The following is a 142341-nucleotide window of genomic DNA, read 5'->3' as shown; positions in this document are numbered from 1 at the left end:
CTGGGCGGCAGAGCGAGACTTCGTCTCAAAAAAAAAAAAAAAAAAAAAAATTTTAAGGCTGAGCCACTGTGCCCGGCCAGTGATTTATATTATATTCTTTATGCTTTATTATGTTTTCTAAACTTCTCATAATCTATATATATGTTATTATTATTTTTTTTTCTGAGGCGGAGTTTCCCTCTTGTTGCCCAGGCTGGAGTGCAATGGTGCAATCTTGGCTCACTGCAACCTCTGCCTCCTGGGTTCAAGCGATTCTTCTGCCTCAGCCTCCCACGTAGCTGGGGTTATAGGTACCCGCCACCATGCCTGACTGTTTTATTTGTCTATTTATTTTTTTGTAGTTTTGGTAGAGACGGGGTTTCACTATGTTGTCCAGGCTGGTCTCAAACTCCTGACCTCAAGTAATCCACCCACCTCGGCCTCCCAAAGTGCTGAGATTACAAGCATGAGCCACCATGCCCAGCCTATGTTACTTTCATAACCATAAAGGTTCTTTATAATAGCCTATAAGGCAAAAAATATTTCCCCCAAGTTTTGAGAAGGGCCACACTGGGATGACAGAATCATGATACTGGAAGGAACTGCTTAAAAATCTTTTGAATGGGTCTTCGTGCCTCCCCTCCACACTCTGCTGCCAGTACTCCATTTCAGATCTTCCGCATCCTTCTTGTGGACTATTGCAACAGCTTCCTAATTGCTCTCCTTGCCTCCAGTACTGACTATGCCCTCCCATTCTCCACATTGGTTGCTGCTAGAATGATGTTTCTACAATGAAAATCTGATAATTCACCCACTATCTGAAAATCCTCATGGCTGCCCTGAACTTCATCACAAAGTTGAAACTCTTTAGCAGAGCAGGCCCACCCCAGTCTGGTTCTCAAACACACATCTCTTCCTGCTTCCTTGCCCACCATTCTCCCTGGGACCCTAAGCTGCAGACACACATAGTCATTTTCTGTCACTCCTCTGAATCTTTGCACACGTGCGATATTCCGGCTGGTGAACCCTGCCTTTTTTTTTTTTTTTTTTTTTCCTGAGATGGAGTTTTGCTCTTTTGCCCAAACTGGAGTGCAGTGGTGTGATCTTGGCTCACCACAACCTCTGCCTTCTGGTTTCAAGCGATTCTCCCGCCTCTGGAGTAGCTGGGATTACAGGTACCTGCCACCACGCCTGGCTGATTTTTGTATTTTTAGTAGAGACAGGGTTTCGCTATGTTGGCTAGTCTGGTCTCAAACTCCTGACCTAGTGATCTGCCCGCCTCGGCCTCCCAAAGTGCTGGGATTACAGGTGTGAACTACCGTGCCTGGCCCCAACCTTGCCTATCTTTTAAGCTATCAGATGTCCCTTCCCTAGGAAGCCTTCTCAGACATCTCTCTCTGAAGGCAGCATTAGTTCCTTTCAGATATCCTTTCTTGGTACTCAATCTATTTGCAGATTTATTGATTCTTACGTCTGTCTCCCACATAAAGATGCACCTCCTTAAAGACTGTTATGTGTTAACTTTTAAATAAATGCTCATATGTGCAAGGCCCTGTGGTAGGCATTGGCATATCAAAAAATAAATTGTTTTCTTGGCTGGGCGTGCTAGCTCATGCCTGTAATCGCAGCACTTTGGGAGGCCGAGGAGGGCGGACCACTTGAGGTCAGGACTTTGAGGTCAGTCTGGCCAACAGGGTAAAACCCCATTTCTACTAAAAATAAAAAAATTAGTTGGGCGTGATGGCGCATGCATGTAGTACCAGCTACTCAGGAGGCTGAGGCAGGAGAATTGCTTGAACCTGGGAGGCAGATGTTGCAGTGAGCCAAGATTGCACCACAACACTCCAGTCTGGAATACAGAATGAGACTCTGTCTTAAAATATGTATGTATGTGTGTGTATATATATACACACATACATATATATATATGTGTATATAGATATACATGTGTATATGTATATATATGCACACATGTATGTGTTAAAGGTGGGTGCATACAGGTGGGTGTATACAAGTGGGCGCCTGCCACCATGCCTGGCTAATTTTTGTATTTTTATTAGAGACGGGGGTTTCGCCATGTTGGCCAGGCTGGTCACGAACTCCTGACCTCAGGTGATCCCCCCACCTCAGCCTCCCAAAGTGCTGGGATTACAGGCTTAAGCCACTGCGCCCGGCCTATGACTGCTTTCAATGCAGTCTCAATTCCACAGTGTGAGCGTTTGCTTGACTGGCTCTCCTGCAGCAGGTGGAAGTCATTTAAAACATTTCCCAGTACAACGGAAGTTTAGGTGCTTGTTGCAGGGGCTGTGTGTGTGTGTGTGTGTGTGTGTGTGTGTGTGTGTGTAGTAATAAGCAGAATGGTCGATTTTTCACTTCTAGAGGGATGGGGAACTGCTCTGCATCCTCACCTTGAGGTTGGGAGCCATCAGGACTTGGGGCAGGGAAAGGAATATGGTCACAATTCCAGCTTTTTTGTTTACTGTTTAAACCCTATTGTAATATATGAGTGTTATATGCTCCCAAAAGCCTCATCTTCTCTGAATGGGAGGCAGGAAGCCAAGGAAAGGGTTGGGAGAGGGCTGAGGTAACACAAATAACTCTCCCGACCGCTGGACAGGGTGCCTCAGCCTCATTGCCCTTTGCTCTGCTTCTGGTCTGTGGGGAGGAATCTCCCTGAAGGCCTGGCAAGCTCTCGCTGTCCCTGCCCATTTTTCTGGTCTTGCGAGATTGTAGGAGAGTGAGGCAGGGTGGAGGAGGGAAGCTGAGGCCATGGTCATTGTGTCAGCCTCTCCTGCCAGCTGGTGAGCTCCATGAGGACAGGGAAGGTCTTTGTTCATGTCTGTGCCCCAGATATACCCTGGCCTGTTATAAGTGGGTAATAAATACCAGTTACATTAATTATATATATATATATATATATATATATATTTTTTTTTTTTTTTTTTTTTGAGACGGAGTTTTACTCTTGTTGCCCAGGCTGGAGTGCAATGGTGCAATCTCGGCTCACCGAAACCTCTGCCTCCTGGGTTCAAGAGATTCTCCTGCCTCAACTTCCTGAGTAGCTGGGATTACAGGTATGCACCACCATGTCTGGCTGATTTGTATTTTTAGTAGAGATGTGGTTTCGCCATGTTGGTCAGGTTGGTCTCCAACTTCTGACCTCAGGTGATCTGCCCGCCTTGGCCTCCCACAGTGCTGGAATTACAGGTATGAGCCACTGTGCCTGGCCTAGTTACATGAATTAATTATCATATCTGAGTGAGGCTAACTAGAGGAAAGGTCTGGGCAGGGGAGATGAGTGTCTGGGAAGATGGGGTCTCTGAGAGAAAGAGTTAGGGAGGTCTGCTTTGCCCTATTATCCCAAGACTGGTTCTCAGGCATTGAGGAGACAATTATTAATTCAGGGTCCTGGGGCTTGGTGGGTGGGATCTTCTAGGTTTTTTTTTTTTATTTCCCTTGAAGGCCATTCTCCTGCCCAATCCCCAGACACTTCTTTCTTATTTCTACTTCCTCATACTAACTTCCCAACAGGAAGGAAGAAGCAGTTCAAAGGTGCACCCTTGAGAGCTTCGGGTCTGGATGGGGTGGGGGCAGAAGGGACTGGAATCAGTGAGAGGGCTGTACTCAGAGACCACAACACAAGGACTTCATAAAAACACTTGGACTTCACAGAGTTTGCAACTCTGAGACTTGGGTGTTGGTGGTCATCTAATCCCACACACCTCACTGAGAGGGATTCCATCTGGGGCATCCTGGTATTAAACCCTGTTAGAAGACTCTTGGTTTGGCAGCTTTATAGTTAGAGAAATCCACTTGTGTCTCAAGGCCTGATGATGCCCCCATCAATATGTCAGAAGCATTTGAATCAGAGTGACTCCATCTTGAATAGAGGCTGGGTAAAATAAAGCTGAGACTTACTGGGCTGCATTCCCAGGAGGTTAGACATTCTTAGTCACAGGATGGGGTAGGAGGTTGGCATGACTGGTATCACAAGATACAGGTCACAGAAACACTGCTTATAAAAGAGGATGCAGTAAAGAAGCCAGCCAAGGCCGGGTACGATGGCTCATGCCTGTAATCCCAGTACTTTGGGAGGCCGAGGTGAGTGGATCACTTGAGGTCAGGAGTTCAAGACCAGCCTGGCCAATGTGGTGAAGCCCCATCTCTACTAAAAATACAAAAATTAGCTGGGTGTGGTGGCAGGCGCCTGTAATCCCAGCTACTTGAGAGGCTAAGGTGGGGGAATCACTTGAACCCAGGAGGTGGAGGTTGCAGTGAGTTGGGATCACATCACAGAACTCTAGCTTGGGCAACAGAGTGAGACTCCATCTCAGAAAAATATATAAATAAATAAAAATAAGGAAAAAAGAAAAGAAGCCAGCCAAAACCCACTAAGACCAAAGATGGTGATGAAAGTGGCCTCTGGTTGTCCTTACTGCTCATTATAGACCATTTATAATACATTAGCATGCTAAAAGACCTTGTAACCAGGTGGTAATACTTTCTCGTGTTCTCTGCCATCAAGAAGATAGGAATTTTGGAGTTCGTGTTATCATTTGCTCTAAAAACTATCTCGAGCACTTAAAAGCCTTTGCAAGCTCAAGACTGACTGCTCTAGGCTCCTTCTGGGAAGAGCAATGGAAACTGCCCAATGCTGTAGCTTAGTAGCTAAGCCATGACAATTTACAAATGCTATGGTAATGTCAGGAAATTACCCTATATGGTCTAAAAGGAATTGCCTGCCCCTTTCCCAGAAAACTTATGAATAATCTACCCCTTGTTTAGCATATAATCAATAAATAACCCTCAGTACACTCAGCTGAGCAGCTCACGCTGCTGCTCTGCCTATGGAGTAGCCATTCTTTATCTTTCCTAATAAACTTGCTTTCACTTTCCTCTCTGGACTTGCCTGCAATTCTTTCTTGCATGAGGTCTAAGAACCCTCTCTTGGGGTCTGGATCAGGACCCCTTTCTGGTAACATCTTCCTGGCAAACCACGAAGGGACTATACTGAAGACACCCTTGACACAAAGGAAAATTATCTGCCCAGCACCAATTGTCCAACTTTGGGTAAGTGGTGGGGTTCATTTTACCTGGGTAAAAAATGGGATTGGGTTCGAGGCCCAACTTAGGAAGGTTAGAGTTTTTCCTAATATTTAAGGGGTTAGAGGCCCCCCCCTCAGTAAAGTGCCTCTTGGTTAAAAATGGATTTGGCACAATGGGATGTTAACCGCTATTCTCATTGAACTAATCTGCCTTGTACTCTTTGCTGACTACTGTGGGTGTCAGAATTCGGCATGTACAGCATCACTGGACATGGGGAGCTTTTTTCCTCCCCAAAGTGGGACAGTTGACAACTGAAGGGACTGCTGGTAAAGATCCCTTCATGATGTGTCGCTGCAACAGGTGAGTCTTTCTCTGCTCTCCCTGATGTTCTTGCCTTCCCCACCCCACCTCAGGCAATGCTTTTCTGTCTCTCTCTCCTTTCCCTTTCTTCCCACCTTTTCTGTCACCCAGGGCAACTGTCCACTCTTCCATCTTGCCCACAGACCACGTGTTGAAACTCCTGGTTGGAAGTCATTCCGCCCCACTTTGAGTGGATCAAACATGACAGGGCCCAACCTGGGGCAAGTTTGAGCCTTGCTAGTTTGATAATGGACACTAAGCAGAGTGGCTAATGTCTAGGTTTTATCACACGTATTTTTCTTTTTCTTTTTTCTTTTTTGAGACGGAGTTTCACTCTTGTCACCCAGGCTGGAGTGCAATGGTGCGATCTTGGCTCACTGCAACCTCTGCCTCCTGGGTTCAGGCAATTCTCCTGCCTCAGTCCCCATGATCCACCTGCCTTGGCTTCCCAAAGTGCTGGGATTACAGGCATGGGCCACCATGCCAGGCCTGTCACACATATTTTTCTCTGGCTGGAATAGAAAATGTAAATCGGTTACCCCATGCAACCCGTTGGGCAGCATCTTACAAAATCAAGAGGCTTTTTGCCTGTGATTCCATAAAATGGTAAAAGATGATTCTCCTTTGTAAGGTGGCTTGACCCCCATAGCTATGGTGCAGCAAGCCGGGCCATCAAAGTCGTTTAGAGAAAAAGGGAACCCAGAAACCTGGCATCCTGGCAAAAGGGTAAGAATTTCTTACCAGTCAGACTTCTGACCTCTTTGTGCAAACCTGTTGAATAAATGATAAAAATCACTGTCTCTCTTTCAAGGGAATTGATTAATAAGAAAATGGATTTCTGAGGCTAGTCTTAAGCTGTAGTGAATCTGGTGTATTTTGTGTTTTGAATTTGTCTTTGCCATCCTGTCATGAAAGGGTGTGCCATAGAATAGGATGTGGGCTTAAGACCTCTATAAACCTGCTACTCTAGCTGGCCCAGCAAACTAGTCAGATATAAGCTTTGCTGCAAGTCCTTGAAACAGACAAAAAAATGGGATAAGGTTTCCTTGTTATCTTGTTTTATGTCCTTGGGAGCTTGACCTTGTAACCAGGTGGTAATACTTTCTCTTGTTCTCTGCCATCAAGAAGATAGGAATTTTGGAGTTCATGTTATAGTTTGCTCTAGAAATTATCTCAAGCACTTAAAAGCCTTTGCAAGCTCAAGACTGACTGCTCTAGGCTCCTTCTGGGAAGAGCAATGGAAACTGCCCAATGCTGTAGCTTAGTAGCTAAGGCTTTGCCTTTTCACAATGGCAGCCTGGGTTCAATTCCTTGTTGAGAGAATGAATCCTTTCTGGTTTAATATCTATGTGACCTTTGCCACTTATTGATTCTCATGAACAACTTCTGACTTCCCTTCTTGAACCTTCCTTTCTCTGAGTTACCTTTGGAGATTCTAGATTTTGTAAAAACTACTAACCACCTCTTTGAAAATAGCTTGTACACCCGTGGTTAAGTCGTAACCTTAGTTAAGGCTTATGGGAGGTTACCTTTGGTAAAATTCAAAAGCCAGAAATATTGGCTGTTTGTCCTGGCTAGAGTCTGCTAATAAGAAATTTGGTTAAGTCAGTTTAATTAAAAGCATATATCCAAGCTGTACACATATTTAAAAGGCCTTTGTGTTTTTCTTCTCTTCTTGGATCTTATTTTCCCAAAGAAAAATTTTTTTTTTCTTCTCAGTCAACTGAACTGTTTTTCTCCATTTCATCTTCTTGCCATTCTTGATGCACACATGAGAGGACCTAAGATACTTTCTAACAGCCTGGGACTCCTTTGGAAAAACAGAGGCACCACGTTCCCATGCCTTCTTATAAGCACGTTTTGGGGAAAACCTCTGTTTTCGTTGTGAAACCCCAGGAATTGAGAGTGGAAAGATCCCTCTCAAAATCCAAGGCTTTGTTCTGTGTTGCATTGGGTTATCTGATGATTTTTATGTTTGGGGGTATCAGAAATTCCTTCACACTATAAGAGAGCTTTGATGTGTAATAACTAGGCAGGAAATATACTTTTAGGGATGGCTAATGGCAATTATGGGGAAATACTTAGTTATTTGCACGTTTGACTGAAAGAAGCATGCTCCTGGCTACCAGGAAGATATGGAAACATCTCCACTCCTGGACTGAGAAATAAGACTCTCAGAGGGGATGGGCTGATTACAGAATGGGCTGATTGGCTTTGGGTGGCCTCGAAATAAAAGGCACTGTAAAATCATCGCACTGTCTTATTTTGTAGTGTTTCTTTCTTTTGGAGATCCAGGATCCACTATAGAAATGGGACCCTTGGTTTTGGGGATCTGTTTTACCTTCCAGCTGTGTTTGCTTATTACGCCCTAGAAACTGAATGTTTTCCTGGCCCTGTTCCTCCACGGGCTTCACCCTGAAGCCAGCAATCTAATTAAGAAACAAAAACTGACAAATGAAAAAATCTGACAACTACTGAATCTTCTGTCTGTCTGTGTATTATGTGTGTTGTGTGTGTGATGTTTATATAAAAGAGCTCTAATTTGGCTTAAAAAATAGCATTTAAATCAAATATTTTCTCAGAAAAGTAAAAACTGTACTTAGTTTATGTGACTTTAGTAATCTTTGGGAAATAAAGACAATTTTAAAGATTATTGGCTAAAAATGTCTTCATAATTCAGACATTTGGTCTAAATTAGGCAGACCGCATATTAGGTTTGCTAAATTCTTTAGGGTCATAAACTGCTTCTCCGCCATTTGAAAATTATTCAACTTACCTGCTTTTGGAGCCATTAGATTCTAGATAAGGCCTGGGGATATGTGGAGTTAGCCTCGTCCCCTAACATATGCCGGAAAGAGTCAGACCTTATCTGCACATCTGTCTAATGTTCTAGGCTCCACACCTGGTACATAATTAAAATCACTTACCAGGGTTTTCATCAAACATAAAAGTTGCTAGTGGCCGGGCGCGGTGGCTCAAGCCTGTAATCCCAGCACTTTGGGAGGCCGAGACGGGCGGATCACGAGGTCAGGAGATCGAGACCATCCTGGCTAACCTGGTGAAACCCCGTCTCTACTAAAAATACAAGAAAATTAGCCGGGTGAGGTGGCGGGCGCCTGTAGTCCCAGCTACTTGGGAGGCTGAGGCAGGAGAATGGCGTGAAACCGGCGGGGCGGAGCTTGCAGTGAGCCGAGATCGAGCGCCACTGCACTCCAGCCTGGGGCACAGCAAGACTCCGTCTCAAAAAAAAAAAAAAAAAAAAAAAGTTGCTAAGAGTTCACAGTGTAGCATGTACTTGAGACTACTGGAAAAACAATTTTACATGCAATGTGTGTAAGGAAAGTAGAGTGTGCTTTTGGTAAAAGATTATAAGAAGGCATGGGAATGTGGATTTTTTTTTTTTTTTTTTTTGCCTAGTTTAGAGAGTTAAAGGATTGTTTTAAGTTAGATAGGTTAAAGCTGAATGTTTAAGCAAGTTGTGAAAGGTTTGTGAAAGATTAACCTTATAAAAAATTCTGTGTGTGAACATATGGCTAAAGTTAAAGGGGTATTATTCGATTTTTACATAAATTGAACATTGGACTAAAAGCACAACAGGGCTGCACATGGTGGTTCACACCTGTAATCCCAGCACTTTGGGAAGCAGAAGCGGGCGGATCACCTGAGGTCAGGAGTTTGAGACCAGCCTGACCAACATGATGAAACCCCATCTCCACTAAAAATACGAAAATTAGCTGGGTGTGGTGGCATGTGCCTGTAATCTCAGCTACTTGGGAGGCTGAGACAGGAGAATCGCTTGAACCCAGGAGGCAGAGGTTGCAGCGAGCTGAGATCGCTCCACTGCACTACAGCCTGGGCAACAAGAGTTAAACTCTGTCTCAAAAGAAAAAAAAAAAAAGCACAACAGGGGTTTTTTAGAGCATTGATCTGCTCGTTAATAGAAAATTAAGAGTTATTAAAAAGATTTATGAGAATCTTACCTTATGGTCAAACTGATTAAGATTGGATATTATTTGTCTATAAGGTTTTATTGAGAATTGGGCGTGGGCCCGGCATGGTGGCTCATGCCTATAATCCCAGCACTTTGGGAGGCTGAGGTGGGTGGATCTCCTGAGGTCAGGAGTTCAAGACCAGCCTGGCCAACATGGTGAAACCACCGTCTCTACTAAAATACAAAAATTAGCCGAGTGTGGTGGCACACACCTATAATTTCAGCTGCTCAGGAGGCCGAGGTATGAGAATTGCTTGAACCCAGGAGACAGAGTTTTCAGTGAGCTGAGATTATGCCACTGCACTCCAGACTGAGTGACAGAGCGAGACTCTGTCTCAATTTAAAAAAAAAGGGGGGTGGCAGGCGCCGTGGTTCACACCTGTAATCTCAGTACTTTGGGAGGTGGAGATGGGTGGATCATGAGGTCAGGAGTTCAAGACCATCCTGGCCAACATGATGAAACCCCTTCTCTACTAAACATACAAGAAATTAGCTGGGTGTGGTGGTGCCTGCTGTAATCCCAGCTACTTGGGAGGCTGAGGCAGGAGAATTGGTTGAACCTGGGAGTTGGAGGTTGCAGTGAGCTGAGATCATGCCATTGCACTCCAGCCTGGGTGACAGGGTGAGACTCTGTCTTAAAAAAAAAAAAAAAAAAAAAAAAAAAAAAAACCAGAAAGAAAAAAAAAGAATTGGGTTTGATGTTAATGGTATGCTAATGCAAAGGTGAAATTTGGCTATCTCTTGAACAAGATTTTCATGTAACAGTAAAAGATAATGAAATATTTTTATTTGCTTTTTGAACAAACTACAGGAAAAATAAGGGAAAGAAAAGAGACAGATTGTCTAGAAAGCTAAGTCTTTCCTCTCTAAATGAGTAAAGCTTTTTGCCTTTTTGAGTTACCATTTTGGCTAAATAAATGACTTAATGGAGACCTAGGACTTGATTTTATAGCATCAGGTGTTTCAAACCTTCGGTATTTGACAAAGTTTCCAAAATCAAATGATTTTCTGACCTAATTAATCCTTTAGATACTAGTCCCCTAAAGTCCAAAAATGTCATATTTGGCTTATTTGGTATATTAAAATCATTCAGGAAGCACTGTCAAATATGAAATGGTGTTTTGCTTTCTTTAGACTGTATTTGTATAAATGTTATTGGTATGCATTCCAAAATTATGATAAACTATAATTCTGATATGACTTAGTGTATGCTATCAGCAACAATTACGATTGTTATGTTAAATTATTGTGTGCCACAAAGGTAAGCAAATTTCCTTGTCAGTTGTGTCTTTGACTTTCCCCTAAGACTTTTTGTTGTCCACAGATAATTGTTGTCTTGTTTTGATTCTCTTTAAAAGGTGGTTTATTTATTATTATTATTATTTATTTTTTTTTTTTGAGACAGGGTCTCACTCTGTTACCCAGGCTGGAGTGCAGTGGTGTGATCTCAGCTCACTGCAACCTCTGCCTCCTGGGTTCAAGCGATTCTCCTGCCTCAGCCTCCTGAGTAGCTGGGACTACAGGCAAATGCCACCATACCCAGCTAATTTTTGGATTTTTAGTAGAGATGGGGTTTCATCATGTTGGCCAGGATGGTCTTGAACTCCTGACCTCAAGTGATCTGCCTGCCTTGGTCTCCCAAAGTGCTGGCATTACAGGTGTAAGCCACCATGCCCAGCCTAAAAGGCGATATATAATCAGCTATAGGATTATGACAGATGCTCTTGAATGCAGGTCTCTGATAACTGTGGAAAATGGACCATTAAAATAGAGAGGAAGAAACTTCCAAGACTCTCTTGAAAAACTAATGTGTACATAAATATTGTGCAAAGCAGGGGTTAGTTGCATAGACTGAACTAATACAAGAACAAAATAATCTTTTTATGACTTTTTGCTTAAAACATTTCCGATCCTTTCTGTTTTGCTTTTCAGAGTCAAGAAAACTTTTCTTTTGAACTATTTATAGCTTTTAACAAAAGTATAGTCTTGTGAGGAAAATTTGGAGCATGCCTCTTTCTCTCTAGTTGATTGCTCCAGAATTTGAAAACTATTTGTGAGCATTCTTAACTTATGGCAATATAGTTACTTGCATAAGTGCAATAGGAATCTGCTTTCTTTTATAAAGGACACAATTGGAGACACTGGTTATTTTACCAAGGCTTTGACTGGAATGGCATGCTTTCTGATACAACCAGACTCCTTTCAGGAATCAAACTTGACTTACAGAGCCAATAAAAGCCCCTTGGGAACACTGGCCTCATACCTTGTATACACAGTCCCTGTACAGGGTTCCTGACTTGTGACAAGTAAGGAATGTCACTTTTTGACTGGCCAAGTAGCTCTAAGTTATCTTGGGACCTCAAGAGGTATGAAATTTATCCAACTCATGGAGCTATTTGGTATTATAAACCCATAGCTGGGCTCAAGTCTTTAAAAACTGAGATTCCTTATGGAACAAAGTTCCATCAAAGCCAATTAAAAAAAAAGAGCCTATGTGGTGAATAATTATTCTTGCTGTGCTTTATGCAAATAATTGGGCCAAGTATAATCAAGGAAATTTGTCCCATTATGATTTGTTTTTAATAAAAATGGGAGACTGGAGAGAGAAAAAATATGTTTCCACAACTATGGTACACCTGTTATTTATTTATTTATTTGTTTATTTATTTATTTATTTATTTATTTTTGAGATAGAGTCTCGCTCTGTCGCCAGGCTAGAGTGCAGTGGCGCAATCTCAGCTTACTGCAATCTCCGCCTCCTGAATTCAAGCAATTTTCCTGCCTCAGTCTCCCGAGTAGCTGGGACTACAGGTGTGTGCCACCACACCCAGCTAATTTTTGTATTGTTAGTAGAGATGGGGTATCACCATGTTGGCCATGATGGTCTCGATCTCTTGACCTTGTGATCCACCTGCCTCAGCCTCCCAAAGTGCTGGGATTACAGACGTGAGCCACTGCACCTGGCCAGTACACCTGTTATTAAATTCTCATCTCATCAGTTGTTTTTGAGTGTTTTCTGCAATTTAGACTGACCCTGCTTATTCCTGTGAACCAACCAGTGATCTCTGACTGCAGCTCAGAAGAAACAAGAGGGGTCTGGGTGCAGTGGCTCACGCCTGTAATCCCAGCACTTTGGGAGGCTGAGGCGGGTGGACCATGAGGTCAGGAGTTTGAGACCAGCCCAGCCAACATAGTGAAACCCCATCTCTATGAAAAATACAAAAATTAGCCAGGTGTGGTGGCCCGCACCTGTAGTCCCAGCTACTCAGGAGGCTGAGGCAGGAGAATCACTTGAACCTGAGAGGCAGAGGTTGCAGTGAGCCAAGATTGTGCCATTGTACTCCAGCCTGGATGATAGATTGAGAGTCCATCTCAAAAAAAAAAAAAAAAAAAAAAAAAAAAGAGATAAGAGGGATGGGTAATGTCAATCTCTGAATCTAATTCTGGCATGAATATAATTCTGATTAGAATTAGCTAGCAACTCCATATCAGCTTGGTTCCACCAGTTGCCCAGTTCATGGAAAGCCTTCTTATTTAGTTTACTTGGGATAGTTTTACTTATTTTGCTTTACTATTGTGGAATATATTACTGTTGTACTCTTTGTGTAGGAATGCAGGATAAGCTTAGTCAACATTTTCTTAAATTGAATACTTATTAATCTTCCTGATTTCACCTTTTGTCAGAACTCAGAGTTATGAATGGCCCTCAGCATACCAGTGCTTTCTGACTGAGCTCCTCTCTACCCTGGATACAGAAGATCCTAATAGTAAGGCAAGAATATCGTCACCTTTATTCAACCTGAAGAAGTTGCAAAAGATGGATCTTTGTCCCTCTACAACCCTTAGAATTAAGGGTCCCCTTGTAAAGGGAAGGGGAGAAATATATCAGGTATTAGAACCAGAGTGACTGAGGCCAGGCACAGTGGCTCACGCTGGTAATCATAGCACTTTGGGAGGCCGAGGCAGGTGGATCGCTTGAGGTCAGGAGTTTGAAACCAGCCAGGCCAACATGGTGAAACCCCATCTCTACTAAAAATACAAAAATTAGCTGGGCGTTGTGGTAGGTGCTTGTAATCCCAGCTACTAGGAGGCTGAGGCAGGAGAATCACTTGAGCCCCCAGGAGGCGGGGGTTGTAGTGAGCCAAGATTGCGCCACTGCACTCCAGCCTGGGCGACAAGAGCGAGACTCTGTCTCAAAAAAATCAAAACCAAAACAAACAAACAAAAAAAACCCAAAAAAACCAGAGTGGTTCCATCTTGATTAGGGACTGGGTAAAATAAGGCTGAGAACTACTGGGCTGCATTCCCAGGAGGTCAGAAATTCTTAGTCACAGGATGGGATATGATGTTGACAGGACTGGTGTCACAAGATACAGGTCACAAAGACCCTGCTGATAAAACATGATGCAGTAAAGAAGAAAGCCAAAACCAATTGAAACCAAGAGGGTGACAAAAGTGATCTCTGGTTGTCCTCAATCCTCATTATATGCTAATTATAATACATTAGCATGCTAAAAGACATTCCCACCAGGGCCATGACAGTTTGCAAATAAATGCCATAGCAATGTCAGGAAGTTACTCTATAAGGTCTCAAAGCGGGAAGAACCGTTAGTTCTGGGAAGTGCCTGCCACTCCCAGAAAACTCATGAATAATTCCCCCCTTGTTTAACATGTAATCAACAAATAACTATGAGTATACTCAGTTGAGTGGCCCCTGTCACTGCTCTGCCTATGGCTATGCCATTCTTTTATTTCTTCACTTGCTTTCTTTTTCTTTTTCTTTTTTTTTGAGACGGAGTCTCGCTCTGTCACCCAGGCTGGAGTGCAGTGGCGGGATCTCTGCTCATTGCAACCTCTGCCTCCTGAGTTCAAGCGATTCTCCTGCCTCAGCCTCCTGAGTAGCTGGGATTACAGGTGTATGCCATCACGCCCAGCTAATTTTTGTATTTTTAGTAGAGACGGGGTTTCACCATGTTAGCCTGAATGGTCTCGATCTCCTGACCTCATGATCTGCCCTCTTCGGCCTCCCAAAGTGCTGGGATTTCAGGCTTGAGCCACTGCACTGGCTTTTTTTTTTTTTTGAGATGAAGTCTCACTTTGTTACTCTGGCTGGAGTGCAGTGGTCTGATCTTAGTGCACTGCAATCTCTGCCTCCCAGGTTCAAGTGATTCTCCTGCCTCAACCTCCCAAGTAGCTGGGACTATAGGCATGCACCACCAAGCCAAAAATTTTTTGTATTTTTAGTAGAGACGTGGTTTCATCATGTTGGCCAGGCTAGTCTCCAACTCCTGACCTCAAGGGATCTGCCTGCCTTGGCCTCCCAAAGTGCTGGGATTACAGGCATGTAATCCCATGCTTGGTCTATTCCTTTACTTTCTTAATAAACTTGCTTTCACTTTATTCTATGGACTTTCCCAGAATTCTTTCTTCCACAAGGTCCATTAACCCTTTTTTGGGTCTTGATCAGGATCCCTTTCCAGTAACAAATAGGCAAAGGAAGGGAAAGGAAAGAAGAGTAAGTATCTTGTGGGTAAGGGGCTATGCTGGCTGTGGTGTAGCAGGACGAGCCGCAGACAAAACTCCTCAGACACCGGATTAAAGAAGGAAGAGGTTTTTTATTTGGCTGGGAGCATCCGCAGACTCGTGTCTTAAGAGCCGAGCTCCCCGAGAAAGATATACTTGGCCTTTTTAAAGGCTTACAACTTTAAGGGGTCCACGTGAAAGGGTCGTGATAAATCGAGCAAGCGTGGGAAACGTGACTGGGGGCTACATGCATCAGCTAACAGAACAAAAAGTTTTACAATGCTTTTTTCATACAGTGTCTGGAATTTACAGATAACACAAGTAGTTTAGGCCAGGGGTTGATGTTATTATTATTACTTTGTTTAACTCCTGGGGCCGGGTGGTGGTGCCAAGGTTGTCTGGCTATTTATCTTACTTTTGTTTCTTTCTCGCTTTCCTCCTGTCTTGTGAACTAGGCAAGGTGCAGGGAGGAGGGCAGCAGGAGTAGTAGTGGTCTCCTTCCTTAATGGTACATGCATCAGCAAACTTCCTTTCACGCCACCCCTGCCAGGTTTGCTATTTTATAGAAAAGGAAATTGAAACTCAGAGGGTTAAACAATTTGCCAATGCCACAAGGTAGAAGAAGAGCCTTAAACCCATGTTTGCCTGGCCCCAAGCCCAGAGGCTAACCGGATAGCCCGGAATGTCCTTAGGTACACTGCCCCACATATGATCTCAGGACGGCATCAATATTTAACCCTCACCAAGGGTCTGGAAGAAAAGTTCTGCTAAAATCTTTGTCCTTTTCCGAAGTGCCTCCAGGAGCAGACTCTGCGTCATTGACCACATCGACCACTCCAGGGTTCGCCTCCCTGACCCAAGCGGGCTTCAGCATGACAGAGGCCTTCTAGAATGGATGTTGTTAGAGGATGGGTGGCAGTAGGAATCAGCCTAGGATTCTAGGCTGCTGATTCCTGTAAGCAGGAAGGGCAGGAGGGACCTGGAGGAATGCCTGGGCTGGGGTTGGGTTTGTGGAGCCTCCCACAGACCCTGGGCCATGGGGCACGCAGTCAGTAATGGTGATGGTTCACGGTCATTTATCTTCAAAGCTTCTGGACCACCACAATGGGGAAGCAGAACCAGCACCTGCCACCTGTTCCAGAGGGAGGGAACAAAACCACAAAACCCACAGATCATCTGTGAACATGTACTTCTCTGGGTGTGTCTGTCTCTTTCCCTGCCAGTATACTTGGAACTAGGTATCTGGGTGTGCCAGATACATTCTCAGCATATCTATCTATCTGTGTGTTTGTCTTCTTCCTTCTTTTCCTTTTTTCCACGATTCTCTTACATGTTTGTCCCCCAAGTACTTGTTCTAGTCCTCTTCTCTACTCCCTCAAGGCTCCTCTCTGGTTCATCACATCCACAGACTTTCAGTATGGTTGAGACTTCCAAATCTTCCCTGTGAACCCAAGCCCTAGTTTTGTATCCAGTTCCACCCAAACATTCTCCACTTGGCTGACACACATTCAGCTCACTCCTAACAACTCAACAACTGACGCCCTCACAGTGTTATCAGAACATCTGACCTTGTCACACCCTCCTTAACATCTCTGATTTCTTCACCATATCTATAGGTGCAGTGGGGGTAGAATCGGGTTTGGGTGGTAACCCTGAGAGTTGGTTAAAAGTGCTCTGGAGGCCAGGCATAGTGGCTCACGCCTGAAATTCCAGCACTTTGGGAGGCCAAGGCGGGTGGATCATGAGGTCAGGAGATCGAGACCATCCTGGCTAGCATGGTGAAACCCCATCTCTACTAAAAATACAAAAAATTAGCCGGGTGTGGTGGTGGGCGCCTGTAGTCCCAACTACTCGGGAGGCTGAGATAGGAGAATGGCATGAACCTGGGAGGCGGCAGTGAGCCGAGATCACGCCACTGCACTCCAGCCTGGGCGACAAAGTGAGACTCTGTCTCAAAAACAAAAACAAAAACAAAAATGCTCTGGAGGCCTGGAACAGAAAAGAAATTAGCTGAGATCCAGCATCAGGTCGGGAATAAGATAACCAGTTTAGGACTGGATTATGATTTCAAGCAGGACAAACTAAGTGAGGAAAAATATCCTGTGGCAAAACAACAGGGGTCAGAGATGTAGGAGAGCACTGGGTGAGAAGAAGCCCCATGGGGGAAGTGAGGCAAGCCCAGAATGATGATGCGTCATCATGTCTGTGCCTTGCCCATGTCTCTGGTGGGTGACAGCAGGCACAATTGGAGATGCTAAGGAACAGAGGACAATTGGTTTAGTGTCATCTACTACATCAAGTCTAAACTTCTTAGTAGAAGTTTCATATTTATTTATTTATTTTGAGACAGAGTTTCCCTCTTATTGCCCAGGCTGGAGTGCAGTGGCACAATCTCGGCTCACTGAAACCTCTGCTTCCTGTTCAAGTGATTCTCCTTGAACCAAGTAGCTGGGATTACAGGTGCCCACCACCATGCCCAGCTAATTTTTTTTTTTTTTAATTTTTAGTAGAGACGGGGTTTCATCATGTTGGCCAGGCTTGTCTCGAACTCCTGACCTCAGGTGATCCGCCCACCTTGGCCTCCGAAAGTGCTGGGATTACAGGCATGAGCCACTGCGCCTGGCTGAATAGAACCTTCAAGACCTGAATTGGCTCATGCTTCTTCAGTTTCACCTTCTCACTCCCCAGCTCAAATCAGTACTACAGGTATTTCCCTGAATTCAGTGTGTCTCTTGTGCTTTTATGTACACATGCAATTCCCTCTGCCTAGAATGGCATGTCCATTGGTGTCTGCTCAATAAAGACTAACTCATTCTTCTAGATTTAACTCTAGCTTCCGCAATTGCTCCAGGTGCAATTTATAATTCTGATGTCTTTTTTAATGCCACTTGTGACACCTTCATACTTCATTAGGTCAGCTGCCACATTGCGTAATTGTTTACTTGCCTGTCTGAAATGAACTGTAAGCTCCATAAGGATAGAGAATATATTTTACTCAATATTTTACACCCCAGCACCTAATACAGTGGCTAGCACGTATTAGGTGCACTGTAAACACTTGTTGGATGAATGAGTGAGTGAACGGGCTCACAAGCACAGGGAAAATTACAAAGCTGTGTGAAAAGGGCCATGCTAATAGGTTGGAAAGGAAGAAATGCCAGTTCCTACCAAAAGGAAGAAATGCCCATTTTCAGGCAGCCATATCCCACTTTTCGCCTCCTGCAATATGCAATTCAAAATAAAAACACTAGTAAATAGTAAACACTAGTAAATAGTAAATAAAAATTTATTTTTGAAACAACAAATCTTGACCATGTGAATGAAGTCAGAATAAACTCTTTCTCTTTGGGAAGAGGGTGGTGCCTCTGCTTTGTGGGCACCTATATCAGCCAGGGTGCTGGCACACTCAATAATTTAGGTGAAGAGAAGTTAATGACTATTTGCAGAGATGAAACTAGCCATGGGTGAGGAGGCATCTAAAGACTAGCAATAGCACTGGGCATGGTGGCTCATGTCTGTAATCCCAGTACTTTGGGAGGCTGAGGCGGGTGGATCACCTGAGGTCAGGAGTTCGAGACCAGCCTGACCAACATGGTGAAACCCCATCTCTACTAAAAATACAAAATTAGCCAGGCGTGGTGGCACACGCCTGTAATCCCAGCTACTTGGGAAGCTGAGGCAGGAGAATCGCTTGAACCCAGGAGGCAGAGGTTGCAGTGAGCATAGATCACACCACTGCACGGCAGCCTGGGTGACAGAGCGAGACCCTGTCTCAAAAAAAAAAAAAAAAAAAAAAAAAGACTAGCAACAGCAGGAAACTGTTGCCACCCCTGGCCTGAAGGTATAGGGAGGGAGCCTGGGGCTGTAGCCATGGAGAAGCAAGGCCACAGCCAGAATCTCAGTCTGGACCATCAGGACTCATCCATGCTCTCCTCTCCTGCCTCTGAATTTCACTGGCTGAACCCAACCAGAAGCCAGGGCCCTGGTGATCCCTGCAGATAGAGTCCATAGAGCTCAGGCTCCCAGAACAGGGTAGAGAAGAGCCAAGAATGAATCTAGGTGGTGGGAGGGCAAATGGAGAAAAACTGGCATTGAGGGTAGATGCCTCCGCTTTGTAGGCGACCTGTGAATATGATTAGTTTGCCTACTGGGTAATCAAGCACTGAGTGGAACCCTGTAGATGGGAGTTCTGAGTCTCATGTTTTGTATCGTTAGGTATTTGTGTGTGCAAGCTTCTTAAAACTTGTGCCACTAATTGGTAGGTCTTGGGTGGGGCAAGGGCATCTAAGTTTTTAAAAGCTTCCCAAGTGATTTGTACCTCTTGGGTAGGTACCTCTTGTTAGGAACCACAGATATAATCCACCTTCTCATTTTTATAGAGAGGCAAACTAACGTCTAGAGAAATGAAAAATGCCCTGACTTGGCAATTTCTGTTTGAGAACTATCCCTCAGGTGATGTTAGAGGGTTTGGCTAGAAAACTGGAATATTTGCACCTTCTACTAGCCCATTTCCTCCATTTTATTCATGAAAAAAACTGAAGCTCCAAAGATGGAATGATGTGCTCAATTATACAACCACAGTAGTGAGTCACGGAGAAGGAAGCACTAGGGCTAAGAATGGCATTTCTAACTCTCAAGCCAGTGTTCTCGCTAGGCAGCACACTTTGTAGAAGTGTGTGTGTGTGTGTGTGTATGACAAAGCCCTGGGGCAGCAGTTCTAGTCCTTCATTATGGTAAGGTGCTCTCCCTGAAGCCCCTAACTGGAAAGAAAGCGGAGCAGGCAGAGGTCATTGACTCTTAGAACTCTATGCTGGAGGGGACTGGAGGGGATGGGGGGAAGATCTGGGTGACCCCTGTTCCAAGCCTTGACTCTCACTCTTGTTGTACTGGGCTCTGAAGCTCTGGTTGCTAATTCCGTCACCAGAAGAGGACTATCACCCCTCTGAATGGGTGTTGGGACTTTAGGGGAAACTGGGTAGGATCCAGAAGACAAAGGAAGAGACCCATTGTGGGAGGGGCCTACAGGAGACTTCAGCCTGTGGGTCTCTGCCCAAACAGCACAAGGCTCAGGACCAGCACAAGGGCCTGTGTCACCATGCAAGGATGTTTGAAACTCCTTTATGGCTGCTAATTAGGGCTGGTCACCCCTTTCCCATCAATTCCCAAAGCCTGACACACAGCTACTGCCCTTCTACAGCAGATTACAGACCACTTGTCCATCCTTTGAGATATAGCTGAAATCTCCATCTCCAGGATTGCTAGACTTAAATTTCCTAAAACCAGCAGGCCTTCCTCTTCCCCATCCTATACATGTCAGAATTGGGTGGAACCTTAGAACTCACCCGCTCATCTTCTAAGCGAGGAAATCAAGACCAGAGAGGGGAAGTGATTCACCCAATCTAACAGCATGGAAGTGGCAAAACTGGGACTAGATTTCAGTCCATCTGGCCACCTACCTCTCCATCCATGTAATTCCAATGATTCTGAACATGCACGGCTCAGAATGAGCTTGTGTTCGTTTAGTCTACGTAAAATCAACATTAAATCAACTTGGGACGTATTTTTGGCAAAGTTGGCTCACGCTTCTTTGGGTCCTTAAGTATACTCAGGTCTACCTGTCTGTCATTCTTGGGGTGCTCTTGTATGTGTGGCAGTTGTCTCTGAGTTGTAAGAGGTGTGTGCCTAAGGGCAATTATCTGTGTTTGTTTCTATATTGGGGTCATGGGTCTACGAGCTGCTGTAGAGCCCCTGTATATGTCTCTATTCTTACTTGGAGAATATATGCCAATTTGTGGTTATTGGTTTTGGATCTGTGTACTTGTTGAGTGCTTAAGGGTAAATATGATTCTGTATGTGTGATGTATATGCTACGATTATGGGTCCATGGCTGCTGCATACCTATATACGTGCCGCTTTTCAAGTCGAATGTTTTGTGTTCACTGATGATTTGGATGTGTGTTTGTATACAGTGAAGGTTGTGGGTCCAGTTGCAATTGTATCGGCGTGGACTGCATGTTTAAAGGCTTAAGGGAATCTGTCTTTGCCTTTTGCTCCTGGGTTATGAGAAAATGTATGTGGCTGTGCGTCCAGGACAGCAATGTGTTTGTCTCTGAGCCAAGCTCAGTCCTCACCCAGGCACTGGGATCACGGTCACGTTCACGTTCCGTGGACGCCTTGGCACGGCCTCCCAAGGGGGCGGGGCCTGGGGGGTCCCCGCCTTCTGACCCCTGGGAGATGCTTCGTTTCTCCGAGCAGCAGCCGGAGGCCTGGCCGGCGCCTCCAGCCGGGCCCCGCCCCCCGGGCTCCCGCCCGCTCATTGGCCCTGGCCGCGGTGACGTCACGGGGCTAGCTGACAGAACCCGGGCGCCTGGCGCTCGGGAGGTATTGTCCGTCCCTCCGCGCTTTGGAGAGTCGTCGCCGGCTCACCTGGCCGTGGGCGCGTCCTGGCCGCTGCAGCCGGGAGCGGGGTGCCAGCCGCCGCCGCCGCCGCCGCCATGGTGTCCCCGGTCACTGTGGTGAGTGAGCGAGCGAGCGAGCCAGTGCCCGGCGCGGCTGGAGCCCACCGGCCTGGCCACCGGACTTCGGCAGGCCGAGCTGCTAGGGGCCGAGGCGGGGCTGGGGTCCCGCGGCGGCCGGCGTTCCCCGGCGGGAGGCGGGCGCTGTCACGGTCCCCCGCTCCTCAGACTCGCGGCGCCCCTCCTCGCTCGCCCCCAGCCCGCCCGCGGGAGGGAGGAAAACACTGGCCACGTGACTCGGAAGCGTGACTTTGTTGATCTCCACGTATTTGGCGCCGGTCGGCGGGGTCGGGGCCCGGGAGAGGGAGGGGACCGCTGGCGGCCGCCGGGTTCTGCGTAGGCGGACCACGGGGAGGCGTGGGGGCGGGGAGTGCTGGGAGGATGACAGGGACCTCCTGGGAATGCCGTCCCAAGTTTGTTTCCTAACCTTCCCCATTTTGTAAACAAGTTGGCGGACGCCCCTGAGTCTAAGGAGCGCTGATAACGCGCTGGAGGAAAAGGGGGCATTCTCTCTGACATCCCCTGCTTTTCAGACTTTATCAGCTCGAGCCTTTTGTCTCGTCTCCCCATCCTCCTTATTCTACTATTGGCTTCCCTATAACTGTAAGAGTCTCCCCAGCTACTGCTGGTATCTCCTTCTAGAAAATATGGGGCTGGGAGAGGCCATGGAGCGGAGGTTAATGCTCCCAGGGGCTGGCAGGTGGTTGTTGGGCATTGTGGGCCTGGGCATCCCCTCCAGCCTCCTCCTCTGACCATGCCCCTACCCTGACCATGCCCCTACCCTGACCAGCCTTAATTTCCATGGGAAGTGGAAGTCATCTCTTCTCACTGCTCTTACCTCTGGCAGAACAAGGAAAGGCTTGGAACCTGGACCCACCCATCTGCCTCTTCCCAATCCTCATCATCACAGTCTGATTAGTCCTTAAGTACCTGGTGGTCTGGGAGTCTGAGTGTTTCCCAAGTCCTGTGTTGGACAGCTCACTTAGCCAGAGACACAATCACTTTAGGCAGAGTGTGGGTGTACAGGGAACCCCAGCTGCTCCATATCACCCTCAAGGAATCTGTTAGCAGCCCAAGGAAGGGAGTTTCAAGGATCACAGATTCAGAATATCGCTGCAGCCCCCACCCCCAGCTTGGACTCTGCCTGCAGTGGCCTTGGGGACAACCTTTCTCTAGCTGCCCTCTGCTAATCCGGCTGAGACCAAGTCAGCTGCTCTAACTTCCCCCTCTCAGTTCCCCATCTCCCAGCCTGTCTGCTGGCTCCAGATCAGAAGCTGGGAAGAGAACCCCTCCCCCGCTTCCTGCCTCTTTCTGGTGTGGCTTGAGTTGTTCTTGTTCTCTGGGAAATGAGACTGACTGACACACACCCTCCCTTCCCCCAATCCTTGAAATATTTGGTGTTTGAGGGACAATTTTCTTGCTCCCAACTCATGGGTCCATTTGTCTAGCCAGCATCCCTAGCATAGCTCTCCTTGCCCTTGATGCCACCTTCAGGCTGGGGCAGGTGGAGTGGAGGCTGAGGAACAGATTGATTGAGGAGAGAGAGGCTGTGGTGGCTGAGGTGGTTGGCATTGCCTGCCTTCCCACATTCCTGGCACACACCTGGTGTTGCCAGGGCCCTAAGGCTGCACCCTGGCCCCATGCTGAGGATCACGAGTTGGCCAGTCAGGGCGTCTCTGTGGTTTCCTACTGACTTCACTCCATTCCAGACAGCTGGGGGCTGTTGCTGGCAGAGAGGGGGGCCAAAGGGGCCCTGAGGAGGGAGAAGGAGGGGGCAGGAAGGGAGAAGCACACTAGGCTGCCGAAGGGGACATTATTCCAAAGTTTGTTTGCTGCCCAGTGAGTGACTATTCCGGCCCAGCCCCAGGGCCAAGAGTGGAGGCAGACAGCAAGGACAGTGGAGCCCTTCCCCCTCCTAGTATACTGAGCCTCAGGGCAGTGATGGGTTTGGCCACAACCTGCTGGTTGGTAGAGGCAGGTCAGGCGGGGTTTCTCTGTGTCAGTCTTCTCAGGTTGGGGTGGAAGTGAGGTGGGGGTATGGGTGGGAGTGTCTCTGGGTGGATGCCTAGGCTGAGGATGCTGGCTTTAAGCCCCCAGGTTCTGAGTGCTGCCCTTGTCCTGTGTCCTCCAGGTGAAGAGTGAAGGACCCAAACTGGTGCCGTTCTTCAAGGCCACCTGCGTGTATTTCGTGCTCTGGCTGCCCTCATCTAGCCCGTCGTGGGTCAGCACCCTCATCAAATGCCTGCCCATCTTCTGCCTCTGGCTCTTCCTTCTGGCCCATGGCCTGGGATTCCTGCTGGCCCACCCTAGTGCCACCCGCATCTTTGTGGGGCTTGTCTTCTCTGCTGTAGGTGACGCCTTCCTCATCTGGCAGGACCAAGGATACTTCGTGCATGGTCAGTGGCCATAGTAGTTGCCTGGGAGGAGTCCTTAGGCTTGGGGATAGAGGGGTCCTGGGGCTGTGGGCAAAGATTTGGAAGAGGGAGTTCTTGAACCAGAGTATGGGGAGCCTGAGGGTTTCTGAGACCAGGGACTGTGAGGGTCCCTGTTAGGGGATGACCTCGCAGGGGAACTAGTGATCAGTTCCAGAGTCCTTCAGGGGACTGGGGTGGGGGTCTTTAACTTTAGATTTTCCTACCCCTGTTATCCCAAAGCAAAGCTGCTGGGTTATCCCAAACACTCCACTCCATCCCTACCCCCACCCTGTTACTCATTCTTCATCAAGCTTGCCCTCAGCTGCCTTCGCCCCTCTTACCCCCAGGTCTGCTGATGTTTGCTGTGACCCACATGTTCTACGCCTCGGCCTTTGGCATGCGGCCACTGGCTCTTCGGACAGGTCTGGTGATGGCAGTGCTGTCTGGTCTGTGCTATGCCCTCCTCTACCCGTGCCTCTCAGGTGCCTTCACCTACCTGGTGGGGGTCTATGTGGCCCTTATCGGCTTCATGGGCTGGCGAGCTATGGCAGGGCTGCGGCTGGCCGGGGCAGACTGGCGCTGGACAGAGTTGGCAGCTGGCAGTGGTGCACTCTTCTTTATCATCTCAGACCTGACCATCGCCCTCAACAAATTCTGTTTTCCTGTGCCCTACTCTCGGGCGCTCATCATGTCCACCTACTATGCGGCTCAAATGCTCGTCGCCCTGTCAGCTGTCGAAAGCCGAGAGCCTGTGGAACACTACAGACTGAGCAAGGCCAAATGAGGTGCCAGGGTCCGGTCACCCCTCTCTCCTCCTGGGGCTGGGGCCCAGATCCTGGGAAGCTGCAGGAGCTGGATCAGGATGGCTGCAGTGCCATCCTGGGGCAGCAGGTTCTGCCTGAGGAATTTGCAAGTTTGAGTGGAGAGGCTGGAAAAGGATCTCCCTAGCGGAACTCGTGGTCCAGGACAATGCTGAGAGCTAAAAGAGCCAGCCTAATCCCTGACTGGAGCCAGAAGTAGACATCTCCCCACCTCTACCCCATCAGGACTTTCAAAAGCCCTCCTGGAAGGTGATGGTGCTCAGCTTCTTGACACACCCCCTTCCCCTACCAGGTGGAAGAGTCTGACTCCATGTGTTATGCCTAGGACCAATGGCAGTGGTTCGTCCACTCCTCCCCTTTTTCATCTGCACAGAGTTGAGGGAAATGGGAGAATCTGTGCTGAGAAGACTTAGACCCAGGAGCCCCTTTCACAGGCCCCTAGTTGGGAAGACTGGATGAGAGTGGAGCCTCCCTTTTCCCTCTTCTATCCTTGTTACTTGAACAATCTCAATCTCTAAGTGGTGGGTGGGGATATGAAGAGGTGTGGATCCAGGCTAGGCAGGAGAGAGAACTTTTTTGGTCTCGGAGCTTGGGGTCTCAAGAATTCAAGTGGCCCCATCTCTCTCTCAGGCAAGCCCAAAGCTCAGGTCCCATATACCACCCTTAGATCCTGTCCCCAGGGCTAGGGTGAACCATGCCAAAGGAGGGGGCCAGCTTCTGTGTGTGTGTGTGTGTGTGTGTGTGTAGCCTGTCTCCTAGTCTGCCTATGTCTTTCTCTGCTATATGTTTCTGTCCTGCTGTCTGTCTGTCAAAAGTCTCACAGAGAGAGGGCCTCAGGGAGCTGCTGAGGGGTGCCGAGCCTGGCTCAGGGAGCTGGGACCTCTCCCCTCCAACACACATACTCACAGGGCTTTCCTCCTTGCCCCTCCTACACTAGGAGCAAGAGGAGGGGGCTGCAATGACACTCTGGGGTTTTAAGACCCAAGGCACATTCAATGCAAGGGGAGCAAGGATGGGACAACTCCATCTTCTGCTGCCCATGTGAAAAAAAATAAAAATCAAGAGCCATTGGCTGCTCTGCTTGTGGGCCTGTGTGGCACATGCCTATCTTGGAGAGGGCATGGGGGCATGGTGTCAGGGGCTCTGGCTGTCCTCACAGCCTAGTCACAGTCCTGGGCAGTGCATCTTGGTGCCAGGCTGGCTCCCTGGCTCTGGTGACACTGTGCTGGTTGGAGTGTGTCTCACTTCCCTGGTGTAGGTGAGGATGTGGTTTAGGAGGATGGGGGATGGGTGGTATTTGTCACTGTCCAAATTTGTCCTTGTTGTACTCCCCTGTGCACAGGTGCCCAGCACCCTTGGTGACCTTTAGTTATCCAGTGTCACCTATTGCTGCCCACCTCCTCCCCTCCCGACTCGAGACCTGCTGCTTCCTTCAAAATGATCCAGATTCCCTTCAAGCATCTCCCTCATCTTGGACTCTGGACTTAGTTGAACAGCTGGGAGCAATGGGATTAGATTGACTGATTCATTCATTAGATGTAAAGCCCTGGCAGAATAATGTGTCACTCTGCTCCAGGAGCATTTGCAACTTAACAGGCAATGCCCTAACCCAGAAGTGGAAAGGGAAGCCTTCGGTGGTGGTGGATATGCCATCAGTAGAGGTGTTGCACATTTGTGGGAATGTGATTTAGGAGACTCAAGTGTCATGGGTGGTTGGATGAATCAGTGATTTCCAAATTAGTTTTTACAGAGATTCCTGGTAAGGGGTTAGCGAAGGAATAATGAGAGAAGGCAGGCTCAAAGACCCCCTATCCTTATTTCAAGTCCAGTAGCTTCTTAGGTTGCGTTTTTTTGTTTTGTTTTGTTGTGGAAGGAGTCCACTGAAAAACGTAAGTTTGAAACTTAGTGAGCTGGATGATCAATCCTTTCTAGCTCTGAACCCTGGACACTAAAGAGGGAAGATCTTGATCCTTTCAAACTTCAGAACTCTGAACACAGACCTACCTAGTGTGAAGAAATGGGAGAGAGCAGGATGGGGAGAAGGATGAAGTCAGCAGGACTTGCCTCCAAGCTCTGAGGGGAGGGATAAGGTGCCATGTGGATGTGGAGGAGGGGAAGGGAAGTCTAGGCCCAGTCACAGGAAGGCTGGTCACTGCCTTGTGGGTGGGTTTGGACTAGGCTTTCAGGGGTCCAGGTCTGGGATTCCCCATCATGCAATCACATCCATCCCCTTGGTCCCTGCTGTATACCACCCTCAGGAACAGGAAAGGATGAATTTAGTTTATTGCCCCATCCCTTCACTGAATGTTTACATTGACAAACACCAGAGAGCAAACTGGGCTTCCTACACCAGGCCATGCAGAGGACCGGCCAAGAAGCTCCACATCGTAACAGCCTCCTGATGCCTGGACTGGGCTGGAGCTCACATAAGGTGCTTTGATTTCTTCTGCAGACTCTCGGTGATGGATGCTACAATTGACTTATCATCTTTGTCTGAAAGAGCAAAGCAAGTATTCATTATATTAATGATGCTGGGGACCAGGGAAATTCCAAACTGCTGGACTTCCTATGCAGGAAACCAGGAGCTGGACCCTGGGACCCTTAATCTTGGGTTGGCAGAGCGGAAGGGGCGAGAGCTGCCATTTATCTAGCAGTTAATATTTGCCAGACATTGTGTCAGGCAATTCTGTACTATCTCATTTAAACCTCACAGTCCTATAAAGAAGATGAGAAGACAGGCTCAATGAGGTAGCTTGCTAAGGTCACATGGCTGGTCAGTGGCAGAGCCAGGGCCCTGGGCCCACATGCTGTGCTTACAACCGGAGTTGAGTTATCAGGGATCTCTTTAGCTGTGGAATGAAAGCTGGATAGCGCCCACAGTGCCTTCCCTGGCCTAGTTCTTTTACACAGCTCAGCAGCCTCTCTGGAGATATTGTCTCAGTGCCAGACACTTAGCTAAGCACTCAAGAGACAGAGCAACATGACAAGGTCCTTTCCCCAAAGAAAGGTATCTATAACTGGACAAAAAAAGGTTTGTAACCATGGAGACCACAGCAATGGAGTGTCATGGAAGGTTCAGGAGTAGCAGAAGATGAGATGAGAGGTGGGGGAGGGGGAAACCTTGTTGGTTTGGGATTTTACCATGAAAGGGAAATTTAAGCAACAGCAAGGCAGGCCAGCTTTGCATTTAGAGTTCATGCTGCTAGCTGTGTGGCTATGAAGACAGTAGACTGGGAAGGAATAAAATGCTTCCCCCACGTGTGCACACATGAGTAGAAACATGGCATGCATGTACAAAAGGGAGGGTTCCCTTCGCTCCTCCCCTTGTTTGTGCCCCCCACCTGCCCTTATCCTAGACCAGTTTTAATTTTGATTGCACATCAGAATCACCCGCAAAATTTTGTAAACATAAAGGTTATTTCCAGAACCCTGCCAGAGAGATCGTGATTGGTGAGTCTGGTTGAATCCTGATCACGAGTATCTTTTTTGAAGGCAGGTCTAGGCTCACCAAGAGTTGCAAACCACATCTTATCTAGGGATTGAGAACTCTCATGTCTGCAGGGACCAGGCATATAACAAATGACATCGAAAGGATGGGAGAGTGTTAAGAACTGTGGCCAACTAAGAATGTTTGCACCACTTGTTGGTAGTCAGGTCAAAAAACGGTGCCAGCCAAAAAAAGAGCTGACCAATGGCCCACAAGACCAGCCTTTTGCGCCTCTCCCCCACCCCGAGGCCGGACCCCGTGGCGCCCTCACCATAGACGGTGAGCATGCAACTGCTGCAGTCCTTGCCCAGCTCGTTCTCCACCAGCACGCTGTAATCGCCGCTGTCCTTGAGCGTGCAGGTGGGGATGACGAGGGTGCACACGCCGCTGGTGGAGTTGTACCAGAACTTCGAGTTGGCTGTTATGTTGACGTCACCCTTGTAGAGGGTCACTGTGGGTCGCGGGTTCCCAAGGAAGGCGCAGGTCATGGTGCAGTCCTGGCCGCGGAGCACCGTGTGTGGCTTGAGGGGCGTCAGGAAGCGCGGTGCCTGGCGCCAGTCCTTCTTCTCGTAGGGCTTGAGCTTGGCGCTCAGGTCTTCGACTGCGTGGGCGGGGCGGGGCGGGCCGTGAGCGCGCCCCAAAGCCCCCACCCACCACCCACATCTTAGAGCTCAGCTTACACGAAACCCCGAGGACCTAGGCCAGATTCCCAGCGCCACTAACTCTGGGGGCCCAATGTTACACTGGTTCCTAAGGGCTCCCCACCAGCCCCCAGATCTCCCCCGGACCCCCCAGCCCCGTCCCCAGCCACTCCAGGGTTCTGCCACCCAAGCCATGCTTTCCCATACACCCGGGGCCAAGATGTCATTCCAGCGCCAGCTTCCTGGACCCTGTTATTCCCAGCCTTTAACTCCGCCTCCAAGCTTCCCCTACGTCATATCAGCGTCCACAGTCTCCCGTCTTATCCCTTTAGCTCCTCAGTTGGAGTTTCCTGATGCGGCCCCTACCCTTAACGCCTAGTCTCCAGGGATCCCAGCCATCCTCCTGGCTCCCTAGAGCCCTCCCCTGTTCTCTGCCTGGTTAGACCCTCCCCTCAGAGCAGAACGCAGTCTAAGTCTGCGCTCTAAGTCCCTCCGCAGCCCCTCCACCGTCGTCTCCGCCCCCAAAGGTACCTCCCCACCTCCACTTTAGTCTCACCCCTAAGTATCCCGAAGAAAGCCAACATTTCCTTCTCTCCGCAGCGTCCCAGATATTAACCGTTCTATCTCAATGGTTTTCGGATTTTATCCTGCCTCTTGGGTACCCTTTGCGATCCTTATGTCATCCCCACCATCAGGGCACCCAGACTTACTCTGGTCTTTATTGATGAGCCAGGTGTCCTTGGAGTCAAGTGGCTCACTGTCACCGATTTCATTTCGAGCCACCACTCTGAAGTAATACTTCCTGCCTGGGAGCAGCCCGGTCACTGTGTACTTGTTGCTGAAGACACGCTCGGCTGCCGTGTACCAGGTGGCGGTGCTTGCATCCCGCTTCATGATGACATAGTGAGCCTCACTGTCCTCCTGCACATCTGGGCTGTGGTTCCAGGTCAGAGTCACTGTGTTGGGGACTTCCTCAAACAACCGTAGGTTTGTGGGGGGCCGAGGGAAATCTGGAAGAGTTGGAAGATCTGTCAGCGACCTTGGGGGACCTGAAGTATTGTGTCCCCAACCCAGCCATCTGCCAAGTCCGATGGTAGATAAGATGGGGCAAGTCTCGGGCAGCTGGTGTCTTGGAGTCGGAAAACTATTTCTGAAGTCTGCTTTGCCATTTACTAGCCTTGTGACCTGGGGTAAGTTACTTATCTGAAACTTCTTTCCTCAGTTGCAAAATAGAGCTAACAATGACTATTTCATAGAAATAGTGGGTAAAGAGCCTGGCATGTAGTTACTGTTCAGGAAAAGTGAATCCATTCCTTCCTTGGGGGTTTAGAGCTTTATTTTAAAGCTCCCAGCTCTCTTTAAGCGGTCACCCCAATTTTTAATGGATTCATCTCCATTTGTCCCTCCTGCCCCTCACTCATTTCTACTCTCTCTGCTGACCATACTCTGTATGATAAAGTTTTGCTCTGGGTTGTCAAAGAAATCTTCATGACCCTAAGGCACAACTTTCCTGTGGTAGGAACTCAAGCGGCACTGGGGAGCTGTACTTTGGAGAGTGTGCAGGGATGGGTCCTGGAGGCCTCTGCCTTCTCTCCATACCTGCTACGCGCACATGGATGTCATAGTGTGCTTCTCCAAACTCATTCTGAAGCAAGATTCGGTACACCCCTGAGTCAGAGCGCTTGGTGCTATTGATGAGGAACTGGGAGTGGTTTTTGCTCTTGGTAATTGTTTCTCGGCCCTTGGTGGGAACACCATCTTTCTGCCAGATCACGTCAGGTGGTGGTGAGCCCTGAGTAGTGACAGGAGATGGCACAATTGGTCACGCAGATATTTGGGGGCAGGCCTTCCTCCATTGTCGAGGAGTTTCCCGCCAGGCTGTCGCACTAGAGGTCTGGTGAGGGGCAGAGTCAGAGTCAGAGACTGTGATGGCTACAATAGCCATTTTGGTTATTGGAGAGTGTATGGAGGTCAGGGTCAGGGATAACTCACGGAGAAGGCTGCATGGATGCAGAGGGCTGTCCCAGCGCGAACCACCATGTGACTCTTCAGCCGGGCACTGAGGTCAAACTTGGGTGCAGCTGAGATGGAGGAGACAGAGGTGGAGGCATGGATCTCTCTTTCAAGAAGACTCTGCTTTAAGCCTCCTCATCAAAGCCTTCCCAACCTCTCCTCTTTTATGCCCCCACTACAGGCCATACGGACATCTAGCTGCCCTGTAACACTGTGAAACATTTATTTGTTTTCTTATCTGTCTCCTTCTACTAGTATGCAAGACCCTGGAAGGCAAGTCCTGTGTCTTGTTTCTATATTCTTAACACCTCGTTTTGAAACTGCCATTGCAACAATTATAACAGTGAGAAAATTATGACAGTGAAAGAGATCTGATCTAACCAACCCCCATCTTACCTTTAACCTCCAAACTGCCCTTAATAATTCCTGGTTTCAGACCAAGCTAACGTTGGGAGAGACATTTTTTAAGTTTATAGTTTAGATGATAACAGTCCTTCCCCCAAACTAAATCACCTTTGCGAAGCTAATGAAAGGCCACCAGGTTAGGAGGATGTGAGGAGCCTGAATTCTGCTAAGGTGTAGACATAAAAGATTATCAGCCATTATTCCAGAGATCACAAGATTTGCAACTCCCCAGCTACTCCTGCAAATACATCACTATTGTAGAACCTAAGATTGGTCGTTGAGATGTCTTTTCAGGTTTTTGCATTTCTGACGACTGATAGCTCCACCTGGACCTGCTGAGCCCCCCACCCCACCGGTCCTGTGGTCCCACTCAGAAGCAGGCTCCCTGGCCTCTGAATTTTTGGGGAGTTGATTTGGGTAATAACTCCGTCTCCCATACGGCATGGCTGGCCTTGTGTCCATTAAACTCTTTGTTGCAATGCTGTGGTCTCAGTGAACCGGTTTTGTGTGTGCAATGGGCAAGAAGAACCCATTGGGTGGTTATACTTTGACACACAGTGGATGCTATTTGGCACACAATGATTGCTTTAGTGGGGGTGCCCCTGAAGTTACCCCTTTGTCCAGGCACAATAACTATGGATGACTTTTTCATGATCATAGCATCATCCAATTTTCCTGTGGGATGAGGCCCCAGAGGAGAAGGTTTGGAGGTACCATGTTGGGCATGAATCCCCAGCCCTCTCTGTCTCCTCACCTGGTGGTGGCATGGCACGGACCCCCTTGTCTAGCTCCACAGGCTCCCCAACCCCAGCCTCATTCACAGCCCGGATTCGGAAGAAGTATTTTTGCCTCTCGGTGAGTCCTCCCACTGTGTAGCAGGTGCCTGAGATGGGGATCTTTGTGCACTTGGACCACTCCTTTGTGTCTTCAGTCCTCATCTCAAGGATGTAGCCAGAGGGTGGGTCTCCCTCTGCAGGCTCCCGCCAGGCCAGGGAAATGCTGGAGTTGGAGGAATCAGATACATGCAGGTCCTGGACCAGGCCTGGGGGTTCTGGGGTAGAACAGACATGTAGTCAGCGCCCCCCCCCCCAAACTCATCTCCACTCAATACTCCTGAACCCCATCTTTCACTACTTCTAGCTCCAGATCCCTCAGTTAACACCCTCAGTACCTAACCTTATACACTCAACCTCCAAATTCAAATTCAGTTGTCTTACTGTTTCAACACTTTCATCCTTAAACTCAATACCCCTTAAATTCAACATACCCCACACATTCAAAGCTTCTATATTCAAAACCCCAGCCTTTAACCCAACCATCTCCACCACATCCACTTCCAGGCAGTACCCTCACCTTGCTTCCTAAATGCAACACCCTCCAACCATCTACCTCACACCCTTACTCAACCCTCAGCTTGCCTCTCCTACCTCACCTAACTAGAAATACACGAAATTTAAAAAACGTTTTTGTACCCCACCTCCTCACTGTCCCTGACTCTCAGTCTTTATTTGCTGACTTTCTCTTGCATGTGAATCTTGTCCCTCTATGAGACTGGCAGTTTCCAGAGTGTAGAGACTGTGGTACCGCCTGTCATACTTCCCTAGGGAAGAAATTCTTTCTCTACTTTGAATGGGCTAATTCCATTATGTGTCAGGACCTGGCAGCCCCATACTCACTAACAGGATCCTTGACCACTACTGAGCTGGATGGCACACTGGGCTGTCCAGGGCCTGCCTTATTTACAGCTATAACTCGGAATTCATATTCTGTGTCCTCCAGGAGACCATTCACAGTGCACTTGGTGCCTGAAATGGGAAGATGAGGGGTCGTGAGGCCAGAGGCATCCATGGGGTGAGAACAAGAGTGAGAGACATAGAAGAGGAGGTCATGGGATGTTGTTAAAAATTCCAGAAGAGCTGGAGGAGGGACTATGTCAGCAGCTAATGGGTCCACTCAACAAGACCACCTTTGGCCCCTCCTGGGCCTCTGTCCCAAGGACCTCACCCTGGATGGGGTCCCTGTTGACTGGCACCCACAGGTTACTGCCTTTCTTCCTTCGTTCTACAATGTAGCCAAGCACTGGGGCTCCCCCATCCTGGGCAGGGACATTCCACGTGATGGTCACAGTCTCTTTAGTCACATCAGTCACTTGAGGCTGGGAGGCAAAACCAGGAGGCTCTATGGGGAACAGAGAGAGCACAAAGGTTAGGAAGGGGAGCATGTAGATAGTTGCCCACCTCATGCTGACTTCTGCCTCCCCTGCTTAAATAAACTCAAACCAGTGATTCTTTTTTCTTTTTCCTGTTTTAGAGACAAGGTCTCACTGTGTTGCCCAGGATGATCTTGAACTCTTGGGCTCAAGTGATCCTCCTGTCTCGGCCTTCCAAAGTGCTGGGATTACACGCATGAGCCACCATGCCTGGCACAAATGATTCTTAACTTTGCTTGTACATTAGCATCAAGTGGGAAGTAAAAACAAAAATGAAAACAATACAAAACAAAAAAACCCTACTAACAACAACTAGTGTCTGGGTCCCGCCTACCCATATTCTATGCCTGGTGTGAATGGCAAGTATTATTAGCATTATTAAAGAAACCAAGTGATTCTAATATATAGCCAACATTGAGAATCAGTGACTTTAACTTTTCCACAGTGTGACCCCCAATCCCATTATTCTCAATCTACTGTCCTGACACGAGATTTGGAGATCAGTTGGGAGAGGTATAGCAAGTAATTAACTTGCAGTAATAATAATATTATTATTTTTGAGACAAAGTCTCACTCTATTGCCCAGGCTGGAGTACAGTGGCACGATCTTGGCTCATTGCAACCTCCGCCTCCCGGGTTCAAGCAATTCTCTTGCCTCAGCCTCCTGAGTAGCCAGGATTACAGGAGCCTGCCACCACGCCCAGCTAATTTTTGTATTTTTAGTAGAGACAGGGTTTCACCATGTTGGCCAGGCTGGTCTTGAACTCCTGACCTCAGGTGATCCGCCCACCTCGGCCTCCCAAAGTGCTGGGATTACAGGTGTGCGCCACTGTGCCCAGCCTGTAATTATAATTAAAATGCCAATGTTGTCAAGGGTTTTCTGTGGGGAAAAAGTTAGAGTGGTTTCAAGGTTATCCCTAAAGCAACATCATGCTCACTTGGATTCTGGGATGACTTCTGGGATGGAGAAAGAAGTGGAGTCAGTTCCCTGAAGTTGTGTACGTCCTGGGTATACCCATGGGAGTGTGTTGTGCATGTGATATGACTGGACAAAGTTGAGAATTCCTCCCCAAAATGATGTTCTGTTTTTACTCTGGAATCAGTCCGTCTCATGAGACAGCTGGAGAGATGTTCCTGTGGAATTCCCCACAGATCAGTGTTCATCCCTGGCTGAAGGCCCCCACGCTGACCCCTGGGTTCCCCACTGAGCACCAGGCTATCTCACTGACCTATGGGATTTCCTGCAAACACTTCTTCCGTCTCCAGTGGGTCACTCACACCTTCTGAATTGACTGCCAGGATACGGAACTGGTAGGCTTTTCCCTCTTCCACCTTGTTGGTGGAGAAGTTGGTGACTTTGCCATCCACCTCGCCTATCTTAATCCAGGACTTCTTGCCAACTGCCCTCCGTTCCACTATGAACTGTGTCACAGGTCGTCCACCATTGTCCTTTGGGGCCTTCCACTTCATGTGCACACAACTACCTGAGAGCTCCAGGAACTCCACCTGGCCCTGTGGAGGCTTCGGACGGTCTGGGGACAGAGAACAGCTTCAGAATGGGGCGTTGGAACAAAGGATCAGAAGAGCCTCCTCCCACTCATCAAAGGTCTGCCCAGACTAGGGTATAGCTGGATTTTGAGCTTTTTGGACCCTTTGCCCCTCCCTGTGTCCATCATCCCTCCTTCTAAGACTTGCCCAAACAGTTTGATCCTTGCCCCCGTGAGTTTCCCATCTGCCTAGCAATGGGTAGACTAGAGACCTTAGGGTCCCCTGCCCTTAGCTGATCTCCCTGTCCCCTTCCAGACCAGTTCTCCCCTTCTGAACTTTGAGAACACCAGTGCTTTCTAGTACCACCGTTTACCTTATGTTATAATTACAGTCTGTCTACCAGTTTCACCCCTTTTGGATTGAGGAACTGCTGGGGATACTTCATCTCTGTGTAGCCAGCAGTGAGAACACAGAGGAGGTGCTCAGTCTTGCTGCTGAATTGAAACTCAAACTTTCCCATCCCACAGCTCGATGGAAATGCAGGTGGAGGAGGTGGTGATGGCGTGTATGTGGCATGTTGAATATAAGTACATTCAGGCCAGCTCCTTATCTCTTTCCTTATATCCTCATGTTCAGACAAGTCCCAAATCCCATTCCCAATCCCCATTCCATCTTTCCCACGTTATTTTGTCTCCAGCTGTATCTGACCTCCCACCTCACCGTTTCACTTTCAAACTCACTACTCTTTCCAATCAACCTCACCTCCAACCCTAAATCCACCCCTTTTTTTGTTGTTGTTGTTGCTTTTTTTGTTTGTTTGTTTTGGAGACAGAGTCTTGCTCTGTCACCCAGGCTGGAGTGTGGTGGCCTGATCCTGGCTTACTGCAACCTCTGCCTCCCAGGTTCAAGCGATTCTTGTGCCTTAACCTTCCGAGTAGCTGGAAATACAGCTGTGTGCCACTACGCTTGGCTAATTTTTGTATTTTTAGTAGAGACCGGGTTTCGCCATGTTGGCCAGGCTGGCCTCGAGCTCCTGACCTTAAGTGATCCACTTGCCTTGGACCCCCAAAGTGCTGGGATTATAGGCGTGAGCCACTGTGTCTGGCCAATTTCACCTGTCTTTCACCTCATTTCCACCTTACCTCCTGTCAAGTTTTCCTCTTCAAGTCAATAACAATACTTAAGTAACATATCTGAAAGTATATTATGTCCTGTGTTCTTAGCTGTGCACTTTAAATTCACTAGAAATGGATACTAGAAAAAAAATCACCCTGTTCTAGGTAAGAAGCTGAGGCTTAGGGAGGTTCACTCGGCCAAGAGCTAGCTGGGAAGTTAGAAAGCAGGCTCTGACTGCAAAGCCAGCCTTCTAGGCCCATTCCCAGCCCAAACTTCAACTCTATCTCTGGCATCCTCCTCAGCCTGCCTTCTGCCCTGAGTCTGGGCAGCAGATGCCCTCAGTTCAGCCCAGCCCAGACCAGCCCTGCCCGTACCCAGCACACTAAGGTGCAGAGTGGCTGTGGCTGAGCCGTGGTCATTCTTGAGCTTAAGCAGGACGAGGCCACTGTCTTCACGCACACAGTTGGAGATGGTGAGCAGCGCCTGGTCTTCCCCGCGCTGCAGGGACACGCGTTCCTCCTCCGTCACCTCCATGCCATCCTTGTACCATGTCACTTTGGGCAGCGGTTTTCCCCGGAAGGGGACGTTGATGTGGGCCGTGTGGCCTACCTTTACGGTGATGGGGTGTGCGGCCAGTGCCTCCAGTACTGACGGGTCGATGGTAGGAGGATCTGTGGGGCGGGGCGGCAGGGAAGGCTTGAGCATTGGCATGGAGGAGCCCATGGGGCAGGGGAGAAGCCATGAGCTTGTGGGTGGGCCAGGCATGGTTGAGCTTTGCCTGCCTTGGACAGATCCATACCTGCGATGAATACAGAGGCTTCACTCTCCGCGCCCTTGGCCCGGAATGTGTACTTGCCCTCGTGCTCAGGGCCCATACTGGGGAAGATGAGCTTGTGCACTGCACCCTGCTTCACAATCTGCACGCCTGGCAAGTCCGTGATCTGGGGGCCAGGGGTGGGCGTGAGTGTGAGCATAGGATAGGTCTACCTCCTTCACCCCCTTCCCTGGCCCCTGCTTCAGACCTCCTTGCCGTCCTTCAGCCACACACCCTCCACCTTCTCGTCGTTCAGCACTACACACAACTCAGCCGGGCTCCCAGTGGCTGCGTGCACGTCGGACATCCCGCTCTTCACTGTGGCCAGACGCTCTGGGGAGAAAGGTGGGCAAGGTACTGGCTCAGGATGTTGGGGTGGGAGGGACTTCTGGGAAAAGGGCTGGTGGCGATGTTATGGGACTGGTCAGGGGTGCTGCGTCAATCAAAATAATTTATGATGAGCAGGTGGCTTGCCATTGTGGTCCATAGGTGATTGGGGGATGGTCAGTGGGGGGAACTGGAGCCATAGGTGGGAGGGGGATGGGGAAAGGTCAGTGGCTTGGGAAATGGTGACCAGGAAAACTGGGAGATGGCTAATGGGGCATTGATTAGTGAAGGGTGGTCAGCAGGGACTTAGGATGCTGGGTTGAAGAGGGAAATAGATGGTGAAGATGCAGGCGGTCACTGGAGTTGGGATGTTTAGTTGTGGTTATGCTAGACTGTGGGATACATAGAGTCATTGGGGGTTGAGGGTGGCCAGGGTCTGTGGAAAGTGGTTTATGGTTAGGTAGTAGGAGATGGTTGGGATCAAGGTGTCTGGGATATCAGGGTTGCTGGGGATGGTTAGAGTCTGAAAGTGAAGGACGAAGTCAGGAAATTTGGGACAGAGTCTGGAAGATGGGGGGTGATAGTGTCTAGGAGGTATAAATGTTCAGGGCATGGGAGGTCAGAGATGGTCAGAATTTAGGAGGTGAGGGTGATCAGAGTGGGGAGACACAAGTTGGTCATGGTCTGTAGGAGGGTTGGAGTTAGTGGGAGGGGGGCAATTGATGTCCGCTGTAAGGGAATGCCAGGGTCAAGTGGATTGGTCAGTGAGGATTGATAGGGCGGGTGTTACCCTCTACAGTGACGATGGCAGTACTGTAGTATTCAGTAGGGTCTCCATCCTGCATGGCCACCACAGTGTACTCGCCACCATCACTGAGCTGTGCATCCTCAATGACCAGCTCTGCTCGCTTGCCCTCATGGTTCATGCTGTACTTAGTGCCATGCATCAGCAGCTGCCCATCCTTCTTCCAGCGCAGTGTCACATCCTTGGACGTCAGTTCACACTCCAGGCATGCACGGCTCCTCTCTTTCACACGTACATTTTTGAGGTTGCTCTCAAACTTAATGGGGATGCCTGTGGATGGACAGACACTTGGGCCTGCTCCCAAACCACAACATCTTTTTTCTGCAGCTACAGAGCCATGAGCCCTGTCCCTCTTTCTGGCCCCAGAAAACACAAGAACTTGTGATGTTGAATGTGTTTGTGTGCAATATGTGACTCACAGAAGTACCTGACAGGAAGAGTCCTAGCTCTGGCCCTGTCTTGCTAGTTGACTATATAAAACTCATTTACCTCTCTTGAGTCTCAGTTTCCTCACATGTAAAATGGAGTGAGAACTTTTACAGTTCTCACTATCTCTAACACCCCCTTGGAGCTCCAGCCATACCTGCATTGTCTCTCTAATGTCTGGACATTTATACATGCTATTACCTCTGCTGGGGATGTTCTCTACTCTCCCTCATTCTCTGAAAGTGGAACTCCTTTTAGTTCTTGGTAAAGCTTGGACATCATTCATTATATTATTTCTGACATTGCCAGGTGATGACTTTTCTTTGGTCTTCTACAGCCCTTGTGACTCCCTCCGTCACAGCAATGATGATTCCATGTGATATAGATTCCAGGTGCGGTTCAGATGTATGACATGCTCATTGATGTACCTACATTACTTTGGGAATTCCCAAAGTAGTTGTGATAGCAGAATGTAAGTAGTCAAGAGTGACACAGATGTGCTGTAATATATGACATTAGAGATATAGACTAATACTTTCTTGGTCCATGATCTCACAGCTGATAGTAAGATCCCAGTGTGTCTTGACTCTTGGAATAATAACTGATATTCTAATTTCATTTTCATACCTGCCTCCCCTACTAGACTAGGGGTTAACAGAGGGGAGATCCCTCTATCTTTCCAGTACCTCTCACAGGGCTTTGCAAAGAGGAGATGGATGGATAGATGGATATATAAATGATGACTACCTGCATGGAGGTTGCTGTGTCACAAAGCCCACCCCTTAGGCTGTTGCCCAACGACTCACGGTCAATAGTGAGCTGGGCCTTTTGCACCAGGTTCCCCGCCTCAGCAGAGAACTCGCCGCTGTCACTGAGTCTGGCATCCTTAATCTTAAGCGTATGGGTCAGCCCATCTTCGGACACTGTGATTTCATACTTGTCATCCCTCTTCAGCTCCTTCCCATTGAACTTCCACACAAAGTTGGGCTCTTTCTTGGAGAGGCGGACCTCAAACACAGCTGTCTGGCGCTCTGTCACTTTCAGAGGCTTCATCTCTCCCAGGAACTTCAGTGGCTCATCTGCAGCAAACAGCAGGAGGGGCAGTCATTGGGCTGGTCCCTCGTGAGGGGTAGAATGGTGAAGAGGGGACTCACGTGTCACTGGCCTCCTGTAGCCCATGGCTAGGGGGAAGCACCCTTCCTTTGGTTTTGTTTTCGAGCCCTTCTCACCTGGAGTCCCCTCCTATGATGTTCACGTGGTCTTCTCCCCAGTAACGGTAACAGCAATTTTAAAAGCACTTTTGTGGTTTTAGATATGTTCCAGGCACCATTGTAGCCATATTAATTCATCCGATGATCATATAGGTAGATTCCATTATTCCCCATTTTGTAGATGGGGAAACCGAATCAAAGAGAAGTTAAATAACTTGACCTAAATCACATAGCTCATAAGTGGCAGAAACTGGGATTTGAACTCTAGTAGTTTAGCTCCAGAGTCTGTGTTCTTTTTTTTAACTTATTTTTTTTTTGAGACAGGGTCTTGCTTCATCGCCCAGGCTAAAGTGCAGTGCAGGATCATGGCTCACTGCAGCCTCAGCCTGCCGGGTAGCTAGGACTACAGGTGTGTGCCACCATACCTGGCCAATTATTTATTCATTTTTGTAGAGACAGGGTTTCACTATATTGCCCAGGTTGGTCTTGAACTTTTGGCATCGAGTGGTTCTCCCACCTCAGCCTCCCAAAATGCTGGGATTACAGGTGTGAGCCACGACGCCTGGCCTAGAGTCTATGGTCTTAATCACTATGCTGCACAGCCCCAAGGTACTTATTGTCTCATAGTCCTCTCCCTTACATCTGATGCTTCCTCCCTCTATTGACTCCCATCCCCACACAATCCTTTCTTGCATAGTCCCATAGTCCTCTTCAATATCCCCATGGACCACATCCCTGGCCATTCCTCTCTTCCAACCCGACATGTCCTCCTTGTGCCCTTGCATGCCCCCACTCATACCCAGCACTGTGAGCTCTGCACTCATCCGCTTATCGCCCACGGACAGGCTGTAGATGCCAGCATCGTTCATGTTCACGTTGCTAATAACCAGCATGTACTTGGTGCCCATCTGCTTCACATCGTACTTGCCCAGGGAGTACTGGATCCTCAGTGGCTCAGTACCCTGCCTCATGGAACAGGTAGGAAAGCTGATGAAGGGCTTTAGGAGGAGGCTTCCAGAGGTCTCTATTCCCCAATGCCAGCCTAAGCTGGAGGGTGCATGTCCAACCCTCAAGACACACAGAGGTTCCTATGATCTCTATAGCCTCATCATCTGGCTTGGTGGGATCCAAGATCCCTGCCTCCCCACAGGCCTCCTCACAGGCCCGAGCTCTTAATATGCATGAGTTCATTAGATGCTTTCCCTTAGAGGCAAAGATCTTCAGTGACCTTTAAGACTGTCTAATCAAGCCTTTCAATTTAAAGATGGGTAGACTGAGGCATAGACAGAGGAATGTGACTGTCTTACGTCACACAACAAAGGGGTGAAACAATTAACAGTAGAGCCCAATTCCAGCCTCTTTCAACCATACCAGGAGGCATCCTCTTGATGGGATGGAAGAGAGGCTAAGGCTTATGGATAGTGAGAGAAGGGGGTAGAGAGGAAGAGATATTGCCAAGGTGGACCCTGGCAATCCCCCACCTTGATCCATATCATCTTGACATTGGGGTCTTTCAGCTCCATTATGCAGTCAAAGACCACTGTGGTGTCAACCTTGGTCTCTTTGTCTTCCAGGGGCTTCAGAATCCGGATGGCCTGAGAGATTATGATAATAAAATGACAAGTGTCAGTGGTACCCAAAGCCTGCCCAGACTGTGTCCTCAATCCTGGAGAAACTCTTAAGCGTATGGGGAGAAATGACTAGGCTAATTAGATAACAACCTGCACTGCTCCACTGATCAATTTAAATATTTAGGAGGAGAGGAATATTATGGGGGATGAGCCAAAAACAAACAAACAAACAAACACAAAAACCCATCATTCATAGAATAGTCACTATGTACCTGGGCCTATTATATAGATTCTCTAATTCTAATGTAGATGCTTAATGAGTTGGTTGAGTGAACCAGTGAATGACAGCAACAACACACAAACAAATGAAAGAAGGAAGTATAATTTTCATTTTGTAGATGAGGAAACTGAAGCTCAGAGAGATGCCCAAGTTCACACAGCTAATAAGGCAGTAGAACTGGGATTTGTTTGTTTGTTTGTTTTGAGACAGAGTCTTGCTCTGTCACCCAGGCTGGAGTGCAGTGGTGTGATCTTGGCTCACCACAACCTCCACCTCCCAGGTTCAAGCGATTCTCCTGTTTCAGCCTCCCAAGTAGCTGGGATTACAGGTGTGCGCCACCACACCCAGCTAATTTTTGTGTGTGTGTATTTTTAGTAGAGACAGGGTTTCATCATGTTGGCAGGCTGGTCTCGAACTCCTGACCTCAGGTGATCCACCCACCTTGGCCTCCCAGAGTGCTGGGATTACAGGCGTGAGCCACTGCACCCAGCCTAGAACTGGGATTTGAATCTAGGTCTATCTGACTCCAAGGTCCATGCAAGTATATCAGGGAGTGGTAAAGACAGAAGTAGAAGGAAGGTGACTTGTGCTCCCTTGCTGCTTTCACAGTAGAGAGTATGCCTCTGAGTATGTGTGTGCAGAACTGGGGAGACCTTGCTGCTGAGAAATACACAGGCACTAGCACTTTGGGTGAGGCCCTGCCCCTAGCCTGCAGGCCCCTGCTCCCTGCAGGGTACTGACCTCCACCTCTACTTTCTTCTTCATCTCTTTGAGCTTCCTGAGCAGCCCCCGAAAGTCGGTGAAACCGTACTCCATGCAGACCTTCTCAAAGTCTTTCTTGGGCACTTTGGACAAAATCTCCAGCATCTCTTTCTCATTTGCCACCTTCTTCTGCTGCTTCTTGGGAGCAGGGGGTGCCCTAGGAGAAGGAGGAAGGGACTAAGCTTGTACACAATGCCTCTCCCAACCTTGAGAAACCCCTCCCTATTCCATAGATTCTTGGAACTCAGGGCCCTGTGGAGAGGCCTTTGAGAGGCTTCAGCCTGGATGAGGAGACAATATCTTGGGCAGAGGGACCTGCCAGCCTCACCGCTTCTTCAGCATCTTTTTGAAGTCCATTTTCTCTTGACCTGAGGACACACAGAGGGACAGGTTCAGACAGGGGGAGTCTGGCCCCTAAGAAGAAAGGCCAAGAGGAAGGGGCCAACTCACCTTCTGTTACCAGCAGAGATACAGTATAGATGGCATCTGCATGGTCATTGCTTGCAATACACTTGTAGTTGTCAGAGTCATCTGAGGTCAGTGGCTCCAGCTGGATCAAATCCGGCCATTAGAGGGGGAGGGAAAAGGAACCACAGGGAGACTTTCTGTGAGATAAGGAATGAGGCCCTTTTTTTTTTTTAAAGGGGCCAATAGGAGCTGAGTGTTGGGTATACGTGTGGAGGATTGAGCAGCCTATATGATTTGGAGGTACCAGCTAGCACTCAGTGCAAGTATGCATGTTTGTAGCCTGATTCCATAGTAATAAAACTGTCTGCTTCTCCATTAGACTTTCCCCCTTGGCTGTGAGCTCCCAGAAGGCAGGACTTCCCCTGCATTGTAACTCTATCTGCAGTTTCTGGCATCATCTTGCTGAGTCTTCATTTAATACAATTTACTCCTCTGTACCAGGCACTGGGCTGAGCCCCAGAAGGAGCGGTGGTGAGTAAGGCTGATTTGGTACCCGTCTGCATGGTGCTTGCAGAAGCCTGCTAGGCTGTCAGAAACCAAGACTCTCAGAAAGTGTCTGCTGAATGAATGAGCTTGTGTAAGAGGTGGCCAGTAGGGGGACCTGGGGCAGCTCCTATGTGTTGTGCGGGGCTGAAAGTCCAGTGATGATGGGTCTTTGGGAGGAGACTACTTCTGTCTGTGGGGAAAAAAGGAGGCTCTTTGCCTTTCACAACGGGAAATCGGGCCAGGATCCGAGTGATTATAGGATCAGAAGTAATTATAGGCCTAGATCTCTCAGTGACCCATCCCTCTCTTTCCTCGAAGGGCTTGGAGCCAGGGGTTGCAGCTGGGCAGGCCCAGCTCTCAGAAAGTGATCCAGAAGCTGGTTAGACCTAAGGATGGTCTGTCCTTGGGGAGGCTGTTCTAGAGGGTTCAGCTGGAGAGTCCAGAGCCCCTGACCCTCAACCCTACTCTACGGACCAGTCCCTGCGGCACCTCTCCACCCACAATGGTCCCGCCCTCCATGGCTACGGCCACCGTCTTGGTCCCGCATTCCTTTTGGCTCACTCGCCTTGTGGACACGCCCCTTCACTTCCATTGGGCCCCGCCCCACCACGTTCTGGCTCTGCCCCTGCTCTGCTCTGCCCTGGGGGTACTTTGGGTCCTCTGCTCATTCCGGAATACCCCAGTTCCTGACTCCGCCTCTCTTATCCTGCCGCAGTTCTCGGGCCGCCGTTAAGGCTCTCATTGGTGAGGAGACTGGCGGCACGCCCTGGGGGTCCCTGCCTCTGGCCTTCTCGGTAACTAGACTCCGGCTCGGCCCCAGCACCTTCAGCACGTGTTCCTTGTTAATGCTGTCGTAGAATATCTTGGCGGACTCCTTGATGGGGATGCCGCTCTCCCTCTTCCAGGAGATGTAGGGTTTGGGGTTCCCCTGCACCCGGGCTCGGAACACGGCTTTGTCCCCTGCGATGAGCACAGGACGCGTTTTCGCCTCTTAGCCACCAGGCTAGAGCCTCTGCCACCCTCTGCCGGCTCCCCGCCTCCTCCCAGACACCTGGGCCTGGCCCCGGGCAGGGGAGGAACCCTCGGGCAGGCTCTGCCAGGGTTTAGCATTAGAGGTCGTTGGGGTGGAAGGGAGGGTGGGGACACTCGATTAGAAAGCGAAGCACTGGGGGCCCGGGGAGCCATGGGCAGCAACACACCCTCGGGCGCGGTGACCGGGTGAGGCTTCTCCACGAACTCTGGGACGCTGTCGCCCGCAGGGATGTTGGAGCTCCGGGTCACCAAGCTGAAGAACTCCACTGTGCTCGAGGACTTCCTCGTCACGACCTCCTCTGTGGAGGCAGGCGAGAGGTCAGAATGGGCTCCAGGTAGAAGCCCAGCTCGCGATGGGAGGACTGAGCTTTCTTGAGGGGACAGTGGAGCATGGGAACAAAGGGCATTTAGGGAAGTGGGACCAGGACCAGCTACGTGGGGAGAAAGCAGGGTGCGTCGATGGGCCATTGTGTTATGGCAAGTTTCAACCACTAGGGGACGCGAACTCCTTTCCCACACCTCAGTGGTCCATTACCTTTATGGGGCCACAGCCCTGAGTCCTATTTTTTTTTTTTTTTTTTTAAAGGTGGCTTCTCTTTTGGAATTTTCTTGGTCTCTTAGGCTTCTCTCCTGGAAGTCCTGGTCCCCCAGTAGCATTAAGAGGGGCTAGGCCTGCTTCTGCCTGGGAGGTCTGTAGCTTGGCTGAGCTCTGCTCTAGATTTTCTCCCTGCCATTCTGCGGGTTCAGCATTCATTGCCTTGGCAGTAGTGATTCTTGAGTGAGGGACAGGACACATTCCCACTCCAGTGGGGCTATATATGGGAATATCCTTATCTGAAAGCACATCTTCAATGTGGAAATATAATTTTTTTTTTTTTTGAGACGGAGTCTCGCTCTGTCGCCCAGGCTGGAGTGCAGTGGCCGGATCTCAGCTAACTGCAAGCTCCGCCTCCCAGGTTCACGCCATTCTCCTGCCTCAGCCTCCCGAGCAGCTGGGACTACAGGTGCCCTCCACCTCGCCCAGCTAGTTTTTTTGTATTTTTTAGTAGAGACGGGGTTTCACCGGGTTAGCCAGGATGGTCTCGATCTCCTGACGTCGTGATCCGCCCACCTCGGCCTCCCAAAGAGCTGGGATTACAGGCTTGAGCCACCGCGCCCGGCCGGAAATATAATTTTATATTTGGAAGACAAAAAACTTTTTGCAGCATAAAACTACAGAAAATCTTCTTGGCTGGTGAGTTATCAATTCATAACAATTGCTCCGAATCATGGAACACTTTCCTTGAGTCAGGAGCTGTGCTAGGCACATATCAGAGGTGATTTTATTTAATCTCCACAGTATCCCACTGAAGTAGGTGCCTTTAGTATCCCACTAATCTGACAGAGGGGGAAAAGTGTGTTAAGAAGCTCTCATGGCCTGCTTTTAAATAGGAACCAGAGGTCTCAAACAGGCAGAATGTAGGGGATACCTGGCCTGCAGATGTCTTTTATGTGACCTCCACAATGTTTAAACAAAAAAGTAGCCCTACATCTGAAATAGAAAGATTTCACATAAAAATTCGGATTTCTGGATTCTCAACACTGGACTTGTATTCCCATATGGCAACAGTCAGTGGGAGGTGAATAGTGGCTGCCCCTTTAGATGGGATATACCATCTAGTTTACCCCAGTCTTTTCCCTACATTTATGTTCCCTGCCTGGGCCCCGTTGGTCAGTGGTCTTCAGCTTTGTTTGCACATTAGAATCCATGGAGAACTTTATAAGAAATACCTGATTGAATGGTCTGGGGTGAGACTCAGGTACTGCTGTATTTTTGCCCTCCTCCCACCCCCTGCTCTAAGGTGACTCTGATGTGCAGCCAGGGCAGAGAATCACTGCTATAAATCACTTGAGTTTGGAACTTCTGGTCTAGACCATATGCCTTGAGTCCCAGCTGTTCCACCTGCTCTGCCTCACTGGCCAGGAGGTGTTGGTTGGTATAGAGTATTTATCTGGCCTTGACCTCTGTGCACAGAAGACTTTGAGAGACTCTATCCATTTGAGGCTTTGAGGGAGGAGCAATGACTGTGAGAAGGGGTATCCAATGTCTCAGCCCCTGGCCATCTTTTAATCTCTTTCCACTAGAGACATGACTAAAACACTCTGTTCAGCTCTGAGACCATTTCTCAGCTTTCCCTTGGATCTGCCCTCCTCCAAGTCTGGCCCCAGTGGGCTAAAAGCCTGGAAGCTAAGGTCACCTTCTTGTTTATGTGTTCACCTTCTCTCTCCACTGGTAGCCCCAAGTCTCCTATTTCTTAAGTGGAGCAGGGTCAGCATTACTGAGATGTAGATAAGGTGGCTACCCTCCTAATTTCCCCCATGCCTGAAGTTCTACCTTTGGAGACATAATCCGTTCACCTATGGCTCTGATCTCCTTCAGCAATTAAGAGCTTATCAATCATTCACACACATCCACACGATTGATCTTTTCTAAGCTGTTTTCCTGGAGATCTGATATGTGGTGTACATCCAGCTGACTGAAGCTTTAACAAAGCCCAGATTAGAAGCACACATTGGGTGGGGGTTGCTGTTGGTATTGTGGGCTCCTGAGGGGCCCATTAGTGGCACAACTGGGGCCACCCAAGGGATAGGTGTAGAGGAAGAATAGCTGCCCTTCCCGATCCATTCCCTGCCCCCATTCCACTTGCCTCCCACGATCTTGGTTGTCTGGGAGAAGGTCTGCACGTGGGTGGTGGAGCTGGAGAACTCCATGGACACGTGCTCCTGCAGCATCTGCTGGCTGTGAATGGTTGTCATGGTGACAGCAGGCGTGGGCACTCACCTGTGAGACTGGGGAGAGGATGAGGCCATGAAGGACAAGACAGGGAGTAGGAGGGAGATTCAGAGATGTTATGTGTGTATTCAGACATAAGAGGAGATGGAAGCACACAGGAGAGGGCCAGGAGAGCAGTCAAGCTCTCTTTTCTTCATTTCCTAGCTCCCTTTTCCTGGTTAGTTACCAGACCCAGTAGTCCTGTCCTCTCACTGAGCAACTCCAAACTATTCCAAGGTCTCAGAGGGAGGGGTTATAGGGCTTAGACTTACCCAGCCAACCAAGTAAGGCCTGGAGGGAGTTGAGGATACCTATTGATAGCTACATGGCACTAAGGAGGCAGTGCTGGATGTTTCATCAGGAGGGAATGCAGTCAGACCTAAGAAAGAACTTCCTGACTAAGACATACTGGAATGGGCCTTAGAAGGAAGCTGTGGCTCTTATTCCTGGGCCCTGGGGAACCCGGATGCTAAAACAGATGACAAAACGTTGCTACAGTTCTGCTTGTGTTTGCGACATGGTAAAGGCAAAGGTTTAGTTTTTCTTACATTTTTCTTTGAACTGGTAATTCAATCACATAAAGAATAAAACAATATAAAAATCCATATGGAGAGGCTCCCACCCACTCCTGTGTCTGTCTATCTTACAACCTTCGCCATTGCAATAGGTAGCCCGTCTCTAGGCTCCTTCTAGACCTCCATCATGCAAATAGGAAAACTCATATATTCTTGTCATCTTCCTTTTTTTTAGGTAGCCCATTATACACACTATTCTGACCCTTTCTTTTTTCATTTAATATGTCTTGGAGATTTTTTCCATGCCAGATGATAGAGTTTCCTCATTCCTATTCAGAGTACCATGTTATCTCAATGAATGGATGTCCCTCCATGTTGTATTTAACCAGCATTGCGGGTTTTTTTTGTGCGATCTCGGCTCACTGCAACCTCCTCCTCCCAAATTCAAGCGATTCTCCGGCCTCAGCCTCCCCAGCAGCTGGGATTACAGGTGTATGCCACCATGCCCAGCTAATTTTTGTATTTTCAGTAGAGACAGAGTTTCACCTTGTTGGCCAGGCTGGTCTTGAACTCCTGACCTCAATTGATCTACCTGCCTTGGCCTCCCAAAGGGCTAGGATTACAGGTGTGAGTCACAGTGTCTGGCCAGCATTGCAGTTTTTTTGTGTTTTTTTTTTTTTTGAGATGAAGTCTTGCTCTGTTGCCCAGGCTGGAGTGCAGTGGCGCGACCTTGGCTAACCACAACCTCCGCCTCCCGGGTTCAAGCAATTCTCCTGCCTCAGCCTCCCAAGTAGCTGGGACTACAGGCACGCACCACCATGCCTGGCTAATTTTTGTGTTTTTAGTACAGATGGGGTTTCACTATGTTGGCCAGGCTGGTCTCCAATTCCTGACCTCGTGATCCGCCCACCTCAGCCTCTCAAAGTGCTAGGATTACAGGTGTGAGCCACCACGCCTGGCCCAGCATTGCAGTTTTTAAAGCCCTATTTTGTATATGAGGAATCTGATGTCTGAAAGAAATGACCCTGTCTAAGGTCACTCAGACTAGACTCCTAGCTCTTGACTCCAGTCTGGTGGTGTCCCAGAGGGCTCCAAAGCCTTCTTTAAACCAGGTAGTTAGGGGTTAAACTCTGTTTCCTCCCTCCACCCCCTAATATCTCTCTGCCTGGGCTGCTTCTACCTTTGGGTTCTGAGACTATTCCCCTGTCCCCATTCCTGCTCTCTACCCTATAGTCCCCTCTGGGCTCAGAAGGTGGTCAGCTTTGTCCCCTTCCTGAGGGAGGAGGGGAGACTTACCTTCAGCACTGACCAGTCCCTCCCAAAATTCGAATGCTGCGTCCACGGCTTTGGAGGCTCAGCTAGTGCCTGGACTGTACGGTGGCCCGTCTCCTTCTTCCTTTGCCCCAACAGTGAGGCTACCAGTGTCATCTGTTCCTTAAATGTCTGGCCCCCTGGGGGTGATTCCTTACTCAGGCTCTGCAGCTGTCTCAGCTAGATGGCACACTGCTTGGTTGTGGGGGGAGGGGGGAAGAGGGAGGGCAGTGGAGAAGGGAGGTGGGAAGCAAAGCTGGATCCAGGCTGGGGGAAACACTGAAGGCCAGGCAGGAAGGAGGCTGAGGGTGGCAGTCCAGGGATACTTTTTCTGTTCCCTTGTGGCATAGGTTTTGGCTCTCACTGCTGCTGGGGACCTCTCTGAGTGGAGGGGCTCAGGATAGTGTGTGTCCATGGGCACACACTCAGGTACATGTGCATGCATAGTCCAGCAGGGCTCAGGGAGCAAAGCAACAGGTCTGTATTTTTCAGGGACTGGGACGGGGTGAACTGGGGAGGGCCTCTGGGATCTGCTGCTTTGCTACACAAATCCAGGGGGTGCCATTCATGTTGCACTCCTATGTGTGGTTCATACACAGCCTGAGTATCTTTACAAGGCCACCCTGGGGAAGGACAGGGAAATGTTAACTCTCCTTCTTCCCACTTCAACAGCCCAATCTCCCTAATCTGGGTAGAAGAGTAGGAGGGCCCATCCTCTGGGGGTTGTGGGGAGGTCTCTACTCTTGAGGGTGACTGGAGAGTATGGCCACCTCTTCTCAAGGACCTCCATCTGGGCTGCTTCAGCCACCTGTTTTCTTTTTTTTCTTTTGAGATGGAGTCTCTCTCTGTCACCCAGGCTGGATGCAGTGGCGCAATCTCGGCTCACTGCAACCTCCGCCTCCCAGGTTCAAGCAATTCTCCTGCCTCAGCCTCCTGAGTAGCTAGGACTACAGGCGTGCACCACCATATGCCTGGCTAATATTTGTATTTTTAGTAGAGATGGGGTTTCACCATGTTGGTCAGGCTGATCTCAAACTCCTGACCTCATGATCTGCCCCCCTCAGCCTTCCAAAGTGCTGGGATTATAGGTGTGAGCCACTGTGTCCAGCCCACCCTGGACAGATTTTCTCATCATCTGTAGCACACCCCACATGCCTGGACCCTGGATCCCACCCAAGGTTCTGGCATCTTGTAAGGACTTGTTGGTCAGCACCCTTGCTCTGGACCCCTCCTTCTGCCCTGGGGTGACCCCCACCTGCCAGCAGTGGCATCATGGCTACTTTTGCTCCATCCCAGGGGGGCAGGGGACAAGAATAGAGCAGGAGTGTCCAGGATGGCTCAGGATCTCAGTCCACATGCAGATTCCCTGGGCCCCTTGGGAGAAGCTACTCTGAGCCCAGGCCTTACAAGGGAAATTACTGGGCTGCAGCTGCTGTTGGGACGTGTGGAGCCCACAAGGGATAAGTGTTTGGCCAACAGGAAGGGGCCTGGGTGCGACCTGAATGTCTACTTGCTCTAGCCTTGGCTTCTCTGGCACGTCTGTTGGAATTGGTGACCTGCCAGCCACTGTGCCTTCCTTGGAAGCCTTCCACACCTGTCCTTGAGGCTCCACACCGGGCCCAGAGCATCTGTCAGGGCCAGGGCTGAGGCTGTGTGAGAATCCTGCAGAATGTTCCCAGTTTGGCTTTACAAATTTGGACTCGTTCCAAACTCCCAGTCTCCACAAGGGGCTCCAGTGAGCAGAAAGGCCAAGCTCTCTGTGTGCTCATGCTGGGGAGGGGCACAAAGACCCAGGTACATGAAGGCAGGCAGTAGAGGGGAGAGGCAAATCACACAGACCCAGGTGGTTAGTTTTGCTCAAAATGCTCCGTTTATTGCTCTATTCAATGACCATGAGCGAATTATAAAAAGACACCAAATGTCTCTGTCTGCCGTGGGATAAATATTTAAAGTCAGCAATAAAAACACGTGGCTCCAAGATAACACACGTTGCCAGAGTCATGCATGCCCTCCTGGTGGGCTCTCAACACACGCATGGACATGGGAACACACGCAGAGCGACACGCAGTGAGACTTCTGGGAAGGCTTTCCCACAGTGACACGAAAAATGTCTCACATAGATCTGGGGCTGAGTCCCCACCCAAACCTTGAGCTCCCCTCCCCTCCCCAACAGGGCCCAGATCCTCTGGGTTCTCCACGCCCCATCTGCCCCCTTCCTCGCCAGTGCCTCACAGGCTGGGCACCCTCCTGAGGGCATCTGACACCCAGAGGCCACCCTGGCTGTGATGCCCACTCCAACCTAGAGACCTCTCCCTCAGCTGGAACTCTGGTAGCCCTCCGGAGCTCCCCATGCCTAACTCCCAGTCATCTGCCTTTTGGGAGAAGTGCGGGTGAGGCCAAGGCAGGCAAGTCCGCCCAGGTTGCTTAGGGGCTGGAGCTCATCACCCCTTCCTGGCCGAGGAGACACAGTGTCCGGTACAGACAGCAGAGATGGACGGACAGACAGAACACACTGCAGCAGGACACAGAGTGTGGCACGGAAACGTTCTGGATCAGGTACTGATGGGACCATCGTTAAAAACTGGGGCCCGGGGTCTGTGTGGTGTGGATCAGGCCCTGGGGCCCCAGGCCCGGCCTGGCATGTCCCTCCCCGACCCTGCCCCCACTCCTCAATATGTACAGTAGGAAGAGCAATGCTGGAGGGTAGGGGCCAGGCCAGGCTGACAGAGAGGACAGAGGGAGCTGACTGAAGGGGAGGAAGCGGGGAGCAGGCCCAGGACCCAAGGCGGGGCCCTGGGTGAGGGCCAAGACTCAGGCTGGGCAGTGCCCAGAGAACCTTGCAGGAGAAGCGCAGTCATTCTGGGGACTGGTGGGACAGCTGCTTTTCGTAGAGGCTCATGACGTGGTGCACAAACTGGTACTGCTCGCATGTCTGGATCATGCCGCCCCTGCCCGGCAGAGATGCACAGTGGGGGCAGGGTCATGGAAGGATGGGCTGTGGGAGGGTGCCTCAAAAGCCACGGAGTAGCCATCACTTGCCAGGCCTTGTCCTTGTGCATCTCGGAGAGACCAACCCTTGCCAACCATTACCCTCTGCCCCTTCCTATCAGGGACACAGATGACATGTCCTACCACTTTCAGCCTCTCAGCCTCTGTCCTTTTGTCCAGCAGCTCTGCTTTTCTTCCCTCTTCATCTGGCCCCCCACCGTCTGGATCCTGCCTCTCTACCCAGCTGTTCTCGCTACTCGTTGTTTGCCCATCAGTCCATGCCAGTGTTTTCCATCTGCCCCTCGCCCCCCAATGCACATGTGGGTCTCTCCCTCTACCCCCTCGAGGCTCTAGCTCCCCTGTGTGCCCAGCCCCCACCCATGGGCTGACCTGTCCTGACGGAGCTGGCACGTGGTCTTCAGGATGTCCACCACACCCTCCTGCCGCAGCTGCTGGCAGCAGATGCTGGTGGCAATGAAGCAGCCGGTCCTCCCAATCCCTGCACTGAGGGCCGAGGGGACCGGTGGGGTGAGGGGCAGGGCAGCCCAGCAGGTGGGGGGCTGCCCCGCTCCAGTGGCTGGCTGGGAGGACCCACCTGCAGTGGACGATGATGGGGGCACAGTGGGGCCCCTCCTGCTGGGTTGCCTCCTCCACCTCCCGCACCAGGTGCAGGAGTGGGGGGGCCCGGTCTGGGGTCTTCTGGTCGGGCCAGGATGTGAACCAGTAATGCTTCAGGCCTCGCTCCTCAGTCCCACTCTGTCGAGGAGACAGAGGCCCACCCCGGGTATGTGTGAACTCCTTCAGCTCACAAACCAGCCCAGAGATAGAGATGGGATGGGAGGAAGAAGAACACAGGAAGCACACAGAGAGTGGAACCCCTTAACCCTTCCATCTAGGCCATATTGCCCAGTGGCACCAGACAGAGACCCAAAGCCAGCTCGGTTTTGGGGGTTGGTCAGTGGTGTTGGCGTGGATCTTGTCTTTGGTCCTGCCCCAACGACTTCAGGATCGTCCAAGAGGGGCCAAGAGCCCCTTCTCCAATTTATTACTGTCTCCGGGGCTCCTTATCTTAACAAATGGTCCCCCAGTCATCCCTTTGTCACATAACCCAGCCCCGGGACTCTTCTCCTCCTCTTGCTTTGCCTCGCCTGCGTGACTCACCTCTATCTTAGTGCTGCAATTGGTGCTGTAAGTTTTACCACCTCTTCACACTCCCCGCTTCACTGCCACCTTGACCTTTATCATTGCTTGAGTGTGGGAGATTTCTGCCTCATTCCCAACTGTCTCAGATCCACAGAGTCAAAATAGTCTGTGTACAACACACTTCTGGACATGCTGCTCTCCTGCTGCAAACACATGGCTTTGGACTGAATGTGTGTGTCCCCCTAAGTTCACATGTTGTAACCAAACCCCAATATGGTGGTATTTGAAGGGAAGGCCTCTGAGGTGATTAAGTCATGAGAACGGAGCCCTCACAAATGGGATCAGTGCTCTTACAAAAGGGGCCTCAATGATCTTGCACTCCTTCTGCCATGTGAGGACATGACCCTGGAAGTGGGTCCTCACCAGGGTCATGGTGCCTTGATCTTGGACTTCCCAGCCTCCAGAACTGTGAAAAATAAACCTGTTGCTTACAAGCTCCCCGGTCTATGGTATTTTGTTATAGCAGCCTGAGCAGACCACAACATCCTTCAGTGTCTCTCACTGCTCTCAGAATAAGACCTACTCTTCTCAGTCCTTCGCCTGGCTAGGAAGACAACTGCTACAGGGCCTGCCCTTCCAGACACACCTCCTGCTCCTGTGTACTTGTACTCAATGCTCCCACACTCCGAAAGGTTTGTAGGTAAAATCTCAGCAGCACATGCAAACACATGTGCACACACACATGCACACAAGTGTTCCATCTTCCATGTCCTTTGTTTTATTTTTTTCTCACTGGGAATGCTCTCCTGACTTGTTTGCCCGCCCCGGTCAACTCTTACTTATCCTTCAAGACCCCATTCGGCACCACCACTTACAGGAAGCCCTCCCTGAGCACATTAGCTGGCAGAGTGTCCTTTTATACATATATACACACACACACCCCCCTATATATATATATATATATTTATATTTTATATATATTATGTATTTCATATATTTATATTATATATATTATATATATATACACATATGATATAGATCCTATATTCATCCAATTTAACATATGATATACATATCCTATATTCTATATACCTATCTCTAGCTCAGTACTGACCATCTTATACATGCTTCTCGAGGAAAGAGTCCAAGCTTTGAGAAGCTCTGTGTTCACAGTACCCAACCCAGAACCAAGCTCAGGCCAGGTATTTGTAATGTCTTATGGACAAAAGTAAATTCCCTCAAACTCCAAGAAGACCCGGTTTTTCCCTCATCATCTCCATGGCATTGAGAAGGTGAGCAGCCCTGCCTCATCTCAGCCTGTCTTTCTGTGGAATTTCTACTCAGGAAGCCATTTGCTCAGGTCCTGGGTTACCTGGCTGTGACAGCAACCACTACCTCTGTTCTTGACTTCCTGGCCCTTCATGCCCTCCAACAAGACCTGGATCTTAGAGCTGCTTGGGGAGGGGGGCACTGCTCTTGGGGGCTGAGATGCTTCGACACCCTACCTAGCCCCTATCCAGTGGGAGAGGGAGCAGCTCAGAGGGCCAAGTCTCCGGTATTGTGCTCAGTAACCCCTGTGGCTGTCAGCATCAATGAACCTCCTTGGCTCCTCCTGGATAGGGCATCAGCTTCCTGGTGCCTGGCTCGCCTCTTCCAGCCTTCCCTAAACATGGGTCTTATTTCTCACAAGCAGAATCCACTAATCCCGATTTCAAAGGAACAGTCTCCTCTATTATGCTGATCCTGGAAGAAGCACAACTTCAGGGTGGGAGGATACCTTCCCCCACTCTTCTGGGCTGTTTTGTATTGCTCATATTTTGTGTGTCTTCCTTTTTCTTGCTGTTTTCTGTAACCACAGCCTCCCTATACAACCCCAAAGCAGCAAAGAGTGCCTGCCCTCTTGTGGACAGATTGGGCACTACAGGCCAGAAGCCCAGCATCCCAGGTGAAGAGATGTTTCTAGGGAGGATCTCAAAGTCATGATGAACCCTCAATTATAAAGACAGTGCTGGAGGCTGCTGAAGTCCCCTCATCTGGACAGTCCTGGCCTTGGGTACATTTGAAGCATAGCTAGAAGGCATTATGAATGACAGAGTAGAAAGAGAGAGGAGCCCAACAGCCCGAAATACAACTGAGGACTGGGAAATGCAAGGGGTTTGATTCTACCTCTGGCCCCCAAGTCCTTCACCTCTCACTCATCCATAGTTATCAGAAAATCTGGGAGTGACACTGGCTTTTAGGTCAGTTACAGTGGACTTTGGGGACCTGTTCTCTGTGGAGTCCCCAGTTAAGCCCCTACACTCATCCTCAGCTTCGCCCAGCCCTGCCCCAGGCCTCACCTTGAGGGAGATGAGTCGCAGCCGGTAATCCTCCGTGTGAATGACTTTCTGCACAGTGATCTCAACATCGTCGTACACCACCTGCTCCTCTGGCCAATACTCGGTGCATTTCTGCAGGGGCCCAGATCAGGCTGCCATACAATCCTGGTCCCTTCCCACACTCTCCCCAACACTCTCCAGGGCCAGCGGAGAGATACACAAGGACAACAGGGTTGCTGCTACAGAGTGTTGGGTTCAAATCTCAGCTGCAAACTCTATAAGCTACTTCCCCTTCCTGAGCCTCCGTTTCTTCCTCTGGAAAACAGAAGTGCTACCATCTGAAGGACTTTCATGGAGATTCAGTTAAATGGGCCAGGAGTACAGGAGTAGCCAACATCTGTCCCGGCAGGCTGGGAGGCAGCAGAGTGCTGTGTTTGAGGTCACAGGCATCGGAAGTGGAAAGACCACCTCCAGGCATGCCTCTATGTGTGAGGCCGGGGCAAACGACTTAACCTCACCAAGCCTCGCATCTCCTCATCTTGGCAGCAGGGTGAACACCGCCAACCTTGTGAGATTGTCATAAAGATTAATCTGAGAACAAGACACTTAGTGTAGGGCGCAATGTAGCAGGCACTTGGAAAGGGGACGGGGTCCCTACCTCGTTCATCTCCTCGATGTTGGTGATCATGACAATGATGGGCGTGTGCTCCTGCCACACCATGCGCCAGAAGTCGGCGACCGTGCTGACGATGGGTCCCTGAGTGGCGATGTACACCTTCTCCTCCCCACCGTAGCCCTGCGGCCAGCCAAGTCCAGGCTGTCAGGGTCAGAGGCAGTGCTCCCAGGACCCCATCCCCACACTCAGGCTCTTCCCAGAAGTTGGCAGGAGTCAGACTGGTGTAGGGCCAAGGCTGGAGGATGGATCCCATCGACTCAAGCCTCCCCTTCAGCAAGAGGCTGTCAGGGTGGGAATACGTACCCGGATGTAGTTGGCATTGATGTAGGAACTCAGGGGGTCGTCAGGGTCTGGTGAGGTCAGACACACTCTGCTGTGAGGGTCTGGGGTGGTAGGAGACAAGTAAGGCTGGAAGCTGGGCCCTCTGGGGCAGGGCCCACCTTCTCTGGCCTATTCCAAGATACCCATATTTCTTCTGTGACCTTAGCAGTTCTTCCTTTCCTTGCCCAGCAGCAAAACATTCACCCATTCATGGTTCATTTTGCAGGCGAGGACTCAGGATGAGGAGGAGGGTGGAGACAGAGAGGTGTCCCCGGGTCTCCACCTCTGTCTCTATCCTTAGCCTGTGCCCCTTAAGTTGCCCTATACTCACTGCGTCTTAGCTTCTGGAGAGGAGACAGCTAAGTCAACAATAGAATTACCTAGGGAAATTCCTGTACAGATCTTGGACAGCAAGAGACAGCTAGCTTGAGTACACACTGTCATTGACTTGCTGTGTAGCCTTGTAAAGCACATAGCCTTTCTAAGCCCCAGTTTTCCTATCTGTCAAATGGAGGCAAAGATGTCTACTTCCTTGGGCTGCTGGGAAGACGAATGAGAAAAGAGAAGTGAAAGTTCTGTATAAACGGTAAAGTGCTTTATAAGTATAAAGGGCTGTTCAGATGTGGGAATAGAAAGTTGAGGGAGGCTATTAAGATGAAAACAATAGTCTCCCCTATCTGAAATAAGACTGGAGGGTCTTAGCCTCATGTGCACATGTCAAAAAGGGTTTTTTTTCCTTTCAATTTATTCACCTGTCAAATCCCATAGTAAAAGGGGCTCTCTCTTGTCACTCAGGCTGGAGTGCAGTGGCACGATCATGGCTCGCTGCCGCCTCTAACTCCTGGGCCCAAGTGATCCTTCTGCTTCAACCTCCTGAGTAAGCAGGACTACAGCCATGTGCCACTGCACCTGGCTAAATTATTATTATTATTTTTTGGGTAGAGATGAGGTCTTGCTATGTTGACTAGGCTGGTCTCCCATTCCTGGCTCAAGTGATCCTCCTACCTCGGCCTCTCAATGCGCTGGGGTTATAGGCATGAGCCACTGTGCCCAGCCCCCACCCTGCTCTTCTTCCTGAAGTAGATTTTGTTTTGTTCCAGCTAGAGCCTCCGTGCATTGACTATTCGGTCAGCCTGCAGAGGCCGAGACTGAGGTTGTATGGGCTAAGGGGGAAGCTGGCTGGAGGCCCAGAGTCCTGGGTTCTGGTTTAGTTTTGTCATCAGCCCACTTGTCCAGGACTCAGTTTACTTCCTGTAATAGGGAGGACTGGACTAAAGACTTCCAGTGTGCACATTAGGAGGCTCTCACAGGCAGTAGAGGGGAGTCATTAAGAGTCTACACCGCTGAGCCAGAGAGGCTAGGTTCAAATCCCGATTCTGACTTACTAGCAGTGTCAACATGGACAATTTACTTCATCTCCCTGTGCCTTATCTGTAACCTGGGGATGGTCATTCCACAGTGACCTTGCTTATCTTGTAAAGAAGTTAACTTTAACAACTAGAGTCCTTATACCAGTAACTAGGACCAACACAAAGTATCAGCTGCTGTTATTACTGTCATTATTACAAGTTCCACAAGTTAAAGGATAAAAAGAAAGATCCTAAACCCGGTAGGAGAAATTGGGGAGGTAAAGGGCACAAGCTTTGCCTCTTTAGCCCAACCCCACTGTCTAAGTTTTTGGCAGTTGATTTGGAGGCAGTTCTTGTGAAGAGGGGGTGTAGAGGGTGGCAGGGATGGAGAGGAGCGAGGGTAAGTGGGAGGGGGCTTTTGGGGGACCTGCAGCAGAGGAGGGCAGGAAGCTCTGTGTGGGCCATCTCCCATCTCCCTGTCTGCAGGCAATGCCGTTCTGTCAGATTCACATGCACAGCACAGGGTAGGGAGTGGTGAGAGGTGAGGCTGGAGAGGAACTAGGTGACAAAGGATCTTATAAACCAGGCTTAGAAAGCTGGATTTAGGCTGGGCATAGTGGCTCATGCCTGTAAGCCCAGCACTTTGGGAGGCTGAGGTGGGTGGATCACTTGAGGTCAGGAGTTCGAATCCAGCCTGGCCAAACATGGTCAAACCCTGTTTCTACTAAAAATACAAAAATTAGCCGGAAATTGCTTGAACCCAGGAGGCAGAGGTTGCAGTGAGCCGAGACTGTGCCACTGCACTCCAGCCTGGGCAACAGAGTGAGACTCTGTCTAAAAAAAAAACAAAAAGAAAGATGGACTTAAACCTGAGGATTAAAAGGGTGACAATAATGATGGCATTTAAGGAAGGGAACGACACAATTAGATTTCTGTTTTGCATCATTTTGGTGGCAATGGTAGAAGATGGAGAGGACAGTGTGGGAGCTGGGAGCCAGAAGACCAGTTAGATGTTTACGGCAATGATCCAAGTAAGAAGTGTCAAGGATCACAGGGCTGTCCAGCCTGGCACGGCTCCAGGGGGCACTTATGTCAATCAATGTAATCTATGTAAATGGTGTCCCCTGGAATTGGGCAACATGAAAGCCCTAACCTCAAAAGCATCATTTGGCAGTGAGGCTGAAGAAGAGGATGTAGATCTGAGAGATATTATTCATTCATTCAAATAGGTGCAGAGCCCGGCATGGTGGCTCATGCCTATAATCCCAGCACTTTGGGAGGCCAAAGCAGGTGAAGGTAGCCTTGAGGCCAGAAGTTCGAGACCAGCCTGGTCAACAGAGCAAGACCTCCATCTCTACAAAAATTAAAACAACCCAAATAGGTGCAGAATGTCTACCATGTGCCAGGCAGCACTGTTTTGATGCTTTGCACACAGTGGAGAAGGGGAGAGAAATTGCTCGCAGCATCTTGTTCTCAACACTGCCTGTGGGTTACTGGTCACTCTGCCTGTAACTGTGCATGGACCTCTCTCCCCCACTAGGCTGGAAGCTCCTTGTGCACAGAGTCTGTGTCCTATTTACAACTAAATCCTCAGTTCCTGGGGCAGGAGCTGAGGAAACGTGTGCCCAGTGAATGAGAGAACAAACCTCAGCGTGTCCTGGATCTGAGAGGCGGCGCTGCTCAGCCTCACCTGCTCTCTGCCTCCCAACCCAGTCTCTGCAGGCACAGGGTCCATTCTTGCTGGACACAGACAAAATTCTTTATTGGGCTCAGGGCATGGCTGGAGGCAGCTCGAGCCTCTCGGAATGCAGTGAGGACTGCATGGAATCCTGGTCTGCTCCCACCTTCCCCCAGTGGCCATTCTGAGTGGCCAGCAAAGTATAAGGTTCTAGGGATACTCAAGTCCCTCCCTCCAGGTAGGGCTGGGATGGGGGAGGGCAAGATGAGGGAAGAGGTGAGCATCCCTGAATAATGCATCCTGGCCTTAAATGGCCCTTTGTTTAACCGGAACTACCTAGAGACTGTGTAACCATAGCAACTACAAGTCGATATTTTAAAAGTTAAAAATAAGTCATGACATCTTACATGTTGTTGGAGATGCTGATGGCAAAGCTGCTTTTTAAAAGCCTTGCTACTCTACAAACTGAACTGCAGCAGGTTTATGCGGATTCACTTTCAACAAGGGCCTGGGGTCAGAATTTGGCAAGGGTGGCAGGCTCATCGAAGCTTGATAAAAGTTATCTGAAAATGACACCCCAGGGCTGACAGAGGAGCATCAGGTCACCTGGTCTAACTAACCCCAAAGGAGGAAAAACCCTTTCAGACCTTCTAGGGGACTGCTCATGCCGCCTCACTTGAATCCACTAAGTGACAGGGAGCTCACTCCCTGACAGAGACACTCGTTCGCCTGTGGCAGTGGATGTCCCTGTTAGAGGGCTTACAATCCGACCACACTCCACGCCGTGTAGACAGAGAGCCTGACAGCCTGACTCTGGGATCACAGAGGCCCGGGTCTGAAATTCAGCTCTGCAATTCCTAGCTGTGGGACTGTGGGTGAGCCACTTAACTTCTCTAAGCCTTAACTTCCTTTCCTTAAAATCTGCCCACTCTGAAAAGATAGAGGATATGAAAGGTGACCTTTCGGCTACCACACTGTGGCTAGGAGCTGCTGTCATTACCACCCTTTCTCTCTGGGTTTCTAGAGGGCTCAGCACAACACGTGGCCAGGCAGGGCAAAGGACCAGAGAGTGCTGTGTGAGGAAATGAACTTGCCTCTGGCCTCACCGGGGTGGCGCTTCCCTTCAGCCAGCACACCCCAACCCTCTGTCCCACCTCCTCTAGCGATGAGTGTCCCCTCACCCCTGGAGGCCCAGCTGGGGGCTTACGCTCCTCCTCAGGGTGAGGGGGTCCCCAGGTGAAGCTGAGCCTGCCCCCATCCCTCTGGGGCAGCAAGTACTCACTGGGAAGTATGGTTTTGTACCGGTTCTTCCGCACCAGCCCAGGGATGTCGTACTCTTTGGGATCCACGAAGTTCATGGGGATTTCCTGTGGAAGGAGAACACGGGGTGTGAGCAGCTATGGGCCCTCACAGATGTTTGAATCCAGGGGCTGCTGTGCCCCCACCTCCTAGCCCAGGGGCAGGCTTGAGTGCACACATTCATTCAACAAACATTTACTATTAAGAGAGTTAGTGCTCACAAAGCATTCAGAACAGTGCCTGGCACATGCCGAGTGCGTAATAAATATTATAATGACTGTTGTTTTTGGAGAGCCAGCCTGGTATATATAGTCAATAAATAGCTGATGAATGAAGAAAAAGACAAAAAGTGACCTGGCCAATCGCTGCCTTCCTCCATGCTCCCTGGGTAGCATTCCTCCCCTGGGCATCCCTATCTCGGGGATCTGGGTTCGCGCTGCTAGCTCTGTGGTAACACCCACTCCATCCTCATCTTATGTCTCGCCTCCTCTGAGAAGCCTTCCCTGATTCTCCAGCAGGAGAGAAGCCTCTTTCTGAGATCCCAGGAGTATTTGCAGGTCCCAACCACTGTCTGTGTCCAGAGCTCTGAGTCTGAACTTCTCTCCTGGCATGTGAGGGCTTCTCGAATCTGGCCTCTCTTTACTTCCAGTTAGGCCTGTTTCTCCCCTGTTGTTAATCTGCTGTTCTCAGTGCTGCCTCTAGGTCTGAGCTTGTGACGTTCTGCCTCCTGAGGGCACTGGTCTCCCCTGATCCTCATCTAAGTTGTTCCCACCCTTTAAAGTTCACCTCTGCCTGGGTGTGGCGGCTCATGCCTGTAATCTCAGCACTTTGGGAGGCCGAGGCAGGCGGATCACGAAGTCAGGAGTTTGAGACCAGCCTAGCCAACATGTTGAAACCCCATCTCTAATAAAAATACAAAAATTAGCCAGGCATGGTGGCAGGCCCCTATAATCCCAGCTACTAGGGAGGCTGAGGCAGGAGAATCACTTGGAACTAGAAGGCGGAGGTGGTAGTGAGACAAGATTGCGCCACTGCACTCCAGCCTGGGCAACAAGAGTGAAACTGTCTCCAAAAAAAAAAAAAAAAAAAAAAAAAAAAAAAAAAGCCACGAAAAAAAACCCTTCACCTCTGAGTGTGTCTCTTCCTGACATCCTCTGGGATGACTCTCCATGCCTCTTGCCTCTGCTTTTCCTTCCAGTCTGCCCGCCAGCTTAGTCCCTGACTGCACCCAGCTTCACACTGATTCATTGTTTTTGGACACACTAAGTATGGGCTTTGTAAAATGAGGATCATAATGCTTTCCAGGGTTGTGATGATCAAAAGAAAAATACAACATGAGAAAAACTGCCCCCGGAGTGGGTGCTCAGGCCGCGCTCCTTCCTCGACAATGACCCACCGAACAGGAAATGAGCTAGAGGAAGTGATTCTTTCTCGAATGGGAGATGATAGCCGTGGGAGCTCAGAGCAGGAGCTGAGGCTGGGGTGGTCGAGGAAGGCTTTCTAGAGGCATCTGGAGTGGGTGATGATGTGAGCAAAGGCACGGCAGGAGAAAGGCACAGGCGGAGCTGGCCCAGTTTGAAGCGGACCATCCCTGCAGGAGTGGGGCATGGGGCATAAGGCTGGAAAAGGAGGCTGGGGCCACACCAGGTGAGGTGTGCTGATGGTGTATGCAGGTGGTACCAAGTTCTGGAGAACTTGGAGCAGCAGATTAGATGGTGATGGAGGTCTTCTCACAGGGGAGAGCTACCCGGTCCAGACAGGCCCAGGGTGGAGGCCAAAGGAAGGGAGCTGTGAGGGAGGAGGCGCCTGCTTCTGTACCCCTCTGGCTTCTACCAGGAGGAACTCACCCCCGATATTCTCGGTCTCTCGCCTCTTCCTGCTCATAGAAGTGAGGAGTTACCTGTTCGGTGAATTTGGTCGAGGAATGGAGCTTTTGAGTCTCAGCCCCTTCCTTCCTCCTCCTCTCAGGGCCCTCCTGCCAGGAAAGAATTATAGGGGTGCCCCCATGGGGCAAGGTCCGAGATATGCCGGCACCCCTGTGGAGGGTGGAAAGTGCATCTAATTCTGGGTCTCGGTATCGGGAGGCTCACTCTTGCTATACCCTGCTAAGCCTCATTTCCAACCTGTATTTTATTGACAACAAAGGTGATACTGTGATCTCCTATGCCTTAGCTCTTAATGGCTGAGCACTCAGGCAGGTAGACAGGGGTGCCATTTATCGAGCCCCTCAAAGTCCAATAGGAGGCAGCTGCAAAAGCCAGGGTGGAGGTGATTAGGACCTAAGCTAGGGCCCCAGGGGTGATAAGGAGGGGAGGCGACTAGAGAGATTTCAAAGGCAGAAGAACAATGCTTGGCAGGAGGAAGGTGGAAAAACAGAAGAGTTAGAAGCGAAGGTTCTCTGTGGCTTTCAAAGCACAGCACTGGGCAATAAAGACTTCGCCTTGTCACTGTACCTCCATCACCTGGCTGGGTGCTCTGCACATGTTCCTAGTCTCTCTAACCTTTGAACAATCCTATTATTTTCATCCCCATTTTCCAGATGAGGAAACTGAAGCTCAGAGGGAAAGCAGCTTGCCCAAGACGGTGGGAGAGCTGATGATAAAGTGGTACTAATCTACGGCAGATGCCGAGTTCCAGGCACCACGCTCCACCACCTGGGTAGGTGGATGGTTGACATGGGTCTGCACACAGTGGGGCAGCCGGCTCAAGGGAACTCACAAAGAATTCCGCCTGCAGCAGGAAAGGGTCCAGGGCCTTTTCGTGAAGCTCTTCTGCTTGGAGGACACGGGAGGCGCTGAGCAGGTACTCGCGGGCGGACTCCTCACGTGGGGACATGAGGTAGCCAAAGCCCTCCTCGTTGCAGCCCGGAGTGCACATGTCCAGGGTCAGCGAGACATTGGAGCCCCTCCTGGAAAGACCAGGAAAGGGAGTGTGAGTCTCAGAGGCACAGGGGCGGGCATGAGCTGGGGTCTTCAGGGCTGGGAAAACGAGGGAGGGAGAGATCAGCTGGGAACACGGTGGGATCAAGGAAGAGGAGTGGGAGTGTGACAAAAGCCCCTGTCAAAGCAGCATGAATCTCAGCCCCGAGGCATCGGCCTGACTCCCTATCTCCTACCTCCTGCAGTGGAGATGTTAACTTAGTGGGGGTTTGGAGCTCCTGTTCTAAAAGTTCCATCCAAAGCTAACCCAACATGGCCTTATCCCGGACTCTCCTCCATCACCGCTGGAGGCAGTTCTGCCCTGTGGTCCCCAGGAAGCTCAGAGAGGGGACACCTGCCTGAAGCACAGAAGCAGGGCTTGGGCCCGAGAGGATGGCTCCAGACCCTCCCCACTGCAGGCCTGGGCCCAGCAGTCCTGGGATGAGGCTGCTGGTGAGTCAAGGACATATTGTCCAGGAGAGGCCAGGACCCTCAGCTGTCAGGAAGGAGGGAGTCCCAGGAGCAAGGTGGCCGCAAGGATGTCTACAATGGGCAAACTCTACTACACTCAGTGTCTCAGACCACAGGACAGGATGGGACCTCATTACACAGAAGGGGAAACTGAGTCCCCATGAAGGGCCAAGAGTTGTCCAGGCTTTCCCAGTAAGGGGGTGGCAGAGCTGAAACAAAAAGCTAGGTTTCCTGACTCCACACTCAGTGTTCGTTCCATGACATTACATGGGTAACTCAAATGTGGTGCGATCTGGCTTATCCACCTAGACTCTGAAAAGACGGTGTCTACACTTCTCAGAGTGTGCTCTGTGGAACACTATGAGCCACCCTATAAAAACAGGGTTCTAACTGGGTACTCAGGGACATAAAGACGGCAATAATAGAAACTGGGGACTACTAGAGGAGGGAGGGAGAGAGGCGGGCAAGGGGTAGAAAACTAACTGCTGGGTACTATGCTCAGTACCTGGGTGATGGGAGAGCATTTGTACCCTAAACCTCGGCATCATGCAATAGGCTCAGGTAACAACACTGCACGTGTACCCCCTCAATCCAAAATAAAAGTTAAAAAAAATAGAGTTCTGTGGTCAAGTGACTTTGGGAAATGCCACATACTGCCCCCTTGCTGATTTCCAATGAACACAACATGTTAAAGGCTCTGACAAGTCCTGCAGCAAAGAAAACCACCCAAACTTACTTGAGCATGGGAGAGTGTGTGTGAACATGTGTACACCTATGTGTGCGTGTGCAGTAACAGTATTTCTCAGCATTCATTTTGGGGCGCTTTGTTCTCTATGAATGATCTGGAGAGCACGTGTCTACACTGGCTAAGCTATGAGGCCAGCTCTGCCCTGGGCACCAGGGGTCAGAGTCAGGTATCCACTCTTCTGATCAGGAGCTAAGAGCTCGAGGGCCCGTGGAGCCCACCCCTCCTCCACCCCTCCCACCTCTCCTGCAGACCCATGGACTTGACGGTGAGCGAGGCGGGGTCGGCCTCAGGCTTGATGTCCATCACACAATCAAACACAGGAGTCTCGGGCACCGGGTCCAGGTCCAGGAAGTCATCCTCAACTTTCTCCTCCATCCACTCAGAGTAGGTGAAGGAGGGCTGGCGGCTCACTGACTGGCGCCTGTCCTCAGGGGGCAGTGGGGTGGGTGGCTCTGGGGGTGTCCTCAGGAGGTGCCACACCTGGTTGGGGTATACAGCATCACGGATCTGGGACCATGCTGGCTGCCCGCCGTGTGCCTGGAGCGCAAATGGGATTGGCACCCCTGCACTCCCTCAGTGTGTCTCGAGCAGCCCTGCTCTCCTGGGAGTTGTCCACAAGGCACTGCCCCGGCCTCAATGGGAGGCTCCATGCCCACTCTCCCTCCCCACCCCTCCCTCTCCCAGCTCTGTTTCTTGGTTCAGGCCTTCTCAGTGGGGCTTCAGAGCTCCTACACCAGCCTTCTCCCCGTCTCACCCCTTTTCCTTAGCCCAGATCACTGCAAACCAATTTTCAGAAAGGAGGAGGTTCTAGCCCCAGGCTGGCACACTTGTGCAAACAGATAGGCATCCCTCCTTGCCCCACCCAGAACGTCCAGCCTGTAGGTCAGATGGGAGCTGGTAGAAATCCGGGCCTCAAGGTCAGAGGAGGACAGCCTTGAGGCTGGGTTCAGGAGGCACCTTACCAGCGTGGTAACGAGGACCAGGCCCATGGACAGAGAGACCAGCAGCAGACTGGGGACTCCCCAGGTCCCAGAGTCAAGCCAGGCCTGGGGAACATCAGATAAACAGGTCAGGGTGGTGGTGGGGGCAGAGTTCTCAGCTCTTGCAATGATGACAAAACCAAGACTCTGAAAATCGCGCCCCAGGTCTGGGGTGGGGAGCAGGCAGAAGAACTTCAGGGGCTTGGAAGTATCTCCTGAACTCAGAGAAGGCCCATCCGGAGGTTGGGGATGGTGGGACTAGAGGCCCCCAACAGATCCCTGCTACCCCAGGACTCCCCAAAGCTTACTCACCGTGGGTCCCAGCTGTTTCAGGAGCGTCAGCAAAGAGGAGACGAGGTTTGTGGCGTTCTGTGCCCAGACGTGGCCATAGCCGCAGAACCAGAGCACCCCGCAGGCAAGCTGGGGCACAGGGGAGCAGGCTAAGTATGGAGCCAGCCCCCTTCCCCCATGCTCCCCCAGCAGAGCTCACCTGCAGCCTCAACCTGGCCCTGCATGGAGGCTCCTGAACCTCTAAGGTCCAGCCTGGGCAGCTGAGAGCAGGGCCCCGCTGCTGTGTGCCCAGGGGAGGCCTCAGGACTCTCCTTGGAGAAAAGCTGACTGAAGGGAACCAAGAGAAAGCCCTTTCCAGAGAGGACCTCACAAATATGTACATCAAAAGGGAAGTCTCCCAGAAAGGCCTCCACAGACAGGAGTTCTCAGGAGAACCCTGCAGGGCTGGGAGGTCAGGGGTCGGGGAGGCCCCGTGTTCCGGATTCTTAGGTTAGGGAGGCAGGGTGTGAGGTCTCAGCTGCTGATGCGGTAGCTCAGAATTCCAGCCTTCCCCTCATCCCATCCTTGAGGGCTTGGAGCTCCTGAGGAACACCAGGGAGGCCGCTCATCCTCCTGCCTTCCAGGGGGCCATCTGGGGAGGAAGCGGGAGGCTGGCCCTCCGCCCACCTCTCTCCAGGCCCTGGTGAGGCCTGTGCCATCCTTACCAGGAACTGTGAGGCAGCAAACAGGCACAGGCTGCTCCTGACAGTGAGGGAGTGGCTCCCGGCACCTCGAGGCGGTGGCTTCTGAGCTGGATCTGAGGGCGGCGAGGGAGGAGGGGGTGGCGGCATCTCTCTCTGCGAGTCCTGGAGCCCTTCGGCCTCGTCCAGGGCCTCCATCACTATCGGCTGGGGGAGACCTGTGGAAGATGAGCCATGCGGGCCGATGACTCTGGCCCTGTCCACAGGCAGGGCTCTGCCACCCCAGGGCGGGCCGTTCCTTTTGGGGTGGCTGTGGCTGCCTCTCAATCTGGGATCAGTCAGCGTGGCTCCACTTCCAGCAGTCACCCTCGATTAGCAAAGCAATATTCACCTACCTTCGTCAGAAAGAGCTAAGTGTGGGTGGACAAATTATTTCTCTTTTATTTCTCCAGTAACAGAGTTAAAATGGCAGGAGGTTTTTCAGGGAGTTAATATAGTTGTATTTACGCAGCTTCATTCTTTTCCATTTCTTAAGGAAACAAAAAACAACCACCTCAAACTCAATTAAAAAAGCAGCAGCAGCAGGAAAAAAAAAAAAAAAAAAAAGGCACGGCATAACCAGGCCATGACCCTGAGCAACCCACCCACGCCTGCCTGGTGGATTTTTGTCTCATGTGGGCCATGCCCCGACTGGGGCTGGAGGCCGGACTCTTGACAAGACCACAGCCACATGCCCCCACCCCATCTCAAGACTCCCTGCACACTGAGAGGGGCTGGGGGCGGTTAGGGCGAAGTGCAGGAAAACCTTGGTGTAGCAGAATTGATACCAGATGTCTCGGGCCAGTTCTGGGTCTGTCCCTATTGACTCCGGAGAGTCACTCCCTCTCTGGGTCTTAAGTTTCCCCGCCTGGAAGATGGGGTTTGGGTTCAACCCTAGTTTTTCTAACTGTGCTTTACAGAGCCCTAGTGTTTTCTCAGGTGCACAGGGGCTGAGGCCCTATGTCTGCTCAAGGGCAGACGCTCTGCCTGTCCCTGTACCATATACTGGATTTCCGCTAAGATTATTTCTTTTTTTTTTTTTTTTTTTTGAGACGGAGTCTCGCTCTGTCGCCCAGGCTGGAGTGCAGTGGCCGGATCTCGGCTCACTGCAAGCTCCGCTTCCCGGGTTTACGCCATTCTCCTGCCTCAGCCTCCCGAGTAGCTGGGACTACAGGCGCCCGCCACCTCGCCCGGCTAGTTTTTTGTATTTTTAGTAGAGACGGGGTTTCACCATGTTAGCCAGGATGGTCTCGATCTCCTGACCTTGTGATCCGCCCATCTCGGCCTCCCAAAGTGCTGGGATTACAGGCTTGAGCCACCGCGCCCGGCCCTTCGCTAAGATTATTTCAAGGCAGACTTCTACTACTAAAGAGTCTGAAAACCATTGGCTTAGATCTGAGCCCCTGACTACAGCATGGGGATTCTAGCTGCGGTCACCTCAATGAGTCCCAGATATTGGAGGTCTGCACCCAAACTCACAGGATTTAGTTTACTGTCAAGAAGAGAGGGACCAAAACATGGATGTATACAGTTTGACAGCTGGGAAGGGGCTGTCTACATATCATGCTGTATATGGGACAATGGACTTGGGTGACAACAGAACCATGTAGGCCCAACACAGCTGTTTGTCCATGAGCTGCTCGCTCACTTGACAAACATTTACTGAGCATCTCCCATGGCCTGGATCAAGACTGTGGTGCAGGGAACCCGGTCCTGGGGCTATGTTTGTAGCACAGGTTCCCACTTCCCAGCCTGACCCCTTTCAGCTGCACTCCTTGCAGTTCCTCAGGTAAACCCGCCCCCTATGCTTTGACATGCTATTCCCTTTGCCTGGAACATCCCTCCAAAACCCTGCTCCCCTCCCCTACCGCCCACACACTTTGCCAAGATAACACCTATTCATCTTGCAGACCTCAATCAGACGTCCCCTGAAGTAGGTCCTGCTGTATCACATACGAGCACCCCACGCCTCTCCTTCATATCATCATCATCATCAGCAGCAGCAGCAGCAGCAGCAGCAGCAATATGCCTGGAACGTGCAGGGGCCCTTCTTTGTGTGCTTCACATGGGTTAATTTCTTTATTCTTCACAGCACCCCTATGGAGCTGCTACTACTATTATCCCCATTTTACAGAAGAGGAAGATGAGGTGCAGAGAGGTTAACAGAGCTGCCCAAGGTCGCCTAGCTGGTAAGGGTAGAGGGTGGCTTCAATCCAGGGCAGTCCGATAGGCTTCAGGCTACATTACATTTGCTATGGGTTGTAAAATAATTTTTGAATATCATCTTCCTCTACCCACCAAGAAGTTCCATGAGGGCAGAGTGGTATCAGCTTTGTTCATCCTGATGTCTACAGCATGTAGCATAAGTCCTGGTGTGTAAGGCTACAATCAATGCTTACTAAATGAGTGAATGATGATGGGCAAATGACACTCTTTTACTCAGTTTTTTTGCCTGATAAATGGAAATAATACATACTTTGAAAAGCTCTGTGTGTGTGTGTGTGTGTGTATATATATATATATATATTATTTATTTATTTATTTATTTATTTTTTGAGAGACGGAGTCTTACTCGGTCGCCCAGGCTGGAGGGCAATGGCGTGATCTCAGCTTACTGCAAACTCCACCTCCTGGGTTCAAACAATTCTCCTGCCTCAGCCTCCTGAGTAGCTGGGATTGCAGGCGTGTGCCACCACGCCGGGCTAATTTTTGTATTTTTAGTAGAGACAGGGTTTCACCATGTTGGCCAGACTGGTCTTGAACACCTGACCTCAGGTGATCCGCCCACCTTGGCCTCCCAAAGTGCTGGGATTACAGGCGTGAGCCACTGCGCCCGGCAGCTGTTTTAAATATTTTAGATACTACAGATGAAACACCTAGCACAGTGTTCAGCATTTAGTAAGAACCCAATAGATGGCAGATTATAATGCTAACACATAATTCTTGCCTTCAAAAGGCTCCAGTCTCATGGCTAAAACAGACCAGTAAAGACATGTTTACAATATAGTGCATTAAGCAATAAATCTAAGTGCCAATGGAGCCTAAGAGGGTCATGGGAGGGCATCTACCTTTGTCCATGGAGGTTATAGTTCCTGACCACCTCAGCTGTCAGCTCAGATTCTGGGAGCAAGGTGAAAAAGGAAAAGCTGCTGCTAAAAGAAGGATCACGTGGGAAGGCAAGAGTTGCTACTATTGATAAGCAGGGGGTTGATTTCTCAAGGGGCAAGGTCTCTGCTCACACACAGTTGACAGGTGATGCCAAATATGGAATGGTGGAAAGGGACAGACCCAGGGGTTACCTGGCTTCTGTGCCTTGGTTCTGCAGAGCACATACTTGGACCTTGGGCAAGCCCTTCTTCTCCCTGGGTCTCAGTTTCCTTATCTGTAAAAACAAGGGCTTGAACTAGAATTCAGCACTTCTTAGATGTTTCTGCAAACCTCAGAGGAGAGGGAATATGGAACTATAGGGAATAACATGATCTTGGACTTGGCTGCATTTTTTTTTTTTTTTTTTTTTTTTTTTTTTGAGACAAGAGTCTTGCTCTGTCACCCAGGCTGGAGTGCAGTGGCGTGATCTCAGCTCACTGCAACTTCCACCTCCTGGGTTCAAGCGATTCTCCTGACTCAGCCTCCCAAGTAGCTGGAACTACAGGCACGAGCCACTGCACCTGGCTAATTTTTGTAATTTTAATAGAGATGGGGTTTCACCATGTGGGCCAGGCTGGTCTTGAACGCCTGACCTCAGGTGATCTGCCTGCCTAAGCCTCCCAAAGTGCTGGGATTACAGGTGTGAGCCACCGCATCTGGCCTGTATTAAGACATATGGGTGTTCTGCATTCTACACTACGATATATTTGTACTCGTTTTGATTTGAAAATAATGTGTTTTATTTCCCTCTCCTAAAGCTCTGAATCACAAATTTTGCTTCAGGAAGATCTGTGACATTTATCCTGTGGCTTTGCCCTCAGGGGTACATGCACCCCAGTCTGAGAAGCATGGAATTTGTCTGCAATAAAACATCATGCAGCCATTATAAATGACTCTGCTGATGAATATTCGATAACATGGTAAAAGAAATCTGATGGTATGGACTAAGAAAGGCAAGGTTACAAAACAGTATAATCTCACTGGCCTTAAAAATTAAGAAAGTATAAACATGTCTGTAAAAAGATAGCAAATACCTGATGTGAGATTAGAGGTTCACATGAGTTAGAGATCATACAGCATGGAACAGTGAACTCTTGGCACACAGTAAATGCTTAATAAATGTACACAGTAAATGGGAAGACTAAAGCCAGGTATTAACACCGGTTCTTTGGGGGTAGGGTGAAATTAGAGGTGATTTTATTTACATATCCTACATTTCCTCTAATAAATATGTATGTGTGTGCATACACAGACACATGCACACACGTATTTGTAGTGAGAAAAATATTTTTTTCAAAAAGATCAAAGTTCTGAGTTGATATCATGAAGCCTAGTTAGGATTCTCAGGTTTCAGGCCTTGACTCCCACCTGTCACATCTAAATGCATACGCTGGGATGTAAGAGATTGACAGAGTATGCGTGGCTCTGCGAGACCCACCCAGCAGCAGAACAGCCACTCCGGAGGCAGGTCCCCGGGATAATGTGTGATCATCACTTTTGCATATGAAAGATAGGTTAACTGCCTTGCACATTATGGAGGTGGTAGGAAAAATTGCAGGCTCACAGGGCCCTAGATGTGGATCTCAGAGAGTGGGAGGCTTACAATTTTTTTAAGACTACTGGTCACCTGGCAGCCCTGGGGACCAGATACATCCAACTGATGGCTATTTACGAGGTGCCTGGTAGATGTACATCTTTCAGAGCAGAGTTTATTTAGTATTTTTCTGGGTAGAAATCTGACTTTTTTTAAATTCAGCAAGATATGTTTCAAACACACACTATATTCTACAAGTTAATTTTTGGGGAGATGCATGGACCTCAGGTTAAGAGCCCCTGATCTCAGGGGTGGGCAGTGGGTGTCTGTGATGGAAATTGGTGTTAGTTTCAAAGATGGAGAACTGGGCTAGGAGCCTGCCACTCTGGTTTTAGTCTCTGCCGATTTGTGCATGAGTCCAACACACATTTACTGAGCACCGATATACGTCAAGCACTGGGAACACGAAGATTCAATGTCATGCAATTCAGAAAAGTATTTACTGGGTGCCTACTTTGTCAAGCACTCGGCTAGGCTCTGGGGATACAGCAGTGAAGGAAAAAGCCCCCACTTGCACGGACCGCTGTGGTCCTAGGCCTGTTTGTTTTTTTGGACTCTGTTCTGCTCCTAGAGATGATGTCAGCTCTTATCCTTTCCCTGCCCTCTCCTTCACTCACTATCTTGTTCTGGGAATAATACCACCTCACTGGGCTGGCTCTCTGCAGTTCCCAAAGTGCCTCTGCACACGCAATTGCATTTGCTTCTTTCGACAGCCCTATGAGGTAGACATGATCATCATCAGCCCTGTTTTGTCAGTGAGAGGCGGCTGCTTGTGTCAAGGGCTGGCTTTTCAATAGTTCACAGCGAGGTAGCTGCTTTGCCACGCATGAAACCCTGACTCAGAGGCAGCTCGCTGACGAGTGATTTAACATCGGGCTCCTCATGGGCTCACCTCTTGCACAGGATGATGGGATTTTCCAGGCAAGAAAAATCAAGGCTTAGAGAGGTTAAGTGTTTTGCCCAAGTAAGTGCAGACCTGAGATTCAAACCCAGGGCTCTCCAGTATCAAGTGACGTTTCCATTTTGCCATGCCGCTTCTCAGTAAAGAGTCACTGCAGCAAGGCAGGGAGGTCCTGTGTCTGGGGTGGGGGTAGGGGTGCAGGGCAGAACCTTGAACCTTGATCACCTGCATGGGGGCCACGGTGCGGATTTTGTGCCTGGTCCCCAGCTGATGGATCCTCAAAGTATACATGTGGTAAGGAGGGAAGGAAACAAGCCTGGAAGGCAAAGCTCAGTATCCCAGGCCAAAGCTGTAGGATCCTGGGTAAGGCATGCAGGCAAATGGCCTTCGGATTTCACATAGGGACAGGGAAACATTATGATCCCTCTTTTGTCACCCGGCTCCCAAATCCCACCACTGAACTCTGCAGCTACTCTGTGCCCTGGAGCTGGTGCCGCCTGAGCTCCAGAACTGTGGCTGCTCCTGTCAGTGACTCATTCTTTGAGCTCTCAGGCTGCCAGCCCACCGGAACTGGAGTGGAAGGCTGGCTCAGCCTGTTCCTGTTTACGTGAGAAAGGAAGCTCTGTCCCAGTTAGCTTTTCTTCCCTTCCCAATGTGGCCAGCAGCCACAGGGAGCCCTACCCAAAAGAACATGACACTCAGACCTGCCCGGACTTCATGAACTACCGGCTGTCAGAGCCTGGTGGGCCCTGAGGGATATCTGGTTCAGCCCATTAATTTCTCAGATGGAGAAACAGGCCCAGAGAGGGGAAGTGGCTTGCCCAAGGTCCACAGCCAGCCAAGGGCAGAGCCTGAATGTTGAAGACTTACTGTGTGCTGGGTGCTGCTCCAAGTGCTTTACATATATTAACACATTCAATCCTCACAACAATCCCAAAAGGTAGGCACTGCTCTTACCTCCATTTTACACATGAGGAAACTGAGGCACAGAGACGTTAAGTTACTTGGCCGAGGTCTGCTAATAAATGGGTAGAAACTAAGACTAGAACCCAGGCAGTCTGCTTCCAGAGCCCATGCTATTAGCCACACACGAGATGAGACTAACTCCCCATGCCTAGGACTAGGCATTCTGCCTCCCACACCACATCACTGTTAACAAGTCTCCAGCACTCCCACCCCTCAACCATCTGGGTGATGATGCTGGGCTCCATGGCCTGTCGCTGTGTCCAAAATGCCACCAGTAGACATTGACTTCTTGTTCATAGGATTGTTGCTCCTATCTCATTGTGGGGATGGAGGTGGATATAGGAGTGGTAGGGGTGACCTTGGGCAATTTCCCAACAGCTTTCCCCTATGAAGAGATGAATCTACAGGGAGGATTTGCCCTCCTTTATCCTCCTATCTTGCCAGTTTGGAGCCAGGCACATTGTCAGTCTTATGCTGTTCAATACTCACAACTGAGCTGCAGGTTCACATGACTGCCTATGTCTTGCATGGGGAGCCACTGAGGCACAGAGAGGTTAAGTGACTTGCCTGGGATCACAGAGCCAAGTGGCGACAAAACTGGGACTTGAACCCAGGTTCGTGGGTCTCCACAGTCTATGACTTTTCTTTTATTCCACAGAAAGGTCTGGAAACCCACAAGGGGAATGGGTGGAGCAAGTTTGCCTACCAGGCCTATTTTGAAGTTTTGCTTGGATAGGTCCAGAATCAAAGGAGGTACTGCTAGAGGAACTGAGAAGGGCAGAGTGGTGGAAGAGTCTAGAAGGAACAGGCCCAATCAGCCACTTCTGCCATTGCAATATCACACCCTCAGCACTCCCGTGGGCTCTGAGAGGAAGAGCCTGGTCTCGCTGGGCACTGCTGTGGTCTCTGTACTCACTGGGAGAGGCTGAAGGTGGCTCCCTATTTTCTGCTACCTTTTGCAGGTGTGTAGCAGGCAAAGTAGGTGTTAGAGTATACGGTGCTGAAGAGCAGAGTCCCTGAAACACGGCAAACACTAACCAAGCACCGGTTCTATGCCTGGCCCTTCACTAAGATTATCTCCTGCCTGCAAGATGTTCTATGTTTCAACCTCGACACTGACCAATAGGACTCCTAGTGAGAGAAGTCCTGGTGGAAAAAATTTCTAGCTTCTCCCAGCAAAGGCAAACACAAACAGATGGTGGATTTGGAGTTCTGGGAATTTGTACTGGCTCTCTGCAACCCCTCCACCCTGTTAGTCCTGCTGATCAGTGAGCAACACGACCAAGAGATCCACAGGAGGAAGTAGGAAGATAAGGGCTTGGGCCAGCAGCAAGTCCATCTCGGATGGTAAGCTGGCTGAAGGAAGGGCCCAAGTCTTGTTCATCTCCACACTCTCCAGGCAGGCAGGATGGGGGTGGGAAAAGGAATCAAATTGTGACATAAGAAGATTCTGGACTAAAACATGGGTGCTCACCACTTATCAGCTACATATGACTTAGGCCAGTTGTTTAACCTCTGTAACTTAACTCCTGCGGTGGTCTTAAAATACGTCCGTAATTCTTCACCATTTCTCCCATCAATAGGTGGCATCTATGTCCCCTCTCTGGCTGATTGCCCTGATGGAGTGAAGGTGGCAGAAGTGATGTTATAGGACTGTAAGGCTAGGTTAGAAGAGTCCATGTAGTCACCGGGCATGGTGGCTCACCCTGTAATCCCAGGACTTTGGGAGGTCGAGGCAGGCAGATCGCATGAGGTCAGGAGTTCGATGGTAAAACCCCGTCTCTACTAAAAATACAAAAATTAGTCAGGCGTGGTGGTGTGCATCTGTAGTCCCAGCTACTCAGGAGGCTGAGGCAGGAGAATCATTTGAACCTGGGAGCCAGAGAGTGTGCCACTGCACTCCAGCCTGGGCGACAAGAGTGAAACTCCGTCTTAAAAAACAAACTTGCCTCATAGGACTCAGAGGATGCCATGAATTAAAGCATGCAAAATGCTTAGCCTGCTGCCTGGCACATGGTGAATACTCAATAAATGGTAGCCAGAATCTAGAGATTATGGGGAAAGGGGAGCGTGAGGGAGAGGTAGCAGTAAGGATTTCCCTTTCATCTGCCAGGTGAGCCCCTCGGGAGTACAATGGGTGCCCCACCTGGAGGTGGGCAGGGGCTTTGAAGCTGCTGATTGGCAACTGGGGTCGGTGGATGGAGTGGGCATGGACTGGGGGTGGAGGAGCTTTGTCTCTGCCAGCTAATTAAGTCCAGAATGCTAACAAGCTTTCAAAACAAAACAACTCAAGTCCTCTTTGGATGGGATATAATAAAATGGTTCTATCTGAAATTGCAAACAGCTTTGTTGCTGCAAACAAAGGCTCAGTTCTTTGTGCCTCTTTGGCATGGAGGCCCACAAGTACGAGGGTGAAAAGGGTCAATGAAACTCTGAGGGTGTTGCTTCCCCCAGCAGCTGCCCATGCTGAGAACTAAAAGAGCTGACAGCAGAGGCCCTGGGGCGGTGAGATACCAGAGGTCTCCAGTGCCTGACACTTAAGCACAAATGCTTGGGGAGGAAGGAACAGACTTAAGAGAGCATCTTGCTCCATCCTCTCATTTCAAAGATGAGAAAACTGATGAGATCCAGAGAATAAGAGGCAAAACCAGGACTGCCATGCTCATCTTTAAGCCTCTAGAGTTCAGTTGTCTCATTAAGCTAGCACATGAAGTTCAACAGGGATTGCCTGTGGATATCTGGAAGGTCTACGGCTTGAGGCCCCATGGCAGTGGAAGGCTGGGTCCTGGCTTGGGGCTCTTTGAAGGGTCCTGTTAAATGCTCTCAGAGGTCTAGGAAAGTCCAGGTGACAGGACGTGAACTCTTCAGCCCAAGGTGCCCCCAGGACAAATCCCAAGCCTCCAGAGGCTGCCACCATCAGATGGTCTTTGCAACCTGGGAGGCTCACACCACGTTCCCAAGGTGTCAGGGGGCCTGGACTCTCTGGCTGTGTGATCTTCGGCATCTATCTCACTACCTCAGGGGGCCTTCCAAGTGTCCTGTAAATTCAAAGAGTGGGACTAGGAGTCTTTCGGGGTCCTTCTATCTCTAAAGATCCACTGTTACTTAAAAATAAATCTGAACCTCTGCTTTAGTTTAATTCAATGGCTTCCCTTTATTCTTAGGATAAAGACGAAAATATTTGCCCTTGCCATGGCTAACAAAGGACCACCATGCTCTGGCCCCTGCTTACCTCCCCAGACTCTACCCACACCTTCTCCTGGTTTTCTCTGGTCTGGCTTCTTCCAGATCCTCTGTTGGAAGCAGTATGGGAAGCAGAAAAGTCTGGAAACTGGTGGTTCTGCTCTAGGATGTAAATGTCAAGGAAATTCTCACACAGTCCCCAAGGGAGCATGTAAGCCAATGTTCTCTCTTGCGCTACCTGTGGTGGGGGCTGGGGAGTACAGACATCTGAAAGCCCCTGGCTGGGGAGCTGGTGGGCCAAGTGTTCAGGGACATGTTGGGGAGTGCTGTGCAGCCCTCAGGAGCAAAGGATCAGAGTACCATGGCACCGTGGGGTAACTTAGAAACACAGTGTTGAGTAAAAAGAATGAGATTTAACAGTACAATATGCACAATTAAAAATACAGACACAAAAAACATCACCCATTCTGCAAGGGCACATAGCAACAAAAAATACATATTAAACCCATTAACTACAGAGAGAGGGGGCACAGCAGTGGGACATAAAAGTAAATAAGTGAGTAAAACTAAAGAGAGAGCCTCTATGGCCCACTGGAGATAACAGGACCATGCACTGAGGAGTATGATGGATAATGCTCTAGAAACTCTTGAGAACCACCTTTTCCTCTCCGAGTAAATCCAAAAACCACTGAGTTGGAAGTTGAGCCAAGGTCCAATGGGGGAAACAATGAACAGAAATTGAGGGCCCTTCATCCTGTCTGCATCCTGGAACTGGGAGAGCTGGAGAGAGAGAAATCCTGGCTGTTTGGGAATCAACACCTCTGAAGGGAGAAAGACTCATGGACTGAGCTGCAGCAGAGCCAACTGTCAGGGAGACCCCTGGATCTCCTCTCCTCTGAGCTGGTTCACCAACATGACCGCTGAGTCATTTTCTTGACTTTCTACAGGGAGAGGGGAATTCTATGCCTTGGTGGCTGTCTCCAAGAATAACCAGCCCCATTAAGATCCCTGGGGTTGGGTCATCCCCAGGTTTCCACCTGCCAAGCTGAACCAATCAACCCAGAGGGTGGTGACTCAACTGAGAGGGCCCCCTCTCTCATCAGCTATCACTCTTGCTTGGCAAGGATTAGTTACTATTTTGGAGTGGCCAATCATTTTTCCTTAATGATTTTAGAAAATATGAAGACCTGCCCCTACAATAAAAGCATAAAGAAAAACCAAGCCATCCATACTCTTGCCTCATTGAGAAAGGCGTTGGTTTCCTTTTGATGTATTTTTCTCTTGTTGTGGGTGCACTTTTACCTTGTGCATCGTTTTGTACGTAGGCATATCCTGAGACTATGCCCCTTTGGATTACAAGGATTCAATCTTTCTTTCTTTCTTTTTTTTTTTTTTAAAAAAGACAGAGTCTCACTCTGTCACCCAGGCTGGAGTGCGGCTCACTGCAAGCTCTGCCTCCTGGGTTCACGCCATTCTCCTGCCTCAGCCTCCCAAGTAGCTGGGACTACAGGCGCCCGCCACCACGCCTGGCTAATTTTTTTGTATTTTTTAGTAGAGATGGGGTTTCACCATGTTAGCCAGGATGGTCTCGATCTCCTGACCTCGTGATCCGCCAGCCTCGGCCTTCCAAAGTGCTGGGATTACAGGCGTGAGCCACTGTGCCCAGCCTACAGGGAGTCAACTTTTAAGTAATATGGCAGACAGCCTCCAAGGTGGCCCTCAGTGAACCCTGCCTCCTGGTCTTCACATCCACGTGCAGTCCCTCCTACGTGGTACCAGAGTGAGTCTTCGTGACCAATAGCACACAGCAGAAGTGAAGGCATGTCACTTCCAGGATTAGGTCCTAAGAGACTGTGACTTCCATCTTGGACACAACTCTTGCTCCCTCGTGTGCCTTCTCTTGGATAACTCACTCTGTGGGGAACCAGCTGCCCTGCAGTGTGGCCGCTGAGGCAGCCTGTGGAGTGGCCTGTATGGTGAGGTACTGAGACCTCTGGCCCAGAGGCTGCAAGGAACTGGAGTCTGCCAATCACCTGTGAGTGAGCTTAGAAGTGGATTCTTCAGCCACAGTCGAGTTTTGGGATTATTGCAGCCCTGGTCAACATCTTGAGATGTTGTGAGAGATCAGGCCAGATTGACTTAGACCATGTGGCTAAGTCATTCCTGGTTTCCTAACTTAGAAACTGTGGGGGGTAAGAAATGTTTTTATTTGTTTTGAATTGCAAAGTTTTAGGGGTAATTTGTTATGTAGCAAAATATAACTAATGTAAGCGGTTTTATCCCTCCCTCAGGTAATACGGACTTTCATAGCAGGCTGCATTCCCATTGAGGAGAGACAGGCCTAAGAGGCTGGGGGTTGCCCTGCTGCTGGATACCAGGACCCACTGGGAAGCTACTCAAGACTGGCAGAGGGTGGCACCGGGCTGGGTAGAGGACTAACGCACAATTCCAAATGGTCTTGCTTGTGATTGATAAAGGTTTGTCTCAAGCTAGGTGATGTTCAACAGGGATGTGGGAAAAAAGATGGTCTTTTTTGGGCCAGACGCGGTGGCTCATGCCTGTAATCCCAGCACTTTGGGAGGCCGAAGCGGGCAGATCACAAGGTCAGGAGTTCGAGACCAGCCTGGCCAACGTGGTGAATATAAAAACTATATTTTTATATTCTCCTAAAATATAAAAACTAGCCATGCATGGTGGTGTGTGCCTGTAATCCCAGCTACTTGGGAGGCTGAGGCAGGAGAATTGCTTGAACCCAGGAGGCGGAGGTTGCAGTGAGCCAAGATCGCGCCACTGCACTCCAGCCTGGGCAACAGAGTGGGACTCTGTATCAAAAAAAGTGAAAAAAAAAAAAAAAAAGATGATCTTTTTCAATATCTAATAGTCATGTCAGGCACAACCCAAATAGGGCTGAGAGGGGGCAGGCTAGTGACTGGTCCTCAGATGAGGGATGCTCTATGCAAAGCCTTGTCTTATTTAGGAAAATGGTGTGCAATGGGAAATTCTGGGCAGGCTTCTCATCTGTATTTTAAAAGGCAACATTACCGCAGCTGACATCTGGCTTATGTCTGGTTCAGACAGCCTTGTTCCCTCTTTGCTGGTAACTCTTCCTGGCACCTTACATCCTTCACTTTTTGTGTGTGTGTGTGTGAGACAGATTCTCACTCTGTCACCCAGGCTGGAGTGCAGTGGCATGATCTCTGCTCACTGTAACCTCTGCTTCCTGGGTTCAAGCAATTCTTGTGCCTCAGCCTCCTGAGTAGCTGGGATTACAGACACAAGCCACCATGCCTAGCTAGTTTTTGTATTTTTAGTAGAGACAGGGTTTCACCATGTTGGCCAGGCTGGTCTTGAACTCCTGACCTCATGTGACCCACCCATCTCAGCCTCCCAAAATGCTGGGATTACTGAGCCACTGCACCCAGCCCATCCTTCAGGTTTTAATCACTTGGAATTAAAAATAGCACCAAGGTCCTAATAAACATCCCCACCTGTCCCATGCATCATTTTCATATGTGTGTGTGTGAAATTCCAAAGTTTAGAGATGTAAAGTGATTCAAGCAAGATCCAAGCTCAAAAGGGGCAGAGTCCAAATTCATTCACATCCAGGGCTTCTGAATCCAACAATAAGAAACCATAAAAAAATGAGCTGTGAATAAGACTTTATGGTTCACAAACCCCATTCACATCCATTGTCTCACTGAATTCTTATAACTCCCATGAAAAAAACTGCTTCTCATTTCACAGTGGAAATGCCTCATGAGACAGATGGAGCAATACAGGGGCTCGTCCAAGTCCATCAGTGAAAGGCAATGCCCAATACAAGGGCAGACACACTCAGCACTGTCCTTACAAAAATGTCCCTCATCCTGATCTCACGCTTTGAAGGGCCCTGCTCCAATCCGCCACCAGGTATGCTCCTCCTCACAGGTTAGGAGTCCAGGGAACCAAAGGGACATTCCTCCTGTAAGGCCACATATTCACACTCCGCACCCACCCCCCCCCCCCCCCCAACAAGATTCCCTGGTCAAACGGTCCTCAGCCTGATTCCTGGACCTGGTGGCCCTCTTTACTGACTGCTTTATGAGAGTACACCATGCTGTGTGTATTCCTAGAACTGGCTAAGGTGACTGTTTGCAGGAGGTGTGTTTGGAGCTCAGATGTGTGGGCTGGGGTACCCATCTACCCAAGTGCTCATGAGTGTCCTTATGGTGCTGGACAGAGCTGGGGTGGACTGGAGACTGGCTTTCCCTAGACCCCATATTTTGGTGCAGAACTCAGAATTCTCCATTTGAACCAGGCTTTTAAACTCCTTACAAATGAGTATTTGTCAGGGTGGAAGGACAACATATTTCCTTTCAAAGCTTATCAGCTTGCTTCCAAACAGTTAGCTATCCAGACATAACATATACAGCCTTACAGATGTTAGGGGTGGGACTGCACACAGTTGTGCTCTTTGAAGTGGCAGGGAGGAGAGCCAAAGAAAAGAGAAGAGCAAAAGAGCCAAAGATTTAAGCAACAAAGGGTCGGTAGCTCACATAATGCAAGGTTGGGGAAAAGAATGAGACACGAGATGAAGGCCGAGGGTAGGAAGCTTTAGGAGCGGAAGAAGTTAGTGTTAGGAGGGATGTGAAAGCTTATAAAGAGGAAGTTCAGGTGGATGAAGGATGGCCACAGACTCTCTGCACTCCTCCTATCCAGAGGTGGCATTTACTTCCCATCCCCTGGATCTAGGCTGACCCTGTGACTGGCTTTGATCAACAAAATGTAGTGAAGTGACCCTGTGTAACTTCTGGAGCTGGGCCTTCTTTTTTTTTTTTTTGCCCCTCTTAGAGTGCTCCTTCTGGATAATCACATAAGAAGTCCAACTACCACGAGACCATCATGCTGTGAGGAAGCCCAAGGTAGGAGCACTGAGGTGCCAGATGTATAATAAAAACTTTCTCGGACATTCTATCCCAGCACAGAACGAGGTGTGTACAGCTGAATGAGTGACCCCAGCTGATGCCACATGGAATGGAAGAACCACCCATCTAAACCCTGCATGACCCTCCAAAGTCATGAGCAAATAAAATGGTGGTTGTTTCAAGCCACTACGTTTTGAGATAGTCAGGCAGCAATAGACAACCAAAACAGATGCTGAGATCTGAAATGAAGAAATGAGCTTAAATGGAAGGATGAGTTTTTTTTGTTTTTTGTTTTTTGTTTTCCCCCAGATATAAAGAACTTTCTGAGAGCTGGGGTGATTTGTCCCTGAGCCAGACCAAAGAGAAAGGTAATGGCATCTGTCACTGCATATCTTAGGAGTATGATGGATGCTCATTTGTCTAAAAGGGCTTTGGCATCAACCTTTGAAGATGCAGGGGACTGGACCAGATGCATTCCTTCTTTCAGTTGCAAAGACTGTCTTTAAGTGTCATCATACATCCAGGCAACTCCCTAGAATATGAGAACTGTTTCTACCCTGGTGAAGGAAAATGGAGGATCATTCTCCCCACCAACCCTGGCCCCTTGACTATGGAAGCAGAAAGCACTCCTGGCCTGTGGCTGTGCTGGTTCAGTGAGGTCTCAGACCTGCGATGGGGAGTCAAGAAGGACCACCGGCTACACTACCCCACTCCACTGCTGTAGAACTGGCCTGGACCTGAGGCCCAAGCCCTGGGCACAGGAACACAAAGATGCAAAGGTTTTTTTTTTTTTTTTTTTTGAGACGGAGTCTGGTTCTGTCACCCAGGCTAGAGTGCAGTGGCCGGATCTCAGCTCACTGCAAGCTCCGCCTCCCGGGTTTAAGCCATTCTCCTGCCTCAGCCTCCCAAGTAGCTGGGACTACAGGCGTCCGCCACCTCGCCCGGCTAGTTTTTTGTATTTTTTAGTAGAGACGGGGTTTCACTGTGTTAGCCAGGATGGTCTCGATCTCCTGACCTCGTGATCCGCCTGTCTCGGCCTCCCAAAGTGCTGGGATTACAGGCTTGAGCCACCGCGCCCGGCCTGATGCAAAGGTTTTTTTCTGTTCACATTCCATATCCTGGAACAATCATCACTGTCACTATTAGCTACCATTTATAGAGCACTGTGTAATAAGCACTTTACGTCCATGAACTCATTTAATCCTCACAAAATCTCTGTGAAGATCTCATCATATTACTACCCTTATTTTAGAGTGAGGAATTTGGAACTCACAGCAGTTAGATAATTCACCTCAGATCATGCTGTTGGTCAACAGTAGAGCCGGGATTTGAACCCAGGTCTGTCTGCCTGGCCATAGCACCCCAAGGCCTAACTAGATGGGCTCCATCCTGGTGTCTGAGAATAGTTAGCCTCACTTTTGCTGACCAGTGGGCATCTGGGATGGTACTTCCTTTCTCAATACAATGGCACTGTTACAGAATACTGCCCAATTAGTGTTCTTAGCACATCCAAATGGTGTTTCATTTTACTTTATCCATTCTGAAGACTCAAGTAAAAAACTCATTGTACTATCAATGACAATAAATATCTCTAAATGCATTTAAAGTCTTGAATGAAAACAGAACCATCAATTCAACAAAGAAATAAAAATCAACAGAACCTCTACCACTGAGTGTTGACAGCTACCGGTGATATCTTAGTACTACTACAACCAGGTCCATCTTCTTGAAGTTTGTCCATTTGGGCTCCTGCGCCTGCTCACAGACCAGCTTGAACCAGTACTAAGCACCACTCTGGGGGGCTTTGTGAAAACGGGCTAGCTGATCAGGGATGAGGCCCATTATGAGGTAAACCCGCTCCTTAAAATGCTTGACACAGCAGGTTCCTGAAGACATGAACCAAGACCCTATTCATGTTCTAGGTCACTTCTTAGAGGAAGCCTTCCCTGACCCATCAAGATAGGGTTGCATAATGGCTGTACCCTTCCATGGCACCCTAAACTCTTTAGGAGCAGGGACCCTGTCTGTCTTGTCACTGTATCACTAGTGTCTGGCAAGCATGGAACATGGAGTAGGTGCTCAATAAATTTGAGTGGATAAAAGAATCAGGCTGCCTTTTCAACTGACCTTGTTGGCTACTGGTGCAAGACCTCACCTGTGGCATGGTAGGAAGGCTATGCACGCTATGACCTGTTCCTTGCTGCTGGTCAGAGATAGGTGCTGCAGGATTAGGGTGACAAAGCTTTCCTTGATTCAGGCCTCCAACTCCTTTACTTTAAAAACTGGCACTCGGGATGGGCAGTGGCTTCTTGCTGAGACCTAGACCTTGTCCTCGGCCTGAAGGGAGGGTCCACTGAATACCCACAATGATACAGAGCAGAGTGCCTAGGGCTGGACTGGGGACAGGTTGCAAGACATCAGGATCTAAGGTGGAGAGTAGGTCTCAGAATCACCAGCCCAAGAGGCCAGCTGTTCCTACCAAAGGTGCAATGGCCTACTCAGGCCTTCAGCATACTCATGACCATGCATAAAGCCAGCTAATCATGACACACTGAAATCTCAGGTTGGTAGGGATTGTCACGGCTCCCGCCAGCTGCCTGCAGAAAGGCTCCAGGAGTACTCTGTTTCCAAGAGCAGTGTTGTCCTTAGACCCGGGCCCTGGGCCCCGTCTCTTCTGTCCATGTCACTCCCCATAAGCAGAGAAGTCCACAGGGCTCAGGATATATACTCAGCTAGAGTCTCTTACCAGCTGGTGTCCATGTTCCCCTTTCCAGGCTATACTCTAACTACTAGGACTTCAGGATTTCCTGCCCAAATGGCTTGAAGCCTGCACGGGTCTCTTGCTCAGGTACATCCCTGTGAGGGCAGACAGTCTCCTGCTTATGCATCTTCAGGTTGGAGGGGTGGCCAAGGGGTACCTATTAGGGTGGAGTGTGGACCAAGCTTGGACATACAGACTGGCCTGCCCACATGCATGCATGCAAGCGACGGCCTTTGCAGTGCAGGACTGGGCAGGGGTGGTATACTGTGAGGGTCTTTATTGGTCGTCTGACCTTGGTCCCTGCAGGCCTGCCCACGAGTCTGCATGATGAAGATGCTGAGAGCAATGCCTGGCGATATTGCTGTATTCCATGTGCTGGCCCCCACTGGCACCCACTGTTGCTTTATCTATCTCCTTCTACCTTGTACCTCCGTGGCAACTGCTGGGAGCTAGGACTATACTGGGCTAGGCCTGTACTGGTGCTGGTTGGAGAAGGAGTGGAGGCCCCAGCATTAGCAGTACCGCCTGGTGTCTTGCAAATGTGAACACCTACACATAGAAGAAGTGAGAGTGTGAGTTTGAATGCACCAAAGTGTTTGGGTGACTATGAGCAAACGAAGTGAGCAAGAAAGGAAGAGTGAAAGAGAAAAGGAGGGTGACCACATGAAAAAGGGTGTGTGCACGAGGGAGGAGAAAAACACATGCATATGCATGTGTATGTGCATGGGGGTGCAGAAGGCAGTGGGGTAGACACTCAGTGCCCCCACAGTACCTGGGAGCTGGGCATGACTGAGAGCCTGGGAAGAGGATAGAGAATGGAGAGGGAGAAAAGGAGTCTGCCTAGTCATTTTTGAGTGTGTGTGAAGAAGGGGTACAGTTGTGGGAGAGAGAGAAAGACACCTAAGGAGGGAACGAGAGAGCAAGCACATCTCCAGGAAGCAAGCAGAGTGGAAGCCGCGGGATGGAGGGATGGAGCTGAGAGAGGTGAGTGTGCAAGAGGAAAGCATGCAGGTGTGTGAGCCTGGAGGTGTGCGTCCGCCCCTGCAGGGCTGTGTGAGACAGAGGGAGGCCACGTGTCTGGGTGACTGCGTGGGTACATGCATGTGCATCGGGGAGCATGCGGCTGTGACAAGTGAGCACAAACACGAGGGTGCGAGCACACTGTGAGGTGTCCCAGGGGCTGTGAGGCAGCATGCCTGGCCCTGGGCATTGTGGCAGGGGGTGGCAGGGGGTGGCAGGGGGTGCCAGGGGGTGTTGGTGATGCTGAGGATGTTTCCACACCAGAAAGCTCTGAGGGAACTGTATGACCTGCCCCGTGTTGGCTCAGATCTGGATGACCACGGTGGCTGGGAATGTTGGCCATGTTGCCCCTATCCGGAGGTGGGTGTGGGAACGAATGAGCCACTAGGCATGGCTGGCCCTCACTCTGCCTCACCTCTGGGCAAGACAGCCAGGAGGGGAGACAGTTCTTGAGGGCTGGATTTTTATACCATCATTATGCAATTGCCTGTAGTGCTCATGGGCTCCTTCTAAAGGCCTAACACTCCAACTCCCTTGGCCTACAAACCCCCATTTCCTTTTATGTCCAAGTTGCAGTACAGGTCAGTGTCCTTTGCAAACATTTGTGGAAGTTTACTCTACACCAGGCTGTGGTGTAGAGCAGAATTCCACAAATTCACAATATGAATTTACCCTATTCACAGTGCCGAACCATCCCCCAGTTTTTTCCCATCCCTCTCTTCATGGCTTTAATTGTCTTCACAGCACTTACCACTATTAGCCAAACTATGTGGCATGACTTACTTATTTGTTGTCTATTTTTGCCTTAATAGCAAATGTCTGTACAGCATTTGCTACATGCCAGGCACTGTGCTAAACTTTCTGTTAATTCACTGAATCCTCTAACAACTCGACACAGCAGTGAATATTGTTCTTGCTATATTGTGAATGGGAGGCCCAGAAGGATTCAGTAGCTTGTCCATGATCATCCCACTGGTAAGTGGTGGGGCCAAGCTGAGGTCTGGAGTCCCTGCTCTTGACCAGCACATAATCCCGTCCTGGGAGGGTGGGCCATTTTTTCAGTTTGGATTTCTATTTAATCTCTAATGCTTACAACAGTGTCTAGCACACGTAGGTGCTCAATCAGTAGTGACAGAATGAAGAAATGAGGGAATACATGCTGGACATGGAGGATGCAGAGATGAAACAGAGAGGCGCTTGCCTTCAGAGAGCTCATGACCCCATGGAGGCGGCAAATAATTACTGCAATCCCCTCTGAGGATGGCATCATGGGAGTCTAGAGGGTCACACAACTTGCTCGGCCTCTGCAAGCAGGACTTCCCAGAGGAAGGACACAGATGGGGACAGGCACAGTGACATTGTCTATCTCCTCCAAACTCCTATCTGGCACAAACACACCTTAACTCTTTCTGCCTCAGTCCACAGGTTGCCAGAAGACGACAGTAGTTCCATGGGGACAACAGAGGCAGAACAAGGTAGTGGTGAGGACATGGGCTACTGAGAGAGACTGCCTGGAGTGAATCCTCCCTCTACCAGCTAAGTGACCTTGAACGGACTGCCTAAGCTCCCTGGGCCTTAGTCCTCTCATCTGTAAGATGGGGGTAGCAAATGACACTGATTTCCTAGGATATTACATGACCAATACTCTTCTATTCTACACTGGTTGCTGGTTTTCGGGGAGAAATGGGAGAGAACATTGGGATTAACATATTATGCTTATTACTGCAAGCCTTTCTGCTGTGGCTTCATCCCATTTTGCAGAAGCAGCTCAGAGCCAAACTTGTCCATGAACTTTCCTTAGGGAAGGGACTATGTCTGTTTTATTTACCACTATATCTCTAGCACCTATTACAGAACCTGAGACCCAGCAGGTGCTCATAAATACTTGAGTGAATGACTGACTGGTAAAATTTATTTATTCCCCCAGGACCCTTGTGAGGATAAATATTCATACTGCTATTGTTTCTATTCACAGTTGAGGGACTGGAGCTCCAGCAAGGTTAAGTGACTCGTGCATAAACACACAGCCTGAAGCAGAACAGGCAGACTCAAACGTCAAACCCCATGCTCTTTCGTCCTCCACACCGTGCTACTCTCTGAACTCCTGCTCATCCTGTCCTATTTTCTGCAGATTTCTTCTAGCCAGTGGGGCCATCCCTGATTGTAGCGTCATCTCTGAATTCTATGACTCATATCTGAATCACAGAACCGTTTAATAGTTGAAGGGAACTTCTGATGTCATCTGGACCTCCCACCCATTGTGGAAATTTCCTCTCCACTGTCTATCTATCCAGTACTTGAATGCCTCCTGTGACAGAACACTCATTTCTCCTTCTGGAATTATCGAGTTCTATGACTGGACAGAGAGTTCTGTGTCTATGGGCCAACAAGCCTGTCTTTGATTTCAATGCCTTGGGCTTACGTCATCCTAAGATACACAGAATAGATCTGCTGCTCCTTCCACAAGACAGCCATTCAGATATTCAGGCAGTTCTCACATCTTTTCAGAGAATTCTCCTCTTCAAGACAGATGGCGTCCGTCATAGACTATCTCAACAGGCTGTCTGAAGTGTTTTGAGCAATGGCACCCCCTACTGGTTAAGGTATGAACTGCACCAAAGGGCTTCCTCAGGAGCCGGGGCACTGAGTGTGTGGTATGAATAAAATACCACTTATTTTGAAGAGTCATCGCTTTAGACTCATACCTGATTGTTTCCAGTGTCTGTCTTAAAGAGTGTCACATGAAGACTCCATTCTAAGGTTCCTTGCCAATCATGAGGTCTCTGACAAGCTACAGGTTTGGGATTTCAAAGTTAAGAGTTCAAAAGACTTTTCCTCTTCTTTTTTTTTTTTTTCTGGATGGAGTAACGCCCTGTTGCCCAGGCTGGAGTGCAGTGGCGTGATCTTGGCTCACTGCAAGCTCCGCCTCCCGGGTTCACGCCATTCTCCCACCTCAGCCTCCCAAGTAGCTGTGACTACAGGTGCCCGCCACCACGCTCAGCTAATTTTTTTGTATTTTTAGCACAGACAGGGTTTCACCGTGTTAGCCAGGATGGTCTTGATCTCCTGACCTTGTGATCCGCCCGCCTCGGCCTCCCAAAGTACTGGGATTACAGGTGTGAGCCACTGTGCCCGCCCAAAAGACGTGTCTTCTAACAAAATGTTTGGAAGGAGAGATATAAAAATACATGCTGTGTTACAGGATTATGGTGATTTTTCTTTTTTCTATTTGTATTTATTTTCTAATATTTTGACAGTTAACCTTTTGTTATACGAAGGAAAAGAACAATAAAAACTTATTTAAAAATGTGAAACTCTCCCCCCCACCTTCTTTTTCTTCCTTCTGAGGCTATTTATCATGGCGTGGGTCATGGGGCTACAACGGGGACAAGCTGCCACCCTGTGGACAAGAGTGCCTTGGTAATGTCTCCATGGTGGCTGCAATGGCCTGGCTCCCTGCAAGTGTGGTCAACTGGACTCAAGCAGCACAGTTTCACCCTCGAGCCGGGCTTCTCAACAGGGAGGTCAGGTAGTTCTCCACATCCCCCACCCCATCCTTGGCTCATGCTGCCTTCAGGTTTTGTTTCCTATCCTTACCTCTTGAAGTCAGCCCAGCACTGAATGGTCAGTGGTCATTCCCTAGGAGCCCCGGACTCCCCAGCTCTTCATCCTTCTCTTCACTTCCTAGCACACCCTCAGTGGCCTGCTCTTCCCTCCATGTGAGCCTAGAGCAGCTCCAAATGATAACAGGTCAGAAGACATCAGGGATTAGAAAAACAAGTCCCCATTTAAACGAAGAGCTATGGAGCAGCCGCATGGTTTTTCTCACTCAAGTTCACAGCTAGCTAGGCTTTACTCCAGCCCCGGCATCAGCCGGGGCATTCTCTCTCCGCTCTGAGGTCTGGGGAGGACCTGGGTGCTGGGAAGACTTACCCGGTAGCCTCTCACTGCAGCACATGTCCAGGGCTCCTCCCTCGAAGTCATCAGCAGCGTGGTTCTCTCTCTCACTCCTGCAGCAGGATGGAAAAGGTGAGATGACGCTGTTGAGCCAGAATCAAGACAAAAACCCTGAGCAAAGATAAGAAGCCTCCCTCTCCTGTATTCTGTATCCCTTTGGATAACTCCACCCCATCAAAGGGACCTGAGGAAAATATCAGCCTATTGACGGGTCAAGCTGCAGAGGCAGGAGCAGAATTTTGCATGTGTCCTCCTTGTGGAATCAGTGGCAGCAGTATCATCACAACCATCATCATCATCACCACCATCATCATCTCTACCACAGAAGGAGGATTTACTATATGCAAGCACCTTGCAAACTTTACCACATTAAATCCTCACTATGATCTCATGAATGAGGGATCATTAAACAGGCTCAGAGAGGTTAAGTAACTTGCCCAAGGTCACACAGCTCAACAGAATAGAGAGGAGTTTGAAATTATGGCTTAGGACTCCGGGCTCATGCTCTCGCTGCTGTGCCATTCTGTGTCCTAGTTCCAGTGGTTTTGAACCATGGATGGACAAGAAGAGGGCTCTGAGTAACCCACAATCCTGTGTCCAGCTCTCCAAGATGTGCAAGTCTCCTCTGCCCCAGGCAGTGAAAAGTGGCATGCAGAACTCTTCTCCAGAAATAGCTATAAAAAGTAGTTACATACATGTTTTGTACAGTCTAAATGTTTCCTTCCTGAAATCAGAGAACCCTCTTTCTAGCCTATCAGGGCACCTTATAGGACAGTATGGGGGTCTAGTTTTTCTCCTTTACCTAGTAAGCTAGAAAAAGGTTGCTGGAGATCAGCCAGACCCCATGAAGCATCTTTTTTTTTTTTTTTTTTTTTTTGAGACGGAGTCTCACGCTGTCGCCCAGGCTGGAGTGCAGTGGCGCGATCTCGGCTCACTGCAAGCTCCGCCTCCCGGGTTCACGCCATTCTCCTGCCTCAGCCTCCCGAGTAGCTGGGACTACAGGCGCCCGCCACCTCGCCCGGCTAAGTTTTTGTATTTTTAGTAGAGACGGGGTTTCACTGTGTCAGCCAGGATGGTCTCGATCTCCTGACTTCGTGATCCGCCCGTCTCGGCCTCCCAAAGTGCTGGGATTACAGGCTTGAGCCACCGCGCCCGGCCCCCATGAAGCATCTTTAGATATATCTTGAGAGCAACCACTTGGCTCACAGGGGTTCTACCCTGGGAATGGCCTGAAATGCCGCGTGGGCTCTAGTGGCCTTGTCTGCCTTTCATGTCTCTGACCCTTGGCAGTAGCTGATGACTGATTCAAGGCTGGACACACAAACCAGGCTGGGTCAATCAGATCTTCTCCCTTGCACGTTGAAAATGCATTCTGGTGCACTTTGCTTGGCTGAATCATGAAAGCCAGAGTGCCCCGGAGAGAAGACCTGCAAACATCTGCTGATGAGGGCCTGAGAGCCGCGTTGTTCCCATTTGTACTGAGTCTTGGACAATATGTCCGTCCAGACCACAAGATGGCCATGGATCCTTCCAATAAATCTCCACATTTTAGCTTACGCCAGTGGGATGTGATTTCTGAAACTGGCAACCAAAAGAACCCTTGACATAGCCTTGCTAGCGTACTTCCAGGAATTTCAGAGGCTCAGCTGCCTCTCTGCCCCTGAGTCCTGCTATCCTGCTTCTTAGACTGGCCCTGGGGCCTGTTTCATGCCTAACTCCAGATTTTAAATAATTAAGGGCAGAAAGGCCAGGTTCAGGGTGTCCCTTCTCTCTCTGATATCTTCTTTTTCAACTGGCATTATATTATTTTATTTTTTCCTCAACCCAATTGCCAGGGTCTCTGAGAATCACAAGTCCTAGAGCCCCCCAGCACTCCTGCAGAGAGGTCACTTCCTTCAAGGTAACTTTAAGCGCTTTCTTTAAATGTCTCTGGAGTCCCTTCATCTTTCTCCCGCCCCATCTTGGTCCCAGTCACTATTATCTCTTGCCTAGATTGCTGTGGCAGTATTTTAACTGGTTGCTGGCATCCACTCAGGCTGGCCTCCAAAACATTCTCCACATGGCTCCAATGCTTATGGCATAGAAAATCTGTGCAGTTTACAACCTGCACAACTGGATGTGGAAGTCCCCTCTGCCCCAGGCAATGGAAAGTGGCATGGAGAACTCTTCCCCAGAAGAGAGAAGCCAGAATCAATTCCTCAAAACTCAATGTTTATCACACAACCTTTCTTGAAAAAATATTTTCATGGCATCCTTATTGTACTTAGAACAAAGAGAAAAATCCTTTGGCATAGTTCAATAGATGTTGGGTGGTCTGGTCCCTGTTGATCCCTCCAGCCTCACCCCATGTCCCTCTCCTCCTTGACCTCTGCACTCCAGCCACACTGGGAAGGTTCTTTCCTCACAGTGCCTTTCACATGTTTTTCTCTCTACCTACTACCTAGAGAGGTTCTCTAGCTCTGCCTCTTAGTACTTTTTATTCATGGTATGCACTTGACACAGTTAGAAATGTCACTGTAATTTATGCCATTATTCAACACCTGTCTTCATCATTAGACTGTAGCTTTCATGAAGGCAGAGTCCACTATTTCTGTTTTATTTACCATCATATCTTCAAAGCCTCGCACAGTGCCTGGTTCGTAGCAGGATGTTCAATAAACAAACACTTATAGAATAAATAAATGTTGACCTGATGTTCTTGAGAAAACATTAGGAGCCTCAAACACAGCCATCATCTGAGCTGCTTTGTGGATGGGTCTTTGCTAAGTAGCTGGGAGCTCTCCTCCATAGCTATTGTCCACAGAAGTCAGAGAATCACAGACCTGGAAGGCCTCTCATTTTACAGAGGAGAAACTGAGGCAGAGGATGGAGTCTGACTTGCCCCACATTTTATATTCAGTTGGTGGTGGCCACAGGGATTGTGTTTGAGAGCGACCACAGGGATTGTGTTTGAGAGCACCCACCCCCAAACCTCCAATCCTAAACTTGTTCTTTCCTTACCCTAAAGAGCACCCAGCTGGACGGCAGCACCATGAGGGCTGACCCCTGGCTGGGTACAGAAAAGCACAGTATCCAGATACCTCTGGAAGGGGACCCATGTGTGACTCACACCTGCTTTCACACCTTAAGCCTCTCAGGCCCCAAGCTGTGTTCAGAATAGCTCAGTGCTGCATGTGTGCAGTGGACTCTATAAATAAGCTTCCTAGAAAATGACTAATTTCATAACCAGAAAAGCAGAACGAGTAGCACCTCTTGACTGCAGGGGAAAATGGAGCAAGAGCCTGCTGCTCTTCCCTGTAGTCGAAGGACTCCAGGCAACCCCAGCCAAAGCCTGCATGTCCAGGCTGTCCAGAGGAGGGTTTAATTAGCTTTCCAAAGAAAACAGATGGCCCATTCAGGCTGGATGGGGAACCCAGTCTCTGGGCGCTGCCTTCCTCCCTCCCCACCAAGAGCAGAAATAGCTGATTTTATTGGATTGCTACGGCTCCTGCTCTCTCCTTCCCCACTTCTATCGGCCAGGCAAGAGGAACAGAAAACCAGCCTGTGACAACAGCAGCCACTTGCTGGGCTGCCCCCACCACTGCTTCCCTTATAACCAGAGAACACTAGGGATGAAGGGACTTGGAAATCACCCAGCCTGCCCCCGCTTCACTGATGGAGGATGTCCCAGAGTGAAAACAGCTTCCCAAAGCCATCGTCACATTCAACAGGCATGTGCTCAGCACCTCCTGTGAGCAACGCCTGGAGCTGCCCTAGGAACACAGTGATGAATAATCCAGGTCCCTCCTTGCAGGCTCCCAGTCTTCTCAGGGAGACAGACATGCAGACATGACCGTACCCTGATGCCTGCTTTAATCGATGTATGCATGTGACCACCTTGGGGAAGGCTCTGCTCATTTGTGGGGAGGGGCAAGGGGAAGAGGAAGTCTTCTTCAAAGGGGACACAGGAGCTGGTTTTAATGGTTTTTAAATTTAATTAATTAATTAATTTTTGAGATGGAGTCTCACTCTGTTGCCCAGGCTGGTGGAGTGCAGTGGCGCTATCTCAGCTCACTGCAACCTCCGCCTCCCCAGTTCAAGTGACTCTCCGGCCTCAGCCTCCCAGTAGCTGGGATTATAGGTGCCCGCCACCACACCCAGCTAATTATTGTATTTTTAGTAGAGACGAGGTTTCACCATATTACTCAGGCTGGTCTCAAACTGCTGACCTCAGGTGATCCTGCTTGCCTTGGCCTCCCAAAGTGCTGGGATTACAGGTGTGAGCCACCGTGCCCGGCCAGGAGCTGTTTTTTAAAATATGTTTTTAGGTGAATGAGGGGTTGGGAAAAGGATTTCTTGGGTAGAGCAAATAGAAAAAGTGAGGCATGGAGACCCAAGATGTGTGGAACATCTGGTGCAATCAGAAGTAGGCTGGTCAGTGGGATGGAGCAGCAGATGGGGGCTAGGCCTCAGCAGAGGCACGTGGGCAAGCAGCAGCCTAGAAGCCAGAAATCCTGCCTCCCGGGGGCGGGGGAAGCCCTCTTCCACTTGATCATACGGCTTCCCTGTGGCTTCCCTGCACTGAGAGTGATGCTGGCTCTCTCACACCTGGTCTGGCTGGGTAGGTCTGTAACAGGAAGTGGGGGAGCAGCAGCTTATGTTTAAGGAATGGACTTTAGACCCAGCTGGTAGCATCCGATCTGGTCTGAAACTACTCTTTTTACTGTGCTAAAATTCCCATAGCACAAAATTCAACATTTTGACCATTTTAAAGAGTACAATCCAGTGGCATTTAATACATTCATAACATTGTGCAACCATCATAATGATCTGCTTCCAGAATATTTTTGTCATACCAGAAGGAAATCCTGTACCCATTAAGAAGTCACTCCCTGTCCTCCTCCCTCCAGCCCCTGGCAACTGCTTACCTGCTTTCTGTATCTATGGGTTTGCCTATTCTGGATATTTCATATAAATGGAATCATAAAATATGCAGCCTTTTGTGTTTGGCTTCTTGCACTTAGCATAATGTTTTCTAGGTTCATCCAAGTCCGCAGCATGCATCAGTACTTCATTCCTTTTCATGGATTCCTTTTCATGGCTGAATAATATTCTACTGTAGGATGGACGATGTTTTATTTATCTGTTCAGCAGTTGAACATGTGGGTTGTTTGCATCTTTTGGCTATTTGTGAATAGTGCTCCTATGAACCAAGCTGCTCTGTTTCCACTCTCCTCCCATCACGCTTGTGGTTTTGGGCAATGCTTTCTGCGCTCTGGGTCTGAGGCCTCACTTATGAAAAGAAGGTGGTAGGACTCTAAGCCCATTGTAACTCAAAAGTCATCACCTTCCTTGGCTCGTTCGTATGTGTGAAGGTAATGTGTCGTGCAGCTACGCCACCAGTGCTGGGTGCTGGAGACCCAGCCTAGACCACCCAACCCCATTTTCCAGAAGCTCACGGCCAGGGCAGAAGACATAGAACAGATGCTGCCGTGGGCTGGGTGAAGTTCTAATAGAGGCACCGCCCCTCTGCCTGGGGGGTGGAGCGGGGGATGGGGGATGCTATTAGGAGACATCCTGGAGTCTCCTTACATGAGGTCCCAGCTTTGCCCAGGACTTATGTAGAGAAACAGCTGGCTGGTTTGCTGAGCCAGTCAGGGAGCCTGAGCCTGCTTCCAAGATAGGTGAGGAGCAAGGGGGAACTGGGATGCTGAAGCCAGGATTCCTGGGTGTGAGGTTGAGCCAAGCCCAGGCAGACATGCCTTCTATTCTGGGCTTTGTGCTCCTGGTACCCCATTAACACCCCTCACTATCAATGTGGGGCTCTTATCACCCTCTTAAAGCTCCAACCCCACCTGACATCTCTATTCGCTGAATTGAACCTGTCCATTCCTCCTTTCGAGCCCTGTTTGTGCTGTTCCCTCAGCCTGGAAGATCCTTTTCCCCTTTTGTCAAATCTTACTCATTCTCCAAGGTGCGACTCAGGCGGTACGTCTTCCACGGAGCACTCCCTGATCTCTCAGGAAGAACTGCGTCCTCCCACTTCTGGGCTCCCCCACACACCTGGTTCATATGTCCCTTTGTCTCTTACTTTGTTCTGCTGCTATAGTTAGCTGTTTATGCACCTGCCTCCCCCACCAACTTCCGACTTTGGAGCATCCTCACCCCCTCAACCACCTCTGCATCCCATGTGTTCAGCACAGGGCCTGAGCCTGTTGATGTACATGTTAAAGGCCAAATGCGGGGTAGTGGCAGGGTCTCAGGGTTGGTAGCTTTAGGGGCTCTAGGAAGGCAGATTCCAGCTAGGAGCCTCCCAATTAAAGAAGATGGCCAAACCATAGCCAGGAAGAGGCCCATAACGCCATCCAGATTTTCATCAGCATGTTCAGCAGGCAGGGGGCAGAGGACATGCTGGTTTCATGGAGAAGGAATGATCAGGATGACCACCTCATGAGAATGAGTCATGTGCCCCAGAGCATCCAGATGGAGGATTGGCCTCCTCAGTGGGTGGGCTGCAGGGGGATGGCATAAATGCTCACTCACCTGGCTCCCTCATAATTCATTCCCAAGGTGTCTGGATGGGGAAGGGTGCCATCTTCCAGCGCAGGAAGCTTTCTCAGCAAAAAGCAAGCTGGAGCTATAAATGAAGGAGAGAGGGCAGTTTCAGATCATCCAGATGGGAAAACAGGGGCAAAGAGAGATTAAGTGACTAGTCTCCGGTCACACAGTGTGCCAACAATTTGTTTTCAGGTAGTCAAAACCCTGATTTCCTGTTGGGAGTCACCTTTCTCCTCCCCTGGTGCCCTGCTTGCCCCTTGCTACAACAGACAGCCCAGAATCAGAACTCAGTTACCTGTTATTTGTATCATACCCCGAAGCCTTCTAATAAATATCTTTTCTGCCTAAGTTACTCAGAGTCCTCTTCTGTTGCTGGCAACCAAATAACCCAGACTGATGCGTGCAGCAAACTCGTGGAATGAATAGGCTCTGAGCCCAGGACTCCCAATGCTTAGTTCACTGCTATTTCCATCCTGCCAAGCTGCCTACCCTCCTTGCCCAGCTGTCCACTGTCCAGCCATCTGTCCTCACGTCTGAGCAGACTGCAAACTTGAGTGTTCTGGATCCTAAACACAGGGTCTGAGTGTTCTCTGCTTGGGATGTGCCCAGACGAATGACTTCCCTTCCATCCCTGCTCTTCTCCGAGTGGAAGAAGCAGGGTGTGGGCATGGCAGAGACCCCAGGGAAGAGAAGATGAAAAGTGTAGGGTAGGCCCAGCCTGCTGAGGGGCTCGGGCAACAGTTGTCCATTTTTCATTTGAGTCTGATTCAGGGATTGGACCATTCATTTGTTCAACCCGTTTACTAAACACTTTCCATGTTCAGGCTACGTGTGGGACCCTGGGAATACAATGAACAACAAGCATCTCGTGGGGGATGTAGGTAAGAAGAAAAGGCAATGGTGACACAGGTGACCCGTGTGCGGGGAGACGAGCAGGGTGCCCTGGGAGTGCCAGCCAGACCCCTAAGGAGGCAGAGGACTCAGGAGAGTTTTGGTTCCCAGGAAGGGTCATCTCTGATGAGATGTGAAAGAGGAGTTGGGGGAGAGGCTGTGGGATGAGACAGGAGGGGGTGGGGTGCTCCAGGTAGAATGAGGACATGCAGACAGGCCTGGAATTGACACAAAGCAGGGCACATTCAAGGACTAGAAAGAAATGTAGTCTAAAAAGGGAGTGTGGAAAGGGGGTGTGGTGTCGGATGGGACAATCTACCGAACCGCTCACTTGTAAATTTTTTCCTTATCCCTCCCCTTCTTTCCAGAGAGGTAAGGCAGACCTACACTCCCTTGGGAGAGACAGCTTGGCTACAGGATCAAAGGCCAAGTTCCTGGAGGAGCTATCCTTCCAGTCTTTGTTCTGTGAAAGCTGGAGCACCTGGGGATGGGGTGTCTCTTGGTCAGGGAGGTGGGGGTGTGAGGAAGGGGAGGGGGTCTCCGGGCCTGGGAAGGTGAAAGAGCCCATCAGTTCCATGACTGGTGCCTGGTGTGTGGGTGGGTGGCACTGAGTGCATAGAGAGGGCTGGATCTCTGTTCCAGGGCTTCTGCTGCACCCCACATGACACCCTGACAGAACACACACGGTCTGCAGACCCAGAGGGGCTCTTCAGGTGGGGCTGGGATATCTCAGCTATAATCAGCAGGGTTTCCTTGAAACATCCCTGGCATGGTGGTCACGGCAGTGGGTTGAGGTCACTCCAGTGACGACTGGGATTGAATTTCCTACAGGGTAGGGTTGCTGGGGAGCTCTGAGTCTGGACTAATTTCATTTAAGGAGCACAATGAGACATTTCTTCCATACCTGATATTAAGGATTAAAAAAATCAACCCATTCTAGGAATAGATTCTTGCCTTGGGAGGCAGGAGACCAGCTAAAAGGTGGGTGTGGCAATCAGGTAAGTGATGGGGCATCCTAGCCTGGGACTGCAGCTGGGGACTGCCCCCTTGCTGGGCCACCTGCTCCAGTCACTCTGATTTCAGACCATAACTGTCTCCTCATCACCCCCGTGAACACGAAGCACATCCTTCCTGTCACCCCTTTGCTTAGGCTGTCTCTCCTGCCTGGAAGGCCATCACCTCTTTGCACCCCTCCTTAAAATCCAACTCAGACTTTAAGCTTCAGCTTAATCTTCAATTGCTCTAGGAAGCCTTGCCTGGGGACAGGTCTCCACTCTGCTCTAGTCAAACTGTGTGGCTCTGGGAAAGTGTCTTTATAACTCTGAGCCTTCAATTTTTCTCATATGTCTAACACGGATGACAATACCTTCCACACAGGATTGTGATGAAGACCACCAGTGAATGAGAAAGGTGAATGTTGACTATCATGGTGACTGGTGAACACCAGGTGCTCAGGACCTGTGCAAACAACCAACAAAGGCACAGCAGAGAAATGAGGGTGCTGGTAGTGGGGAAGCAGGTGTAGACAATGTATAAACTCCCAGGAAAGGGCTGGGAACCTAGCCTTCTAGAAAGGGCAAAGGGCTTTGAACAATGCCAAGTTGTCTGGGGCAGCCTTTGGACAAGAGAGGCATCCCAGGACCATGTGCCCTCCCTTGCTGACAACAGAAAGGCACTGTTGGACCTGCAGGTGTCTGTGGTCTGGTCCAAAGGTTCAGTATGAACTGAATTTACCAGCTTCCCCCTGTACTCTGAGGAGGAGGGGGCTGGAGGGAGATTTGAGGAGACCCCGTCCTGCCAAATTCTTATTGGGTGGGATGGGAGCAGGAGAAACAAACACAGATTCCTTGCTGGCTTTGGCCACCCTGCTGGGACCAAAGTAGCAGGGGCTAGCTGCATAGGCAGCATTGAGAGAGAGCAGGGGTTCATGGCTGAAGCCAACACATTCTGTCCTAAATACACCTTTGAAGTGGAGGGTCAGAAATTCACACTGATTCAGCTCAGACTCTGTGGACCCTCCCAGCCTCTTCTCAGGGCCACTCTGGCTTTCTTTTAAAATGTATACCTTTTAAATTTCATGGTCAGATGGGTGAGGATGGAAGGGAATAGAAGGAGGTGATCAGGGAGAGGATGGAAGCAGCAAAAAGGGCAGAAGCAATCTTAGGGCCACCTGTTCAGTAACATCTTAGCCCCTGACCGAAGAGGATAACAATGACAGTATCTTCACAATAGAAAGGGCAGCTATCACTACTGCACCTGGACCACACAGGCCAGGCACTGCTCCGGTGCCTTCCATGTGTTAGCAAATTCAATCCTCACAGCGGCCCCTGGAGGAACCTCCTAACATTCCCCGCATTTTCTAGAGGAGGAAATGGAAATTCAGAGAAGTGAAGTTACCTGCCCAAGGCCACACAGCTAGTCATCACAGAGCTGCCCCCACTGCCCACATTCCTAACCTCTCTTTCACTTTTTAGCTTTTGGTAAGAAAAAATATTCTGCAAATACACCTCCGTGAAGAGACTGCACATCATGGCAGTCGCTTTCTACATGTTCTTTTAAAAAATCTTCACCATAAATCTATGTGAGTAGCGTGTGATGATCCCCATTTTTACAGCTGAGAAAACTAAGGCTCAGGGGGTGAAGTGACCCAAGTGAACGAGTGAAGGAGCAAGAGGGGATCCCTGTCCCTGTGTCCCTGTTTGGGCTCACTGCTGTTCTCCCCAGAAGAACGACTGGAAGTCCTGCGCTGGACCACGACCTCGGGTTTCTTCACTTGAAGTAGCAGACCAGGGAGCAGGCTTTGGAAGGCTAGCTTGCATGGGGAGTTTGGGAGGCTGGCTTGGGTGGGGAGCCTGTGATGGTGGCAGCTGTGTTCCATCAGTGCCGTGACGAATACACTCACTGGCCCTGGGCTCTAGTCCCAGGCTACTGTGTGACCTTGGGCTAGTCATTTCCCTTATCTGAAACTCAGTAGCCCCAAATGAAACCCAAACGGCCTGAATGAGATGACCTCTAAGGGCCTTTCCTTAGAGGTCAGGCTTCAATTCCGGGCCTGTCAGGTTTAATGAGGCAGAGGGTGGAACGGCAGTGAACCAGCAAAGGATGCTCATAGCATCAGGGAAACAGGCCTTGGTCCATGCAGCCCAACCTTCAAGCGTGGAGGGCAGATCTGGCCTGAGCCAATTATTGACAGAGTCCAGGTTCAGCTGTGATTTGATGCTGTGGGTGGTCCGGCCTGATTCTAAATGGTGCGGCGGTCAGGGACCCAAAAGATAGAAAGGCAGGATTTTGGAGTTCAAAGGTTATCTGGTTGGTCTGAACCTCTGTTCTCCAAGACTCTGAAAACAGTCCATTCTGCTCCCTCTCCTCGCACCTGCCCCCAGGTATGCAGTTTAATTTACAGGGAGAAAACAGCAATCACAAAGGCAAAGGTGTGATCACACCTCTTGTGGGCGTCTTCTGATATTTCCATTCAGTTACATGTTTGCTCCTACCTGTAATGCCTTAGGATGCACTTTTCCCTACACTGGAAAGCCCCCTTTTCCCTTCTCTGCTTGGAAAATTCTTATTTGCCTCTTAAGACTCTGTTCAAATGTCACCTCCTCAATAGAACCCTCCCCGACTCCCTTAGGAAGAACTGGGTACTCTGTCTTCTGTTCTTACCTCTTATGTGTTGATGCCAGTCTCCCTGCCTCACGCAGAGCTACCTGGACATAAATCTGTGGTCTATGATGACTGTAGCCTCCTTTTATTGCAGGTTTATTGTGTGCTGGATGTCGTGCCAAGCACTGTACATGTATGACATCATTCACTTCTCACTGTAACCCTATGAGGTAAACAGTCATCCTCCACCTACACGTGAAGATTGGGACTTGGAGAGACTAAGCCATCTGCTCAAGGTCATATAGTTGGTACACGGCAGAACCAGGCTTCAAACTCAGTTTATATCAACTCCAGGCTTTATTTAAATCACAAGGTTTCCAGCATCTGATATGGACTTTTCTGTTTCCCATGTCCAATACTGTATCTGGCACCATGCAAATGTTAAAAAAAAAAATGAAAAGTGGGGTAATGTTTGAACATTTACAAACGGCTCATTAAAAACATCATAAAAGGCCAGGCATGGTGGCTCACACCTGTAATCCCAGAACTTTGGGAGGCTGAGGTGGGCAGATCACCTGAGGTCAGAAATTTGAGACCAGCCTGACTAACATGGTGAAACCCTGTCTCTACCAAAAATACAAAATTAGCCAGGAGTGGTGGTGGGCACCTGTAATCCCAGCTACTTGGGAGGCTGAGGCAGGAGAATCACTTGAATCGGGGAGGTGGAAGTTGCAGTGAGTGAGCAGAGATCGCACCACTGCACTCCAGCCTGGGTGACACAGTGAGACTCATCTCAAAAACAAACACCACCATAAAAGTAGTAAACACATAGGCTTTGGCTCTGGTCTGCCTGAGTATGAATCAAGGCTCCCTGACTGGCTGCCTGATCTTGGGCAAGACTTTGACTTCTTTGTGCCTCAGTTTCTTAATCTGTGAAGCAGGGATAAGTGTGTCTACACCTCAGAGGGTTAAAATGAAGATTAAATGAATGTTGATCTTCGCACAAAGTTTTTACACGAGATGCATGGAAAATGTGTAGAACAGGGCCAGGAAGCTCCTAAAAATGTTAATTGTCATCATCTTGTGTTTCAGGCTTTGCCTGTTTCCCAGTTAATATAACTCTTCTCCTCCCATGGATAAAGTCCATGAAGGTTCTGGGATGAATGTTGGGGTGTCCTGGTAAACTGGTTCTTAACTTTCTCTTTACTGGACCTGAACTGCTGTATCACTGGAAGCAAGATGAAGCAAACTAGAATATTATGCAGGAATTAAAAAAAAGAATAATGTAGGCCAGGCATGGTGGCTCACACCTGTAATTCCAGCATTTTAGGAGGCTGAGGCAAGAGGACTGCTTGAGGCCATGAGTTCGAGACCAGCCTGGGCAACACAGTGAGATCCCATCTCACCAAAAAATAGTATGTGAGCGGGGCATGGTGGTATACACCTGTAGTCCCAGCTACTCAGCAGGCTGAGGCAGGAGGATTGCTTGAGCCCAAGACTTCAAGGTTGCAGTGAGCTATGATCGCACCACTGCATTTCAGCCCAGGTGACAGTGCGAGACCCTGTCTCAGAAAAAAAGAAGAAAAAAAAAGAAAAAAAAAGAAAAGCCCTGATTTGTGTCCTCTGCCAATTTTCATGGTGTAATGCTCCCACCGTGGCCGATTTCAAGCTATGAATGTGAAGAGTCATGCTGCCAGTCTTAGCAGAGGTCCAGAGTTTTGCTCAATCTGTGCCTCAGTTTCTTCATCTTTAAAACAGATCAGCAGTAGGACCTAACTCAAAATACTGTTGTGAGGAGTAACCCTGAAGCTCTTAGACGAGCACATGGCACGCTGTATGCTCTGTGTTAGCCAATATCACCGTTAGGAGTTTTAACTCAGTCTCACTGTTGCTTATCTGGCTTGGACACTGACCCAACCCCAGCAACTGGCCTTCTGCTCTAACGGGCAGAGTCTCTGCCTTCTAGGATTAGGCCTTGTCCCCTCTTGCAGCTCTCCCTTCTCCCTTTGTGATATAGTTTGGATATCTGTCCCCGACCAAATCTCATGCTGAATTGTAATCCCCAGTGTCGGAGGTGGGGCCTGGTAGGTCACAGAGGCGGATCCCGCATGGCTTGTGCTGTCCTGATGAGAGTTCTCACAAGATCTGATCTTTTAAAAGCATGTGGCACCTCCCCCAACTCACTCTCTTCCTGCTTTCCCTGTGTGATGTGCCTGCACCCTCTTTGCCTTCTGATTGTCTGCTTCCTGAGGCCTCCCTAGAAGCCAAGCAGACACCAGTGCCATGCTTCCTGGACAGCCTGGCCATAAGCCAATTAAACCTCTTTTCTTTATAAATTACTCAGTCTCTTGCATTGCTCTAAAGAAATTGCTGTATTTCTTTAGAGCAATGCAAGAATGGTCTAATACACCCTGGAACTAGAATTCTGGCCTAGCCTGTGTTGGTTACACACCCACCCTGATCACATATTATTTCATGCCTCTGGTTTCATCCCTAGACTTCCCTCATGCCGCCCTGGGCCCGGGCTGCCAGTGCAGCTGCCTTGCTCTGGATGGTCCATGATGTTCCCTTCTGGCATCTGCTCTGCTCCTCATTGTTTACAAGGCTCCTTTCTCACAGGGCTGGGATGTACTTACAGAGGGGAAAGCTGAAGTTCAGAGCTCAGTTTGCTCCCACCTGCAACTAGAGGGGCCCCTAGCTCCTGCCACACCCTGCTGTGAACTCCAGCTTCTCATCAGTGCCTCCTGCCCCCAGCCCGATTTAACCCTTCTGTGCTCAGGCCTGGCTCAGATCGTGGCAAATTGGGAAGATCTCGGCATCTTCGGGTTTGGTGGAAGAGTCAAACTGAGTCAGAAGCAGGGCCTGGAGGAGAAGACACAGAGAGGCAGGGTTTGGAAACATCAGCTGGTTTTAAGGCTCTTTTGCCAGGAAACAAAAAAATAGAGTGTGAACTAGGAAAAAATATCCAGGTGGGACCAGGAATCACGGTTGAAAGGGGCCTGACCTCCTGAATTCAAATTTAATAAATAGCAGCTGCATACCTACTGTGTGCCAGGTCCTCTGGGGAAGGCATGGAGGTCTCTGCCTCACTGGCAGGAAGTCAGTTTACATTTATCATCTGTAGCCAGAGATCAGACTGTCTTTTTTTGACCACTTTTTTTTTTTTTTTTTTCCCAGATGGAGTCTTCCTCTGTCACCCAGGCTGGAGTGCAGTGGTGTGATCTAGGCTCACTGCAGCCTCTGCCTCTTGGGTTCAATCAATTCTCCTGCCTCAGCCTTCCAAGTAGCTGGGACTACAGGCGCCAGACACCATGCCCGGCTAATTTTTGTATTTTCAGTAGAGATGGGGTTTCACCATATTGGCCAGGGTGGTCTCAAACTCCTGACCTCAAGTGATCCGCCTGCCTCGGCCTGGTGCTGGAATTACAGGCATGAGCCACCGTGCCCGGCCCCACCTTTGTTAGCTCCAGAGGCTGGTTCAGAATATATTTTGCATTTTAAACCCAGTTTGTCTCTGAGATAATCTTGCTATAATCTTGTATCAATTTCTTTAATATCAGGCTCTGTACTGAGCCTTGGGGGACACACAGATAACTAAGAACCAGTCCCCGCCCTCCACCCAGCATTCAGCCTAGTGAGTTGAGTGAGAAACGCATTAAGGGCCCACTGAGGCTGTCTTATGGGAGTGCTCAGGAGGGCACAAAAACAGAGCCTGGGAAGCTGCACAGAAGACACCCGATGGACAAGCAGGAGTTCACCAGATACAGGGAGGACATTCCAGGCAGGGAACACTGCAGGGCAAAGGCCCGGGGAGATGAAAGCACAAGGTACGCTAGGCAGAGGAGGCACCTCAGTGTAGCCACAGAGTAGACATAAGCGGGATTCTTGTCACACAGCAGAGGGCTTCATGCATCAGCCTAAGACACACTGACTTTGACTCACAGACCATTTTTTTCTCAGGGGGACAGAGCAGGTATTGCCATGCTAGCTGGCATTGAGAAATCCGTGTGTGTATCAGGAGTTAGTGGGGAAAAAGTGACAACATGGATGGATCTCAAAAACTATGTCTTTTTACTTTTTTTTTTTTGGAGATGGAGTCTTGTTCTGTCACCCAGGCTCGAGTGCAGTGGCACAATCTTGGCTCACTGCAACCTCCACCTCCCAGGTTCCCGTGATTCTCCTGCCTCAGCCTCCCGAGTAGCTGGGACTACAGGTGTGCACCACCATGCCCAGCTAATTTTTGTACTTTAATAGAGATGGGGCTTCGCCATGCTGGCCAGGCTTGTCTTGAACTCCTGACCCTTGGGTGATCCACCTGCCTCGGCCTCCCAAAATGCTGGGGTTACAGGTATGAGCCACTGCATCTGGCTTTTTAAAAACTATTTCATGACACAAAAGAGCACATACGACATGATTCCACTTATATGACGATTAGGAACAGACAAAATCCATCTACAGTGATAGAAATGGGAACAATCGTTATCGCTGAACTTTCGGGGGTGATGGAAATCTTCTGAGTCTTGCTCTTGGTGATGGTTATATGAGCTCATGCAGTTGTCAAAATGCACTGAACAGAACACTTAAGATCTGTACATTTGACTGCTTGTAAAATAAACCTGAAGAACATGGGTGAGCATTTTTGGTTGTTATAATAACTGAAGGGTGCTACAGGCAAATCTATAGGAGATGGGGCCAGGGATGCTTTCACAGCAAAGAACTCTCCCACCCAAAGGCCAGTAGGTCCCTGTTGAGAAATATAGCTGCAAGCCACGGGGAGCTGCAGAAGGACGGAAACACCAGAGAGACCTGGCCACATCTGTATTTTGGTAAGACAAGGCTCTGGTGGTGGTGGTGGCAGAGTCTTGGGACAGTGATGTGGCACAGAAGGTGGACATACGATCTTCACTGCCACTCCTAGGCCTCATATTTGCCTCTTAGCCCACTGGCCTGATGCTGTCCTGGAGGGGCCCCAGGAGGTACCTCTGAGGCACCTCAGCTGCTGACCAGCTAGGGAAGTAGCAGAGGCAGCAGATGGTAGTGGAAACGGCAATGCCTCACCCCCAGCCTCCCGGCCTCATGATAAGCACCAAGGATAAAAGTGATCATCTTCCTCTGAAGTGGAGTCTCAGTGACGGGGGTCTCCCTGAGTGTCTGGAGCCACTGGAAGCAGGGCTGAACTACTGCTGCTACTATAGAAAAGCACTGTTTTACATCACAGGCGAAAGAACAACACAGCTGACTTGCATGAAAATACTCACCTGACCCCTCCTCCCTTCAGAAAGCCTTCTCTGACCTGGGCAGGTGTCTCTCCTGTGTTCCCACAGCCCTACAGAACACAGTTACTGCCTAGGTTTGAATTCTGGCTCTGACACTTACTTGCTGTGCGTACCTGAAACGGAGTTACTCAAGCTCTCTGTTTCCTCACCTGCAAATTGAGGCTAACAGAAACCGTCTTCACTGAACTATTACCAAGATTGAGATAACGTAGTAAGCACTCAGTAAGAGCGAGTGCTTATGGTGAGCCTAGAATGCATCAATACAGACCACTGTTGCCAGGTGACTCCTCTGGTGCCTCCACTAGATGTTAAGCTCCTTGCGGGCAGGGTCCTTGTGGTCATGTTGATTGCTGAGGGCCTTGTGTCCACCACAGTGCCTGGTACAGTAAATACTTGCATGCTTGAATGAATTCCACCCACTAAGATCTCTCCTGAGAGCTTTCTTTTTCCACCCACAATGCCTCTAAATCACAACAATTCTTCAGAAATGGAGCCAGACTCATTTGTATTCTGTTCCCTCTTCTCTCTTCTGTTACCTCCATGGCCATGCAGAACCCAAACAACATTTAGTTTTTAAATTAACAGCTTCTTCCTGGACTCTCTACTCCTAAGACTTCACTCAGTGGTCTTCATACTGGGCATGCAAAAATCCTTTTTAAAAAATGCACTCCGCACCTCTCAAAAAGTTAAACACAGAATGACCATACAATCCAGCAATTCCACCGCTAGGTATATACCCCAAAGGGTTGAAAGCGGGGGCTCAAACAGATCCTTGCACACCAATGTTCATAGCTGTATTATTCACAATAGCCAAAAGGTGGAAACAGATGAATGGCTAAACAATGTGGTATATCCATACAATGGAATATACTCAGCTTTAAAAATGAGGTTCTGATATATGATACAACAGAGATGATCCCTGAAAACATTAGGCTAAGTGAAAGAAACCAGACAAAAAAAGACAAACATGATGCCACTTACACGAGGTACCTAGGATAGGGGAATTTATGAAGACAGAAAGTAGAACGGAGGTCACCAGGGGCTGGGGGAGATGGGAATGAGGAATTAGTATTTACTGAGTACAGTGATTCAGTCTGGTAAGATAAAAAGGTTCTGGAGATGGACAGTGGTGATGGTTGTATAACACTGTGAATATACTTAACGCCACAAAATTATACACTTAAAATTGGTTAAAATAGTAAATTTCATGTTATGTGCATTTTACCACAATTTAATAAAAGCCTCCCACACCAAACAAAACACTGGAAGGACAGACTTCCCTCTGAAATCTGACAGAGCTGCATGCCCCTCTGCCAACCCTAGTGCTCTGTGACCTTGACCTCCTGGCCCATGATCTGTCTTCCTCTCCATCCTCTCCTTGCTTCCAGCTCTCGTGTTCCCTGTTCTTTTTTTCTTTTTCAGACAGGGTCTCGCTCTGTCACCCAGGCTGGAGTGCAGCGGCATGATCTTGGCTCACTGCAACCTCTGCCTTCTGGATTCAAGCAATTCTCCTGCCTCAGCCTCCTGAGTAGGAGGGGCTACAGGTATACACCACCACACTCGGCTAATTTTTATATTTTTACCAGAGACACAGTTTCACCATGTTGGCCAGGCTGGTCTCAAACTTCTGACCTCAAATGATCCCCTGCCTTAGCCTCCCAAAGTGCTGGGATTACAGGTGTGAGCCACCACACCCAGCTCTCTGTTCTTTTTCTACTGCAGACCCCAGGACCAGGACATGTTCTTTTCCTTGATCCCATCATATCTCTCGAGGGTGCTTCAGATAGATGCTTTGAGACTCTGAGATGGAAAAGCTATGTGCCTGGAGATGCTCATTATGGACTACACGCAACAATAAAGACATAGTTAAATAAAGTAGGGACCAGCCAACCAGGTATCAACAGAGAAGTCATGACAAAATGTTAAGTGAAAAATGCAGGCTATACACCTATATGTGGACTAATTTCAACTATTACAAAATACAGATCTACAGAAAACATAGAATGGAGCATATAAAACAATGGTTCATCTTATGTTTGTTCTCTAGCATGGAGTATGGTTATTTTCACAACTGTAATTTTTAACTCATACCAGACAACGCCTTTAGGCAGATGATGAAATATACACATCGTTAGTTTTGCAAGAATCTTCAGAATTGATTCCAGATGCCCATATGCTGCCACCACTGAGGCCCACAAATCTCTCCCGAACGGCTTCCAGAGGAACGGGGGGCGAGGCGGTGTTTCATCTTGACTCTACAGAAAGACACGTGGGGACTTGGTGTGTCTCTCTAACGACTGCAACCAACTACCTCACCACAAAAAGGAGGGCAATTTAGGGTCTTTATTTTGCTATTGGACTAACCAGAAAATTTGGCTGTGAACAGTTTATCCCTTACATTAGCCCAAAGTTAGGAATTCCCAAGATGCTTGTTTCCTTACAAATCTGCAAACAGTGGATCTCCTGCATCTGGTGTGAGGGGATCCCCTCCCCATCCAACACGCTACACCCCAGGTATAGAAACTTGAGTCACGCTTGCTTCAACGGGGACACAGGAAGGAGGGTAGCTTCTGTTCCATGTGCTGCAGCACAGCGGGAAAAGCTTTTCTCAGTCTAAGAGTTTAGAAATTTCTGAGTTTTGCCAGACACCGGTGACCATGATGCTCGTTCCACATCTCACCAGATGTAGAAAAGACTGAGATGATGTTAAAGAATGGGGGGAATCTTATTTTCCATAATCCCCTAACGTAAGGGAGAGCCTTTTGGTGATAACACTGCTTGAAAACGAAAAGAGTTTCTAGTTTGTTTTTTTTTCCCTTGAGATGACCTGAGCTTCCACCTTCTAAAGGTGACAGGTGACAGACCTGTGGCTTCAGATGGAATCTGGACCAGGGGGTCCAGAGATCCTGTGTTTCTAACACTGAGCCTGCATGTCACCTAGCCCCTCACATGGTCCAGTCAGTTTTCCCATCTCCACTTGTAGACCCATTTCAACAATTAATTAGGTGCCTGAAGCATTTGTATGTCTATAATTTCTCCCTCCCCACTGCCTTCTCTTTTTGGGAATCTGTCAATTTACTGGAGATGACAGCATCTTGTCCTGCAAATATGGGTCTTTGTGTTAGAGATGAGTTTCTTTAAAACCTCTATGAAGGAAATGGTTGAGAGTTCAAGAGAAAATTTGAAATGAAGCCAGAAGGATGTATATTTGTGCTGGGAGGAGGATGAAGAAAGACCAAGAATGTTATTTTCATTGTTTTACAGTCATTTCAGGTATGTTTTACTATTTCGTATTAGTCAACAGCAGTGTTATAGTATCAAGCCATATTGAATAAAATATGTAGACTTCACTTAAATTTTCATACTTGAGCAACAACACAGAATTCAAGTTATCTGAGCTTTACTATTTTGATCATAGTACAGCTTACTATACCCTTACTATGGTATAATCTCTTTATTTATTGGTTCATATAAGTCCAAGATATGCAGTCTCATACATAAATGGTCACTTCCAACATTCATTCATTCATTCATTCAACAATTATTTACTGTGAAGGGTCAGGTTTGGTTTGCTAGGCACAAAGAATATAAGGTGAATAGGATGTCTGTTCTCTTAGATTCATTAACATCATGCAACTTCTCATTCTTTAGGTCCATAGGCCCTTACATGACTGGCTCTGCCCACTCTCTCACCTTTTTCCTTATCACTTTCCCCCTTTATCTCTTACAGCTGCACTTCAGGTTCCTTGAAGATACCAAGATATTGTTACCCCAGGGCCTTTGCACCTGTGGTCTCCTGTTTTTAGAATGCTATTCCCCAGGTCTCCTCTTCATTCAGGTCTTTGTTCAAATATCACCTCCTCAAAGACAATTCTATTTAAAGGCAGATCTCTTCCTCCACTCTTCCTCCCAGTCATCCCTCATCCTACTTTATTTTTCTCCAAAGCACTGCTCACCACCTGAACAATTTTATCTTTGCTTATTTTTATTTTCTGCCTCCCCTGGTAGAGCTTGGGGAGGAAGTTCATCTTTTTAGCAGTGTATCCCTAGGGGCTAGAACAACCTGGCATGTAACAGATGTTTATATGTATTCGGAGAATAAATGAATGAACTGGTTCTTGATAGTTTAGGGTGCTTGATGAACCAGCTTTGCAGGAGGGATCATTATGGTCCCTGGTAGATTCACAGCCCCTACTCCTAAGCCTCCCACTCCTCCTCCTGTTGGGCTCTGTCTGTGAATGGTGTCCTTGGCCGTTCAGTCTCAAAGCCTTGCCACCACTTATTCCTCCCTCCTGCTAGTGCCTACATCCAATCAGTTACCAATTTTAGTGACACTGTGGCCTCTTGCAACAACTCCTTTTTCTAACCATTCTTACAACCACCCCCAGTCCATACTCTATCTCTCACCTAAACCATTGTCATCATTTCCTACCTGGGCTTCCGGCCAGCAGGCTCTCCTCACCCAATCTGTTCTCCAAGGGGTAGCCAGAGTGAGTTTCATCATGCTAAGGTTTGATCATGTTTCTTCCCCACTCAAAAACTAAAGACTCCCAACTCTATAGCTTGGCAGTCAATGTCCCCCCAATAACCTCCATCCCCTTAACCCAACCTTCCTTCTCAAGACCCTTCTTTTATTCTTTTTGATCCAGTTGGAATGAACTGCTTTCCAGTTTCTGTATATATCCTAGAAGTCCCCATTGCCTGTCCATCCTCTGCTTATGCTGTTTCCATTTCTTGAAATAGTTTTCTTCCTTTCTTCTAATGTACAAATCATTCACCCAGTTTAAATGCTACTTGGCTTCTCCAAGAAGCCATTACTGACCTGTGAGGAGATTAAAATTCCTCTTTCTTCTCAACTGTTTTTTAAGGGGTTATCTGCCTCTCTTTTAGGGCAAGTCTCAGGAAAGGACAGGCAATATGACACAGAAGAGTTCAGAATCTGGAGTCAGATCATCTGAGCTGGAGGGCCTAGCTCTCTGGATCTGAGACTTTTGAGGTATGCACCCTTAGATAAGTGAAAATCCAAGCCTTAATTTCCCTATATGTAAAATGGGGATAACATTATTGATGTCATGGATGTGTTATAGAGGAGTGACAGAGTATAGGAAAAGCTTTTGATACTACATACAAATTAATTATGAAATTCTATCATGCTAACATACAAAACGTTGAATAAACAAAAGTGTTGCTCCTCCCAGGGAGTTTTCATGGATGTTTTATGCTGGCTGAGCCTGAAGTCCAGGAATAGGTCAGTGGGGAAAGGATTCTTTTGAGGGAGGAGGACTTTTGAGGCCTTAAGAATCCCATGTCCTTGGATGATCTGAAGAAAGGAAGACGTATAGGGTATATCCACAAAGCTGGGGTCCTAGTGGAATTACTAGCTACCAATTCTTGAGCATTTCGTATGTGCTAGGGACTGTCCTAAGTACTCTACATACATTATTGAGTCAGAAATTATTCCTTCATAGAGCAAAAGAAGCCCATAGCAGTTATATAAATACGTGCTCCCCCCTACCCCACCGCCAAATAGTTCATAACATCATCAATCCAATGATGTTATTTTTTGGATGGAGAAATTGAGACCCAGAAGGGTTATATACTGACATTGTATAGCCAGTGAGGAAGAAACTGGGCCTGGAATCCAGATCTCTCCACTCTGAAGGGAGAAACCCCTACACGGCAAAAACCCAGGGGCCACAATTCATTATGAAGTTTGTGTAAACTTCATAGCCAATGCCATCTGTATGGACTACATTGTCAGTGGCAGCCCCTGAAGTTCTGCCACTTGGCCACCCTGGCTCAGCTCCATGATGAGCTGCTCACCCCTCAAAAAAGTTCTGGATGGAACTAGAGACTATGATTCTAAGTGAAGTAACTCAGGAATGGAAAACCAAACACTGTATGTTCTCACTCATAAGTGGGAGCTAAGCTATGAGGATGCAAAGGCATAAGAATGATACAATGGACTTTGGGGACTTGGGGGAGGAGGGAGGCGGGTGAGGGATAAAAGACTACAAAAATTGGGTTCAGTGTATACTGTGGGTGACGGGTGCACCAAAGTCTCACAAATCACCATTAAAGAATTTACTCATGAAACCAAACACCACCTGTCCCCCCAAAACCTATGGAAATAAAATTTAAAAAGGAAGTTCTTGAGACCAGAACCTCAGGTCCCTGGAGACTGAACACTGCCCTCCTTGCCAACTCTTCCATCCAGAGTCTCCTCCAAGGTGACGGACTCCATCCCTTCACCATCCGTCTGTGCTTGTACTCCTTCAACACACCTCTCGGGGCACCCTCTCTGCACCAGGCTTCAGGCTCAGCTCTGGGGACACCCGGCTGCCCTTGATGGAGCCTTGTGCTGAGAAAGCACCCGAGCCTGGTGTGATTGTAACTCAAGCTTCCCCAGCAGGTTTGTCAGCAGCACCAAGAGGCTGCCCTTAACAAGCCCCAAGGAGAAAGAGGTGGGGACCTCCGCAAAGGGATGACTCAAGGGGCCTGGTTGGAGTAGAAGACTTGGCCCTCAAGGGGGAGGGAAGGGTGACTGGGAGGGCACGCAGTCAGGACACAGTGGAGAAGAGGACAAATCCTGGGATGCCACATCACCTGGTCCAACTGAGGACACTCAGGCTCCATGTGTCCTGGGTGGATCAGGATTAACGCCTGGGAATCTGATCTCAGGTCCAGGGCTTCTTCATTCTCCCAAACGGAATCCCAACTTCGGAGTGTTTGAGTGTTTGCATAAGAGACGTGAGAGCTCTCCTTTGAGGTTGAAGGAAGCAAATTAAAGCCCCCTCCCCCGTTTTTTGGTACAGCAGGTAGGGATGATAGCAAATGAATGGCACCTGCCCCTCCAAGTGAGGCAGGGCTGGAATTACACACTTTCGTGGTACACTCAGGTGAATTTTGGGGTTCTGGGGCTTCAATGGGGGTGGGATCTAGTTGTGTAGGAGGGGGCATGAGTATGAAAACCTGTGACCCTAGATTCTAATGAAAGCTTTACCACTAACTCTCCGGTCACCTTGGCCAAGCCACCTTACTGGGCCCTCAGTTACCCCACCTGTAAAATGAGGAGGTTGACTAAGTTCCGAAGATTCGTCTGGCCCGGATCTTCTAAAGCCCTGTGATCCTGGATAAGGTAAGCCTCCCAAGGCTCTTACACGGGCAATCTCCGGTTTTGCAGGAGCCTGGGCCTCATCCAGAAACAAGCTGCATGCTGGGGGAGGGGAGCGCGCTAAGCTTTTATTCTGGGGGAGGGTGGGACGCTGGAGGCTAAAGCTAAAGGGACGCTGGAGGCTAAAGCTAAAGGGTCGGTGGAGGCGATGCGTTGGGAAGGCTGGGAGCCGCGCTTTAGAGACCGGAAGGGTAGCGGCGGTTTCCAACCTCCCTCAGGGGCTTCAGGCTCTGAAGAGGCAATGCAGCCCAGAGCCGCGCACCAACCTCCGCCGGCCGTAGAGGCTCACACTCCAAAACACTATCCCGATTCCTCCCCGGAACCGCGCACGGGCTTCGTGGGGAGTGGCTGCCGCTCCCTCCCGGCTACCAAGCGCCGAGCCCCCTCCTCTGCGTTGGGGGACCCCTCCCCCAGCATGGGGGCGCCGGGAGCCCCACGGGGGCGTGGCGGGGGCGGGCGCCGACTCCTCGGCCCGGAGGACTGGAGAAGGTGTCAATTGCGGGGCCACCCCAAGGAGGGACCCGCGCCCTGCACCTTCCGGCTCCGCACACAAAGGCGCCGACGGAGGCGCTGCACTTACCGGCCAGAGCGGGCTGCGGGCTGCGGGCTGCGGGCTGCGGGCTGCGGGCTGCGGCGAGCAGGCGGGCAGGCTGGCGGGAGGATGTGCGCGCGCGAGTGTGCGTGTGTCTGCGTGTGTCCCTGCCTGTGTCTGTGCCAGTGTGTGCGCGACGGGGGCCGCGCCGAGCTCTGTGCGTCTGCGTGTGCGGGGGCGTCCGTCCTTCGGTCCGTCCGCCCGGCGCTCCGTCCCGCGCTCCGTGCGCGCTCCCTCGCCCTACAGCCTCACCAAATGCGCTTCAGCTGCGGAGTCGCAGGCGCAGCCGCCGGGTGGGTTTGGCACCCCCCAGCCCTGGCTCCGCCCCGCCCCCGGGCGGGCTGGCGCCGCTCCCCGGGAATTGCGCAGGGCTGGCGGGGCTGGGGACCGGGAGATCGGGCTGCTCCCGGGGCACGAAGGGGGCGGATCACAGACCCTTAACCCCTGACCTCATCTCAGGTGCCTCCCTCTCCCGAGCAACTCTGCGCGGAGTCCCAGCAGTCGTTGTCCTCAAGCCAAGGTTGCCTGGACAGGGAGGGCGGAGGAGTGGGAGCATCGCATCCATTTCATTCATGATTTTTCTCCTCTTGGGAGCCCCGGGTCGGGCCGCGCTGCTACGGCAACCGCCAGAGGGACCCTGCCAGGGCCGTGCGCGCTGAACCTGGGACGGGACAGACAGGCAGACAGAGGGAGTAGGGGCCAGCGAGACAAAGGGGGCAGAATTGGGGGGTGGGGGGGTCGGCTCACTGGGGGCATGCTGTGGCGCTCCTCCCATGTTACCAACACCTGCGCAAGTGGAGCGGCCGCATACTAGGGCGCACGCAATACCGGGTGACGAGTACCAGTTCTAGGACGCTGAGGAGGCGCCCCTTTTCCCAGTTCTCCCTGTTCAGCCTCTGGGGAGCTAGAGCGAGCGGACAGCCCCTCCCTCCGCTGAGTCTTGCCCTCCTGACGTGCGGCGAGGGGCACGCATCTGTCGGTTTTCTCGTGGGCACCAGGGGCCCGGACGCGCAGGGAGCTGCCCATGCGCCCCACAATTCTCCCGCAATCTCCGGTATTCTGCAGGCTGTTACCATGCTGGCCAGAGGTTTCCGGCATTCCATCCCCATAGGGGCTTGAGGCTGTGGGCTGCACACAGGGCAGGGATCCTAAACTCCATTTTTTACACGGGGAATCAGAGGCGAGCCACCACATAGCTACCACACTGGTTCCAGTCATCATCCCCCACCCCCCCGGGATTTCCATAATAGCGTCTTTACTGGTCTCCCAGCTTCCACCCTTGGCCCCCTGCAGCTATTCTCTACACAACAGTCCCAGCGGCCATCCTTTAAAATTTAAGTAAGAGCACGTCGTTCCTTTACCGGAAAGGCCCCTCATGACCTGCAAAGGCCCTTCAGGAGCTGGCTCCCTTTCCACTTTTTAAACTCTCTTTCTACTGCCCTCCCCTTCTCCCACGCTCCAGTCACATTGGCCTTTTTAATGCATCATCCGCATGGCAGCCCTGTGGCCTCAGGACCTTTGCACTGCTCGTCTGTCTGGAAACTCTTCCCCCTGATAGTCATATGGCTACTCCTTTACCTCTTCAACTTGTCACTCCCCCCACCACCTGCCCCCAAGACGGAGTCTTGCTCTGTGGCCCAGGCTGGAGTGCAGTGGCTCTATCTCAGCTTACTGCAACCTCCACCTCCCGGGCTCAGGCGATTCTCCTGTCTCAGCCTTCAGAGTAGCTGGACTACAGGTGCCCGCCATCATGCCCAGCTAATTTTTGTATTTTTTTTAGAGACGGGTTTCACCATGTTGGCAGGGTTGGTCTTGAACCCCTGACCACGTGATCAGCCCGCCTTGGCCTCCAAAAGTGCTGGGATTACAGGCATGAGCCACCCTGCCTGGGCTCAATGTGTCACTTCTAAGATAATTGCTGTAACTATCCTGTTTAAAGTTGCTGGGCCTCCCTCCTCATTTTCTCCATGCAGACTTTTATTTCTGTTCCCTGCCCCTGAGGCTCACTGGCCTCATTGCCAGTTCCCACCTCAATCCCACCTCCCATCCCAATCCTTCAGCCTCACCTCACAATTCTGTTCTTTAAACGAACCTTGTGTTTTCCTGTATCTAGGCCTTTGTTCACGTTGTCCCTGTTCAGTCTGGAATGCCATCCTCCCATGTCTTGACTAATTTTTAAGGTCCAGCTTAAATACCACCTCCTTCTCCCCATATTCCCAGGGACACTCAGCCTTCATTACTTTCTGTCTGCTGTGATAGTGATTCCTTGTCTTTTTCCCCAGGTGCACTATGAACTCCTGGAAAGTTGGGCGGGTTGTCTTCCCTTTCCCCAGTTCCCAGCACAGAAGGGCCCATCAGTACATGTTCGTGGATCAAGGGCACTGATCGGGAGGCCCTAGGCTGGGCCTCGATTGGTCTTTGTTTCCCCCCCCTGGGAAAAGACCTAGAGACCTAGACCCAATTAGGTCCCTGTGTTGCCCTCGAGGAGTTTTCTGTGGGGTGGGGGAAAATTATACATTGGGTAAAAAGGCCATACTGCTTGGGTTGTGTGGAAGTGTGAGTAGACGTGTCAGCCTGTGCGCCAGGACCTGCTCTTCACCTCCCGAGAGTATCATCACCATGGTTCAGCATAAGGCTGATTTCTCCAGGCTGCATCAGTTGAACAATAGCAACTACTATACATGGGCACTTTAGTATGTGCCACGTAGTGTTTTGTGTTTTCTCAAGGCACTGCTCTATTTAATCTTCATGACATCTGTGGGAGATAGGCCTTTTGACATCCCCAATTTCAGTAGAGGAAGCAGTAGGAATAAGTAAGTTACTTAAGGTCACTTAAGAGGTGTGTGTTTCAAATTCAGATCTAGCCAGTTCCATAGCCCGTGGTCACACAAGCAGGGATGCCTTAACATGAAAGCCCTTTGGAAGGGAGGGGAGAAAGTAGGGCTTAGAGAGCTTCAGTGGCATCAGCCTGGCCCAGATTCTTGATGTCCCCAGCTCAGGGGTCACTGAGTCATGGCAGTCTAGGTGGGCTGGGACCTCACAGGTTCCTGTCAGCGTTGCCTCTGATGTCCTATTGTGGAGGCTAATGGCTGCCCTTCGTAAAGGCAACTTTGGAAAGCTAGAGGTGCCTCGCAAACATTCCTAGCTGTGTGCTCTGGGTTCAAAGCCCAGCCTCAGCTGTCACATGTGGATAATAATGCTGATCTAAAAGTGCTATGGCAAGGAAGAAGTATGACAATACCTCTAGAAAGTAGTAAGGCAACAACAGAGATCTTTCTTTTGTTTCTTGTACTGAGTTTCTATCAGATAGGGATATACCTAGTCTCCTCACCATGTTTCCACCCTATACACCCTCTTATTGAAGAGCATTACCCCAGGGTGCAGTTCAGGAAGGAAATCTAGCATTTATTGAGGACTTTAAAAATAAGCTATCCATGTTGCTTCCTTGCATTTTCTCCTTTGATCGCCAAAGCACCTTAGGAGGGACTGCTATTACCACAGAGGAACAGGAGGCACAGAAAGGTCCAGGGGGCTTTCCCAAGGCCACAGAGCTCACAAAGCGAGATTCTAGCTTATTTCTGACTCTATTCACTTAACCAGCACCCTGTCAACCCATGAAAAGTGGCTGCGTTGATTTCCTTTCTCTTCTCTGATGAGGAAGAGTCCTGTGAGGCCCATGGCAACGAAATAATTGTGAGGTTGTGACGACTTAGGAGGCTTCTTGAGTCATTTTGTGTAACTCATTTACCCTTTCTTGATGGAGGGAAGAAGAGGGATTTAAGAAAGAGGAGATGGGGAGAAAAAGATGGTCTGAGAAACCAGAGAATGTTTTCCTGGTGGTTCTTGGTGGACTGCTAGAGATCAGAGTCCATCTTTCTTGCTTTTGGCCTCACTTGCAATTCGCTGTCTTGGTAATGAAATGCTTTGCTTCAGTGAAAATGTCCCCCATCCAGATTTTTATTTATTTACTTACTTATTTATAACTTACCCCAATCCACAAAAGATTTGAAGTAGCTTACCACAGGAGCAGGATCCATAAAACAATGTTAAAATATCAATGAGGATAAAGAATCAGGACCGAGGAAAATGTAAATAAACGTTGAGTGACATGACCAAAGCTCAATAATCACAGCTGGTTTTTATTGAGTTTATTCCTGTGTGCAAAGGAATTTGTGTACATTATTTTCATTTAATCCTTAAAAGAGCCATGTGAGGTAAGTACTATTATTATCTTCATTTTGAAGCTTCGGGAAGCATTTCTCTCAGGCTCGGAGAAATGAAATATGATGCCCTAAGTCATGTAGCTGGTACGTGGTAGAGGCAGTATTTGAATCCAGGTGGACAGTAGAACTGATACCCTTGACCACTGTCCTATTCTGCCTCTCCAAAGGACAAAAGACTACAAATGTACAGAACACAGGGGCCTCTAGAGTACTGTGCGTGAACCTCAAATTTGGTTCTGATCATCTTGGGATGCCAAAAAGAAACAATCTGTTACATAGAACTAATGCCTTTATATCCTTCAAGTTTTTATTCCAGTGTCATTTTCTCAGTGAGGCTTCCCCTGACTTCTCTGCCTAATATGTCAGAGCCTGCCTTTTCCTGCTCCCTTCAGGAGTCCCAGTCTCTCCTTTTATAATGAAACATTTTACCTTCTAATGTACTGGATAATTTCTGTATAAACTATGTTATAATATCTATCTCACATTTTATATATTTCTTATGGCATATTTATTTATATACATTTATTTATGAGCTATAGATTAGGTAGTTTATCTATTTTGTATGTTCACCCTTTAAATATCTGTTTTTTGTTTTCCCCACTGGAATACAAGGTCCACAGGGCAGGCATCTTCATGTGTTTGGCTCATTGATATATCTTAAGTGTCCAGGACAATGCCTGGTACATAGCAGGTACTCAATACATTTTTGTTGAATGCTGAAATAATTATCTCAGAGGGGAAGAAACAGACTAGTATATCTGAAGTAGCAAAGTACGTAACTTTTTTTTTTTTTTTGCAAGCTCATATTACTCTTTCCCTTCCCTCCTTCTTTCTTTTCTTTTTTCCCTTTTTTTTTTTTTTTTTTTTTGTTTTTTTTGAGACAGAGTCTCGCCTTGTCGCCCAGGCTGGAGTGCAATGGTGCGATCTCAGCTCACTGCAACCTCTGCTTCCTGGGTTCAAACGATTCTCCTGCCCCAGCCTCCTGAGTAAGTGGGATTACAGGTGCACGCTACTACACCCAGCTAATTTTTTTGTATTTTTAGTAGAGATGGGGTTTCACCATGTTGGCCAGGCTGGTCTCGAACTCCTGACCGTGTGATCTGCCTGCCTTGGCCTCCCAAAGTGCTGAGATTATAGGTGTGAACCACTGTGCCTGGCCCTTTTCTCCTTTTCCCCCGTTCACCTCCATAAAAAATGTGAGGTAGTTCTAGCACTTAGCTCTAAAAGCAAGTCTTTATAGGAGGTTTTCCTGATGTTAGACCTTTAGGGGTTTATGTAGCCAGAGACCTTAGTCTCATCGTTAGAACAAATGAGCAAATGGGAATTCATGAACCTAATTGTGGTGGATTCTCTCAGCAAAAGCTGGATATTATCCCCTTACCTAAATCAGCAAAGGTAATCCCTTTAGGGGTCTAGGAATAGTGCCCAAGTGCCATATCTCAAGGATTTGGGATTTAGAGCATATGCTATTGGGATGGAGATGGGAAAATAAAGAACAGAGCTTCTTTTGTGAAACAACTGATTTAAAGAGAGACGACGTCCTGGTGCTCCTAAGAGCTCATCTCTGGGGTTGTATTTCCTGGCTGCAAGCCTGAAGAGTAAAAAGCCAAGGACATCAGCGAGGTGTCTCAGAGAACCTTAGCTGAGACCATTTGCTGGGGTGTGTGTGTCTGTGTGTGTTGGGGGCTGGTGCGGTGTCATGTGATCTTCCTGTAGGGGCTGGCCACAGATCTGGGACAAGCCCCTGGGGGCTACAGATACCAGTCAGCTCAAGGTGAAGGGCAAGGTCACCTGGCTGCTGATCCCAGGAAGAAATATCAGAAACACTGGGTCAGGAGGAGTGAGCATCACAGTTTTGTCTCCTCCGTGATCATGGTTCTGAGCTCTTGCAAAGCAAATTAAATAACAAATATTTTATTGAGGGCCTTCTCTGAGCCAGCCTCTGTTTCAAAAACTGGATAACGTAGTAGAGAACAAGGCAATCAACTTCCCTGCTATCACGGAACTCGCATTCTGGTGGGGACACGCTGACAATAAGCCAGGTTAAAATAACACATAAAAGGATGATTTCAGACAATGAAAAATGCAATGAAGAAAAAGAAAAGAAGGTGGGTGATGGAGAGTGAAGGTGGAGAATCGCCATTTTCAACTGGGTGTTTGGAGAAGGTTTTTTGAAGGAGATACCATTTGAACAGAGACTTGAGTTGCAAGAAGGAATGAGCCACTCAGAGTAGGAGAAGGATTTCCTGGGCAGAACATTCTCTTCTAGGCACAGCAGGAGAATAGAGCGAGAGATGGGGTAGGAGAGGAGCCCGGTGCATCCTAGCTGTATCTCAGAATCATCTGGGTGAACTATTAAAAAGTATGGATTCTGGGCCGGGTGTGGTGGCTCATGCCTATAATCCCAGCACTTTGGGAGGCCAAGGCGGGTGGATCACTTGAGGTCAGGAGTTCGAGACCAGCCTGGCTAACATGGTGAAACCCCAGCTCTACTAAAAATACAAAAAAATTAGCCAGGTGTGGTGGCAGGTGCCTGTAATCCCAGCTACTTGAGAAGCTGAGGCACAAGAATCACTTGAGCCCAAGAGGTGGAGGTTGCAGTGAGCCGAGACTGCGCCACTGCACTCCAGCCTAGGCGATAGAGTGAGACTCAGTCTCAAAAAAGAAAAAAAAAGTATGGATTCTGAAGCTCCTACCCCTGGAAAATTTAATTCAGTGGGATTGAGGTGAAGCTCAATGTTAAATAAAATAAGTTCTCCAGATGATTCTGTTGACTGGTGATTGGCCAGGGTTAGAAACAAGTAGCCTGGCCAAGGACCCCAACTGTTGGAGGAGGATACTGAGGCACAGGGAGAGGAAATCTCTTGTCTGGGCTCACACAGTGAGTTAATGGCTGAAAACTCTCCTGACCCTGGAGCAGGCATGGTCAGGGGTCTTTGGCAACAGGCCACAGAAATGACTATTGGCTGATTCAGGTGAAGGGGAATTTATTGGAAGGCCATAAGGAGGCTCATGAATGGAAGAGGAGGCTGAAGAACCAGGCTTGGAAAGGTGGATGTGGAGAAGCTCCAGATGTTTGCAGGGTTAGGAACATCTCCACAGTCACATCCAGATGTCACTACAAGGATGTATGGAGCAACTCACTTTTCTTCTTCCTTCCCACCACTCAATTTTGGCTGAGTTCCAATTGTGGCCTCACCCCACTGGCTAGAGAAGGGCGCATCTTAGTTGATACATATCAAAACTTCATCCAAGGCTTCATCCAAAAGGAAATCAGGAGGCTGTTAACCAAGAAAGCAGCCCCAAAGGAGCAAATGTGCACTACACCTGGCACCTCAGAGGGTTCGAAGGATCAGTCATCACTGTTATCATTATCATTACACATAAACACACATTTATTTGTTTAATAACTACTTACTATATGCCAGGTACTGTTCAAAGTATGTACATATATTGACTCATTTAATTCTTGCTTTATGACTAATGAGGCAGGTACTGAGTCAGGAAACTGAAGCACAGATAGGGTATGTAGCAACTAATGTTTAATTCTGCTTCTACAGGTTCTAGAGCTCATAACACCTCTTGTCTAAGTTGCTCCTTACAATGGCCAGTAAGGATAGGCATTATACCTTAAGAGGTATAATGAGCTTTCTCTATTTACAGGTAGAGAAAGAGAGCATGCACATTCCAGGGTCACATACCTAGTAAATGGTAGAGTCCTTAGATTCATAGATTGACTCACTCATTCTTTCATTCATTTGTCAAATGGCACGTGGCTTTCAGGGGTCAGATACTGTGCTAGGTTCTGGGAACTCGCTGGTGAATAACCTATATTTCTGCTCTCCAAAAGTTCACCAACTGCAGGTGAGTGGCAAGAGAAAAGGCTAGAGTATGAGCAAAGGCCAGAAAACCCAAGGGTTCATGCCAAGGAGTCTGGATTTCATCTTGAGGGCAACCACAGAAAGATGGTAAGCTGGAAACTTGTGTTTTGTAAAGGCAGCTCTTTGCCCAGACCAATGTCTAGAAGAGAGAGTTTTCCTATGTTTTCTTCAAGTATGTTAATAGTTTCAGGTCTTACATTTAAGTCTTTAATTCTTTTTTTAGGAGACAGGGTTCTCACTCTGTCACTCAGGCTGGAGTGCAGTGGCATTCATAGGTCACTGTAGCCTCAGACTCCTGAGGCTCAAGCAATCCTCCTGTCTCAGCCTCCCAAGTAGCTAGGATGCAGGTGTGCACCACCATACCCAGCTAATTTTTATTTGATTTGATTTTTTGTAGAGATGGGGTCTTGCTATGTTGTTCTGGCTGGTCTTGAACTCCTGGCCTCAAGTGATCCTGTTGCTTTGGCCTCCCAAAGCACTGGCATTATAGGTTTTAATCCATTTTGAGTTAACGTTTAAATATGGTGAGAGATAGGGGTCCACTTTAATTATTTTGCAGCAAAATGGATAGAACCGGATGGGGGCCATTATCTTAAGTGAAACAATTCGGAAACAAAGACAAATACCACATGTTCTCATTTATAAGTGGGAGCTAAATAATGTGTACACATGGACATAGAGTGTGGAGTGATAGACATTGGAGACTTGAAAGGGTAAAGGGGGTGGGAGAAGGTGGAGGATGTGAAATTACTTAATGAGTAGAGTGTACATTATTCGGGCGATGGATACTCTAGAAACCCAGACTTCACTGCCACTATGCCATAGAGCCATGAAACAAAATTGCACTTGCACCCCTTACATTTATACAAATAAAAAAGGAGACCTCCACATGAAGATACATTTTTATCATAATTTTAAAAGGGCAACTTTGACTGCAACATGAAGAATAAACTGGAGGGGGCTAAGAATGAAGAGAGGGAGACAGTCAGGGGCTGATGCGGTGGTTCCAGTGAAGACCTGGTTGCCTGGATTAGAAGGATGGTGCTGCAGATGAAACGAAGTGAACAGCGTAGAGTGGTAAGAAATGGAATTGATAGGATTTAGTGATTGGATGAGGGTAGAGGGGGAGGGAGAACTTCAGGATGAAAGCGAGAATTTTGAGTTTGGCAGCTGGGTGAGGGGTGGTGCCATCCGCTGTGAAGAAGACTAGCAGAGGAGCCATTTGGAAAGAGGATAAGATAAGCTCCGTTTTGGAAATGTGGAGTTTGAAGTTCCAAGTAGGGTAGGGACATGGAGAGATATAGGAGTTTGCTGGCCCTTTTGTCTCCAGATCCCATTATTTTCCCACAATGCCTGGCTAATTTAGAGTCTCCATCTGCAGAGGCTATTAGAAACCCAGAGACTGTCAGATCAAACCGTACAGATCCCCTGCTTCATCTCTCTCACAGTTCAGGTGAGAAAACGGAAGGCTGAGAGAAGTGGCTTCTGGAGGTCACAAGCCAAGTGGATGCCTGAGCTGAAACCCAAGCCCAAGGCTTCCCAGAGGGCTTCTTCCCTGTCACTCCACAGTACCCTGAGCAAGAGGGTGCAGACTACAAACCTGAGGCTGAATCCAGACTCTAGTAGGGCCCTGTTTGGCCTGCAATGAATTCAGATTGGTGGCCACTATAGAAAAAATTGAAGCATTTCAAATATAAATCCATATTCAAAAAAAATAAAGTCTGGCAACTTCAGGCTCACATCTCTATGTGACAGTGACCAAATGGAGCTGGATAACAGTAGATCCTCTGAGGCAGAGCAAGTCCAGGTTGCCACAGTGCCCATTCTTGCCTCCATCACTGAGGGCATGTGCTATTTGCCACTTATCAAATGTTTGCTCTGTTGTTTTTCTTAAAGGGGAAGTCACACATTTCCTGTAATATATCTAAAAAGTATCTCTTATCTGACCCCAGCTTGCTTAATTTCCTTGGCCCCTGCAAGCATTTGAGTTATGATCTTGTCCCTTCTGCTCTGAACCATGCATTCTTCATTTGTAAAGTGAGTAATTTTAATGTGATGATTCCAAGGCCCTTTCTAGTTCTGGCTTCCAAGACTTTCCAAGTCTGCACTTCAGAAATGAGTTGTGCTATTGACAATGCTTAATTGTTCTGCGGATGGTTTTTGAGGGATTGCTCACCCTTGACTCTTTTGTCCTTGACTTATAATTTATCTCAGTCCTTGGAAAAACTGTCTTTTGTTTTGGGAGTTTATCCTTCATCTTTGAACAAAATGAATACTTCAAACAATGCAGCATAGCTGCAGTTGCTAGGAAGACAGAACAGCAACAGAAGCTGCCTGGATACAAAGACCATCAGAAAACTCCTTTTTTCCTCCCTTCCTCCCTTCCTTCTTCCTTCCTTCCCACCCTCCTTCCTCTCTTTTCAGTGAAGATATCACACTAAATAAATAACCTCTTCTGCAAAGACCAGTCTTAGTCATCAATAGAGTTTAGGTTGTCCTGAATCCAAACGGTTATTTCTACAGACAACTTCCAACAAGCCGAACAATTAAATAGTCAGTGAAATAATCTCCTGGGTTTTATTCCAGGCTTTGCAACTAGATAATAATTACTTGCCCAAAGTCAAATGACTAAGTTTTCTCTGGGCCTCAGTTTCCCCATGTGTAAAATAGAAGAGTGGAGGAACGGCTGACGCCCTTGCAGCTTCTTCTAGCCCCAACAGTTTACAAGGAGACTGCCAGAGATTTGGAGAGCGAGGTAGCGCCTACAGGTAACTTCTCTATGACTCTAAATCCAGGTGAGCAAGGCCCTGGGACCCCTTCACCTAGAAGCCATAATACTCTGCTCCATGTCTGCGGCCTCTGGCTCTCTGCTGGCTCCCTAGTAAGTGGTAAAAGAGGGCTTTCTCTCCACCTCTCTTACTAGATGTGATGTTCTCCGAGAATCGACTTTGCTCTGTAATATTTCTTTTGGTGTCATAACTTTGTTGTAGGAAGGTCCAGTGATAGGACCTAAATGTCTCTGATTATTTTTTCAAGTCCTGCATCTCAGAGGCTGCAGATGTGATAATTTAAGCAACAAGTGCGCCCTCTGGTGCCATATGTAAAACTTGCAAAAAGGATCTGCCATTACGTACCTGAATTTAATAAATCCCGCTTCTGTCTAACCCCACAAGTTAGGATAAAAATGGACCTAAATATACTGTAAGGTAAAATACAGCCTACAAATTGAAGGCTATTGTTTCTGAGTCTTGCATTTTCCCTTTCAGAGATGACTTTTGCTCATTTGGCATGCCACCCTTGCCCCTCAGTTCTTGACTTGGTAGCTGGGGTAGAGGATATATTGAGTATAATGCTGCCCTCCTCTAGTCATACCTGCCTCTCAGTGAAACCATGGAATGGGTTATTTTAGGAGCAATCAGCTCTCAATTGCTAGACTTGTAGAAGCAGATTCTGCATGAGTCCTTTTTGAGAATTCTATAAAATGGAGTGATAAGGTTATTCAAACAAGCAAATATTTGTTGAGTACTTACTATGTTCCAGAAACTTTCCAGAGTGACAGATATACAGCTGTGAACAAAAAAAGTCCTTGTTTTAGGAGCATACCTTTTATTGGAATAAACGGCCTCCAATATTCTTTTCTAACCAGAGATTCTAAGATTCATCAATTCACAGTAATGATACTGTGGTTTGGCAAGAATATGTAACAATGATTTTGGCCAGAGACTCAGGGACCTAAGGGGATTTGTACATCACAGTGAAAGCAGCTGAGGTTTCTGGACATCACCTTGACAGACAGGAGCCACAACAGTAGGAGCTGTTCTGGGTCCTGAAAGTGGACTACAAGGGAATCTGGTTCAAGGTTTTTATTCTTGAAGTACAAGTGGTCCTGAGTGTGGCCTATGGGAAAGACGAAAGGAGAAAGAAGAACATATACAAGCATCAGAAGTGGCATATATACACAATCACCAGAGCTGGAAGGCATTTTAGAGATGATCTTTTCTAACATACCTATTTTAGTGACGGAGTAACTGAGACCCAGAGAGAAGTGCCTTGCCAGAAATCATAATCAATGACCATTAGCAAATAGGAATTAAAAATGGAATTTGTGTTTATTGATAAGGAGACCGAGCATAGTACAAATAAACATAAATATTGTGATTCTAACTGATTAAAAATAATGCGTGGTTGTCTTTTGGAGGTGAGATTAAATTTTCTTCGGTATATATTGATGTATTTTAAAAAACATTCTACAATGAGAATGGGTAATTGTAAAAGAAAATAATTTTATTCAAAAGATGTTTTTGGTTTGAGACAGAGGCTCACACTCTGTTCCCCTAGCTGGAGTGCAGTGGCACAATCTCGGATCACTGCAACCTACACCTCCTGGGTTCAAGCAATTCTCATGTCTCAGCCTCCCAAGTAGCTGGGACTACAGGCATGCACTGCACCACCGTGCCTGGCTAATTTTTGTATTTTTAGTACAGAAGGGGTTTCACCATGTTGGCTAGGCTGGTCTCGAACTCTTGGCCTCAGATGATCTGCCTGCGTTGGCCTCCCAAAGTGCTGGGATTATAGACATGAGCCACCACCTTCAGCCACGAATTTGTATTGTCAATGACTCAAAGAAAATAAACCCGAAACCTTGTGTCCTTTGTAGGGACATGGATGCAGCTGGAAACCATCATTCTTAGCAAACTATCACAAGAACAGAAAACCAAACACCGCATGTTCTCACTCATAGGTGGGAACTGAACAATGAGATCACTTGGACTCGGGAAGGGGAACATCACACACCGGGGCCTATCACAGGGAGGGGGGAGGGGGGAGGGATTGCATTGGGAGTTATACCTGATGTAAATGACGAGTTGATGGGTGCAGCACACCAACATGGCACAAGTATACATATGTAACAAACCTGCACGTTATGCACATGTACCCTAGAACTTAAAGTATAACAATAATAAAAAAATAAATAAATAAAAAGAAAAAAAAGAAAATAAACCCGAAACCAACAGCAGTGGGGGCATGTGTGTGTGTATATGTGTGTATGTATACATGTGCATGCACACACATGCACACACACAGATAAAATTGATTTTTTGACTTTCATGAATCTTCCACATTTTATTTAACTGTTGACATTGCTAATCTCCCCAGTATGCAGTCTTCTTATTCTGAACATACAGCAGAATTACCCTTCTTTGGCTTGCAGTTATTGTAGGATAATATGACTAATTCTGGTTAATGGGCAGTGACCCATGTGATCAATGGAGATGATCCGGGTTGCCTCAGAGCTGCAGCATTTAATTTCCAGTGTGAATTTTTTTTCCCCACAATGAACTTTAAGCCTCCTGTCAAGATGGAGGTGCCTCAGAATGGAAGCTGCTTGCACTGCTGAGTGGTGGATGTGGAGGACAGCTGCCCTGGGGAGTTGTCCAGACATGCTGTAAACTTTGTATGAACAGGAGTTTAACCTCCACTGTGTTAAATCACTGAGATTTTGGTATCATTTGTTGCAACAGTGTAACGGTCTACTCCAACTGTTGCAAGAGTGTAACCTAGTCTATTCCACTAATATAGTAACATGTTTAACTTAGTAATAAAAAGAATTGTTACCATTTTATAAAATGTAATCAATTAAACAAGTACCATATTCAAAAATTTTCATGTCAGAATTTCAGAAAGTCACATTAAATTACATTTGTAATAAATAATCATGGTATGCTTGGTTTAAAATCAAAATCACTTTTTCAATTAAGAGATTGATTTGTGATGAATTGTTAACTGAACCATAGACTTGTAATATTGGCAGGGACCTCAAAATTTCATTTTGCATATCCCTCCCACAAGTTCATATAGAGGTTCATATACAGGTTCATATACAGGTATATCTAAACCATCCAATACAACTGAGTTGTCTAAACCAATGGGTTCCAAAACCTCCATCATCAGAAATATTACAACTTAAAGAAGAGACTCCTAAGTCAGACTTCTGGAATTTTGGTTAAGGAGATCTAGGACAGGAGCTGGGAAACGGCATTTTAAAAACTGTGCCATGTGATTTCAGTCACAGGGAGGACCGGGTAATCCCTGGTGGTCCAGAAGATAACTTTCAAATGATCGTTACTTCAATTTAAGCTTCACTTAAACTTCGTGCCCATATTGAAATTGAGATCCCTTTTGTAATTTCAGGCCACATTCTCCAGAAGCAGAATCTGAGGTGGGGATTCATGTGCCTGTGATTTATTAAGGAGTACTCTCAGGGGAAGCCTGTAAGGGAATGGGCAAAGGAGGATAGAGAAGGGGAAGAATCAGGAACACATCCTGTGATTTAATGATTTGAAAACAAACATTTTATTAAATACAGAAATGGTATGGTGGAAAAAACCTGGGCTTCAGAATTAGATAGACCTGACATTAAAAAGTTTAAATTATTAATACTGTTAGATTGACAAATCATAATTGTAGACATTTATGATGTAAAAATGTGAAGTTTTAATATATGTATACAGTGTGGCATTAATTAAACTAATTAACATATCACCTTTCTTACCTATCATTTTTTTAAGATGAGACATTTGTATTATATAATACATTATTATTGATTATAGTCAGCCTTCTGTTCAATAGATCTCAAAATCCTTTCCTCTTATCTAAATCTGGGTCTTGGTACTCTTTCATCAGCAACTCTTCATTTCCTCCCTCCCCTCTCCCTCAACCTCTGGTAACCATTATTCTACTGTCTACTTCTATGAGTTCACATTTTTACATTTCACTTATAAGGAAATCGTGAGGTATTTGTCTTTCTGTGCCTAGCTTTTTCACTTAAGCACAATGTCTTCCAGATTAATCCATGTTGTTGCAAATGACAATATTTCCCCCATTTTAAAGCCTGCATAGTAGTCCATTGAGTATGTACACCATATTTCTCTATCTGTTTATGGAAACTTAGATTGTTCTCATATTTTAGCCATTGTGAATAATGCTGCAATGAATATGAGAGTGGAGATACACCTTTCAACATACTGATTTCAGTTTTTTTTTGAGATGGAGTCCTGCTCTGTCACCCAGCCTGGAGTGCAGTGGAGTGATCTCAGCTCACTGCAACTCCGACTCCCAGGTTCAAGTGATTCTTTTCCCTCAGCATCCTGAGTAGCTGGGCTTACAGGCACCCACCACCACGCCAGGCTAATTTTTTTGTATTTTCAGTAAAGACAGGGTTTTGTCATATTGGCCAGGCTGGTCTCGAGCTCCTGACCTCAGGTGATCTGGCCGCCTCTTCATCCCAAGGTGTAATTTCAGTTTTTGATTAATATATACCCAGAAAGGAGATTACTGAGTCATGAGGTATTTTCATTTGTAATACTTGGAGAAAACTCCATACTCTTTTTCAAAACAGCTGTACTAATTTACATTCCCATCAACAGTATGTAAGAGTTCCATTTTTTCTCTGAATCCGAACACTTGATATCTTATCTCTTTGATAAAAGCCATTCTAATAGGAATGGGGGATAGTTCATTGTGGTTTTAATTTGCATTTGCCTAATGATTAGTGATACTGACCTTTTTTATGTACCTATTGGTCTCTTATTTCTTTTTTTTTGAGAAATATCTGTTCAGGCCCTTTGCACATTTAAAAATTGGGTTATTTGTTTTCTTGCTCTTGAGTTGTTTGAGTTCCTTACATATTTTATAAATTAACCCCTTATCAGATGTATAGTTTGCAAATATTTCTCCCATTCTATGGGTTGTCTCTTCATTTTGTTAATTGTTTCCTTTGCTATGCAGAAGTTTTTTACTTTGATGCCATCTCATTTGCCTATTTTTCTTTTTGTTTCCTATGCTTTTGGGATCCTATCCAAGAAATTCTTGCCCAGAAAATTGTCATGAAGCTTTCCCCCACGTTTTCTTCTAGCAGTTTTTCAGTTTCAGCTTTATAGTTAAGTCTTTTGTCCATTTTGAGTTGATTTTTGTGTATGGTGTAAGATGAAGGTCTAATTTCTTTCCTCTGTGTATGGTTATGCAGTTTTTCTAATACCATTTATTGAAGAGATGTTCTTTCCTCATTGTGTATTCTTGGCATGTTCATCAAAAATCAGTTGCCTGTAAATGCGAGGGTTATTTCTGGATTTTTCTAGCCTGTCCTACTGGTCAGTGTGTCTGTTTGTATGCCAGTACCATGCTGTTTTGATTGCATTGCTTTACATGTTTTGAAATCAGAGTGTGATGCCTCCAGCCTTGTTCTTTTTTTAATTAATTATTTTTTTGAGATGGAGTCTCACTCTGTCACCCAGGCCGGAGTCCAGTGGCGCGATCTTGGCTCACTTCAACCTTTGCCTCCCTGCAACCTTTGCCGCTCAAGTTCAAGTGATTATCCTGCCTCAGCCTCCTGAGTAGCAGGGACTACAGACATGCACCCCCACATCCAGTTAATTTTTGTATTTTTAATAGAGATAGGGTTTTACCATGTTGGCCAGGCTGGTTTCGAATTCCTGACCTCATATCTGCCTGCCTGCCTGCCTTGGCCTCCCAAAGTGCTGGGATTACAGGCATGAGCCACTGCGCCTGGCCCAGCCTTGTTTCTTTTTGCTCAGGATTGTTTTGGCTATTTGGGGTCTTTTGTGGTTCCATACAAACTTAAGGGTTTTTTTCTATTTTGTAAAAAATGACACTGGGTCTGGGCACAGTGGCTCACTCCTATAATCCCAGCACTTTGGGAGGCTGAGGTGGGCAGATCACGAGGTCAGGAGTTTGAGACCAACCTGGCCAGTATGGTGAAACCCCGTCTCTACCAAAACATACAAAAATTAGTCAGGCATGGTGGTGTGTGCCTGTAATCACAGCTACTTGGGAGGCTGAGGCAGGAAAACCACTGGAACCCAGGAGGTGGAGGTTGCAGTGAGCTGAGATTGTGCCATTGCACTGCGGCCTGGGCAACAGAGTGAGATTCTATCTCAAAAAAAAAAAAAAAAAAAAAAAGAAAGAAAAGACATTGGATTTTTGATAAGGATTGCATTGAACCCTTAGATCACCTTGGATACTGTGGACATATTTGCAATCTTAATTTTTCACACCCATCAATATGAGATATCTTTTCATTTATTTGTGTAGTCTAGAATTTTTTATTTTTTAGGAACAGGAATCTTACTATGTTGCCTACACTGGACTTGAACTCCTGGCTTCAAGTGATCCTCCTGCTTCGGCTTCCCAAGTAGCTGGGACTACAGGTGCTTACCACGGCACCTGACTTTCAATTTATCTCATCAGTGTTTTATAGTTTTCAGTATACAGGTATTTTACCTCCTTGGTTAAATCTATACCTAAGCATTTGAATTATTTTATTATTGTAAATGGGATTGTTTTCTTAATTTCCTTTTCAGATAGTTTGTTATTAGTACATAGAAACGCTACCGATCATTGTATGTTACTTTTGTAGCCTCCAACTTTACTGAATTTATCAGTTCTAACAGTTTTTTTGGTGGAGCCTTTAGATTTTCTATATATAAGATCATGTCAGCAAATAGAGACAATTCTACTCTTTCCTTTCCTGTTAGGATGTCTTGTTTTTTTTCTCTTGCCGGATTTATCTGGCTGGGACTTCCAGTACTGTGTTGAAAAGAAGTCGTGAAAGTGCGCATCTTTGTCTTATCCCAGATCTTAGAGGAAAAGCTGTCAACTTTTTAAGCATTGAGAATGATGTTAGCAATGGGTTTGTCATATATAACCTTTATTGTGTTGAGGTACAGTCCCTCTGTAGCTAACCTGTTGACAGTTTTATCCTGACAGGCTGGTTTCTTTTCCTTCCTTCCTGCCTTCCTACCTTCCTTCCTCTTTCTTTCTTCTGATGGGGTTCCCGTTTGTTGCCGAGGCTGGTATCAAACCCCTAGCCTCAAGCAATCCTCCTGCCTCAGCCTCTAAAAGGTGTAAGCCACCATGCCCAGCTTGTGATATTTTCAATGCCTGCAAATCTTTGCCTCTAGCAATACTGTGCTCTATTATCTATCTCTGTAGATTCTTCCCAGTGAGGAGCCACTGGCTGATACACCGACTTTGCTGTCCATTGTGGTAACTATGTTCTTCTGATTAATGCTGCTGTTTGGCCCCTTCAACTACAGAATCCTATTATCCCCATGAAACCAGAGATCCCAGCATCTCCTACTGTCACTCCAGCCTTCAGAGGACAGCTGCCACTCAGCTCCTCAGCCATACTGACACCACCCTCACTGTTCATTCCTCATCACCTTGGTTCATTTCCCTGGGCTGTTCTGAAGAGCAGAGCCTGAAATGTGTATTGTGCAAGTGATAATTAATGGACTGTTCTCAGGAGAAACCTGTAAGAGGGTGAGGGAAGTGGAAGAGGGAAGAGGCAGAGCTAAGCACAGAAATGGTTTCAGGTAAAGTCAAGTCTCTCTTGATTTTAAGTATAAACTGGGATGTGGAATTCGTCTCATCTTGAGGCAAGAAAGAAGGTCTTTGTAACTTTCCCCTAGGTCAGGCATCTCACAAAGGGTGAGGTGGCTCCACTCACCTAAGGACAATTCTCTGGAGAAAGTTGTAGGTATGAGCTATTAGCAGTGGCACCTGCACCAGCTGATAAATGGACAGATGGTACCAAATTAATAAATCATAGTGGCTTTGGACATGTCACCAACAGTGTCTGTTGTATCTGGATAAGCTTCAACCCTCATTAACTCTGTACTTATCTTGCATCTGTACTCTCACAGCTGAACATGGCTGGAGGAGGAATTTTGCTGAATAATATCACTATAAAAATGATCAACAGACCAAGTAAATCCTTAATGCCCGGTAATTATGTACACTTCCCCAGTCCACTCATGTCTTGTTGTCCTAGGTGACTACTCCATGGATATCGTTTTCCTTAAACCTCTGACACCTTCATTATTCTGTCGGTTGATAACCATTACTGATGACTATTTCAATAGCAACAATGAGAAGAGAAATTCCTCAAAACTCCACTTCTATTACGTACCAGCATCATTAACCATGTACTCTGCCTTCCCTTCTGTTACTAAGGTCAACTCCAACTCCATGCAGTAGGAGAGTGGGCAGCTGGAGGATGGATCCCCACTCAGACAGCATTGCTGAGAGACTGGTGAGAGCAGGAGAAGAAATATTTTGACCACTCTCTCCTGCTTTCTGATCTGCTGGTGCCTCCAATTGCAGAACCAAGGAAGCCCATGTGTGTAGTCTGTGGAAGACAGCCTCCTGGGAAGCAGAGAAAAGTGCAAGATAATTGGTGGTGGTGGTGGTGGCAAAAGGACAATCACCAGCACAAATGGGTTCCATACTGATGGTATCCAAATTCATATCTTCATGAGAACCTCTTAATTCCAGACTCACATATCTAGTTGCCTGTTGTAGTATTAGTTTTTCTACTGCTGCATAACAAATTACCATGCACTTAGAGGCTTAAAACAACAAATATTTATTGTTCCACCATTTCCATGAGTCAGAGGTCAGAGTATGGCTTCACTGGGTGCTCTGCTCAGGATCTCACAAGGCTGCAATCGAGCAGTTGGGTTGGGGCTGTGGATCTCATCTGAGGCTCAAGATTCTCTTTTAAGCTCACTGGCTGTTGACAGAATCCAGTGCTCTCCATAACATAGAACTTCGCTTTGTCAAGGCCAACGGGTGAACATCTCTGTGGTTTCCTCTGACAGACCGTCTTTGAAGGTCTCACCTGATTAGGCCATTCTCATCCAAGATAGTCTCCCTTTATCTCCCACTATTAGACCATTCTTGCATTGATATAAAGGAATACCTGAGACTGGGTAATTTATAAAGAAAAGCTGTTTAATTGGCTCCTGGTTCTGCAGGCTGTGCAAGCATGGCACTGGCATCTGCTCAGCTTCTGGTGACAGCCTCAGGGGAGATTTTCCTTATGGTGGGAAGTGAAGTGGGAGCATGTGTGTCACTTTTTTTTTTTTTTTTGGAGATGGAGCCTTGCTCATTGCCCAGGCTGGAGTGCAGGCGATCTCTGCTCACTGCAAGCTCTGCCTCCCGGGTTCATGCCCTTCTCCTGTCTCAGCCTCCCGAGTAGCTGGGACTACAGGTGCCCACCACCACGCCTGGCTAATTTTTTGTATTTTTAGCAGAGACGGGGTTTCACCATGTTAACCAGGATGGTCTCGATCTCCTGACCTCGTGATCTACCTGCCTCGGCCTCCCAAAGTGCTGGGATTACAGGCATGAGCCACAGTGCCCAGCTGCCACGCACTTTTAAACAACCAGATCTCGTGAGAACTCACTCACTGTCACAAGAACAGCACCAAGACATTCACGAGAAATTTACCCCCCCATGACCCAACCACCTCCAACCAGGTCATACCTCCTCCAACACTGGGGATTATATTTTAACATGAGATTTGGAGAGGTCAAATATCCAAACCATATCATCACTCCCTTTAGTTGTAACTTAATTACAACAGAGAATTCCTTAACCTTTGCCCTAGGACATCACATAATCAAGGGAGTGATATCCTATCACTTTTGTCATATTCTACTGGTTAAAAGTAACTTAAAGGTTCCATTCGTGTGTGAGGGGAGGGGATTATACAAGGGAGTGCATCATGAGGAGTCATTTTAGGATTTTGCCTACTGTACACCTGTCACCCGTTACCTACATTTATTTACGTGCTCAACTAACTGAAATCTTGATCTTCGCTTGTAAATCACCTCCTCCAACAGACCTCTCCATCTCAGCCGATGGCAACATCATCCTTCTGCTAGCTTGGTCCTCATATCCCAGAGACATCTTGTCCCCTCTCTTTCCCTCATCCCATTTATCCTATCTTTAGCCCTACTTTCAAGCATCTAAGAAGAGTCTGATCACTTCTACCGCTACTACCATGGTACCTGGTTTCTCTCTCTTTTCCACTTTATTGCAGCTACTCCCCATTGGCCTCTTCTTCCGTTGTCTTATACTTTCATAACACAGTAGACTGTGTGTGTTTCTGTTGAAGTGTCACTTCTCTGCTCCTAGCACTCTGGTGGCCTTCATCTCACTCAGAGTAAAGGTCATGTGATTGGGTTCTGTTACCTCACAGTGCTCCTTTCACACTTTTTGTCCTAATTCAGTCCACTCTAGTCACAATGGCCACCTTGCTGCTCCTGGCATGCACTAGGCATTTGCTGTGCCCACAGATGCCCACAGGATTCAATTCCTTCCTTCATTGAATGGAAATCTTTGCTCAATATTTGCTGTTACTGGTTAGATGTTCTGAATATCTTAGTTATAATCACAACTCTCCAACTCTGTCACTTTTATGTTTTTTAAAAATTTATAATTGACAATAATTGTGTATATTCTTGGGGGTGTGATGTGATGTCTTGATCTACACATGTTATAGAAAGAGTCAAACAAGCTAATTAACATTGCCATCTCACCAGTTTATCATTTTTTTTGTATTGAGAGTGCTAAAAAATATTTTAGTAATTTTGAAATATATCATACAATTATTAACTGTGGTCACTATGTAGTAAAATAGATCACAAAAACTTATGCCTCCAGTCCAACTGAAGCTTTGTACCCTTTGATCAATATCTTCCTTTTCCCATGCTATCCCCCTCCAACCAACAGCCTCTCCTAATCACCTTTCTACTGTTTCTCTGAGATTAACTTTTTTAGATTCCACATATAAGTGAGATCAGTGTGCCTGGTTTATTTTACTTAATATAATGTTCTCCAGTTCCATCCTTGATTGTTGAAAATGACAGAATCTCATTTTTTAAAATGGCTATGTAGTATTTCATTGTGTTTATACACCACATTTTCTTTACATATTAATCTGTTGAACTCTTAGGTTATTATGTATCTCAGTTATTGTAAATAATGCTGCAATAAATATGGGTGTGTAGATATTCTTTGACATACTGATTTCAGTTCCTTTGGATATATACATAGAAGAGGGATTGCCAGATCATAAGGTAATTCTATTTTTAGTTATTTGAGGAACCTCCATGCTATTTTGCCAAACAGTTATACTAATTTACATTCCCACCAACAGTGTACAAGGATTCTCTTTTCTCCATAACTTCACCAACACTTGTTTTCATTTGTCTTAGTAATAGCTATTCTAACAGGTGTGAGGTGTATTTCATTGTGGTTTTATTTTGTGTTTCTCTGATGATTAGTGATGTTGAGCATTTTTTCATATACCTGTTGGCCATTTGTAACTCTTCTTTTAAGAAATATCTGTTCAGGTAATTTGTCCCTTTTAAAAATCAGATTTTTTTTTTCTTGATGATTTGAGTTGTTTGAGCTCCTTATGTATTTTGGATATTAACCTCTTATCAGATGTATGGTTTGCAAACATTTTATCCCAATCTGTGGCTTGTCTCTTCAGTTTGTTGATTATTTTGCTGTGCAGAAAATTTTTAGTTTGATGCTATCTCATTTGCCTATTTTTGCTTTTGTTGACTGTGCTTTCTGGAGCCTATCCAAGAAATCATGATCCAGTCATGAAGCATTTCTCTTATGTTATCTTCTAATAGCTTTACAGTTTCAGGTCCTACGCAAGATAAAGGTCCAGTTTAATTCTTCTGCATGTGGGTATTCAATTTTCCCAGCACTACTTATTGAAGAGACCATTATTTTCTTATTGTGTGTTCTTGGCCCCTTTGTAAAAAATTGACTGTAGATATGTGAATTTATTTTTGAGCTTATTTGGCTCCATTGCTCTATATGTCTGTTTTTATGCCAGAACCATGCTGCTTTAATTACAGTATCTTTATAATATATTTTGAAGTCGGAGTGTGAAGCTGCCAGTTTTATTCTTTTTGCTCAAGATTGCTTTGGCTATTTTGGGTCTTTTCAGGTTCCATATGAATGTTAGGATTATTTTTTCTATTTCTGTAAAAAATGACACTGGAATTTTGAAAGGAATTGCATTGAATCTATAGGTCACTTTGGGTAGTATTGTAGCAGGACGAGCCATAGACAAAACTCCTCAGACACCGAGTTCAAGAAGGAAGGGGTTTATTCAGCCGGGGGCATCAGCAAGACTCCTGTCTCAAGAGCCGAGCTCTCCGAGTGAGCAATTCCTGTCCCTTTTAAGGGCTCACAACTCTAAGGGGGTGCATGTGAGCGGGTCTTGATTGATTGAGCAAGCAGGGGGAACGTGACTGGGGGCTGCATTCACTGGTAATTAAGATCGGAACAAAACAGGATAGGGATTTTCACAGTGCATTTCTATACAATGTCTGTAATCTACAGATAACATAACCGATTAGGTCAGGGGTCAATCTTTAACTACCAGGCCCAGGGTGCAGCGCCAGACTGTCTGCCTGAGGATTTCATTTCTGCCTTTGAGTTTTTACTTTTTTCTTTGGAGGCCGAAATTGGGCATAATACGATATGAGAGGTGGTCTCCTCCCTTAGTATGGGGGCATTTAAACACTAATTCTTCCAAATCCATGAACATGCCATATCTTTTCATTTATTTGTATCTTCTTCAATTTATTTCATCAATGCTTTATGGTTTTTACTGTACAGTTGTTTCAGCTCAGTTAAATTTACTCCTAAGTATTTTTTTAGGTGCTATTGTAAATGGGATTGTTTTATTAATTTTTCAGACAGTTTATTGTTAATATAGAAACACTACTGATTTTTATAATGTGTAGCTTTACTGAATTGGTTTATCAGTTCCAGTGGATTTTTGGTGGAGTTTTTCAGTTTGCTTTATATAAGATCATGTCATCAGTAGAGATAATTTTACTTTTTTCTTATACGGATGCATTTTGTTTCTTTTTATTGTCTAATTGCTTTGTTTAGGACTTCCAGTACTACGTTGAATAGAAATGGTAAGAGTGGGCAACCTTGGCTTATTCCTGATTTTAGAGGGAAACTTTCAACTTCTCACCATTGAGGTCAATATTAACTGTGGACTTGCCATATATAGCCTTTATTGTGTTGAGGTACATTCTTTGTATATCTTTGAGAGTTTTAAAAGACATGAATGAATATTGAATTTTGTCAAACACTTTTTCTGCCTTTATTAAGATCATGTGGTTTGTTCCTTATTTTGTTAATATGGTATATCACATTTATGAATTTACATATGTTGAACCATCCTTGTATCCCTGGGATAAATACAGCTTGACCATGATGAATGATCTTTTTGATGTGCTGTTGAATTTGATCTCCTAGTATTTCTCTTCAATTTTTTTTTTACAATAACACATAATTGTATTTATGTGATACATAGTGGTGTTTTTTTCATTTTTTTTTTTTTTTTTGAGATGGAGTCTCTGTCACCAGGCTGGAGTGCAGTGGCGTTATCTTGGCTCACTGAAACCTCCACCTCCCAGGTTCAAGCAATTCTCCTGCCTCAGCCTCCCAAGTAGCTGGGACAACAGGTGCATACCACCATGCCCAGCTAATTTTTGTATTTTTTAGTGGAGGCGGGGTTTCACCATGTTGGCCAGGATGGTCTTGATCTCCTGACCTCGTGATCTGCCCGTCTTGGTGTTTATATTGGTGTTTCAATATATACAATGTATAGTGAGTGGATGAGGGTATTAGCATATCTATTATCTCAAATATATACTATTTCTTTGTAAGTCGGAGTTAAACATTGAGTACACATGGACACAAAGAAGGGAACAAACGCCAGGGCCTATTTGAGGGTGGAGGGTAGGAGTAGGGTGAGGATTGAAAAACGTTCAATATCCTCCTTTTAGCTACTTGAAATTGTTATTGTTAACATAGGCATCCTACAGTGCTATAGAACACTATAACTTATTCCTTCTATCTAGCCATAATTTTGTATCCTTTAACAAATATTTCCTTATCCCCCATTCTCCCTACCCTTCCCAGCCTCTAGTATCTTCTATTCTACTTTTTATTTCAATGAGAAATTCTTTTCAGTTTTTGCATGAGTGAGAGCATGCAGTATTTAGCTTTCTGTGCCTGGCTTATTTTACATAACAATGTCATCCAGTTTCATCTATGTTGCTGCAAATTACAGGATTTGGCTTTTTATGGCTGAATAGTATTCCATTATGTATATAATGCCACATTTTCTTTCTTTCTTTTTTTTTTTACTTTTAGATTCAGGGTTTTTTTTTCACTTTTAGATTCAGGGTACATGTGGAAGTTTGTTATGCAGGTAAGTTATGTGTCATGGGAGTTTGGTGTACAAATCATTTTGTCACCCAAGTAATAAACATAGAACTCAATAGGTAATTTTTCAGTCCTCACCCTCCTCCACATTACACTCTCAAATAGGCCCTGCTGTCTGTTGTTCCTTGTGTCCATGAGTACTCAATGTTTAGCTTCCACTTACAAGTGAGAACATGTGTTATTTGGTTTTCTGTTCCTGCATTAGTTGGCTTAGGATATGGCCTCCAGTTCCATCCATGTTGCTGCAAAGGACGTGATCTCATTCTTTTTGTATGGCCGTGTAGTATTCCATGGTGTATACGTACCACATTTTATCTAGTCTACCGTTGATGGGCATTTAGGCTGATTCCATGTCTTTACTATTGTGAATAGCGCTGCAATGAACATACGGTTGTTGGGGTGATCAGACCCAACACCAGATTATAGGGGTGACAAAGCCCAGTGGAGTCAAAGGGTGGAGAAAAAGACAGTTTGAGAGAGAAAGATGGGACACCAGGGGGCCATCGCTAGTGTACAGAGGCTGTGAAGGCCCTGAGCTCTGGGAGCCCACGCTATTTATTGGTAATCTAACAGATAAACAGGTGGTGAGAATGTGGAGGTCAAAAGGGCAGGCACATGATCTACAGCTGTGATGGTTTAGCATTTATAAGGAACATGTTCTGCTATTTGAGATAATGGGAATAGGAGCCAAGGAGGGCTAGAGAAGCAAGGAGCCAGCAAGTCTAGACATTCCAGAGGACATTATGCAAGCCCTGCCTCAGTTTCCCTCCCAACACTCAGCTTTTTCCCCAACATGCCCCCCTTCTCTTTTTTGTATGAGAAAGTATTATTACTATCATTATTACTAGCATAAGAGGTGACCTCTTTTAATTGAGCAAAGCAATTGCAGGTTGTGCAGTCCTTAATTGCCAATTGGTGATACAGCTTCATTTTTCTTAGCCCTTATTCAAACTGGAGTCACTCTGGTTTGAATGTTTCTTACATTATCTACTCTTTCCCTTTACAAGGGGACCCTTAATCCTAGGGGCTGCAGAAGGGGGAAGGTCCGTCTTCTGTAACTTCATGCTGAATAGGGGCGATGATACTCCTGCCTAACTATTAGCATCTCTTGTATTCAGGGTGGAGAGGAGCTGAGTCAGAAAGCATTGGTCCATTAAGCATGATGACTCTGGTCGGTGTTCGTTCCATCTTCACATTCAGATTCAACTGGCTCATGGCTCGTACTGGGGGAACCCGGTCCATGGTTGGGATCCATGGGTCCCCTCCAGTCTCCCGTTTCATGGTTGTACACATCTTGAGGGCATCCACACGGTTCTCCTGCGAAAGCACAAGCATACCTTCATCCCCAACTCCCCCGTTAGTAAATCTACTGAAACAGAAGCAAAAACGTTTGTGACTATAGCCAGGAGGCCACTGATAATGAGAAATAGGCACCTTCTAACAGAAGGCACAGGGAAAGCAAATTGAGGCTTTTCAAACCTTCAATTCACACTGTACAGGTGGGTCCACTAGATGCTGTGGCTCATGATAGATCTTCAGATGTTTGGTGGGCACACCCACACAGGCACCCGATGGTCACCTGGACAGACAAGAAAATCCTCTTCCCCATATAATTATCTTTAGGCAGGGATCGGAGGAAGGAGACTCAGAGGTGAGCATTTTGGGGCCCAATGGCTTCCTGATATTTGATAGGGAATTCCTAACTTCCGAGGGAACACCTTTCTCTCCATATTGCTGCCTGGGCATGGAGGACTAGGTAAGCATACTTAGAATCTGTATATATATATATTTACCTATTTTTCCTTCTCCTAATTCTGGCCCCTGCTTTTGCTAGGATGTCTCTCCCTAATAAAGGAGTGGGGCTTTCAGGCATAATTAGAAAGGCCTGTGAAAAGAGTAAAGTTCCCCAGTCACAACTTAGTGGCTGGGAGAAGTATCCAGTGACTGCCTGTCCTAGGACCCCTCGGATAGTGACAGATCTGGAGGACAGTTGTTCGGAACAGGAGAGTAAGACTGAGAAGGCTGTATCATTGTCCAGGAGACAGTTAACCTCCTGGCCCTCAATGGTCAAGCATACCTGGGGAGGGTAATGGCATGGGCTGGCGCTTGCCCCCGGCACCCTCAGTCCTGCTGCTGGATCATCTGGTTAGTGGCTTCATATTCAGAGGACCTTCATCCCCTGCTGGGGCAGTGGGCCTTCCAGTGATTCCCTTGATATAAGGGGCATGGACAAGGGGGCGGCTTATTTCTATTCGGATCTCTCCATGTCAAAGAATTGTCCTAACCTTTGTAAAACATCAGTATAGCCATCAGGGTGATCTGAGAATTTACCTAGGTCTATTTTAATTTGTTTCAAGTCTGAGAGGGAAAAAGGTACATACACTCTGGGCTGAATTCTCCAGAATACATCTTAGGGGTGTTTTTGCCTTGCGGGGAATGTTTCCCATCTGGAAAAGAGAACATAGGGATGCCAGCACCGCTAGTCATTTTCCAATGAGCATTAGTCCTAGAATATCCTCTATGGTCCTAATGCTTATTCCTTTCCAGGGTGCATAACCACCCATGGACCTCTGCTTATTGGATTAGTTACACTCACCAGTGTAGCAGTCCTGCACCTGTTTTCCCGCCAAGAAAGGGGTCCAGGCTGCTGGATTCTAGTGGTCCTTTACCAGCGTGCCCACCATTACCTTTGTGCTCAGAGGCGAGTTCTAGAGCTGGGCTGGGTTTCTGAGTATTTCCTAACAACCCAACTGCCCCATCCAGATGCATTCCCATAAACATTCTTAGGCGAATTTGTTTCAGAGGGTGTAGGTAACCTTTTGAGTTAGGATTGAGATAGAGTTTGATTTTCTGAGTGCTTTAAGGCTTAGGTTGAGTGCAAATAGCTCACACATTTGAGCAGACCAATTAAGCAACTTTTCTAACTCTGCTTCTACAAGAGTCTCCCTATCAATTACTGAATACCCATTGTGTGTGTGTGTGTATTTTCCCCCTCAATCACCTGGGAGGAACAGTCTATCATCCTGTCCTGAAGGGAGTTCCTCCTAGGTCTGGTTGGACCTTTGCATGGTAATTAAGATTTAAATCCCTCCTTAGGAAACCTGCTGGGTTAAGGGAATTTTCAGTGGTTAATATTAAATCACTTTTTTTTTTTTTTTAAAACAGAATAGCCCCATACTTTTAGTTAGTAAGCTACCTTTTTGCTTTAACTTAGGATAACTCTGAACTGGTGAGGTGTGCTCACAATGAGGTTTCTTCTAAAGGTTATTTTTCTACTTCTGTTAGCAAAGCAGTTGCCGCTACAGATTGAATGCATTTGGGCCATCCGCGGGTTACTCGGTTAAGGATTTTTGATAGGAAGGCTGCTGGCTGTTGGTGGTCTCACGGCTTTCGGGCTATGCCCTTGTTTACACTGACAAGATAGTATTGGAGTGTTATAGGGTCATGGAGAAGACCTTCAGTGATCAATTATAGGTTTTAAATTTACCCTGGCTTTTAAAGGAATAGGGTACACGCTTGTGTATATCTCTTTCTCCTTTGTAGATGGATTTGGAAATACAGCGGAAGGACGTTTGCTGTCCTCCCTTGCTGGATCATAGTTACAGGAAATTGCCATGCTTCAAAGTCTTCTTTGGCTCTAGCTTTTTGAATAGAATTTTGTATAGCACCACCAGGTTTTAATGTTGCAACTACAGGAGAAGTTTTGTAGCTAATTCATTTTCTCGCCCATTAAGGGGAGAAAGATGAGGTGGCCTTTCACGTAATTCAGCAGGTGGAGCTGGCGGGCTAGTAAAACATACTTTTTCAGTCTCCCTTTAATTTCCTGTTTCCTGTTCCTCACATTCAGAATCTGAAGTTAGT

The 142341-nt window shown here is 48.1% G+C and overlaps 3 protein-coding genes across 5 annotated transcripts; 1 reads left to right on the top strand and 2 right to left on the bottom strand.

The window, feature by feature from the left end:
- Nucleotides 1-21266: 21266 nt before the first annotated feature.
- Nucleotides 21267-25655, top strand: LOC105486991 (transmembrane protein 86A). Its single transcript, XM_011750220.3, has 3 exons — nucleotides 21267-21414; nucleotides 23546-23810; nucleotides 24176-25655. The coding sequence occupies exons 1-3, from the start codon at nucleotides 21394-21396 to the stop codon at nucleotides 24610-24612; spliced, it is 723 nt and encodes a 240-aa protein (XP_011748522.1). The 5' UTR covers nucleotides 21267-21393; the 3' UTR covers nucleotides 24613-25655.
- A 1347-nt stretch (nucleotides 25656-27002) lies between these two features.
- LOC105486990 (immunoglobulin superfamily member 22) lies at nucleotides 27003-47260 on the bottom strand. Its single transcript, XM_011750219.2, has 22 exons — nucleotides 46878-47260; nucleotides 44358-44489; nucleotides 43982-44118; nucleotides 42655-42754; nucleotides 42533-42572; nucleotides 42184-42361; nucleotides 41073-41186; nucleotides 40391-40553; nucleotides 39187-39459; nucleotides 37940-38224; nucleotides 37031-37155; nucleotides 36808-36949; nucleotides 36383-36679; nucleotides 34634-34936; nucleotides 33200-33373; nucleotides 32872-33000; nucleotides 31950-32246; nucleotides 30770-30858; nucleotides 30377-30569; nucleotides 29488-29787; nucleotides 28408-28737; nucleotides 27003-27142 (listed from the first exon to the last, which is right to left on the bottom strand). Exons 1-22 carry the CDS (start codon nucleotides 46984-46986, stop codon nucleotides 27072-27074), a joined length of 3981 nt encoding a protein of 1326 aa, XP_011748521.2. The 5' UTR covers nucleotides 46987-47260; the 3' UTR covers nucleotides 27003-27071.
- Nucleotides 47261-51533: 4273 nt separating this feature from the next.
- LOC105486992 (protein tyrosine phosphatase non-receptor type 5) lies at nucleotides 51534-113509 on the bottom strand. 3 transcript variants are annotated; one of them, XM_011750226.2, is made up of 15 exons: nucleotides 113222-113509; nucleotides 95683-95776; nucleotides 89137-89213; nucleotides 66713-66906; nucleotides 66030-66137; nucleotides 65700-65783; nucleotides 64976-65217; nucleotides 63319-63508; nucleotides 60584-60668; nucleotides 56257-56336; nucleotides 55936-56073; nucleotides 55299-55409; nucleotides 52412-52572; nucleotides 52207-52320; nucleotides 51534-51776 (listed from the first exon to the last, which is right to left on the bottom strand). In XM_011750226.2, exons 2-15 carry the CDS (start codon nucleotides 95700-95702, stop codon nucleotides 51683-51685), a joined length of 1698 nt encoding a protein of 565 aa, XP_011748528.1. In that variant the 5' UTR covers nucleotides 95703-95776; nucleotides 113222-113509; the 3' UTR covers nucleotides 51534-51682. The 3 variants fall into 3 exon arrangements, with proteins under 3 accessions (XP_011748528.1, XP_070931079.1, XP_070931080.1); XM_071074978.1 differs by lacking the exon at nucleotides 113222-113509 and adding an exon at nucleotides 107559-107684; XM_071074979.1 differs by lacking the exons at nucleotides 95683-95776; nucleotides 113222-113509 and adding an exon at nucleotides 88801-88928.
- Nucleotides 113510-142341: the final 28832 nt, after the last annotated feature.

Source organism: Macaca nemestrina, chromosome 12 (genome assembly GCF_043159975.1).
Source record: "Macaca nemestrina isolate mMacNem1 chromosome 12, mMacNem.hap1, whole genome shotgun sequence".
NCBI classification, from domain to species: domain Eukaryota; kingdom Metazoa; phylum Chordata; class Mammalia; order Primates; family Cercopithecidae; genus Macaca; species Macaca nemestrina.
This window is presented reverse-complemented; position numbering and strand designations above follow the sequence as displayed.

Coding starts and splice junctions, on each gene's coding strand:
- LOC105486991 (XM_011750220.3), top strand. CDS start 21,394: ATGGTGTCCCCGGTCACTGTG. Junction 21,415..23,545: donor TGGTGTCCCCGGTCACTGTG/GTGAGTGAGCGA, acceptor TGTGTCCTCCAG/GTGAAGAGTGAAGGACCCAA. Junction 23,811..24,175: donor CCAAGGATACTTCGTGCATG/GTCAGTGGCCAT, acceptor TCTTACCCCCAG/GTCTGCTGATGTTTGCTGTG.
- LOC105486990 (XM_011750219.2), bottom strand. CDS start 46,986: ATGACAACCATTCACAGCCAGCAGATGCTGCAGGAGCACGTGTCCATG. Junction 40,554..41,072: donor TCAAGATGATATGGATCAAG/GTGGGGGATTGC, acceptor TCCATGAGGCAG/GGTACTGAGCCACTGAGGAT. Junction 32,247..32,871: donor AGTGGTCAAGGATCCTGTTA/GTGAGTATGGGG, acceptor GTTCTACCCCAG/AACCCCCAGGCCTGGTCCAG.
- LOC105486992 (XM_011750226.2), bottom strand. CDS start 95,702: ATGAATTATGAGGGAGCCAG. Junction 56,074..56,256: donor TCAATGCCAACTACATCCGG/GTACGTATTCCC, acceptor GGCTGGCCGCAG/GGCTACGGTGGGGAGGAGAA. Junction 52,573..55,298: donor TGCGACTCATCTCCCTCAAG/GTGAGGCCTGGG, acceptor TCTCCTCGACAG/AGTGGGACTGAGGAGCGAGG.